Genomic DNA, 140,382 nt, shown 5'->3' on the forward strand with positions numbered 1-140,382 from the left:
ATATATATATATTTTTTTTTAACTCGTCCTGTCCAGTGGCTGAGCAAGCAAATCAGAGCTCTCTTGTGTTAGACTGATGTTACTGTTACAACAGTGGTTTATGGATCTTCAAACACACAAGGTATATTTGAATAAACCCCTTTTGTATTTGAGGCTAAATTTTAGCCTTTTGTATGTTTTTTTCGTGGGCCTGATGGTAAAAAAGGATAGAAAAGGGATGTTAGAGATGGGGGATAAGGACACAATATGAAAATAAAAATAAAGTAAAACAGGAGTGTCACCGTGTGTAACAGTCTCTCTGTCAAACAGAATGCCTTTCACTGATGAGGAGAACAAATCTCACAAAAACTTGATTAAACATAAGAAGGCAGTCACAGAGATGGGAACATTTATTCAGTGAACATTAAAATATAGTGTAGTAAGAATACTTTCATACAAAATGTTCCCAAAAATGTAGGTGAGGTAACTGCTACACCCATCAGAAAAGCTAACTTTTTATTTAATCACATAACGGTTGTGTCCGAGTCGCCCATGTGAGAGAGCATCAGTGATCAGGAGGAGTTCTCCTTACAGGTCCTCCTCGTGTTTCACAGCAGTCATGGATGCTCTAAAAGAAGATTTGTCATCCTCCACGGTTTTCAGGGGGCCCGTGTACCCCGTCCTGAAGAAGAGGACAATTGTTCACCATCACATTGCGTAATGGGGCAGGAAGTGCAGGTTCTGACATGACCTGTGCTGTGCAGGGAGAGCCTCCCGCTCTCCAGAATGTGCTGTCCGTCAGGACGGCTGCCCACTTGAACCGAAACAATGGTGTGCTTCGTCACTGCTGATGGGATATCCTGATTTATGTTATCTGAGCATATCCATCAAGTGGATCTTTATTTAGAAACGAGGAGGAGGAGGGCCCTGCCCCCCTGTGCCGCTCAGGTCCAGATCAAGCTGTGCAGACACGTCAACTTGTTTGTTTGGTGGAATGGCGGGATCATTCTCAGGCTCGTGGAGCCTTGAGGAAGCTGACTGTTGTAAAGGCAGAGCTTTATCTAAAGTAAACGTTCGCTCAGTCGTAAAGCTTTTGTCTTAAAGGTTTTTTTTTAAACTTGCGTAATGCATCATAATGAATTCCTTTAGAGTTGATTAATCTGATTTGTGCTGTAAGTTATTTTGACTGGGCGGATATAAATATTTTCTCAGGTCTGTTCTGGCCTGATGCCACTCACAGTGTAAACATCCCAACCTGTGGTGGTATTTATTTTCCTTTGTTTAAAATATTGTGACGTCTCCATAATAGTGAGAAGAAAACAGGAGGAGACTTTGTTGGTCCTGATTGTCTGTATTTATGTGAGCACATCCTTCGGCCTCACAGACAATGACCTCACTGCAGCATCCTCACCTGTCAGGCAGAGCGAGGCAAAGCCACGGCTGACCTTTGACCTGCAGACTGTCGGCCTCCTCTGTGTCATCCGTCACAAGGCCTTGTAGTTATCTAAGAGCTCCAGTCTGTCATCAGTGTGAAAGCCAAGAAGTCTGGCACAAGATGGAGCTCTGAAATGAGTCAAAGTGTTGCTGCAGTGAGGCTTTACCTGCCTCCCCATGAATGACGCAGACACGTGCAGGCTCTGCCATCACTGTCTCCGTTAAGGTTTGAGCAATAACAGGACTACCGGCTGCATCTGGTGTTTGTTGTTTTTTTCAGTACTCCCAAAACGGAATTTTAAGAAAGTAAAAAGTCGTTTTTTGCAGAAAAAAAATGTCGTATTTTCTGTCTTACAAGAAAAATGATCTTTTCACAAAAGTTTGTCAATCTTAGTTTGAGAAAACATATGTTAGTGAATATTTTATTAGAACAAGAATTATTGGTAATATCACTTTTCTTACCTCATTGGCAGATTTTGTACATGCTCATTATTTTTTTTTTTTACAAATGCAAAAAATGTTTGACGTATTTAGGGGACCTGTTTTTTTAAGCCAATGCTTATCTCAAAAATGTGCTTTTATATTTATTGAACTTGTTTTCTCCAACCTTCTTTCTTAGTTGAAACTACATTTTTTTCCAGATCTTTTTAATATTAAAATATCTTTCTCACTAACAGAAATGCTGTTACTGAGGTTCTTTTGTTTGTGTTATTTGGTGGAGAACAGTGTCCCTGAACAAAGCTACGAATGAAGCTGGATTCACTTCAAAGCTTGTCATAAATCAGGGAGTCTTTGCCTGTCCAGGAGTCTTCTGAAACTAAAAGGCTGGGTCTAAATTTGCTGCCAGGTTTGTGTTGTAACAGTGCACACATTCTAAAAGCCCTGTGTGCTCAATGAGTGTGTTTGGTTTTAATACTGTTTTATATTTATGTCAGATTCAAGTTAAAGACTAACCACTATATAGAACACAGAGCAGTTTTTCTGCATTTCAACTGAAGAAAATGTGTATTTTTGAACAGAAGCATTGTCACAGCAAACAGCCTCTCAGGTTTACCTTCTGCAGTGGGATGACTGTTTTTAGAAAATGTGTTTGCAGGGTTCACAAAAGGGAAATGGTTTCAGCCTGGAAGAGAATTATCTGCCTTGTGCAGCATTTGTTTTCAGCATCTTCTGAACAGTTAACCATCTAAATAGCCCAAAGTCTGAGAATTGGCTTTGGTCAGTCGTCAGGTAACCCTTCAGAAGAAACCGTCATTTGTTGGCACGCAGGGCTTCAACCTTTTGTGATGAGAAAGGACCAACCTATTTAAAAACATTTTTTAATCAAATAATGATTTAATTATACAGATATTCTTCTTCTTGTGGGACAGTGCTCCTTTCTGTGCCCCTCCTGAAATATCTGGGAAAAAAGGCAAACCACCAAAAGTAGCCAAAGACGGCTAATGACAGAACACAAAGAGGGGAAACATCTTCCAGGGTTCTGCATCTGTGAGGAAAGTCTGCAGGGCCCCCCAAAATGTAAATCATCAGAGGAGCAACTGTGAAGCTTTTCAGTTTGATGCTCTCACTGATGTGGAATTTTTGCCAAGCAAAGCCGTGAGATTTCAGCCCATTCATTAGGGAAGCATCAGAACATTCAGTGACAGATGAAAATATCCAGAAATGTTTCCTGATGACTGCATGTTTGTGCCTGTTGGGGTTTCGTCTGAACAATGGCGGAAAAGCTAAAAACCACCCAGAGTTTCAGAAGCCTCCCCCGCTTTGTTCTGCTGGGAGCTTCCATACCTGCCAGCAACATGTCTGTTTAACTGCTAACAAGAAATTTATTGACTCGGGCTATTTGCAAGAACGGAAACTACTTTGCATCGCAAGGATTGAGTCTAGAGCAAAACAATGGTTCACTCATGAAATATAGCGGCCGGGTCTCACCTTTGGCTCCCTGCGCTTTCTCCCCCAGCTTATTTACGTAAGCAAGTTGTGTCCCGAACCCCATCAGGAAGAGGTGTTGCAGGAAGCCCAGATCTGACTGAGGAGTCAGAGTAAACTCACAACATTAGACCCCAAAAGGCTGTTTATCTGATCTCAGGGGGAGGTGAATGAAAGGGTAAACACAAGTGTGACCTGTGCCCCAGAATCCCCAGGGAACCCAAATTCTCTTGGCTATATTGGAGGTGGGTTGTTTTAAATGTTCTTTGCAGTACGTCTGCAGGCACTGAACTGTTTTCAGTGTTCCTTCAGCACTGAGAGTGCCTTACGCTTCACTGAGACGAAAAAACCAAACAGCACTTTTACCAGAGAAGCAGAATGACCATCAGAGTGAAACTCAACCCAGTAGTCAGGACACCTGAGAAAGTCCTCACCTGACATATAGAACATTTTCAAGATAAAAAGAGAAAACCATTGAGGAAATCTTATTTCACAACATTAAAACTTCTGCTACTTATTTGCATGAATCTGCAACGAAAAAAGTTAAATCATTGTTTTCTGTGGTTTTCTGAAGGCAAGAGGGAAATCTGAGGATGATTGAATCCGGAATGTGTTTACCTTTCACTGTGACATCCACGGCAACCATCCATGCAGCACGTTTGTCGTTTCAGATGAAACATTCTGCTTGGAGGTCCTTACATCCTGATGAGACAGAAGGCAGCTGTGGCCCCAAACTGTGAGAAACATTTCAGATGATGCAGAGCTAACGTCAGGATTTCATGACATCATTGTGCTCACTGTTGTTGAATGAAGGCCTGGTTCCATGCAGATCTGAGAACTGCCTCACAGCTCAGAACAGGCCAGCAGGGGGGGTTCTCAATATTGTGGTTGTATTTTATAGCAAACAGGGCAGTTTAGTTGTACACGTTTTGAATAAATGTGCTGTAGACATAAAGTGGCTGGAATGATTGATGGAGACGTATGCAGATAATCCTCTGATGTGACTTCTATAGGAAGCAGGAGAGAAGCAGGAGGACGCATGACTCTAACTCAGGTCATTTTGATTTGAACCATTTATTCCCAACCAGAAAGACTGTAAAAGAAATCTTAACTGTATTAGATTTTAATTTTGTTATCTGGAAAGACAATAAAATTGATTCAATTAGAAAAAATCTGATATTATGTTCAAACTGTTGCCCAGAACTTCTCTGGTGTTTTTACAACTTTTTGAGTTATTTTCTCAACCATTTTTTTTAAACTTCTAATAGTAATGTGAAGTAGCACTGCTCTTACTAGTGTACCTTCTTTGGCTGCTCTATCAGCTAAAATGGATGACAGAGGATGCAGTTGTCCAGTGGAGTATAGCCAGTCTTGTGCTATGGCATAGTACACCACCCTGAACACGCTCGATCTCGTCCTATTTTAAAAAGGGTTGGGCCTGGTTAGTACTTGGATGGGAGACCACCTGGGAATACCAGGTGCTGTAGGTTGGGCTGCATGGTGGAGGTTAGCATGCATGGTTAGTGCTCTTGCCTCACAGCAGGAAGGCCCGGGTTCATACCCCAGCTGGGAACCTTCTCCCTGGGGCCTGCGTGCTCTCCGCCTGTTTGTGTGAGAGATTTTTCCAGGAACTCCAGCTTCCTCCCACATTTCCAAAAACATGCTTCGTGGGGAAATTGATGTGTGAAGGTGATGGGTGAGTGAAGGTGGCTGGCAGGCAGCCTTCACCCTGCAGTGGCCAGGTTGGGCCCAGCAGCCCTGTGGGATAAAGCAGGTTAAGAAAAAGGATGGATGGATAGATGGCACTATGGAGTGTAGGTAGAACAATGGAATTTTCCCTTTTTGTGTGTGTGATTTTAAATACTTGAGCTAATTTGAGGTTTTGACTGGCCATCACCATGCCTATCTTCGGCCTTGCAGTGGAGCCTGTTTCCAGAATGAGTTGAGTTTAGAACTGAACAGCCAGCACCCTCTGTCACGATCCTTTCCTCAACCATTTTCCAGATGTTTTACACAGATGCCTGCACGTCACAGCCTTTCTTCTAAGAGGGATAACTAATTTTTCAACTTGCATGGGTTTATTGGGAACAACAGGTGGGCAAATGTCCTCCTCTACCGGCTCCTCTTTGCCATTACATGAACCAGAAATAAAAACAAATGATGATCAAGTTTCCAGGACTGGAACCGCACAAATCATCAGACTTTGCTGCACGTAACATTATTGTGACATTATATAAGTTGACAGGTCAGAGTAAATGGAAGTGAATAAAGCAGCTGCTTCAGACAACAAAGCTGCTCAAACGTTTCATCTGTGTCTTTTTGGTCTTTAACAAAAAAGACGGTTGACTTTTATCAATATTTTTTATTTGAAAAAGAAGAAAATTTCAATTTGTTTTTGAGCAGTAATCAAGGACAAACTGCAAACTCCATATGATTAATTACAGGATTTACATGATGACCTTCTGAATATTTGACATCAGTTCCTTTGTTGTATGTAATTTTATTGTTCTATTATTGTTTTATTATTCTGTATTTATTTAAAAAAGGATGGAGTGTGGAGAAAGTATCAATAAATAAGTCTGAGTGAGTTTGAAATGGTCAGTGTTGAAGTTAAAGCAGGTTAGTTAGTAAGTTTGTGAATATAGGTATCATTGTATAAGTATAGTATTCTGATATTGCAGTAGTATTTGTGGTTGTAGTAGTTGTTGTATCTGTGTGTGGATTCTCATTCTTCCGGGTTGATTCCATTACAGTCGTGGGTGAAAAAAAAGTTTTCTTTTGGAAATATGACCCAAGTTCAGTTGACAGATATTTGACCCACTACTTTAATACGAGAGCGCCCTCTTCTGGCCGCATCAAGTACACAAGAAATTAACCAAACTGTACGACATTGATGATAACTACGTTTTAGTTTGGTATGTTCAGTTATTTGATTGCCTGCTCTCTTCAGAAAAATTTGTTATTTCAAAAAACATTAAGAAAAGATTAAAAAGGAGTCAAGTCAGAAAAAGAGCAGCTCAAATTGTCCTCAAGCAGAGGAAAAACTCAATGTTTTCTTCATTGTATTTTGCATTTGCAGGATGATTTGTCATTATTCTGACTGCATAAGCAATAAGAAAAAGGGGATTTAACTTTATCCAAATTGAAAGGGTAAATTGTTTTACACGTTAATGGGAACTGTTGGTGAGTTGATTCAAATTTGATGAGAATTCCTAAGGATTGTTTTTTTTTATCCTGTTCAATATGTAGCCATCAAGTTTAGTTTGGTCTTGAGAAACATACTGCCTTTGTTTTCTTCAAGGTAAAGAAGCATGTGCATGTTTGAGCCACAAAGTCCAACCCTCTTCAACCGCGTTTGGTCTGAGTTCAGAGGAGGAAAGACTTGTGGTAAGGCTGAAAGCTTCAGACCCTGTAGACCTGGAAAAGACCGTCTCTGTGAAGGTTTTTGGTTTCTGCTGACACCTCCCTCACAGGCGCAGGAAGGAAGGCCAGAGCACCATCAGCTCCAGAAAGAGTAGCACCCCCTGACCTTTGTACTGCTAGACCCCTCTTCCCATGTTTACTGTGAGAAATGCAAAGTGCATCTTTCCCTGAACAAGACCTGAAAGTGTTCCAAAGTTTTCCTTTATAAAAAGTAAAAAGGTTGAGGATAAAATGAGTCTTTTGGATAAATCATGGCAGATGTAGAAGAAAAGAGACAAAAATTTAAAAAAATAACCACGAGAGGATTAGGGGACTTATTCTGTTAAAGTATTTGGAAGAAGCGACACTCAGCTAAACACAGACTACAGCAAATACCTTTACATGTGTCCTCCTGTCCAGTGCTGTTCTCCACACCAGCAGGGGATCTTCAGTTCCACCAGCAGTCAAGAACAAGGCCAACAAGCCGTGAGAAGAAACCACTACAAAGAAACCAGGAAGAAAGAAGACAGCAGGAACACAGCGAAGGTAAAAGAGGAAGCAGATGCAGTCAGACCTCAGCTGTAGCTCCATCCTTCCAGAGACAAAGTCTGGGATCTGCTGTCAGACCAACAATGACTACCAAATGACGGTATCCGGCTCCAACACGCCAATGTCCGTATTGCAGGAAAATGGCGACTGAATTGACTTCATTCAGTTGGAGCTAGAAGTAAACCACTTTCTTTGGGTGACGTCACACTCACTCAGTTCAGTTCTCTCAATGGTTTCTCCCAAAACAATCAGAATGAAAACAAGTCTTTTCTGCCGCCAACATAACAAAGCCTTTGGTCCGGATGGAACACAGACTGTTCTGCTGAAAATGTGCAGATGCTGCTGTTGGCCGGCAGCAGGAGGGGGATCCGGTGTTTTTATGAAAAACAACACAGATTCTGATACAAGACAGAATGATGTCTGAACCTTCCTGCTCACCCCCTTCAAAGGAAACCAACATTAAATATTTGTAAATCATTGTAACAGCAACACTGGAGTCAAGATCAACGCAATCTAAGTCTTCAGAAAACTGAAAGGAGCAAACATCCTCAAACTGGGATTTGAACCACAGCTGCACTTTTACTGCTGAAGCTGATCAGTTTTCCAAAAAATTACCACTGAAAATCTCTCTGGATATTGTACAGAGTCCACATTATGCCCATTTATTTACAGTTTATTAGATTACAGCTGAAGTTGTGCAGGCAGTGTGTTGCCATGACAACACCAGAAGCAGGTTTGTTCAAGTTCATTGAATTCACTTCCATCCTGGTTGCGAAGGAAATGTCCAAACCCCATATGTCCCCTCGAAACAGGCAGGCTGACTGATGACAGATTTCTGCAGATGTGGATTACAGACCGAGGACGGTTGGACGGTTATGGGACACTCCTGAGTTTGAAATGTTTCTATGGTTACGCTATTTTTTCAAAGGATGCCTTCACATTTGTCCACACGTGGTTCTATAGATTTTTTTAAATAGTTCTGTTGAGCAAAAGATAATGTCTGAATACTGTTTGTTAGTTGTTAAGACATTTGTATTTCCTATTGCATTTGTCAATTTTCAGATTATTTCAGTAATCAGGTCTTTCCAGAATTAGATGACATTTGAGCTTCAAAGCTGATGAAAAGTGAGCCTTCACTTTCCTGATTGTCTGCAACATATTCATCAAAAACACATAACAAACTGTCAAAGGCTTGATTAGCTCAGCTGACAGAGCAATGTTGTAAAAAGATGAAATCCAGAAGAGAGCAGGTCGCTTTGCTCGACTCAATCTTTTGGAAAACTGTTTGATGTCGTCTAGTGGATCATGTGTTTCTCTGCTGGACTCAACTTCTACCTTTTGCTCCAGAGGGGCAGCAAAACAGTCTACCAGCTATACTTTACTAACTTACCCTCTTACTCATTTAATCACTTATTAGGGTGATGGGGGGGGGGGGTGGTCATTTGGCAGTGGTCCCCCACCCATGATTGCCGTGTGGAAATGGGCCCCTCCCCTCTAGGTTTTCATTTCACCTTAGACATGTAGGACCCTTGGTGGGGGGGGGGGGGGGTTGCTTGGACATCACTGCCAGCAAGCAGCAGATGTCCTCTCAGCGCCCTTCCCGCCAATTTTAACTGCACCTTTAGGACACCCCCCCTTTACCCCTGAAAAATATGCACTCCAGGACACACACATACATTTCACAAGGAAGGTGGGACCTTGGACCATCTACCCCCCTACCCCATCCCTGGTTGGGGGTTCTGGCCCTTTGGCAACGGCAGCCGTGTCCCTTGGGTGCTGACTTCCTGGGCCCGGCAGCCCTCTCTCCACACAGGTAGAAGGATCCCTGAACTCTCTGGAAAGACCAAGAGCCGAGGATCACATCACATCTGAGCCTGGGAATGTCCGTGTCCCTGTGGGGGGGTTCTGGTCCTTGCCCTCGAGCGCTGGCCTTCTGCAAAATTCCAACTGTGGGTTAGCCTGGTCGGGCCATGTTTACAACACTCCTTATGGACCCCCACCACTATTAAGCATCTTCCTCCTGGGCAGGGGTGGCTGGCCCCTGCCTCGCGCTCTCCTGGACCAGCGGCTGGGTGGGTGGATGCCTGGAGACCCTGGTTCGTGCCTGGGGCTGAGGTGGGGGGATGCTCACAGGGGATGCTACTAGGTGGTGGTGGGGTGCTCGTCTGGGGCGAGGGGGGGCTGTCCTGGGCCGGGGGCCCCGCATTAGGCCCTCCCGGCGCGGCAGGGGGGCTGCTCTTCTGGTTGGCCTGGGTGGTGGATGTGATCGCCCGGGGGACGGTTGTTCTCTATCTGCTACCGTGTGTGTGTTGGGGTTTCTGGGTCCCGCTCCTTCTGTGGAGGGGGTCCTGGTGTGGGGATGACTGGGCATTCTCCCTCCTTCTTTTTAAATTCCATCATCCATTTTAGAAGAACATGAGCACATGTGTTAGCTCACATGAGCTAGTTTACCTAAATTACAAAAGAGGTTTATTCAAATATACACCAAGTGTGTCTGAAGATTTATATCCCCTGTTGTATAAATAAAATATGTCCAACACAAGAGGCCTTCAGCTCTCATCTGTTTGCTCAGCTGTTGGACAGGACAAGAAAAAAGTAAAATGTAAGTATTAATATTTCAGTTAAAAATGACGTCAGTAACCATAACTATCTCTTCTCTGATTGTTGCTGTTGTAGAGACAAAATGCAGACGCAGAAAAGACAGGAGGCGCTGTGACGTCTGTCTAAGGGTCGGTGCCGGTGGGCTGACGGGGCTCCGACACGCCCCCCCCCCCCCCCCCCCCCCCACCGACAGGGATCGCTGCTGCCCTCGGAATTCTTCGGAAGCATTCGGAACCCCTCGGCCGCCTCCCCGCTCCACCGTCAGCCGTGTTTTCCTCCGAGCTGCTGCAAAGCGGAACTGGCGGCGCTGGCGTGGCGGGGATCGGTTGAAAGATTATCCCGGTGTGTGTTATGACGACGCGCGGGGACACGCACCCGCACGGAGCCGTGGTCGTTGCGCGCGGCGGGATGTATTGGGGGGAGAGCCGCCACAGAGACGCTGGGCTCCGGCCAAACCTTGCTGCATTTTAGCCGCTCTGTTGTCCATCGATGCTCGGGCTCTGACTGCAGTGGCTGCATCGCTGATCGGCTGAACATCCGCGCGCGCGGTGCAGAATGCAGCACGCGTGAGGACACCCCCCCTCCTGCTCATCCATCGCTGCCATGACAGGCAGAGGTCTCCTCTCGAGCACGGCGCGCTCGCTCGGACAGCAGGCGGAGTGATTTGGGACGCTGCTCGCATCTGCGGATGTTATTCCGTCTGTGGGGCCTGTAAACAGCATCCGCGCGTGCGTGCGCGTGCACCGTGACACTCTCAGGGAACAGCAGAGAAACAACATGTCTTCTCGGTCAGCTTTGCCGTCTGGAAACGACAGGAGCGCCGGGGACCACGTAAGTGCAAATGCTGCCTGTGTTTGCGCGCGTGCACGCCAGAGGAGAGATCTCCTCAAATTTGCGGCCTCTGGCCCCCTCTGCGCTTACTCCGTGCGGGAGGAGGAGGTGCATGCACGGAGCCGTTTCTGGATGATCCGACGCTTAGGTGCATCGGGCCCTCGGAGGGGGCCGGGGGGGGGGGGGGGGGCAACCTTGAGTATTTGTAGGGCGGCAGGGGCCCGCCGCATACCGCACATCGAATGTGCGCACAGAGCCCCAAGAACCGCCGTCCCCCGCCCCCCCCCACCTTAACGCCATGGAGAGACGTTAACCTCCCTGCTGTTCTGTGCGTGCCTGCGTGCGTGTAAGTGCGTGAACGCATTACCTTGACATCAGAAAGGGTGGGACTAGAGTGCAATATGCCCAAAGAAAGGTGAGAGCGGGGGTGTTTGTTCCACGGGGGGGGGGTTTCTGCGAGAAAACGGAGCAGCGCCCGGCCTGGAGCCAGGGACGGCGCCACGCAAGCCCGCAGCGCGGGCAGCCTGCGGGCACAGATCCTGCGTTGGCTGCTCCTCAGTCCATCACTGCTTAATTCATCCCAGACTCTGGTTGACAGATTGATAATCCCGCCCTTCAGACTTAATTCACTATAAATCATACAGTTTATTTCTGATCATTTTCTTTCCGGTTTGATCTCAAACGTAAACAAACATTTCTTGATCTTATACATTTATTTTCTATTCTGGTAAACTTTGATACTATATATATATATATATATATATATATATATATATATATATATATATATATATATATATATATATATATATATATATATATATATATATATATATATATATATATATATATATATATATATATTTATATATATATATTCAATGACCTAAAACGGATCCATCTTTGTCCAAAACTTTAACCAGTGTGACTCAGAGAGAGAGGCCTGCTAATGAACAAGGAAGTTTTCCAGATTCCTTGGATTTGTTCGAGATAATCAAGTGTTGTTTTTACGTTAAATTAAACCTACCACGCTTCAATCCAAATGGTACTTTTCCAATACCACTAGGTGTTAACCCTATTCGAGCTAATCATTAATGTATCATCAATGTCGCCTTCTCCATTCACGTACTCTGGATTTTTTTATATCCACACTATATATTCTTCACATCAGTTTTTCTTTCAGGGGGTTTCTCCAGTGGGATTTCTTAGAAAGTTGTCTTTCTAATGATGGGCACTCATTTATGGTTTATGTCATTTTTTAACACCATTACAGCTGTGATCACTAACCTTATGGGGTCCTGGATGTTTTGTTAGAACCTGTCAAGTTCTAAAATTTGAGGCACCTGTTAGATTTAGGGCAAAGGTGAGTAGAGGTCAGGTTATGGTTAGGCACCAACTGCTTTACATAATTTACAGACATTAACCCAGTGTCTCACTATGGGTTCAAACTGTGTGATCCAGCTGTAGATATTAAAAGTCTGATGATACAATGATCCAGAACGTGCTGTGATTAGATTAGACTAGATGACAGTTCTGTGGTGGACATTCCAAAACTATCTGACATTCAAACCCTAATAGATATTAAAACCAGGCTGTTTTTCCAGAAGGAGGCTGGCCCTGGAGATCTTAAATTAAATGGCAGTGAATTACAGAAAAGCTTGCGCAACTTATTTCTTTTTCTACGAGGATGAAGGTGAGTCTGGACTCCGTTACAGATTAGTCTTTGGATCACCGTTGGCTCTGCCCAAACCTCACTCGGAGCCATTTTGAGATCTACTGAAAATAAAAAGGATTCCATACCCACAGTTGTCATCAATAGGCACTAGAGCAGTGTGTATTGTAGGAAACCAATGGTTTGATTCCAGCTACCTATCTGGGATTCCTTGTGCCTTTAAAAATATAGGCTTGTGTCAGGAAGGGCATCCAGCATAAAAACTCTGCCAAACTACTGGTGCAGATCAGTGAAAGCTGATTCTCTGTGGCGACCCCTAATGGGATAAGCAGAAAGGTCAACAACAACATGGAAACCAGTACGTACATGTGTTTCTTCTTTGCTGTGATGCTGGACCTTTTAGCCTTTGGGTTACGGGAAATTGCTCATGTCTGCAACCAGCTCCCAGTGGTCGATTGAGGGACGGCAGCGGCTTTGGGAAAAAACGATGGGGGCTTTGTTTTAGCAAGGCTGGAAGGGACGACATGCTGGCGAGTGGAAGTGGGACCGGCCAGAGACCACTGAGCCAGCATCTGCTTCATTTGCTTACGCTCTCCCCCTCCCCGTCTTAGTGCCAGGAACCGTTTTCTGTCCTACTGTTGCAGGAGCCACGTTTCTGTCATGTTGTGGTTAGCAGCGCTCTCACAAACGGCCCTCTGTGGCACACGTCCTCTGCCTCCCCCCTCTTCGTCCTGATTTATAACATGACGGGATGTTGCTTCAGACTGTCGGACATGACACTGCCTGGACCGCAAGCACAGCACTTCTTCAGCCCACATTCCATGTCAGTACTGAACCACAGTAACCGCAAAGACACAGCAAAAAAGAAAAGAAATGATGGATTTCTTCTGCAAAGAGAAGATTTTTTACAGCCAGAATTCAGGAAAGTCTGGAATTGTTTTTGATATTAAAAGACTGTCAAATGACCTGAGTCTACTATAGTTTCAACAGAACACAAATTACATGTTTAAAATGTGCATCTTTTCCTTTTACTTCACTAAAGGAGCTCATTTCAAATGTGATGATGCTGCAGGTCTTGGAAACCTTGCAGGTTACAGGTGCAGTTCCTCCTCTTAACCCTTGTGCTATCTTAGATGACCCCCCCCCCCCCCTTCCATTGATGTGTTCTCCCTACCATGACAAAGGTGGATAAAGGTGGAAAGATTTCACGTAATCCATGGACACCAGTGAAGATCACAAATCATTGAAGAAAAAAGGTTCAGAGCACTTTCTAGTGGGTCTAGATGACCCAACTCCCAATGTAAAAGTGCAGAGGATAGCACAAGGGTTAATTTCTTAACAGTTTCAAGATGTTTGAGCATCAGTTTCTGGAAGTCTTGTCTTCGAGTTTGGTCCCATTCTTGGACATTATGGTGACACTTGTCCTTTAATGATGCTCCCCATGACAGATTAAATGTGATGTCACAGTCTGACTGAAGCGCTCCCAAGAGGCAGTTCTATGCCAGCTGGCGAATGCTAAATTTAGCTGATTGTAAAGTAAATTTTAGATTTTAGATAAAATTTACTTATGTTGTTGACACAATCAAGCTGATGACTGATCCGGTTGACATGTCCCTGTCCATGTCCAGTTTCTCAAAAACAAATTCCTCAAGTCTTTAGAATATGAGATTTTTAGAAAGTCTTTGCTGTTGGATGCTTTGTAATATTGTTTTTTAAAGTAATCTACAATTTTTCCTCACTCTTTCATAGAATGTAGAGCCTCACCTCATCTGCGTTTCAGAGATTCTTTGATGCATTTTCCAACTGGTACGAGACGTTTTGGCTGTTAATTGTTAAATCATGTGTGTTCTGTTGTTAACAAATATGGAATTACTTCATTTGATTTTGTTTTTCTGTTTATGGCTCTAACAAATGTCCCAACTTCACCACAATTCAAGCTATAATGGGCGGCCGTGGTGCAGAGGTAAAGTGGTCAATATCTGATCAGAAGATTGCAGGTTCGGTTCCTGATCTGTGCGCCCGTGTCGAAGTGTCCTTGAGCAAGACACTGAACTCCACGTTGCCTCTGGTGGTTATAGGTTGGCGACAGTGTTCTTCAGTGTGTGTGAATGGGACTGTGACTGTAAAGCGCCTTGGGCCTTCTAAGGAGGTAGTAAACGCCATTTGCCATTCATAATGTTAATGTGCAGAACTAACAATGGGAGAAGGATTCATATGAAACGTAATTTTTTATTTGCATCTCGGCTGCATCCCTCCTCCTAAAGGAATGTGGAGAGGAATGTGTCAGCCATCATAGCGGAGCTACAACTACGATCAGTGGAATTGAAGCTGCAGCTCTGAGACATTGAGATGTTCCTGTTCAGTTTGACATCTGGAGCCACTTTTATATTACTTATGCTGGGAAAGGCTGTCCAACACCTAATCAAGCCACAGTTCTTGAGGTGCACTGAGTGACCCCCCAATTCCACTGTGTGTGACCCAAAGCTAAAGTTCATAGTTACCTCAAGTACCGCGGTTGGACGGCATTACCGCCAAATTCTTAAATCGATTTGGTTCAGATTCACAATGTCAGGATTTGACTTGATGAGTGATTTTATTGTATTTGATAAACGATATCTTCCGAATTTAACATATTAACATGTAATTCCAAACCTTGTCATAAGAAACAGATTTCAATAAAGGGGTTTAAACTAAACTTGGATGAAGTTTTTATCAATAAAATGTTTTGTTTCTACGATGAAAGTATCAGGATTTCATGAATAGAGCCAACATTTGAAGATTCCATTTCCATAATCGGGGTTTACGGCCCTCAGATAGACTGGTACAGGGTCCCGAAAAGGCTGACAACTTTCTTCATTCTTTTCTTTCAGCACTTATCACTGGGGGCCAGTCGCTCGGACAAGACTACCAGTCAGTCCAGCCGCTCTCTGGGGGCCCGATGCAGGAACTCCATCGCCTCCTGTTCCGATGAGCAGCCGCACATTGGGAACTACCGTCTGCTCAAGACCATCGGCAAAGGAAACTTTGCCAAGGTCAAGCTGGCCCGCCACATCCTGACAGGCAGAGAGGTGAGACGGGAACCGTCTGCCCTGCAGGTGCTGGCAGACAACTGTGGTTGCAGCCATGAGACACCATTTTCAGAGAGAGACATACAAAAATGGACTATCAACAGATTAGAGTCAGTAGATATTTTGATTTTATAACAACGCTATGGAACGCAGCATTAGTTATTCCAAATCTGAAACAGTAAGTGTGAGTGATGTGTAACCTGACAGGAGCATTTTTAGTGCAGCGTTCTCATTCAGGTCTATGGTGTAGTCTGACATGAAAATCAAGGAACAGAGTGAGAATGATGGTGAGTGGAAGTGTTTCCACTTCGCTGTCCCAGTCTTTCCACATCATCTCCATTAATGAACCCACAATTGTCTTTCAGGTTTTTTTTCATATTTAAAGGGGTCATATCATGCAAAATTAAATTTCTCAGCTTTTAAGTGTGTTATAACGTTCCTCACAACAACAACAAAACCCAACGCAGTATTTTGATCTGTTCACGCTGCTCTGAGTGTTCCTCTAAAAACCCGCTCTCTGAGAACCAGCCTCTCCCAATCCAGAGGGTTCTCACATTGTGATGTCACAAAGTGGGGAACAGCCCCTTCCAGGATGAGTCTATGCTGTCAGCTCCGCCCCCAGGCTAACATATACGCCCACTTTCTCTGTGGAGCTTTCCTTTTATATCCACAATATCCACATCCATCTTTGCAAAAGTTTGGATGTTGTTGCTGCAAACGCTGCTGAGGCCGAATCTAGGATGACATCATGAAATGGGCGGTACCCACAAGAAGCTAAAGGCGGAGCCTTAGAGATTGAGTCGTCTTACTGCCGGGTATGAAAATAAGCTGCGAAAATAGCTAATATTAATTTAAAAAAATCATTATTTAGTGAGTCAAAGGTAATATATTATCATATATAAGGATATAGTTTACTCTGAGAGGCTTGAGAATAGCATGATATAGGCCCTTTAAAGATTTAGTATACATACATTTCATGTATTAATGACTAATGTTCATTTTGAAGATGGCCCTTTTCAGAATCTAACCAAACACTTTGTTTTTGTCCATAGTGATGTATTTTTGTCTCATGTTTTGTGTTTTTCCTTAAATGAAAATCAAACTTTCCTCAAATGTGACTTCCTGCTCGCAGGAAGATCCAAACCCACTACCAAACACAAAAATACCTGATTTTATTCGAAATATTTCATGAACAAAGTGACCAGCAGGTGGATTTTTGAAGTAAACTGATGGATTCTCAGTAAATAACTTGTGGTAAATTATGATTTTTTAATAAATTGCATAAAAAATGACATTTGTAAAAACAGTTCCCCCCGTGTTTGTTAAAAAAAACATATGGGCTTGGAGACAAATGCCCTTGAGTTTGTGCCGTGTTCCCTCATGGCCCCTCACCTGCTCACCTGTTGATGTGTTTTCTGCTCAGGTGGCGATAAAAATCATCGACAAGACTCAGCTGAACCCCACCAGCCTGCAGAAGGTGGGTTTTCCTGCAATCACGCCGAGGAGGGCCCCTTTGGCCTTTTTGGTTGAAGTAACCCAAACACAGGAATGTGAGGGGGGGCCGGAGGGGGCAGTATCAGGGAAACAGCTGATGGAGCGGGGGTTCCTGATGCTGTTTGGCAGGTGCTGGGGACTGCATGGGAGCGAGACCTCTGCTCCAAATATCACCTCCGGTCTGTCTTTTGGCTAATCACTCAAGCTGGATATCGCCCCCCCCAACCCCCACCCACTGCTCTGCTCCTGCTTCCTGTTCTTAATTTGTGGTCCTCAGAAAAAGGACAAAGCAGAGTTGGTGGAGTGAAAGCTGAGGAGGAAAGGCGTAGCTCTTTCTTCAAATTTCTCTTTTCTGTCTGGGTTTGTTGGAGGCTCTGAGCCCCCCCCCCCAGTTGTAGTGTGACAAGAAGTGAGCTGAAAAACAAAGAACTAAAACGTCTTCCAGAGCTTTTACGTGTCTGTACAAGCTGGACTCAGCCCCCCCGCCCTTTCTCCTTTTGCCTTCCTCAGCCTGCGTGAGATCTTGTGGAGAAGGGGTGGGGGCCTGAAAGGATCAGTTGAGGGATGGAGACTGGAGGTTGGTGCGTGCGTGAAGGGAGATGTTGTTTGGCAGCATCACGTCTGCGCGCCTCTTTCTCTGGAAACACTGTTATTAGTCACAGCAGAAACGTTCAAGTAGATCCAGTCAGAGGAAACAGACCAGTTTTTATGCTGTTTTTAGAACTAATCTGTTCCTCTGTGTTTGCAGCAGCATTGACCTTACATTGTCACCGTGTTATCTGGGCTTTAGTACACTAACTCTGGCTCTCATTGTTCTTCTTTGGCCCCTTTGGCCTCCTGTAACCTAGATACTTTAGCTGATCATGTTTTATCACGACAGAAAAGGGATTTTCTTTGTTTACTGGCTTTCAGATTTTCTGTAACCAAATTTTGCATTTTGATCCTCCTGCCTGGACCGGCTGCGACATTCAGGACAGCGTTGTGGAGGGAGGGGGGAACAACTGGCTGCTGACCAGGAGGGAGCTCTGCTTCTAGCCAACTGTAACAGCAGACAAAAGCGTCTCTGACAGCATAATCTGGATGGTACTGCACGGAGAAGGGAGAAAGAAAGGCAGCATTACACCATGCAGGGTTAAAGGGGGGCGGTGGGAATGATGGTGAGAATAAAAATCACACATCAGAATACATGTGTTCTGCATGCAGGACGTTGGGTTTATGAGAAACTCACAAGATATTCTGCCTCCTTTTTATTTGCTTTTTTGAAGATGTAACTCGTCCAAATGGAGAGACGCTGTTCAAATCCGTTTCAAACCATCTGTTAGGCTTGATCTGCAGCCAGCAGAAGCTGCCACAGAGTGCGTGCAGTCCGTTCTCTCCTGCAGTCGCTCTCCTTTTTGATGGTGGGGGGGGCTAAGCGTGTTTCCGGGGGATTTTGCGTAGTTTGGGCCGACCTGACCCCCTGCCTGAAATGAGGGAGGAATGAACGGAAGGGTCTGGGTGATGGGAAGGCTCGGCACTACATTTCCCAAGATTCCCTGCAGCACAGCTGGAAGTGCTGGGAAACAGCCTGGTCTTAATACCTGGGTTGCTATGGCAACAGTGACGTCAGGCACTGCTAGAGGAGAGGGCTGTTGGAAGAACTAGCCGGAGGAGAGAAAGAAGCATTGGTGATGGGGAGGGTGGTGGTGGTGGGGGGGGGGGGTGTTCACAGAGCAGGGGAGGGGAGCTCATCTCACCACAGATTCCTGTCAGCTTCTGCAGGAGAGTCCATGGTTTCAGCAGAGGCCTTTCGTTGATCGCGAGGATCTTCACTGGGGGGTGCTGGCTAAATTTAAATCCTCTTTTCTGCTTCCGTGTACAAACACACCCCCCCTCTCAGAAAATGTGTTCCGAGTCATCCTATCTTTGACGTTTGGATCCTCTTGTATTTGTTGTAGTTGTGTTGCATTTTGATGAGAGCTGTTAACAGTGCAGCATGTGAGTATTGGTGTGTGGTGTTTTCCTGTGTTTGTCAGGCTACAGTCCTTCTGTGATTTTCACAGTCATCAGGTCATCAGGTCAGCGGTGGGAGGTGCCAGGCCCGTTCTGAGGTTTAACTGTTTTATATTGTACTGAATATTGACTGACTCAACGAGTCCCCTTGTGGCTACCTGGTGAACTGACCTGGTTTCAGTTACGGCTGTCAAACCAACCCAGAAGAAAAAGGTTTCCTTGGGTAGTGTAGGTTGATGGACTTTTTGTTCCAGGGCTGCCATGGGAGGGAGTTTTGTGAAGTTCTAAGTCAGCCCTGCTGACCCCACTACAGCCAAACCTCTGCTGTTGAGGCTGAAGGTAGTTTTGTCTGGGATGAGGCATCAGAGAACCAAAACACACTTGGTGGTTCAGAAACAGCACATCAGCTTCAAGGTGCTGTTGGCAAAGTCCCTAGAATGGAAAGTAATGAATAATGCTGGCAGAGGACGTTCCAAAAACAAAACACATGCAGGAAAAGTCAGCAGATGTCCTCAGACTTCATGGATTATTCCTCATGTCACTCTCTTCTTCTTCTTCTTCTTGCAGCTTTTTCGGGAAGTGCGGATAATGAAAGGCTTGAATCACCCAAACATAGGTAAACACATCTCTGTGATGTATGCTTGGGGATGTGTTTGTGTACATGTGTTTGTCAGTGTGTGTAAATTCTGTGCATGTGTGTGTATGGATGCTCGTGTGTAAGCAGGTTTGTCTGTCCATGTGTGCAAGCAAGTGTATAATTACGCAGGAACTTGTGTGTGCATGCATATTTGTATTAGCGTGCGGGCATGCACACGTCTGTGCACGCACACACTTACCTGTATAAGCATGCGTGCGTGCACACGTACATGCACTCAAGCATTTGTGTATTAGCGTGCAGGCATGCCAATGTGATCATGTATGTTTATGTGGGCATGCAGTCATGGGTGTATTAGCGAGTGGGCATGCGTGCATGCGCTCATGCATGTGTAGCAGATGGAAGTGTAATGTGTGCACTAAGCTGCGCACATTCATCGACTGAGCTGCAGGCTCTTTTGGAGGTCAGGAGGTTGGATTTTCCTGAGCTGAAATGTCACATGAATTAAACCCCCCCCTGCAGCCTCAGTCAGGTGCACTGAGACAGACGCATGTGTTCATTTCTGCTCATATAAACCTGAAGTGCATGTTTGAGCTGAATCCCTTTGTCTTTGTGCTACAGTGAAGCTGTTTGAGGTGATTGAGACGGATAAGACCCTTTACTTAGTCATGGAGTACGCCAGTGGAGGTGGGTACCATAAGTATCATGATTGTGTGTAGACTTCCTGAGTCTCAGGAAGCAGACATTGAAAACAGAAATCTGTATTTTGGTCTTCTTTAGAGACACGTGCAGGACTTTTTCTATATCCATTGTGTTAAGGTCTGTCTATAAAGCTGCATCTGAACAAACCTAAAGCTTCCACAGCAACGCACCAATGTGGACGAGCTTGATATTTACTAATGTGTTCCACAAAAGTCAGACCTGCCTCTCATACCTGCTGTCAGGTGGTGGACTGAGGTTTGCTTTGCATCCACAGACATATTTGTCCCCAAACTGCTCCTGTGAATCTAATGTGGTAGGCAGCAGATTCTTGACCTGTGGCTTAGAGCAGATTTCAGATATTGCAGAGGAGAGACTTTTGCAGCTGCACAAAAACCAGCAACTTATTAACCTAAGGCTCGGTTTCATCCTTTCATCTTCTTACACAGTTCTACTTCGTCTTTGTCTTAAAAGTTTTGAGCTCAAAAGGAGATTCTTTGTGGTGTAATGAGCGCTGTGGCAGATGAAGGTTGTTTGTCACAGCACAAGGCTTCCGTTTCTGAGCTAACTGAAATGCTCACTTGCAGGTGAAGTGTTTGACTACCTCGTGTCACATGGGAGGATGAAGGAGGTGGAGGCCCGAGCCAAGTTTCGGCAGGTACACAAGCCTCCCCCCCACCCCAAAATTTGCCCTTTTTAATGCCCAGTCCCTGAGTTCTCTCTGTCTGCTGCTGCTCACAGATCGTCTCAGCTGTGCACTACTGCCACATGAAGAACATCGTCCACAGAGACCTGAAGGTGAGAAGGAGCTGCTGCTCACACACAGCTTGTTCTCTGCTCTAAGCAGACTTCATACTCGCTCTCCTTCCATTCCTCTGTCCATCAATGCCTCTCACTCTGACTCTCATCACCTGGTTCAGGCGGAGAACCTGCTGCTGGACGCTGACGCCAACATCAAGATTGCTGATTTTGGCTTCAGCAACGAGTTCACGCTGGGAAACAAGCTGGACACGTTCTGTGGGTCTCCCCCCTACGCAGCGCCGGAGCTTTTCCAGGGAAAGAAGTATGACGGGCCGGAGGTGGATGTGTGGAGTCTGGGGGTCATCCTCTACACGCTGGTCAGCGGATCCCTCCCCTTTGATGGGCAGAACCTGAAGGTGGGTGCTTGGGAGGACAAAAGGATCATGGGAGGTTTTTTTGTGGGTGGAGAGCTGCACCTGCAAATTACAAACCAATGTGAGGTTTGGACAGGCTCTGTCTTTTAGCATGAACATGGATAAGGGGACAGCGTTGAGGGCGTTATGAGCCTGCATGACGGAGAAGTTTCAGTGTCAAAAACATTCATGGTTTTCATGGTTCATTCATGGTCATGAACTCCAGTTCATGATCACTAAAGATTTGTGGGGGCACAGATTATCGCAGCACCAAAGTCTCTCCATGTTTAAACTGGCGTCACTCTGGTGACCATTAGTTCACCACATCTTGTCTCTTTTGAAAGTGTTGTGTCAACAGACCTTTTCCTGAAAAAAGGATTTCTCTGCTGAAGTCTGCCGCAGTGAACCAGGTTGGTTAGGGGAGCATTAACAAAGGCATTGGTTCAGCAGGTGTGAAGGCTGACCTGAACTCTGGTATAGTTCACTTCCCCAAGAGGAAGGAATTGACCTCCGCATTGAAACAGTTAATTGGGGAAAAGTGAAAGAAGCAGGAGTCATGAAGAAGCTGGTTAAGCGTGATGCAGTGAGGAGCTGCAGTGGCTTTTGGGTTTAAGTTTGAGGAAACAATTTTTTCTTTGTCTTTTTTTGGACATTACCTGTCAGAGTGAGCAGCTTTTGGAACAAAGTCTCTTCTTTGGTCCACTGCAGTCTCTGGCTCTCCTCAGAGACAAAGCAGTGAACCCAGAATGACTGACAGGAAGTACCGTCATGATAGAGACCTGTTGTTCAGGAGAGATAAGTCTGGATGAGTAGAAGAAGACTTTTTGCTACATGTCATGTTTGGGCCCTACAGGAGCTGAGGGAGCGTGTGCTGAGGGGGAAGTACCGCGTCCCCTTCTACATGTCCACCGACTGTGAGGGCATCCTTCGACGGTTCCTTGTGCTGAATCCTGCAAAGCGCTGCACACTGGATGTGAGGAGCAGAGCACGTGCATTAAAGAAAAGCAGCTGTGCCTTTCTTCTCATGCTCCAGCTGAGAAGCTTCTTCTGTCTCTGCAGCAAGTCATGAAGGATAAGTGGATCAATACAGGGTATGAAGGGGATGACCTGAAGCCCCACATAGAACCAGTGGAGGACTACAGCGATCCAGCTCGCATAGGTAAGTCCGAGATCTGAACAAAAATGTTTCTCAGCACATCTTCTCATCTGTCGTCTTGGTCCCATGTGTCCTCCAGAGGTGATGGTTGGAATGGGCTTCACTCCAGAGGAGATCAAGGACTCCCTGCTCAATCAGAAATACAACGAGGTCACCGCCACCTACTTACTGCTGGGCCGAAAAGGAGATGTAAGTTGTTGAATCGTGTTTTGTACATTGGCAACCACTCACTCTAGAATCATTGATGAATCCAGAATGCTGTTTGGACCGACGCCCATGTTTTTCATTTTTTCACAAAACTACCACCTGAAGAGAAACTGCAGCTTCAGTTCCGGAAAACTTAGCTCTGTGGATGAAACCCAAAACTAAAACGGAGTGCAGTTAATTAGCAGAAATCACTGCATCTATTTGCAATACTACATAGAAAGTCTGCTGCGTGAAAGCCTCGGCCTGAAGGCCGTGTCACACCGCTGCTACGTACAAGCTGTGCATATTGCACAGCTGAAAACTGGTCATACATGAAGATACACAGAAAAGTGAGAAAAGTTGTGGTCCTTATGTGAAGTTTTCACAGATGTTTAACAAATGAACCACGTTAAAACCACAAAAGAAGTACGAATGAACCATGCAAAGAACACGTAAACTTGCACTTCATTGGATTTCTTCACTTCAACGTTCGGAGCACCGGACAGAAATCACACACATCAGCACCGTGGTCAGCACCCTCGCCATGTTTTGTTTTAGTGAAACAGTCAGATTCTCCTGATCCACACCAGTTCTGAGTCAGCTGCTAGGCTCCAGGCGAGGCAGCCCGCGGGGATGGGGGGCCCATGGGCACAGCTGGGGAGAAGTGCAACAAGGCCCCAGCACGCATCCAGGGTGGCATCCGGACCTGCACGATCCACCTTCCGTGCGACACTAGACACTGCCCCACTAAAGGGAGACCCCTGCAGGGTACAGACTGCTGAAGGGGTGAAAGATCGGCCGATTTACATACCTGTCACACAATAGATCTATTGTGCAAGAACCGTGCGGGATTATTGGGCCATTTATTCGTTCGTTCATCAATGACGTAATGTGAACGTGACATGTGCCCCGTATACGTGATATAAAAGTTATGCATCAGTGGTTCATGTGTGAAAAGTCTGTTAGACATACGTGGAGCAGTCATGGAGAGCCACAAAGTTGCGTATGGCTTGTGCAAAAGTCCCAGACATTTGCGCAAGATTTACATAACAATTGCATATGAACTGCATAAAATACACATAAACTGCATAATGCTAAACAGACCCCAAAATTTGAACAGCTCTAAACCAAATTTATGTAAAGACCCAGTGGCCGAAAACCTCGAACGGGATCTGCGCTCATTGACAAATGACGAACGCAAGGAACATTTATGAATGTGACGCATGTATCAGAAAAGACCGACATTACAAACGTGGAAAATGCAAAGCGTGCGTAGCGGCTGTGTGGCACGGTCTTGACCTTAGAGGTCATGGTGAAAGTCAGACTGATGCTCATCAATCTGACAAAACATTGTAGTCCGATTTCAAAACCTTCCTCCTTGTTTTACCAAAAAGTGAAATATACTAAAAGCTAAAGTAAAATACTTGAGAATCTGGAAGAATCTCTTTGTATCGGTCAGAGCTGCCAAGTTCAAATGCTAAAACAGAGTGTAAACTCAATTCAATCTTTTGACAATATTTCTCTTTAAATTAAGACACAATGCTGCACTTCTGTAAATCTAATGTCCAAACTTTGTAAAATGTAAAGGTTTTGTTCTTAAGTTTGAGTGTGCCATCAGTTCAGGCTTCACAGCTTTGTGTTCTTCCGTCTTTGTCATGTAGGGAGGATGTAGAGGATTGTCACCAACCTTTTTGTGTCGTCAGATAAATGCACACCCCCGGTCGACAAATACAGCAAATAAAAGGATCAAATCATTTCATAAAATCAGTCATAAAATCATTGTTTTTTAGATATAAACATAATAATGAATTAGAATCTGCAGAGTTTGCAACTTCACTATCAGGGTCCTCATAACATTAGCGAGCCTGTGGCTGAATTCTATGCAGAGCGTGACAGAAGAACTGATATGAACTCATCTTTCAAGTAGAAGTCTTGCTTTTTTCTGTTAAATGCAGATTTCTTTTTAATTAAAGGTGAAGGTCTGTCTGCTTCTTTTTGACTCTTTGCTGCTGAAAGAAACTTTTGTTTCATTTGTTTTTGTGAACTTTGCTGGCTTTGGATTTTTTTTATTTAGCAACAGCTTTAGGAATGCAGTGGATGACAGTAAGACATGTGACTGAGGCAAGCATGTTCAGGACAGATGTAGAGAGAATCTGCTAGTTTTTCAAAATAAAAGATTCTCCACAATCAGATAATAAATTAAACATAAACACTGTGAGTAATGTTTTCATTTCTGTGCAGTAAAGGCCTTAAATGAGCAGCAGAAATGAGGCAGAAACCTAATTACATCCTGATGAAGAGTACACAAAGTACCGATGTTGCTCTGTCACTCCTCCTCACATCCTTTGCTTCTTGGACGCTGTAGGAGAGCAGTGACGCTCGCACAGCCAGCACCCTGTCCCTGGCGAGGGTGCGACCCAGCCCTGTCACCAACGGCACCAACAAACACTCCTCAGCCAGCGGCTCTTCCTCCTCCACCTCCTCCTCGCACAGCAAGAGCCAGCGCAGCGCCTCCACCTACCACAGGCAGCGGCGACACAGCGACTTCTGTAAGTCTCTCCTCTGCTGCGACAGAGTAACTAATTCAGGAGGAGGGATATTCAGACTTCTGTGTCAGCCTTAATCAATCCATCCAAGTCGTTCGTATGAGTTTAAGAGGTTTAAGGCCTCGAGAAAGGGAAATCAGTGACGTGCGGTCAGATGAGGCAAGCGAGGCCTCACCTGCCATTGTGAGGCCTCGCTTGCCTCAAGCGAGGCCTCACAATGGCAGTAAAAATTAAAAATCAAGTAAAAATTATTTTCCACTGATCCGTGTTCAAGATATATTTTCAGTTGACTCCACACATTTTCCACAGTTTGTAAGGTTTTAAATCACAGAGCTTGGGTGTCGTGTGATCACATTCGGAGCGGAAACTCCGGGTGAGGCTCTGAAGCGCTTCGCCTCATGTCTGACTGCAGGACTCAGATTTACCAGAGACGTGCGGTCAGACCACTGCTGTAAGGCCAGAGAAAAGGCTGCCAGTGAGGGGAGCCTCACCAGCAGGGGGCAGACGTGAGCTGACAGCTGCTTTGTAGCTACACTGCTGCTGTAGAAACGGAACAGAGCGAGGGCATCTGTCTCCATTGATGAAAATAAGGAAGACTTTTCCAACAGGTCATAGAGCTTTTGGTGGAGAAGGATCAACGCACTGACTCACCAGGGCGTTGATCACCAGTTAGGCCAAACACGGTTTACAATTTTTTTTTTTAAATAAGTGGAAAACAAATGTGGGTATTAGAAAACTAAATTTTAGGCCTAAAAAATATTTTATATGATAATTTTTACAGACAACATTAGATAACATTGATCAAAACAACAAAATTTGAAGTTGGAAAAATACCATAAATAGTTACTGAGGGTCAAATGTGTGCTGAACACATCTGTATACTTTCATTTGTTTACAGTAAATGTGAATAATTTATACACAAGAAGAGTGTTCTATCCATGTCTATAGAAGAAATATTCTCTGTAGGACAAATATGTTCTTGTGTGTATTTTATAAGCTGTTAGCTGCTGTTAGATAAATGGTGAAATATTCAGTTCTTGTAATTGTAAATCTGACTCCAGAGGAGTCAGTGCCTCACCAGCCATCAACCTCACTGCATGTCACTGAGGAAATGTAGGACGTACTGACAACGTAAAAGCATTAAAGGACATTTCCAGGTCTGGACTGTAACAATAACTACATGTTAAAACAGTATGCTTCATTCCTGAGCTCTGATTAACATTACAGTCAAATTAAAACTGTGTGGGGGTTTTTTAACAAAAGAAATTCTTATCTGTCGGCATCATTTGTATTTGGAGTTTCTGCATGATTGTTGACGGTTCACTGCTCCACAGTCTTACGTGCAGTAACAGAGCATGCACATCACTGTGATTATAGTTATTTGGAAGTCACTTCCTCTCAGCCGGTTTGTCACAGGAGAGCTGTCAGGCGCAGACAGATGGGAGCAGTCCCTCCTTCAGGAAACTGTTCCAGAAGCTTCTGCCCCACCGCGCTGTCTAAAGTGTGAAGTCAGGGTGTCCATGCAGGTCAATCAGAAAACTCTCTGCTGCTGAAACCGTGTGTGTTAATGCGGGAAGCAGCTGATCAGATCCGCTCTGCTGCGCATGACCCACTTTATGAGTCTGTGTCTGTCCTCTGCTGTCCTCCACAACAAAGGCGGGCCCTCCATGCCCGTCATGCACCCCAAGAGGAGCCCGACCAGCACGGGCGACCGAGAGCTGAGGGAGGGGCGCATGCCCTCCCGTAAGGCCAGCTGCAGCGTGATGGGGAGCCACAGCCTTCCTCCATCCAGCCCCATGGTCAGCAGTGCCAACAACCCCAACAAGTCGGAGATTCCAGAGCGCCGCAAAGACATGACGGCCACCACGGTCAGTGTCCTGATTCTGCTTGAGCCGTTGTTCCGCTAAAATAAGCTCACTTACAAAGTCTTTAGTTCCCTTCATCAGATGCTTGTGGTCTTTGGGCCCTCATCGGTCCTCCTCATGTGTCTGTGAATGAATCCAGGAAAACTGCAGTTCCTTTATTTTTAAAAAGAGCTTTTTATGTATTGCAGCTTAAAGCGCTTTACAATTTAAAAAGAAAATAATGAATACAACAAAAGAAAAGGAAATTTTTTTTAAAACCAAGCCACCCCTGTCGACTCTCTTCCCCTCAGTTTACACCTATACACCGCATGACCCCCCCCACACACAATGCATACCGGCACAAGAACATTTAGAATTATCAAAGAGACGTACGGCGTGGCTCTGCTGTGAGGAAACAATATCTGGGGAATCTCTTATACCAGGAGCAGCTCAGCCACAGAGCATCACCACAGCACAGGGTCCACCATGCTGAAATTCATTCTAAAAAAGAAGGTTAAAAATAAATACAGAAGATGTACATCAATATAGAAAAGCAAAAGTAGGTCTTTAAAAAACAAACAATAACAATGTTTTTGATGATAACTAACCAGATAAGATTTTCTAAAAGCTGTATTAAAGAGGTGCGTCTTGAGCCTCTTCTGAAATATCTGAGGCTCTCCGGCCTCCACAGGCAAAGACCATATTGGCAGAACGAAGTGTCCCCGTACGTTTTGGTCCTCACCCTGGGGACAACTAAAAGCCCGCGCTGGAAGACCTCAGGGTCCGCGAGAGCTCACAATTTAAGAGAAGATTCTTTTCAAAGACGACCACCAAGCCTGCAGCGACTGAAAACTTGATCATGACATACTTTCAGACAAAGGTTCTCTCAAGGAACTGAACATAAACAGATAAATCCCACTTATAAATGTATTATAAGTTTTATAATCTAATCCAGTCCAGATAATTCCTCTTCCCCTTGAGCAGCTGAGCATGTGTTCATCTGCTGCTGTTATCTGCACAGAATAACATCCCAGGAAGCACCATGACGCGCCGGAACACGTACGTGTGCACGGACCGCTCGGGCGCCGACAGGCACTCTCTGCTGCAGAATGGCAAAGACAACAGGTACGCCTCAAGAAGAAAAGAAAGCGTTGAAAAATCCAATCCAGCCTGAGAGCGGAGCCGCTCATCCAGCTAGATTTTGCAGCAGGCATGTCGTGGTAAAAGAGACTGAGAAAAGAGTGACTCTGCTCCTTTCAGCTGTCTTTGTTTTTACAAAACTTTTAGAAGAATCATTTAAAAGCCAGCCACATATCTCTGAGTAAACATTGAATGAAGTTGTTGCTTTAGCTGATTGTTTTTTTCAGCGTCAGGTTCACTGTGATAGTAGCATCCCACCAAACATTCAGGCTCAGATATCTCCTCAAAGGTTACATGGCTGTAAGCTGCAGAGTAGCATGGAGTGCCTCACAGATACTCTTTGATCCATGTTTCATCACAGCACACTCTGAGATCAGATCAAGTTTGGCCCAGAAGCTTTTGTGGATCAGTTGAAGGTTTAGGAGAGTCTCCCTGATCTTCAGACGTTTGTTGCAGCTGGAAGCATTCACTGACTGCTTCTCTGCAGGCAGCTGATTACAGCCCCACAAGCAGCAAAACTCCTCCTCCTTTTTACCAAATATGCTTTTACTTTTCACCTGGGGCTGTGAAAGTTGTTGAGCTCAGGAACTGGTGGTCGAACCATAGACTGTGTATGAGAACTGTACAGAGCGTCTGTGACGTCACCCATAGAAAACGCCTTCCTTCCACCTCCAACAAAATGAAGCCAATTCAGTCACCATTTTTTCATGATACGGACGCGCCATGCTGGAGCCAGGAGCCAGTGTTTGGTCTGGGTTGGTCAGAGTCACGTTTCTATGGCAACTGGACATACTGTCCAATCAGGAGGAAGCTTGTTGGAAGTCCACACCCCTTCCACTGAGAGTGGCTCGGGAGAATCTGTCAATCAAACATTTGACGTGGGGGCCATCCGGTACTGAGGATTCTGATTGGTCAGCTTAGAAGTTGAATAACTTGAAGTAAATAAATAATATTAAAAACAATAGGTTTAGTAAAAACATGTTAAAAAAGGTGTCAGATTCAGAATGTTTATTCTGACCAATAGAATGACAGAGTGACAGCTGTTGTTTTCTCTGTAGAAGTCTTGGAGCCAACAGGTACTTCCTGTTTGAAATGCCAGGGGGAGGGGTCGTTCAGTCTAGTTCTCTTATACAATTAATGGGTTTAACCCTCCAATCCAAACTCTAAAGGCTGATTGTCAAACAGGGAAGCATTGGATCCCATTTTTAAGTCTTTTGGATGACTTAGTTTTGGATTTGAACCTCCAACCTCCCTTTCTCAGAAAGGTTTTGGGGCAGTTTTCCACAATAATCCACAGAAAACCTTTTGTGTGTGTTCATAAGGTGTGGCCTCACTGTTGCTTCAATCTTAACCCCCCCACAGCTCCCTGGGCCACCGCCTGCCTGCTGCGTCTCCCTCCACCCTCAGCATGGCTGGAGCCGGAGCTGCTTCCTCCTCCTCGTCTTCGGACCGATGCCGCCTGACGCGAGGCTCCACAATCCGCAGCACCTTTCACGGGGGCCAGTTAAGGGACCGTGGCCCTCCAGTTTACTCCGCTCCACCCACATCACCCACCCTGTCCCACCATGAAACCAGCCCTCTGCCCCACGCACGCACCAGGGCAACCTCCAACCTCTTCACTAAACTGACCTCCAAACTCACTCGCAGGTGAGGGCTCTCTGCTGCCACTATTCATCTGTTTTTGTTAAGACCCCACAATTCTGTGCCCCCCCCCCCAACCCCTTAATAGCTGCTAACAGCTTAATTAAAAGCATGAAGGACTAGTTGAGTTGATGCTCCTCCTGTTAGACTGGGAAGGATTTCAGTCTGAATCCTTCTTTTCTGTACCTAAAGCTGACGTCCTTTCACATCAGCTCTCGTTCAATTCTATTCTATTTTATTGAAACAGCCCAAAATCACAGCAACAGTCGTCTTAATGGGCTTCGTACCGATAATTGGGAAGTAAACAGAACATCAAAAGGATCATGAATAAATAGTATTCGATGGGAAAATACTCATACGGCTGCAGAACACTCAGGTTCTTTGGAAGGAAGAGCTGATCTTGGTGCAGAGGTCTCTGATTCTGATCCAGATTGACCAGGCATCAAATGATCGCTGCTGGCATCATTTGATGCCTGGTTCTGATTGATGGCTGTGATCGGCAGCTGTTACGCCACGGAGAGCTAGAATTAAACAGATGAAGCATTAAGAAAAAGAATCTGGGAGCTTAAAGGAGACTCTCTTGACAGTGTTGCTCTGTGAAAATTGGTGTTGTTAAGGGGAGAGATGTGGACCAAACTTTCAGCTCATTTAGAAAACAATCTGATTCCATATCCTTTGGACTCTTTGGGTACTATGGGCCAAAGCCAGTCACTTCAACAATCCATATGTGTGAGATGCTACGTCAGCTCCAGCTACAACAAGAGAATGCATCCAGCATTCAGCAACGTAATTATCTAGCAATGCTCACCACACCTTCAGAATTTCCCCACCAACAGTGTTGTTTGTGGAGCTTCAGACGTTCATGAACTCTGATCTCTGTCGTTCTACATTTCTAGGAAAGCAGGTTTCAAAATCCCCATAAAACTCTGACTATACGTTCTGCAGTCTTATAGTTTCTGTTCTCTGATCTTCTCAATTCCGATTGAACCCTTTGCAATTATAGCGTGACTCCATGCAAAATAAACAAAGGATGTAGATTTTTTTGCATCAATACTAGCAAAGAAAACAGGGCCGTACTCTCCTCCCTTCCCCTATAATGTGGTACCTTTACCCCCTCCTCTTCAAACTCAGCGGCGTCTTTGAGGTTTCTCTTTAAGGAGGGTCAATGCATTTGTTGATGTCGTGGCATTGGCAGCACTGCGCCACCGCTCACAGCTGGAGCACCAACGTATAGCTGAAGCTTACATTCACGGAGGCCCCCAGTGATCCGTCCTCAGACCCGGATTATCCACCGCTCCTCTCTCCCTCCCACCCCGCATAACCACGGTTTCTAATCCTATCACACCTTTATCCCTACCTGTCATCTCCAGCACAGCACTCTTCTTCACCTCTTGCTCTCCTGTGGTTCAATTATCTTCGCTCTGACACTCTTCCTCCCCCAAACCCCTGCTCCCACCCTGAACCCCGTCTCTCTTTCTGCTTCCTCCCTCTTGTGGCGTCAGGGTCAACCTTGACCCATCCAAGCGCCAGGGCTCAAACAAATCCGTGTCGGGTTGTACTCTCCCACAAGGATCAAAAACAGTTAGTAAGTTTCCGTGTCTTTGGCTTCTCTCTTGTCTGCCTGTGCCGGTCCGTGTGTCTGCCTGGTCATGTTTCCATCCTGCTCTCTGCATGCTCGTGAGCAGTCGTCCGCTTTCAGTAGGCTCCGCAGTCCTGGTTTCAAGCATGGTTGAGACCCATTGGGAATCGTTCGGAACTTTCCGGTTTGTAGAAACCTGGAGTGTTGCATCCTTGTGAAGGTGCTGTTAGAACCAGTCTTCTGATTTGGTTTGGTAATAGTCCGATCCGTGTTCAGTGTGAATGTGGTGCATGCTGTGAGGACTCAGGATGAGAAGAACATTGTGCACACAATGCTTGCTGCTGCTGAAGTTAGTGAGGGTCTGCTGGATGCCATCTCTGATGACCCCATGACCTCTGGTGAACGTCCTCTCACTCCTCTCCTGCAGGGTCACAAATGAATCTGAGGGAATCAGGAGATTTGCGCTCACAAGGTGAGTTCCCACCCTCCGCCTGCTTTCAGAGTCCGTTGAAGGCGTCCTGTCTGACCCCGCCCCTCCTCTCTCCTCAGTTGCCATTTACCTGGGTATCAAAAAGCGTCCGAGCCCCGGGCCGTCGGACGTGGCTGGAATCTGAGAGGCGGCGGGCGGCGGGACCCTGCGGAGGTGGTGCTGGCTCTGCAGGAGGCAGCGCTCGGGTGTGGCTGTCAGGTCCACCACTCTGGCCCATTTCTGCTCTCCTGCACCCACGGCGTGGCGGGGGGCCGCGTGGCGTTTGAGGCCGAAGTGTGCCATCTTTCCACGAGCGCCTCAGAGACTTCTAACGGCGTGCGCTACACTCGACTGTGGGGGGCGCCGCTAGCTTTTCGGAACATTGCCACCCAAATCTCTAAGGATCTTGAACTCTGAGCCAGAGTGTGTGTTTGTGTGTGGGTGAGGGAGTGTGTGTTTTTGTGTGGAGGTGTGTTTTCGTATGGGAGTGTGTTTTAGTGTGAGTGTTTATGGAATCAAAGAAAACAAAAGAGATGAGGAAAGGGGCTGGACCCGAGACAAAAAACTCTCCTGTCTCTTTCGGACCCCCCCCCCTTCACACACAAAAATACACACCTGACCCTTACAAACACAGACTGAACTTCCCCCTTCATGACCCCCCACCCCAGCCAGGAAGTGGATCTGATGAAACCTAGTTGAATATTTTTATTGCAGCCATATTGACTCTTGATTTTGTTATTCTCTGACACCCCCCCCCCCCGACCATCCCAAAAGAAAGACATCTTTGTTAGTCCCCCGCCCCCCCGATCCCGCCTGCTTATGTGCTATTCACCCCTCTTTTTCACCTTCTGTCATCTCTTGGAGACAAACACGAAGATCGGGGGGCTGCGTGGGGGGCTGCATTGCTGTGAGCGCTGAGCGCTCAAACTGTACGGGATTAAGGTCAGAGGGAGGGGGCGGGGTTTAGAAACAGCCAGTCAGAGAAGAGAACCGCTGAGGCTAGATTCTGACTCATATCAGACGTCTTTCCGTTTCTGAATGAACGGTCTGGTACTTTCAGCCCCAGTCGTCCACACTGTCAGTTCAGACCCCCCCTCCAATGTGTTTTTGTTTGTTTACATCATAGTGGGTTTTACAAATCAATATCCATCCATCATCTAGACCGGCTTCATCTTCTCTTGCAGCTTTGGTCCAAAGTGACTAAAGGAAAAAATCTAAAACGTCCCGTTCTGGGCGAGGTGCAGCGAAAGCATCATCAGGAGGAAACAGACGAGAACAGCTGCCAAATATTTGACATTTTATCATTTGTTGATAGAGGATCTTCAGCGGCGTGCTGCTGTTGTTCAGAGGGGAGGGGCCTCAGGTCTGGACGGAGGGTGCTGTTGAGATGACCTCTGCATAGGCGAGATTTGAACTGGGGAGTCGCACGGCCTTGGGGCTCGTTAAGAACAGCGTTTTGGATCATGTGTAGAGTCTCGGTGCTGCTGACACAAACATCTGAGTGAGGAGTGGGTTTGCAGAAACACAAAGGTGCGGTCGTCCTGTAGAGGGAAGGTCTGCGTGGAGGGAGGCCGAGCAGATGCTCTGCCTGTCAATCATGAGCTGATAAGAAAAGCCGCTCTGATGCGATAAGGACCAGGGGGTCACCAGAGTTGACCCCGGCTGCAGGTTGGCAGGAACACCTGGACGGTGTGTTAGTTCAACAACATGCACGCACACAAGGGGAGAACATGAAAACTCGACACTCGGAAAACTCAAATGGTATTTTTATCAGGACGGAGGCTGCTGAGCTAATCTCCAACCCCTCCATGCAGAAATGCATCAGCATGTCAGTCAAAAGCTCCAGAAAAGAGCATCGTTGATCCGGTTTGGTTCGTCTCAGATCACTGTAGCTGCAGCACAGATTTCTTTGGTTCTGACCAGAGGATCTACAGGGAAGCCCCTCCCCCTGCACATAATCAAGTCTGATACCACTGATGTGTTTGTGGAAATGATATGAAGATGTCAGGTTTTTCCTGTTGGTAGCTGGATGAGCAGCAGATCCTTTTTACACAAACCCCAGAGCTTGATGGAGAAGCTGCACATGCAGCTCTCTGATTGGCCGGATTCTGTCATCAGTGACATCATTTCCTAAACTCCCATTCTTTTTCAGCTCTATGCTTTTGTTTGTGTGTCTTGCCACAGAATCGGACCCACATAGAGGCGACTTCTCCAGAGCTGGCACATCTTTTTTCGGGGGGGTTAGCAGTGCAATAATATGGCACGTTTTCAAAGCAATGCACCTCTTGTTCTGACTCAGTGTCACATGATCTGAGCTCCCTCGTCCTCTCAGACTATGGAGTGTAACAAGCCGACGCCCCTTCAGATCACCCATCCCCCCCCCCCCCCCCCCCTCCTCCAGGTAACGTACACTGTTTTTGCAGCACAGCATAGGAGCTGCGCTGCCCGTTAACGATGACTGAGGGCCGGGGGCCAGTTCCATGTTCCTAAAGGTGCAATGAAGGCAGTGTTTTGGTTCTTCTTGTCAGTCCAGTTGCCTTTAAAGTGAACAGCTCCCAGCGCCTTCATAGGATACATATTTAATGTAAAAAAAAAAGAAAAAAGGTCATAAAAAACGAGAAGGTTTTCTTATTACCCCTCCCTGTTTTTAGTGGAAACTGTACTGTGATATTTGCATAGGCTTCAGAGGTCATATTGTTTGGCTGCTGATTTACTGTTAATACTATCTCTCAGTTGTGGCTTTACTCATGGTGACCCTGATCACCCCGCCCTGACCACTTTCCATACGGAAGTGTAACTTCTAACATCTCACCCCTCACCACCCCCACCTTTATCTCTCTCACCACAATGTTTCCCTCAGGAAACGCTCAGCCATCATCCACTCTCACGCCGGGTGGCGTCCTCTCAGTCCAGCGGGGGAGGCCGGCCCGCTCAGGCTGAGAAGCAGTCACCAAAAAGGACGGCGGGAGTCTGTCTCCTGTTCAGTTCTCGTTGTGGTGTATATTAGCATTCGGTAATATAGACCTCAATGCACTTTGCTTTGACTTGAATCAGCTCCTTCCAGTGAACCTGTCTAGGTTATGCCTAGAACTAGCCACTGGGGGGCGCCAATGTCTTAAATGTGAAACACTTCAATTTGTGGATATTTGCACAGGTACTTCATTTATTTTTTAGAATAATATCGTTAAAAAAATTGGATTTATATCAGCCATTTGGGGCTGCATATAAAATATATGAAAATAGTATATATCTTAGAGCTCAAGGTTTATTTATAGATAGAGCAAGGGAAGTTATATTAGAGTAAAGCAGTCTCTTGTCAGTGACAATGGGAAATAAAATAAACCTGCAATCCTGCATGACTTCAGAGTTTGGCTTTTAGGGGGTAAAGTAAAACACAAAGGACACCTGCCACTTGTTGACCTGAATCTTTGGCTCTCGATTTCCCCCCGTTCTCAAAAGTAAACTAAAGGATTCAGGTGAAATGAGGAGATTTTAGCTGACGGTGTCACGTCAATCAAACTTTAATTGATAGATCCTGATCCGTCTGGAAGGCCCTGGGTTACAGTCAAGCCATAGAAAAGTTATTTTTTGTTCTTCTTGCCTAAACAAAATGTTCTTCAGAAAACAAATTTTTCCTGTAAGTGGAACTCTCTCCCCGTTTTTAGCATTGTCCTGAGGGGGAGCTGCTGAGAGGAGGTCCTGAGGAGAGCTCCTTCTGGCCTGAGGGCTCCGTGAGTGCTCGTCTGCGCGCTCAGGCTGTAGGAAAATGCTCTGGTTTGACAGTATTAACAGCCCGGGGTCTCAGTGTTTAACACAAATGTTTATTTCCCAAATGAGTTGATGTTTTATGCAACAGAGATTGAAGAAAATATCTTGTGATTTTACTCTGTTCTGCTGATAAACTCGTTCCTTCAGAAGTTAACTGTAAAGTGAGACTGAGTGGTTATGGCATATGAGGAGAATGTGGAGCTAAAGATGAATAAAATTCACAGATGTTGGCATTTTTCCTTCACTTGACGTTGTTTTAGGGGTTGCCCCCTTTTTGTAGTGTTCTTGATTTCTGTTTATCAGGTGGGAACAAAACAAGAAAGACAGGGATGACCCAGACGTGTTCAGGGGACGCTGTTTTATTGAACAGTATGAACCTATTCAACAGTTGTTACTTCTTATAACAAAAAGTTGGTGATGCCATGTCCGCTAGGCAAGCCCCGCTCAGTGAGGCTGCCCCCTGGATGTTACTGACCAACGCAGGGGAACGTGAAAAAACGACAAGGAAGGAGAAAAGAAAAAACAAAGCTGGAAGGAAGGAAAGGAGTTAGCAGAGTCAAGAGTCTCTAGGTGAGCGGCTGTTTTCTCTGCAGGCACGCTGTCAGCTGGCTCGACTGCACATAAAAGGTCACAAGGAAAATGCCAGATTGTCCCTCCTCACTTCTGGGCGGGGATCATGCTGTCGATGGCTTCTCCCTTCTCGAGCTTCTTCTCCATCTCAACCATCAGCTTGACGCCATCAACCACCAACTGGACCTGCGCCACCTCGGAGGATCCAAGACGGTCGGCATTGGAGATGTCAAACACACCACCCACAGATGCAGTGTCCACACCACCTGGAGAGAAAGGATGTGGCATGACATAACACCTCATACGAGCGTCCACAGAGCCTCTGTAGAGGTCCCACAGATGGAGCACATCCATACCTGTGCCACGCTTCTGCAGGCGCAACCTGGTGAGGATCTCCTCAAACTTGGGGTGTGTGCTCAGCTTGGGCAGCTTGACGTGGACACCCCCACGCAGACCAGTTCCCAGGTTGGAGGGGCAGGTCAGAATGTAGCCGAGATGCTCATTCCACATGAAGCCGTGGTTGTGCTTCTTGAAGATCTCCTCAATCTGAGAGTCATAAAAGAAGGGTCAGGATCACAGCTGCTTTAGGTTTGACTTGGTTAAACAGGCTGAGCAGATTTGATCTGCGGTCTTCATGCACCTTCTGCAAGCCCACGCAGAAACGCCTGAAGACCTCCCTCATGTTGCCACCCTTCTGCATGGAGATGACACGCAGGTGATCCTCCTCATTCACCCACACCAGGAAGGTCTTGTTGTCGTTGTGCCTGGATGTAGAGATGCCAACGGGCACAGATTTGGACAATGTGCAATATCTTGCAGACCAATGAGAATTTAAGCTCAGAGCCCAATGTATCTACTGCCATCATGATTTCCCTGCAGGAAATCCTTGAGGACTCATTTGTGGATGTTTTCCAGTTGTACTCTGACTGCTCAGACAAGATGAGACTTGCTTGATTTATGGACACTGACCATGGACAGCACTACGCAGGTCAGTGATTAATCCTGATGAATCTATACAAGCTGAGTGTTTGGTGTATTTACAGAGGATGACCATTCCTAACTGCACTTACCAAATGCCTCTGCCGTCAGGCCAGTCACGGGCCATACCGGCGCAGGTCAACAGGGGGGACACAGGTTTGTCAAACAGGAAGTGATCACTGATCAGCTGCTCCTGCTCAGCATCAGTCATTGACTTCAGGGGATAGTACTTTCCTTTGAACTCACCATCAAGGCTGGACAGAGCTGCAGGAAGAGGCTCACTGTTAGGTCAGCATCCACCAAAAAACAGAACACTTCTTTATTTCATACATCGATGCATTAGGCATTGCATGATGATTTAGAAGACCTGCTAGAGCAGAAAGCCTGGATTCAGTCTGGTTTATGACTGACCACAGAAACCTGGGTATCAGATACTCTTGACCTGTGGAAATCCCCAAAATCAAGAAAACTTACCCTCAATGGACAGCTTCTCAATAGCTCTGCGCTCGCCACGGCTGTTGTGGGGGGGCAGGGCGTATCCCTTGATGCTGCGACCGGTACGAACACGGCTGGACAAAACGTAGTTGGGGTCCAGGTCATCACCTCCCTACAGACACAGTTAGATTGGGCCGTGAGGAACATTAGAAAGGGCTAGGTGTAACTCTGCTCTCTAAAGAAGCTGTATTGCACCTTCAAGTTCTCGAAGTTGAGGTCAGTCTTGTGCTTGTCAGTGGGCTTATATCCACCATGACGGTCAGAGATGACGGGGTCAAGCAGGTCTTTGAAGACCTCATAAGACTCCTCGTCACCAGCGACACAGCCAACAGTCATGATGAAGGGGTGACCTGATAACAAAGGTGGGGGTTATGAATTGACCCTAACACTTGTTTCTTGTCTTTTACTATCTTGGATTCTGTTGGAAAAAAGAAGAAATGTTGCTTGAAGTCTCACCAGGGTTGTCGATGCCGGTCTGGATCACGTCATCCAGAGTGAATCCAGTGGGCGTCTGCTTGTCCCTCATCTTACCATACAGCTCTTTAGTCAGGACTTTGGCCATGTGGTTGTTGTGCTTGGACAGGTCTGGGAACTCATCGTCAACTGAGTAGTTGAGCTTGAAGTTGTTGTGGGTGTTTCCGAAAGGCATGATTGCTTTCTAACACTGAAAAACACAACAAGCTTAGGCTATATAATACAATGAAGACAGGTCATTGCAGCCTCATTCATAAAGGAGGAGCAAGGACGCTGCAAATGATGCTTTTTCCTTCTTTGAGCATATGACATTTTGGGCAGCTGCAAATTTCAAACGGTGCTGTCCGCAGATTCTTGGTAACAAGTGTCGCTCAGTTTCCAGTGGCTCAGATGTCCAGTTGAAATTGAGCAGGGGTGGAGAGCCTGCTCTCCGGGTATTTTTAGCCCCAGAATATCTGGCCTTTTACCCTTCAAGTCCTTGCAGTTTACAAGCAACATAGTAGTTTCTTCGGTAAGTTGGTCAAACTGAAATAGCGCCTAAATGACTGGATTCCAGAAAAGCCACTTTAATGCCTGACTCTGCTAGTTGTCAAGACTGTGTTTGCCTTCAGTCATCCAACACAGTCCAAAACAGGAGGTTTCCCATTGGAATCAAAGCAGGCAAAACTATTCACTGATTACTCTTTTATCTGCTGGATGGCTCTAAAAGTAAAAATGAATTTATGCTGCACTGCATTTGTTCCACAGTGTGGGTAACAGTCTGACTAAGTCAGGTTTAAAAATTATTCAGCATATGCAAAAGAAGAGTCTGAAAGACGGCAAAGTCTGCTCTTCCAGCATCTTACTTGAAGGAATCTGGCCTCATGGGCCTGAAGGAAGGATATCTGCAGGCTCAACAGTTTACCAAGCTATGGTACAGCAATATCTTCTGTGGAAAACCCTTGACTCCTCATCTTTACTGTGACTTTCTACTGAAAACAGTCACACCAGAGTCATGTGCCCTTTTCCTTTTTCATGGACAATAATTCCAAATTCCTTCACAAGATAAACAAACAGTTGTGTCCAAATCTAAAATCTCACTGATTTTTCTTTACCTGCACACGAAACAAGAACAGAGGCAACAGTCCCGGGATCAGATCCTGTCAAAGTCAATGAAGGGGTCACCCAGCTTTGGGGGTCCTTGATCCTTGTTTATATACCGGGCTAACACTCAGCCATTGGTTTAGCCATTTTTGTGCCTGCTGAGTCCTCATTGGCCAGAGTTTTTCTACTTATACTCTGTAGAGTTTATGAAAGGGACGCCTTTGCATCGCTGACATCCAAGTCGATCAGTGCAGCTGTGCCTGCACCCCTCTCACCACCCCTCTCGCCCCTGACTGGGCCATACATAGCACCAGTTGGATGACGGGAGTATCTGAGGGGGGCAGAGGGGCTCAGAAGAGTAATTGCATTATGTGTGGGAATGATCAGGCCTTCACGTTTGCCAAGCATGCCATGCAGGACGGGGTGAACCTGGGAGACAACGTTTTTTTTTACTTTCTGATGCTGATTGTCAGGATGCTCTTCACCAAAACAACTACTAGCATGAGTTTTCTCTTGAATCCATCCATGAATCACATACAGTACGTCCTCCATCAGTCTCAGCCTGTGGGATGCTGAGCAGCTCATGTTGGCCTGCTGTGCTCCACTGCAGTTCCAAACTGTACAGCCTCCCTCAAATTTCCCCTCATGAGCAAATGAAAACTTTTGGAATCCTTCCCATTTCCTTCTTGCTTCTGCCTGTAACTTCAAAAAGATCACAGCTTAAAGAACAGGAGACTTTGCTGTTTAACGATGTCATCCAGACCGTGGCGGTGATCATGACTTTTCTGGTCAAAACATGATCAGAAAAAGGGATGCAAAACAAACATTTGTCAGGATTCTGTCTCTGATCATTTCACATTGCTGTTATAACAAAGAGAATTGCTTTATTGGGATGAACATAAAGTGAAGTTGTCTGCAGGAGTCAGACACAGCAAGCAGGTCACTTGACTGGCAAAGCAGAGCGGTCTCCTGCTTTGAGAAAAACCTTTTCTCCACTTTACCACAGACTATTTGAGATAAGAAACATTTTAATTTAAAAAAAGGGAAAAAAAAAAAAGAGAAACAGAGATTATCTGTAACCAAGCTCAAAATACTTTTTACAGTATTGTCCACCGTTACAGTATAATTTAAATATGAGCGTTCTAAAGGAAGACGATGATCATTTTTAATATCTGAAACTGCAGAGCCATACGGTTGTTATCAGTGTCAGTCCAGTTTAAAAGATGATGTGTTGATTCCAGCTAAAACACTGAAACGTTCATTTCTGTGGAAAAAGGCATCAAAGCTCAAGGTGACAAAAACAACTTTTATTCTTTAGGAAATGATCCTGTTATCAAAGCAGAGGAAAGACTGGTGAAGCATAGGAATACAAAACCATTAAAAATAAAATAGAAATATATTCAAAGACTGGAGCAAAACAAATGAGCTGTTGAGAAAAACACTTTTTGTCAAATCTTTTCGTGAACAAAGGTGAAATTTGAAACATAGAGCTGTAATAAAAGAAACAAGCTTCATTAAAGATTAAAACCTTTATCACTTGACTGTAAAACTTATCCTTAATAAATAAATACTACAATAAAAGGTTTACAAGTAAAAAAAGAGGTGAAACTATTTTTCATGCCAGCAAAAGTTCCACAGCAGTTGAAGTCTTCAGAAAGATTCAGGTCACAATAAGGCTTCAAAGCATAGCAAGGATCTAGAGCTAGGGATCCTGCCCGTGGCCTGCTGGGTCCGGAGCGGTCCCTGCCGTGCCGCCGAGACCGGGTCATGCGGTGCCTGGCCTGGCGCCCCAGGGTCAAGGATGTTTCATGATGCATCCACAGCAGAGGGGGGAAAGAGGCCGCAATCATCTCCTGCAGGAGGTGAAGTCAGATGGTGTGGTGAAGGCTTCTGTAAAGGACACATACACACACACCTATACACACATACACACACACACACCTACACACACACAAATACACACATACACACCAAAAGGCCTTGGGCCGTAACAGTGGTGCTGGGCCTCCTGCTCTTAAGGTGAAGTCTGGGCCCCTCCCTTGGTGAATGTCTCTTCGCGCTGGCACTGTCTCCGGCCGGCTGTCCGCTGAGGGGCTGGTCGCCCGGGGGAGCCCTCTCCCCCAGCTCTGCCCATCCGCCTGCTCCTTCCCGCGCTCACCCTAACAAATTATGCACACACGCACCTATGGGATATGCCGGCAGGGCTCATCGGGGGCGACTCTTTTTGGGGCCTCGTCGGCACCCGCCCCCCCTACTTGTACTTTACTTTAGTTTTTACTTTTACTTTTTAGGGCCTTGTGGAGGTGGTCTGGTAGAGGGAGGCACAGTGAGACACCTGGGTTCATCTCTCCCCGGGTTTGCCCCCCACTTTTGATTATCCATTTAGTTACCGCACACTATATATTACACCATACACACTACACACAGAGGGACCCCGGGGTGGAGGGACTCTGCTCTTGGTAGCAGTGTGGCCCTTCACCCAACTGGAGACCTCCCATTTTATTTTTAGCACACACACTGCACCCCCACACCACAATACATAGGTGGGATCGGGGAGGGGCTGTCTGTCTTTGCCTACCTGGGCCCTCTCTGGGCAGGCGGGCTTGTGGGGATCCTGTTGGCCGGGAGCACTGGCCGGTCGTGCGGTGCCGGGGGGATGGTCGGCCAGCAGGGGTTGCTGTGTGGTGGCGGGGGGTGGGGGGCAACCAGAAAAATGTGTATGAGTGGTGGTGTGTGAGATTATGGTTGGGTGGCGGGCGGCTCCTGGATCCTCGGGGTCCTGACTACCCCTTTGGCCTGCGCCTTGGTGTCCGGCGCCTGGTCGCCCGGCGCCTGGTGGCCCCAAGGGCTGCTGTCCGGTACAACTGAGTGCAAGTGACCTGGGGGCCCTGACGCCGTGGACACCTGTGCCCCAAGGTGCCGAATCTGTTTCCTCCTTTGCACCTGGCTGGGTGGGTGGGCGGTCCTCCTTGCTCGGGTTGCGTGGGTCCTTTCCCCAGGGGTGCTCCGGGTCTGGGGGTCTCCTGCCCCCTCTCTCCTGGTCTGGCCAGTCTTGTTAAGGAGGATCTGGTTCCCCTAATGTTAAATGGTAAATGCTGTATAATGCTCTTCTACCTTCCTTGAAGGCCCAAAGTGCTTTACAGTCACAGTCCCATTCACCCATTCACACACGTTCACACATTGATGGCGGCTCCAATTCCGAACACTGGCTCCAACCTTCCCCCAGAGACAAGGTGGGGTTCTGCCCAAGGACACTTCAACAAATGGGAGGGCAAGGCGGCAATCAAACCTGCAATCTTCCGGTCATAGGTTGACCGCCCTACCACTGCACCATGGCCGCCCTTATGAACACATGGTACACTTCGGCAGAGCTTGCATCTCCACCCCCACGTGCCCACTGTCACACTGCACCCTGTCTGATTTATCTGTCGCTCCTAACCCACAGATGGACCATCAGACGTCTTCAAGTATGACTCATGGTCAGTTACTAAAAAGCTTATCTTAGTGTCAGAATTTCATTCTTTGATGTAACATTTGTTTTCTAGCTGATCTAGCATAAATGTTGTGAGGCTCAAAATCATAACTTACTCAAATTAGCGGCTTGGCACTCGTATCCCCTAACTATCTCCCCCTCTCTCTTTTTCTTCTATTCAACCCCCCCACCCCCTTTTCACATTTTTCCCCTCTCTCTTCCTCTCGCTGTAAAACAAGAATATACATATATGTGTGTTTATGTACACATACACACATAAATATATATATATATATATATATATATATATATATATATATACATATATATATATATATATATATACACAATGTGTATGTATATATGTATGTATGTGAACATAAACACATACATACATACACAAGGGTTATTCCATTAACCCCCCATCCCCACAAATGACCTTTTCATTTCCACCACACCTGCTTCCCTAAGATGACGGGCCTGCTGTGGTCCAGGTTCTGGTTTCAGTTCTGCTCATGTTCAGAGATGCAGGTGATGTTGCACTGAAGCCACATCTCAAGTTCCCCAGCTGTCTGCTGCCTGTCCTCTCCGGAGTCAGAGGTCACCAAATTAACACTAGGCTTCTGCTCCGGGCCTGATCTCCACCAACTTCTGCAGCTCTTCCGGAGGGACTGCTGCCCCAAACCCTCACATTTTATCCTTTCTAGGTGGATCAGAGCAAATCTTCTCCACCCTTTCTGAAGGACATTTGAGTTTTTGTCTTCAAAATATCAGAGCACCCTTGCGGTCTGAGAGGATCTGCTCTGTTGTTTTCCTGTTCAGCTGCTGATTCAACACAAAACTTCCACTGGCAGGGAATTTCTGTGCACAAACAAAACAGTAAGAGATGCCGGTGAATCCTCTGATCGGGAGCCTTTCACAGATGACAGGAAAGTCTCACTGAATGAAAAAGGGACACATGTTGCACAGATCTGCAAATCTGACTCTAAATACCTGAAGAATGTCATTTCCGGTGCAGAGAAGTGCCACCAGATAAGGTGGTCAGCCTCTGACATTCTCCTTGCAGCACCCTGGAACAGTTATGCAACCAGACTGTGATATAATGCCCAGAGGAGCAGCTCCAGCTGCCCCTCCAGGCTGGAGCCCCCCACCAGTTCTTTGAACTGGTGGGGGCCTCAATTCTGCATGAAGGTGTTTTCTAGCATCAGGTGAAGGTTTTTGAAGATTTTGAAAGAGCTGAGGAAGGAGCCACCTCCTTTGTCCCAAAGTAATGACACTCAACGAGAGAAGAAACTTTAGATTCACATAATGATGTTCGGAGGCTCCAAAAATAACACCTTTATGGCGGGTTATTTTTAACGCCCTGCAGGGGGGGTCACACCTGTCTGGACCCAGCATTCCAGCACACAGCAGCCAGCCTTCAACACAGGATTTTTCTTCCTCAGAACAGGTTTCTTTAGGGTTTGCTTTCTTGATTTCTTACCAGCCCATAAGAGAACCAGTGGATTCTAACCCAAACTTTCCTAAACCTTGAAAAATAATCTGCTTCATTTGACTGCATGCAGTTTTCGCAGAAGTCCTGAAAGTGTGAGTTTGTTGGCAGCTTGTTGGAGCGCCGGTACTTCACGTCACAAGTGCAGATCATGGGCAGGAGAGGCTATAATTACACTGGCCTGAGGGCTCCACCCCTGTCAAACCACAGCCCCCACACCACCAGAGGATTCAATTTCAGTGAGTCAGTTTTTATTCGGCTAAGCTTGGAGGTAACTTTGGTAAAGCAGATTTTGCTTTCATGGAGTGAAAGGGTGACTAAAGTTTTGTGTCCCAGAGTCTTGGAGGTCTATGTGATAAAGTCATACTTGACATGTGCTGCTCACCTGCTCAGCTCACTGAGTGGATGGAGCTGCAGGAATGTGTGGCTGAGGTGTTGCTCAGAGTAAAGGAGACTCGGTTCCTCTTCAATGTTTTCATGGTCGAGGCCAAAGAGCCCCTGGCTGTCAGAGTGATGTTCACGCCGTGAAGCCGGGACATTCCTTTGGTTTCATGCTGTTTGTGACACGCAGTCTGAACACTGTCAGCTAAGCAAAGGCTGCACTCTGATCCCATCATTCATTCATTCATCTTCTAAACCCGTTTTGTCCCTTTCGGGGTCACGGGGCTGCTGGAGCCTATCCGGGCCACTCGTGGGTGAAGGCAGGGGACATTCTGGACAGGTCAACAGTCTGTGGCAGGGCCTCAATCACACATCTATGCACTCTCACATTCACACCTATGGACAATATGTTTTAATTGATGAAACAAAAATGAAGAAAAGGAGAAGTCAGTGTGGTACACTTAAAGAAATAGGATTACTTCTTACAGTGTTTTTTTGATAAACTTCAGTTTTATTTTTTCACCAGCAGGTTGAGAAAAGGAGAACACTTGCTGTCATTTTGTGAAAACTCTCCTCATTTTTCCCCCCCTGACCTCTGAGCTGCGGGTTGGTTTGCCTTAAATGGACGGCTTCCTGCTCTGGATTTCCCCTTGTCTGTTACCTGGTTTCATTGCACCTTTTTGTTGCCTGTTTCGAATGTTTTTGTCTCATTGAAGATTGCTGGCGTCCCGTGTGATGCCCCTACAGTTACCTGAGAGCGGCTGGTTTTTAAACAGAGTTTGTATCTGTTCCCCAGAGGTTCTGCATGTCTGCTTCCCTCAGAACTTCTTGCTTTGTGTCTTTAGCTCCAGAAAAGAGGTTCTGTTACACAGTGAACTTTGCTTTTCAGAGGATGAACCGTTAGCACTGCAGTTAGCCCACTCGCCTGACTCCGGTTCCTCCTCCAGTTCCTGAGCTCCTCATGAATGTCTTCCTGCACCTCATAAACAATTAGCTTTGGTCTAAGTTTTAAATCCCTCTGCTCAGTCTGCCATGATGTGCTTTTGATAGGAATGCATGGTTGCTTAATAGCTTGAGTCGGTTTTTCAGACACATAGGGTGCTTGAGGGAGCTCCTCTCAGGCTTGAATAAATTCTGAAGATTCTGGTTACTTTCTGCACAAATTCCTGCCTCCCACCTGCATGGATCTGGTCATTTCACTGCTCCAACACTATACTCTGATGAGGTAACTGAATAGTTCAGGCATCTCCTCACCTCAGTTGGCGCCCTCTGCTGGCCTGGCCTGGCACATGCTGCACGTCCAGACCTGTGACAGCTGTGAACAGCTGAACTGCAAATGAACCTTCACACAGACGTCAGGACACTCTCTTTTAACTCGGTTAGTCATAAGACAGCACATGTTCACCTGCACAGCTGACGGCTCTGTGTCCAGCATGTGTGTTCAAAAACGTCGTCAGAGTCTGAGCCAGAGCTTTTTTGCAGAGACACGTTTTCAGCCTCATCCTGCTCTCTTGTCTGCTCTTCCACGGCAGTCTGTAAATATACTTCAGCTCAAAAAACTCAGCTGCTCATCTTTCAGCTCCTGTTTGAAAGTCTCTGCTTGCCTGTCAGGGTCAAGGCTGGTGTTGGTTTGGAAATGTCTTCATGTCCTCAGTGACTCTGTTCTACCACAACGTCTGCCTTTGGTAAAATCTCTGCTGAAGGCCGGCCTTTTCAGCGGTTTGCTCAATCTGAAAGATTTTAGCTACAGTTTTGAACAGTGGATTAGCATTTTGCTGCAGTTTTAACATTATTTAGCTTTTTCATGAACTTGTAACTCAACTGAAACAACCCTTTTTCAGAGCCCCTAAGGACAGGATGATGCAGGACACTGCTCCGTGTTACTGTCATTGGACCCCACCACAGCCATTCATACTGTCGACCATTATGTCCTCTTGGACAGATTGAAACACTGGGTTGGGGTATCTGGATCTGCTCTAAACTGGTTCTCCTCACATCTGACTGGTAGATCACTTTTTGTAGCATCTTTTAAATGTAAGTCCTCGTCTGCATCCCTCACATGTGGTGAGGTGTGTTTAGGGTCCTCTGTTCATTTTGTATCAGCTGCCTTTGCAGCATATTTTAAGATTTTTTAAGGATATTTCTTACCATTGTTATGCTGATGATATTCAGCTATATGTGTCTTTTAAACTTCAGGATGTTTTTAAATTTCAGAATTTATGCAGTTGGATGAATGATAATTTTCTCCAACTAAATAAAGGTAAAACTGAAGTCCTCGTTTGTGCTCCAGACAGTTGCCTTCCTCTGATAGTCCAGGGGCTCTGCCCACCGGCTTCCTTTATGAAGCCCTCTATGAGGGACCTCTGGGTAACTCTAGACCCAGTTTTTTCTCTTGACTCACACATTGGGTCACTTGTTCGTTCTTGTTTTAATCATTTAAAATACATCGCCAAACTAAGTCCTTTTGCATTCTGAGATGGAGACGCTCATGCACCTTTTTATATCTTCTTGCCTTGATTACTGCAACTCCATCTACACGTTTTTAAGTTAAAAATCTCCTGAACGGCTCCAGGTTGTCCAGAGTTCTGCTGCAAGGCTTTAAACCAAATCATCCCGTTGTTAATCCAGCTCCACTGGCTCCCCATCTGTTTCAGAGTGCATTTTAAAATCGTGGTTTTAACATCCACAGCTCTTAATAACCAAGCACCGGTCTACATAAAAGACCTTGTGCAGCCGTAAACTCCCAGTAGGTCCCTGACGTCGTGTGACCAGGGTCTGCTGGTTGTTAAGAGAACCCAGTTAAAATCTAAAGGTGACAGAGCCTTTGCAGCAGTGGCTCCATCACTCTGGAACTCCCTTCCTCTCAGCCTCAGATCTGCATACTCAGTGTTTTCTTTAAAAATCATATATTTTAAAAAAGCTAACAGCTAAAACCTAATTCTGTTTTTACTGTTGTGTGTTTTACTTTGTGTTTTATCATGAAGCACTTTGGGATTTTTATCTTGAAAGGTGCTATCTAAATCAATTTTATTATTATTTATTATTAAAATTCACCCATCCCTTATTTAGGGATTTTTTTTAAATACTTTTTTTCCCGTTTGATTTAATTCAGAACTTGTCTTTAAAATGTTGTTCAAGTTTTAAATGGTTCATAGCGCCTTTATGCTGCTGACACGACATCTACATTTGTGCACATCACACTGTGACACTAATGCTTCTCCACATGAACCTTGTGTCCACATGCTCCTGTCTATCAATAGAATTTAAAGCTAATTTCCAACAACAATGTTTTAAACTAAAACTGCATCACAGAAAACAGTAAATATTTTTCTACTCACATCAGCCCAAGTAGAAAGGAGAAAAAGAAATGCAAGCGTTTGTGTCACGGTGCCTGTCAGTTCACCTCCCCCTCACACAGCTCTCCTGCTCTACTGATTGGAACCAGCTGACCTTCATCTCCTCATCACCCTGCCAGCCTTCATAAGGGAGATCCTCACAAGTATCCAGCGCCAGTCCGTTATACTCTCTCCGGTGCTTACGTCTGGCCTCTAGTCAAGTAACCTTGTTCTAGTAAATCCAAGCCTTGTACTTACTCTTTGTCTCATGCCTTCAGGTCAGCTCTCCACTGGTCACGCTGGTTCCTCGCCTCGTTCCTGTCACGCCGTCCTCGGCTCCACCTCTCGCTCCAAGCTGTGCTCGCCGTCCTCGGCGCTCCACCTCGTCACAGGCTGTCTACGCCGTCCTCGGCTCCACCACTCCCCCAAGCTGTGCTCGCCGTCCTCGGCGCTCCTCTTCATCCACGACTCTCATCTCCCCTCTCAGATTAAAACTTCTGACTCTGCCTCGTCTCCTGAGTTTCTTCCGGGTTCCAGCATCTGGGTCTCCATAGAGTTCGACCATGACAGTTTGGGTCATAGTAAGTGCCAATTATTATCAGTATTAACATTGTTGTCACTTGTTAACTGAATTCATCAGCTCTTCTTTGTAGATCTGTGTGCTGTTGATAATCATTAGTGATAGGCGGAGTTCAGAGAGGCCGTACTTCACTTGAAAATCACAGATAAAACCTGTGATTTCAAGCATTTTAATGAATTCTTTTTATAATTTGCAACTTTTCTTAAGCTGTAGATTACAGGAAGCACCTGACAGTCAGTTTGCAAAATAAAACCAAATAAAAGCCTGATGCAGGCATATTTTTCTCTGGAGGCTTTTGGGGAGTCAAACCTTTTCCAATATGTCTTGTAAAGTGGAACATTTTTTAACTTCTCGACTGCAAAGTGGGAGAACTCAGAACTTGTCAAAATGTCTCCATCTAGTGGAGTCTCTTTAGCTGTCAAACAAAATCAGTCCTTCAAAACATCTATGATGCATTTGTGTCTCTTTGAGACAGAGCCTGCATTCAATGCAACGAATCTCCAGCTGCTTCAGAAACACATTCAGCAGACAATCGGACATTTCATTTCCAGTGTTAAAAGGGGAAGAAATCCCTGTAATGTGATTTTAACCAGCAGCCCTCCAGACGGTGCAAAGGTCTGAGGCTACAGCTTTCCAACACTTTAGATATGGGGGCAAAGGTCTTGTAAAAAAAAACAGGAAAAGCTTCAACTGCTGACTGAAAAGACTGTTCTTTTTTTCTATATAAAATCAATATTTACTGAAAATTATAATAATAGGAAATGATTAATTATAAAAAATTAAAGTTCTTTTGACACATTTGTGAGAAATTCTCTGGACGACCTTTTCAAGCAGTTTCAGCCTGAGCCCCATAGTGACAAGAAAAGGCGGATTTTTGACATAGACCAGGGGCTTTTATTTTGGTATTCTTCAATAATTTTTATCCAATCTCCGAGTGTTCGTTATCTCTGTTTCGATTTTAATTGTGGAATGTCTTCAATTTACATTTCAGCTTTCCTGAAAGGAAACTCTGCATCAACTCCACCTGCAGGTCTGCAGAGCTCAGAGAAGTAAAGCCAAACAGGAGCCTCATTTTCTTAAAACACTAATGGAAAATACATACAAGAGTTAAAAAAAAAATAGACAAATAAAACAAAAAAATGTACTAAAAAAAGAGTGGGTAGAAGAAGAAAAAATCTTGTATGTTTCCACCCCCTTGGTACTACACCCCTGAAGCTCATGCGGTCACCTCACATCATGAAAATGGAACATTGCTGTGCATCTGGTAAGTGTATCATGAAGTATTTGTAAGGATAATGGAAATTACATGGCGTACGTGTGATGCTGTCACACAGAGCCCTTACGCCACACCTTTCAGTCATTAGAAAGGTGAACATACCGGTTCCTTTCTGATTCTGACCGTGGGGAAATGCCGCACTAACAGGGTCTGCAGATGAGGTAAGTGCCTGTAGGATGTCCACACAAATTACACCCTGATTGGCTAAATTCCTCATTTCTAACAGTCAGGGTGCACACTAGGAGCACACACATCACTTGAACAGCACTAATGGGCGAAGGGTGAAGTAGGGTGAAGTAGGTGACCCCTTGTGCATTGCACAAAGTAGGTGACCCCTTGTGCATTGCACAGGGTGCAATGCACAAGGGGTCACCTACTTCACCCTTTCTTACCCTTGTATGTTATATTCGTGTTCGCTATCACTTGTCATTCGCAGCATACCCGTAGAAATAAAGGACATGAACATTTTTGCTCTATGGGTTCACTAAGCAGTCTACAACTTAGCTATTTCCTGCGTGCGCCCTACAGGTTTGATCATTTTTTACCAGCCTGTATCCACCCTTGACAGGAGTTTTGTTTACAAGCTTTGGTCCAGAACAGGAAAGTCCACTTGGCAGTCTGAATACAGACCAAACACATGATACAGGACTTGATCTGGACCAAATGAATTCGACTCTGTCCAAAATAAATGATTTTCCCAGTCTGAATATAGACTTAGTCTATACTAAAGGTGAAGCAATATGCCCAGATGGGTCACAACACATCACGTTTGATTCCCAACACAACACAAAACAACCCACTACAATTCGTCACAACACTAAAAAAACTAACTCACAACATGAAACCATAACTCACAACACGAGTAATCTCAGTCTAACAATGGGGCAAATAAAGAAAGGTTAGCATACTTTGTTGTTAGAACATCTTTAACATGCTGAGCAGAGCTCTGCAAAAATATTTCACATCCTTTACAAGCCTAGGACCTAGAACTCATAACAATGAGTAACTTCTTTGATAAGAAACGTTCTTCCAGAGAAGCTTAATGTCTCCTGCATGTTAGACACCGAGAGTACTCAAAACTGCATTCTAGAATGGGTCGTGCTAGGAGACATTGGTGTCGGTCAAAGCTGTGTTCACAGCAAACATGATTCTTGCTTCAAGTTACATTGACACCAACCGCGTCGACTCACATTCAAGCAGCCGATTCCAATGAAAAATCTATGCAAACGCACGTAAACCTTTGTTTTGGACGTTCTTGGATGCTATTCATACATCACTACCAAATCCAAGTGCCTGATTGGTCAAAGGTCAGTGTTTTTGACGTTTAGCAGTCAAAAGTTTAACTGGTTGAACTTTGTACGCAGAATCCACGACCGGACTTAAAAACGTGAGTAGCGACGTGTGAACGCAGGAGTAATAAATGCAGAAGGCTGAAATGAGGGTTTATGTGAGTTTGCAAAGACTTTTCATTGAAAGTGGTGACTTAAACCTGAGTCTACACAGCCGGTGTGAATCGGGATTTGGTGAAGCATTAACACCTGTGCTGCAGCGGGCTGCCATTCTAAGCAGAGACATATAGATGTTTGTATCTGACGCAAAACAGTTTGACTTGATAGCTCCGATATGGTTCACCATTTTTGTTGTAGCATTAGGTAAGGGTGTGAGGGGCTGTCAGCTAGCGCGAGAGCATGTAAACAGAGAGCTCTCAGCAATGGGAAGGGGATTGGGGGCGGGGTTGCTTTGCGTCAATTATCCCGCCCACAACTTAGAGATGAATTTCCAATGAACTGCTATGGCTATGCCGAAACTATGTCCAAGAAAACGACACAGGATTTTGGCTAAAACGGCCTCATCAAAATGAAAAGGCCACCGGGAACGCAGATCCAGAGATGGCCGGAGTGGGACTTTAAGGGCACGTCACGTCACGAGCTCCGGGGGTGGTGGCGAGCTCTTCCACTCCGAACACTTCCGGGAGCGTCAGTCTGCAATTTGGGCGCAGCATGAGCGCGGCGGAGTGGAAGAGGAGGTGCGAGGCGGAGTGGGGTCTGCGCGGAGCGCCGATGCCCGACGGCCTGGACTGGAAGACCATCTATGAGGCCAAGCCGCTGGGGAGAAACCTGCTGAGGAACCCTGCGCCTCTCGGTACCACGACTCCGCACTCACAGGTCCAGGGTCCGGTTCGGACCGAGTAACAGCTCTTCTAGTGAGCGCTCAGATGTTCCGTTTATTTGATGAAACGAGGCTCTGAGGCAATACTCTGCTTTCAGAAGCACTTCTGCTTCCCTCAGTCAGAGAAATGTTACTCCACAGACTGAGCAGCTTAGGAGCTGCAGCAGAAACGGGATCATGCAGTCATGGTTCTGACCACAAACCAAGTCAGCCTGGATCAGGAAGGGCGGCCATGCTGCCGGTACCGTGACATGCTGCCGGTACCGTGACATGCTGCCGGTACCGTGACATGCTGCCGGTACCGTGACAGATCGGTGTAAACCTCTGAGACGGTCTTGCTCTGATCAACCAGCACGTGCAGGAACGAGAAACGGTGAAGTTGGGTCCAAACAAAGTTTGTGGTTGAGAGTAAATGATCAATCAGATGTGATGATGTTGGTCACGTGTTCACTGGAGCATCGCGGTCGGTCAGTCCAGTCCTGTGTTGGTTCTGGGGGATTGATGGTTTTTAAGGAGGATTTTTCAGCTCCTACAAAAACAACAGTGAGCTTCTCTCCAGTCAGACTGTGAGTTCTGCTTTATGTTGAAGTGCATCAGAAATGGAAATCTGCATTCTGAAGAGCAATAATGTTCAGAAAGTCTCTGTTCTGGACCCAATGTGGAGATAAAGCTGGAGCTGCTCTCTGATCACTGTGTAAAGTCCGAACAGAGCAGGGTTTCATGCTGGCCGACGGCCCACAGGTGAGTCAGAGCAGGTGAGACTGGGGTCGGTCATCAAGGCCGCTCTGTTCTCCCTGCTTGAGGCTGAGGTGTGTCATCAGGTAGAGCTGAACACACCCAGCTTTTCCCAGAATCCTTCCTCTGTTGCCTTGTGCTGTTTGCTTATTTGATCACAGTGTGGATTTTGCTCCTCCCCACAGGTTTAAGTAAAGCCTCTCCCCCACCAGAAAATGAGCTGCCTGATGCCCCCCCACGTGGACCTCCGCGCTTTCAGCCTGAAGGTGAAAGGTACTCCGTTGACTTTTTATCCGAATGCTTTTTGGGTGGTGTAACAGATGCCTCCACGTCCAGGTGACTTCTCTGCTTGGACTACGAGCACAGAGGTTCTGCCTTACGACACCAGTGGCATCCCTGAGGGGGTGGTGGTCTGCGCTCTGCCTCAGTTCAGGTGAGACCTTCTGCAGACCAGGCACAGGGCTGGATCCTGGCTCGGACCGCAGGTCTAACTCGGGCTCTCCTGCTCTCAGCTGGTTCACCCTGGAGCAGGTGGTGGACTTGAAGGCGGAGGGCCTGTGGGAGGAGCTCCTGGATGGTTTTCAGCCTGAAGTCGTCGTTCAGGACTGGTGAGTTCCCGAACACTGAGCAGTGTGGTCTGCAAGCATCACACTCACATGTCACAGAACTCAACCAGAAGATGAAAACGTATGGAAGGATGCCCACAGAGTCTGAGTGGGACCAGTCCTGCCAATGAAATCCTCAGCATGTGCTTCAGTGCAGAATTGTTTACCATAAAAACACAAGTTCTGACAAAAACTCCAACTAATCCACACATTGTGTTTAGCAACTGTGAAACAAACAAGTAGCAAACACTTCTTTATAATTCTGGGGTTACGCCTCGTTTTGTCTCGGGGTTGAGGGGGACAGCGAGGAGACAATGGCTGTATGTCCATGGATTGCTGCCTAACCCACTGAGCAAACACAACCTCCACATTTCAGTTCAGACTTGAAAGGAACAATCAATCTCCTGGGATCACATGCTTTGCAGAGAAGTTGTAGATGTATTCTCCCCCATGCCAGCAGCTGAAGACTCGGTAGCTGCTTTACCTCCTCACTTCACCACAGCAGATGTTATCTTGTAGATTCATGCTGTGAGCTTTTCTTTGCCCTTGCTTCTTTCACATGGAGCTTGCATCTGTCCTCCCTTTGGTTTTCTGTGCTCCGTGGAAAGTCTGCCTGCTTTACCACCGGAGTGAAAGCAGATTCTGCAGCTCCAGAGCTCTCAGCACGGATCATGCTTCACAGATGAAACCTTGACTTCCACCTGCATTCATTCGCTGCAGAGCAGACACTCCAACAATCACACTCCCTCCGGAAGGTTTTGGTAACTAAACAAGAAAACTGAATTGAGAAAATGTACAAACATTTGAAAGCTCTGAAAATTATTGTGGAAAATAAAACGAGGCCATGAAGTTGTAAACCTGTGTTTTCTTCATAGAACAGAAGTTTGATCTTTCATTTCATGAAAGAGTGGATTTGAGTTGGGCCGCAGCAGCAGGCCTCTGCAGAGTCAGGACTGGAATAGAAAGAATCCACCAGGGGGCGCTGCTTTCTGCACAGATCCACAGCTTTGTCTCAATTGTTTGGCGGGGCTGCACCTCTGGACCGTCCTCAGTCTGGCTTAACTCTGAGTTCTACGGCTGTCTGATGGTTCACAGACCTGCACTGTCCTCACCAAGCAGCATGTTACAAACACAGCACTGAGTTTTGCGTGGTTATAGAGGTTACGCCGGGCATTCTGGTCCCTCAAAAATGTCTGATTCACAAAAAAAGAAGACCCAATTCTACCACCTAATGTGGAAACCTCCAGCAGTGAGCTGCTGCATCCCTTAAACCGGGGCTCAGGGTTCACTGGCCTCCATGTAAGCTCTTCAGCCTTTCCCCTGACCTACACACACCTCTGAAACTCTTGGTGATGCTCTGCTGTTCTGTAGCTGCTGAGATCTTCCAAGCGTTTTCAGTCTGACGTATTCCACTAGCACTCTTTCTGCAGACTGTGGAGAGCCTTTGTCCACCCTTACTTCTGAGGACTTCATGGTGTTACTCATGTCAGTACAATCAGACTCCTGATAGATGTTTCTCAGCTGGTTGTTTCGACATAAAATCTGTTTTCCGGCCATTTGATTCCTATTTCAACAATTGAAACCTCCTGCAGCCTCACATCTGAATGAGCTAGTTTAGTAGGTTAAGATGTAAAGTTTCTCTGTTTACCTGTGTAGATGTCTATATACCACCGGGGCTCTAATAGTGGTTATTGTCATGTATAAGTCTTTAAGTTTGTATTACATAAACACATTTACACTTTAGCAGACTTCTGTTTGTGAAAAGGATAAAAATTCAATTAAAAGTACAGAGTTTTACGTGAGACCGAGAGATGAGGCTGCCATACTCCATGACCCACTTCCCTCAGAAAGCGCTTGAAAAAAGGAACGGTGACGCCAAATTGCTCCAACCTGAAATGTGTGATCCCATAACGAACAGATGTGTTATGATTTCAGCTACGAGGAGAGTCAGCTTCATCAGTCCATCTACCAGCTGCAGGTGAAGCTTCTTGCTGCAGACAGAAGTACAGTGATTTCCGAGCACAGCGTGAGCCCCACTGAGGACCTGAGTGTTTACTCACACCAGTGGAAGGAGGTGAGCTGCAGACGGACTGCAACACTGTGCTGATGCAAGCGTTAGGCTGATGCCTCTGCTGGCCTGCAGGTGTCACATGTGTTCTCCGGTTATGGACCCGGCGTCAGATACATCCACTTCCTGCACCGGCTGAAGAACAGTTTCCTGAACGACTTCTTCCCGACGCGCTTCACGGACAGCTCCGTGGTTATCCGAGCGGTTCGCTCCGGCTCTTAGCTGCATCCTGAATCCATCTTTCATCAAGTCTGTGGAAGTTGGAACTAATGACAATAATCTACAAAACAATCAGAATAGCAATAAATCCTCAGTCAAAGTGCAACCAGATTTTACTGATTTATTTTGATTTTTATAGGTTAGATTGAATGATTTAAATCAAATTTCCCTCTTTTTTTTCCTGTAAAAATGCTAAAAAAATTTAAAACATGATTATTTCTGTTGCTTTTAAATAAAAAAACTCAAAGAAACTCGGTTTGCATTTGTCTGCATTGGGGATCAAGCTCGACTTCAAAGCTCCTCTCAGCTCTTCACATGTCCTTCTAGGTTGCCATGACAATCCCCAGAAGGGTGTGATAGAGTAATCGGCATTCATCAAATCTTCAAGCTGTCTCTGCACCACATGATGGAGATTCTAAAGAAACCCAAAGGCATCGGGAGGAAAGTCTGACCTTTTCAAATTGGGTTAATCTTTGGATTAAAATCAAAGTCTCAGCTGAATGTTTCCCTTTAGGGGTTGTCACAGCGAATCAGCTTCCTTCATCTAACCCTGTCTTCTGCATCCTGTCCTCTAACACCATCTACCTTCATGTCCCCCTTCACTGCATCCACAAACCTCTTTGGTCTTCCTCTAGACCTCTTGCCTGGCAGCTCTAGACTCAGCATCCTTCTACCAATAGATTCACTGTCTCTCCTCTGACATGTCTGAACCATCTGACTTCATCTCCAGAACCTCTATGGGCCCTCCCTCTGACGTCCTCATTCCTGATCCGATCCATCCTGGTCTTTCCCAAAGAGAACCTCAGCATCTTCATCTCTACTACCTTCAGCTCTGCTTCCTGTCTCTTCCTCAATGCTACTGTCTGTAGGCTGAACAACATGGCTGCTTTCACCACAGTTTTCTACACCTTTCCTTTCATTTGAGCTGAAAAGGTGTGGTACCTTTCTCCACCCATTCCAACCAGCTCAGTGCTTGTAAAAAAAAAATTGGCACCTCTCTTGGTTTACTATTATCTATTATATCACAGAGTTTGGAAAGGCCTGAAACCTGGGAATTGGCGCCCCCGCAGCTGCACGCTCCTGTCTTTAAGAAAGTCCCGCTAATGTGAGTGAAGTAAAAGGGGAGGGGTGGAGCGCATGGGCTGCGAGGAGAACAGCCGCGATTGGCAACACCTGGATCATTGCGGGCCATTAGATGATTCAGCTCATGCTAATAATGTCATTCTTTATGAACTATTGTAGACATTTTCATTACGTGTCTTTATTTTCCATAAAACTCTTGTGCTATCTTAGATGACCCCCCCCCCTTCCACTGACGTGTTCTCCCTACCATGACAAAGGTGGATAAAGGTGGAAAGATTTCATGTAATCCATGGACACCAGTGAAGATCACAAATCATTGAAGAAAAAAGGTTCAGAGCTCTGTCTGTTTCTCCAGTTTCTCATGTTCCTTCTTCCTGATGTTCCCATCCCTTGGCACTGCCACATCCACCACAACGGCTTTCCTCTGTTCTTTATCCACCACCACAATGGCTGGTTGGTTCTCCATTACCATCCTATCAGTCTGGATCTGGAAGTCCCACAGGATCTTTGCCCCCCCATTCTCTACTACCTTTAGAGGTGTTTCCCATTTTGACCTTGAGGTAAAAAACAGTAAAAAAAAAAGAAAAAACGAAGAAAAAAAAGAAAGCAAACATTTAATATTTTAATTTGGAACTCCGAAAGTTTTGTTTGCAACGTGGTGGTTTTAATATGGAGAGAAATTAGACTCAGTCGGATTTGTGCGTGCGTAATTTTTGATTTGTGTGTAAATTAGGGTTTGTGCATAAATTTGGATTTGTGCGTGATTTGTTACTCACATAACACGTTTTGTGTATAAGTTAAAAAAATATAAAATGAAAAAACTACAAAATGCAATTTACGTATGCACAAATTAAGATTACAACAGCTTGAAACTACTTACACACACACATCTTTAAAAAACACACACGAATCCCTTGTTACGCACACACGAAGCCAAAGTTACGCACGGATCTACCCTGAGACTGTTTTCACGTCTCACAAATTCGTCCGTAAGTGCTGCGTTTAAATACCAGTGGAATGCTCGGTCATTAGAATTTTCCTATCGGCCTTTCCTCGGATAACCGCGGCTCACTGTTTTTGATAGAGGGCTCACTTCACAGCCGTTCGACCAGAGGGCTGGCTGGACACCAGTGATGTGTTCACACTGGAATGTTTTCTTCCTGCAGAACTTTCTAACCGTCTGTGTGCATGGTTAAAGGACATTTTTTCAAAACGAGTCTACAAATAAAGAAAGCTTTATGAGAATACTGCAAAGTTGAAAATCTGATTCTGAGTGAACAAAGGGGATTTTAATGCTGATCATACAAAATAGCCGCATGTTTGCTGGTCAAAGTTGAAGTGACTTAAAAACGGAAGAAGTTCTTCATCCTCCCAGAAAAATCTGGCGTTTTCCTTGAGCAAAGGATCCTTCATGTCTGAAGGCTGTTTGGTCAGCAGCATCTCATCTGTCTGATGATGGGGTTTGCGTGAGTCTGCGTTCACAGTAACAGAATAGAACTGTGCGGTGCGTTCATGCTCCCGCACTCATTGTGAGCCTCTGCCTCCAGCAGAAACGCTTGTTTCGGTGAACTTGATGTTGCGTTTATGGTCTAAGAACAGGCGTGCTCTCTGCATCGCTTTCAAAGGGCAGCGTGAGCGTGAAGGCAGCACCGTCAATTTAACGGGAGTTCCGGCGTGACTCCGGGCGGGGGCGCGTTCACAGCCGCTACTTCCCACAGCCTCGGACGCGCTGGCAGCGTTCAGCAGAGCCCGGCGGAGCTGAAGGGGAGCTGCGGGGCCACACACGCCTCTGTCCGCGGGCTGCTGCGGGCTGCGCTCCCGGGCATTCAGGCGAGAGGGAACCGACTCTGAGCGGGCATCTGCGACGGTGAGTTCTGTCAGCTACCGGCAGATTCACGGCGGTCTGAGGAAAAAGTGTTGATGATGATTTCAACCCTGATGCTCCGAGTTAGAAAAGAACTAAAAAACTTTAGTGCAGCAGCTGGAATCTGAAGAATCAGTCACAGCTGCAGACTTCTTTCTTTATTCTGAATAAGTGGGTCTGTCTGTCAGCCTGTCTGTCTCTCTGCCTGTCTGCCTGCTTCTTTCCTGTTGAAGGCTAAGGTAAAGGTGTTCTCTCCCCTCAGCTCATTTTACTTCTGACAGATGAACAGATTTCATTTAGTCTGCTGCCCCCCCCCCCCCCCCCCCCCGTTGTCCAGCTGCTGATGGACAAGACAAGAGGTGCTGACTGCCCCCCCTCCCACTGAGAGACCTTTTTTATCATTAGGCTCATTATATTGCTGAATCGTCACTTGTGATCTTCATGTTTTCAGATTCTTTCATCTTCATCTCTGTTCCTGCATGAACAGAGGACTTTAGAGACAGATGTTGAAATGTCATACAGAAACAATGAGCTGACAGTCTTCAGCTCTAACATTAGATGTTGACGGCTGTTCAGCTGCTGAACTCCTGCTCTCACAGTCAGTCAGTCATTGCTTTATTATGCTTTTAGGGAGACAGACTTTGCTGGAGTCTGCAGTTGTCTTGACAACGTTTTTGACTCTTTTTGACACGTCTGTATGTTTTCATGTCCTGAGGGTTTACTGCCTCTTGGGTCAGTAAAAGTGCATCACAGGTAAGTTTTGGGCGGCTGCACAGAAGGATCGACCTCAGAACCGCCACCAGTAACTGCTCTTGTTATCTGGTGTTATCAGACAAAGAACATGTGTGTCTGCACTCAGGGAGCTTAATGAAGTTGTACACTTTAACAGCACTGATGCTGCCATCCCAGACGCACGCATGCACGTACACACGCACACACACACACACACACACCCACACACACGCACACACACACACACACACACACACACACACACACACACACCCACACACACGCACACACACACACACACACACACACACACACACCCACACACACGCACACACACACGCACACACACACACACACACACCCACACACACGCACACACACACACACACACGCACACACACACACACCCACACACACACACACCCACAGTGGGTGACTGAAGTAAACCAATGCTGCAGCTTTGTATGCAGACACTTATATGAGGCACAATGGGACATCCTGTACCTCATGTTTCTCTCACACTTTCTGTTCGGTTGGTCAGTAAAACTGCCCCCCCGCTTCAATCGTTGGACAGCTGTTTCTTCTTTCTGCTTAATTTAGGAGACTATCTTGTTTTTATTTGCTTGCCGATGCTTCTATGACTAACACTAAAAGTCCCATGAACATTTTCATGTCCTTTGTCCTCATGTGGCTCCTTGGTTGAATTTCTAGTTCAGAATCAGGCAAATAGAACTGGAATAACAACCTGGAGGAATCTTCACAGACATCTCAGTTGAAATGGTTTTCACTGTTCGATCACCTTTGAGGAGGACTTTGTTGCAGTAAAAACATAAACAAAGAGTCTCTGTAGGTTTTTCAGTTCTCACATCACAGAAGAGGAATTTGGACTTTTTCTCTGCTGTCAGAGAAATTGAGCATTCAGCTTCTCCTCACCCTGCTGCATGAAGGGCCCCCACGCTGCTGCACAGCTGCATGAAGGGCCCCCACCCTGCTGCACAACTGCATGAAGGGCCCCCACCCTGCTGCACAACTGCATGAAGGGCCCCCACCCTGCTGCACAGCTGCATGAAGGGCCACCACCCTGCTGCACAACTGCATGAAGGGCCCCCACCCTGCTGCACAACTGCATGAAGGGCCCCCACCCTGCTGCACAGCTGCATGAAGGGCCACCAGCTTGCTGCACAGCTGCATGAAGGGCCACCAGCTTGCTGCACAGCTGCATGAAGGGCCCCCACGCTGCTGCACAGCTGCATGAAGGGCCCCCACCCTGCTGCACAACTGCATGAAGGGCCCCCACCCTGCTGCACAACTGCATGAAGGGCCCCCACCCTGCTGCACAGCTGCATGAAGGGCCCCCACCCTGCTGCACAACTGCATGAAGGGCCCCCACCCTGCTGCACAACTGCATGAAGGGCCCCCACGCTGCTGCACAGCTGCATGAAGGGCCCCCACCCTGCTGCACAACTGCATGAAGGGCCCCCACCCTGCTGCACAACTGCATGAAGGGCCCCCACCCTGCTGCACAGCTGCATGAAGGGCCCCCACCCTGCTGCACAACTGCATGAAGGGCCCCCACCCTGCTGCACAACTGCATGAAGGGCCCCCACGCTGCTGCACAGCTGCATGAAGGGCCCCCACCCTGCTGCACAACTGCATGAAGGGCCCCCACCCTGCTGCACAACTGCATGAAGGGCCCCCACCCTGCTGCACAGCTGCATGAAGGGCCACCAGCTTGCTGCACAGCTGCATGAAGGGCCACCAGCTTGCTGCACAGCTGCATGAAGGGCCCCCACGCTGCTGCACAGCTGCATGAAGGGCCCCCACCCTGCTGCACAACTGCATGAAGGGCCCCCACCCTGCTGCACAACTGCATGAAGGGCCACCAGCTTGCTGCACAGCTGCATGAAGGGCCACCAGCTTGCTGCACAGCTGCATGAAGGGCCACCAGCTTGCTGCACAGCTGCATGAAGGGCCACCAGCTTGCTGCACAGCTGGCATGAGCTGTTTCTGCTCTGCACAGAGGCCTTACGTCATGCCTGTATTGTGATCTTTGTCTGATGAGATTTAAATTAATAAAACCAGTTTTGAACCCGTCACTAATGGATACCTGTTGATGCTTTCACTTCCATTTACAATTGAACTATTCTTTGTCTTCATTTTTCTATTTCTGATTAATAAATGGGACATAATGATTGTGGGAGGGTTTTCTAGTAAAATCAGAGGCTTCTTCTGTGTTTACTGTGAACTTTTGCATACGACTGTGACAGCAGAGCTGCACGTGGCTTTCTGCAACAGCTCTTCGTCACTGATGTTTAATTTCAGCTTGTTTTAGCTTGGATGACCATTAATAAATTAGCAGTTCAGCTGTAAAGCTTTGGGTTACAGCAGTGCACTGCACTGTAATGTATTGTATTTAGTCTTTCTGGGACTGCGCGTGTGGGAAGGGGTGGGGGGGTCGTTTTTGTTTTCGCCCACTCCTGGTCCATTGTTTGTTCTGGCCCGCCGGCTGCCTCTGCACATTTTGTTGGTCTCAACTAGATTGTCCTAAATTGAAGCTGCCATGGCAACGGGGATGTTTTCACACACAAATATTGGTTAATGGTTTGTCAACTTTCCATTCCTGAAATGTGGGTTACTTTTTAGATGTGGATGTAACAGAGTTCATAAACATTAGACAAGATGAATTAGATTTGGAGAATCTCCCCAGACTAAGTCCTGAAAATTACTTTCTGAAGTCCCGGAGTGAATCTGTAGCAGTTAGTGTCTGGAAATATAATATTCTTACGTCACTCAGCACATGTTGCGCATTCTGACTATTGCTGAAGTTTCTAACGGTGCCTTGAATATTGCATACCGGGTGTCTCTGTCTGGGTTCATATTAAAGTTGCTTCTAAGGTGACAGCCGCCAGTGGCTGAGCAAAGTTCCTCAGGTAATGGAAACCTCAGGAGCTACTGGCTGTCACTACCTGTCTCCGGCTCAGCTCCGGCCCCATGCAGCTCACCTGTGTCCACCTTCCCTTTCTCTCTGTTTGGCGTTTTGTGTAATGATGTCGCTGGACAGGTCAGGTTTTTATCAGCAGCAGCAGGAGCAGAGGAGAAAAGACTGAGATTGGAAAGACTTGCTATGTTTCCCCAAAAGTGTGAATGTCAAAACAAGCCTTGACAGAGTGGAAGTGGATCAAGATCATTAAACAGTTTCATTCTGAGACCTCAGTAGAACCTTGAAGTGGGATCACCACTACTCTTGGATTGGATAAAAAAAATCTAGTAGTTCTTCAAGTTTTATAGCATTGAGAAGCGACCAAAGTTTGTCACTGCACGTAGTACGTGCTTCCAGTACGGTGAGGAGGTGAGAAGCACTCTGAGCTGTTTCTGGGGTTGGATTCACTACAAATGACAAATTTTGCAGCTCTGTTTAAGTTTGCCAAAGATTTGACTAGCTTTTAAAGCATTTGCCGGAATTCCGGAAGTAACTTGGGAGGATGCTCCTGTTCCTAGGACAGAGGTCTAGAAGAAGACCAAAGAGGAGATTCATGGATGTAGAGGAGGAGGACATGAGGGTGTTTGGGGTGAATGAGGAGGCTGAAGAGGGTGGAGTCAGATCATTCACTGCAGACGTTTGCAGCCCCTTAAAGGAGCATTTGAAAGATGTCTTTATGAACATCTTTGTTATAGGCATAAATGAAATAAAAATGAAAACAAGTTTATAGTTTCTTAATTAGTTTTTTTTAAATGCTTCATAGTGCCAAACTACATTAGTTATACTCAAACTAACAAAAGTAACCTTCAGTTATAGTGTGTGCATGCTCAAAAGCACAATTCCTTGTGCGAGTACACCTGAACTTCCAGTGTCTGGACTGCTAGCTTTTCATTTTCTGACACTCAGGAACCTGTCAGAACCCAGCGGGACTCTGAACTTGTGCTGTGAGTTCTCATGCTCAGTTGATATATTGTAAAAGACTCTGACTCAGCCTCTCATGTAGATGTTGGACTTTGCTGCTTTTACTCCAAATTCAGTGATTAACACAACGGTATGGAAGTCATTCAAACATTTGCAGAACCTCTCTGGAAAATGTTTCGCAATGGGAACGTAACCTGCTGACCCTTGAACAGTTCCACGCCTGCTTTGCAGGAGTTCTCAGAAAGACTGATGAAGATGACGACTGAAAAGGTGACCACTGGCTTAAGCATGAGGTTTGTTCTTAGATTGTGGAAAGCTGTCATCTTTAAAGTCTCACTCCGATCATCTTTTGATCTATTGTCGAAGCGTTCCCAGTGGTTTTTAAATTTTGATGATGCCATTTTTAGCCACAATCCAAACACCTGCCATTTTCTAGGACATAGTTTCTGCAGAGCGGCAGGATTTCATCAGAAATCGCCTCTGAGTTGTGGGAGGGACTGTTGGCACGGAGTAAGTCTGTCCCCGTTTCCCATCATCCCTTTGATTAGACTCTCTCCTACTAGTTTACAGCCCCTGACACTCTCAAACTAACATTAACGGTGCCACAAAAATGGCGAGCAATATTGTAGCAATCCATCCGTACAGATTAAATGCAGATTTCAGCTCAGACGAGGAAAACAAAGGCTTTCATGGATCTATTTGTCTGTAAATGGATACATCAGAACGGAGCAGAGCAGAGAGCTTGTGGCCTGCTGATTACAGTTTGTACGTAACAACTTCAGGCTTTTCCAAAAAGCACTTGTTGTCTGCTGTTGATTCAAAATGATTAGAATAAAGACAGACTCAGACACGCAAAGTTAAATATTTTTTTATACATGTCCTCTATCATGAGAAAAATGCAACAAGAACATGTTAAAAACACCAAAAACACAGTTTTGATTGGAATTGGTCTCGAAGCTTTTTGGAGTTTGGTTGCATTTTTAGCTTTAACATTAGCAGAAAAGATGATGTGAGAAAAACTCAACATCTTCAGGTACTCCAAGTATAAGGCCATTAACTGTATAATATGACGGATCGTGTGTCACCCGTCACCCATAAAAAATACCTTTCTTCTGGTTCCAACTGACAGAAGTCAATTCAGTCACAATATGTTCACGATATGTCCGTCACCATGTTGAAACCAGACGTCCTCAGTAATCCGTGTTTGGTCTGTGTACATTTCTATGGCAATCCGTCTCCAATCATCTGAGAGCATGTTGGAAGGCCACACCCCTTTTACCGAAAATGGGCTTGGGAGAATCTGTCACTGAAACATTTCAAGCATTCGACCCAAGGCCACCTACTTTTCTTGAGGCATTTGATTGGTCAATTTATAACTTGAATAACTTTCACTACTGCAAACATATCATGAAAAGAAATGTGCATTAGCCAAACATGTAAAAGGTAGCAGAGCTAGAATGGTTATTCTGACCAATAGAATGACAGAGTAATAGCTGTTATTTTCTCAATAGAAGTCTATGGGGTACTTCCTGTTTGGAACTCGAGGGGGGAGGAGTCACTCAGTCCAGTTGTCATTTACTGTCAGTGGTTAAGGCTCAGTCTTTGTCCATGAGTGTGTCTGTGGGTGTGTGTTTAGATGTGTGCTTGTGCGTGTAATATTGCGCATGTTTTTGTGTGTGCGCATGTATGTGTTTTTGTTTGTTTTTGCCTGGGTATTTATGTGTGTTTTTGTGTGTACTGGTGTGTGCGCTTTTGCTTGTGTGTGTATATGTGTGTGTGTTTGTTTGTGTTTTTGCCTGTGTGTGTGTGTGCACAGCCACAGGGATTATCTTACACACAAAATCGTTGGCTTCACTGGCAGACTCTCAGCAGCGAGCCAAAGCTCAGTGTTACTTATTAAAGGACAGGATCTCTTTCTTTTCTTCGCTTGAACTGCAAGAAGAGACAATTGAGCACCGAGACGGTCTAACCGCCTTGATTTCTGTGTAACTCCATCATCTGCTGCTGCTCTGGTATGGATGTTTTTAGCTGCACAAAGTCTTTCAGATATTTTAAGGAGATTTCTTAATGACTGAATTCCACACAAATATGTTTCTGTCTTTTTTCCTACATGGATAAGTCATTTGCTGCTGTTTAGTTCTTACTTGTGAATTAACGCATCATGTTCGTCAGTGGGTTGAACTCAGTCAGGGATCTTGTGTTGTTTCATAAGATTGCAAGTTTTGTATGAAGTCAAAACCTGCCTGCTGTCCTCACTGCCCAGTTTCATGAGAGCAGGGGTCTGCATCCTGAGGCTCTTTTACCCTCACATTGTGGCTCTCTGGTAAAAGAAAAAATGAATGCTTGTCATTTAAAGAAGTTATTTCAATTTAAAAAGTAAGCAATAAGAACGTAGAGTTTAAAAAGTAATCTAACTCTATTTTTGTTTTTTTTATTTCACCTTTATTTAACAAAAAGGTCCCATTGAGATTAAAAACCTCTTTTCCAAGGGACTCTAGGCCAAGAAGCAGAAATTTCTAAAACAGATTTAAAAATAATACTTGTCAGTTAACGAAGTCCTTCAGTCGCATTTTAAAAGCATTTCAAGGGAGCTGATCAGTCAGCTTCTAATCTTTCTGTAAGATGTTTGAGGTAGCAAGAACAGAGGGAGGAAATGCTTTTCCCCCCAGCTCTGTACGAGCATAAGGCACGTTCAACAATATCAGCTCATTTGATCTCAATGAATGAGATTCTAAGTTTCTCCTTCTGAGTAAGGAGCATTTGTAAGGGGGTAGCACACCAAGCATGAGCTTTTAATCACTTTTAATAAGGGGAGCACAACAGCTGATTTCCAGACTGATGGGTTTTCTTGAGTTTTACAGGAGATTAAAGACTATTGTAAGCAGTTCTGCAATAAAATCTGCTGCCAATTTAAAAAAAAATAAGGCTCAAGTAAGTCTGGTCCAAGAGGTTTTTGTTTTCTGGGATCCAGTCTTTTTAAAGCATGACTCGTTTCATTAACTGTAAAATATACAAAGTCAAAAGACTTAGGAGGGCAAACTTACTTTATCAAATAAAGAGCCAGAGGAGATAAAATGTTCATTGAAATGAAGAATTTCAGTTTTGTCAGAAACTAAAACAGAATCTTTAATAACAGAATTAGGGAAAGTTTGAGTAATTTTATTAAAAAGTGAGATTTGATCAATTTTCAGAATTTGTGAGGATCATTAAGGTTTTCAGCAGTGACAGACAAAAATATTCAGATTTGGCTCTTTTGATAAAATGTATACATTTGTGTTTAAGCTGCTTAAAAACAGACCAGTCTGTGTCTTGCTTTACTCCATGCTTTATGTTTATGTATTTTATCGGCAAGTGCCTGTGAAAACCAGGGGTTTGCTCTCAATCAGATATTTTGTTTTTTTCAGATTTACAACGTGAAGAGAACAGAAACAGAGTTTTTGATAGTGGTGATCTAATGTTCATCCTGATTAAGTCTCCTGAGATTTATACCCCCGTGCCTGACTCCTCAGACCTTTGTCGTGTGATCTCAGAGTAAGATGTTGAGCGTAGATGAATGCAGCATGTTGTACAGATAAGGTCACGTAATGCTGCAGCTGCTCTCAGTAAAACACAGACTCAAAACAGCCGCAGAAAGATGAAAATTCATGAACAATAATTAGGGACATATGGATTTTTGCCAGTGTCCTTCATGGTCAGTGCTTTCAGAAACGCAAATCCAAATGGCTAGACTTAATGTCATTCAAAGCTTAAGGGTCATGTCAGTTTATGTCAGTTAATATAAAAATAAACAACAAATGGAGGAGGCTGTGTGTCAGAACGGAGCAATTGTCCTCTGACTCACATGTCAAGTCAGCTGTCAGTGGGGTCTGAGACTTAGATTAGAGTGGGAGTTATTTACCCAACATATCATTAATCCATCTTCATCTCTGGCTGCTGGTTGTAGTTTGTACACCTTCATTGTCTCTGCTGTGGAGGGTGAAAGCTTCTGTAACAGCTAGATGTAAACATCGCTGGAGTCCAGTTCTGGAAAGATCTTAGCTGGTACTGGAATAGTTCTGCAGTCTCCCAAAATGGATTTCAAAAATCCAACAGTTTCTCTTCATTTATTTGTTTTTCCTTTTATTTTAAGACACGTTGTCTGTTCAAAGCTGGATTGAAATGTTCGTAACCCTTGTGCTATCCTTTGCACTTTAACATTGGGAGTTGGGTCATCTAGACCCACTAGACAGTGCTCTGAACCTTCTTTCTTCAATGATTTGTGATCTTCACTGGTGTCCATGGATTACATGAAATCTTTCCACCTTTATCCACCTTTGTCATGGTAGGGAGAACACGTCAATGGAAGGGGGGGGGGGGGGGTCATCTAAGATAGCACAAGGGTTAAACAGAAACCATCTGAAGATGTGTTTTTCTGTAGCAGAGAGATAGGTCTGAGCTGTCAGCCTGTTTGACAGTCAAAGGTTCTGCAAGTTGTCTTACTCAAAAAGCTGAGTTTGGTCTGTAGTGTTCCTTATAGAAACACTAGTTGTGGGAGACAGAATGAAAATAAAAAGAACCCAGGAAATAAGAGTCTTTGATTTTTGAGGAATGTATTTATGGATCTGAACAGAAGTGTTTGTCAGTAACAAAAGTTCACCTCAATGCTTTGTAATGTAACCCTGGTTTCAGTGACAGAGGTCAAAGGTTTCCAGTGCTCTTCAGCAGGTTTGAACACACTGGAGCTGCAGTTTTGGTCCACTCTTCTCTGCAGATCTTCTCCATTATTTGTTTTGCTGTTTTTCCACAGAAACTAATAATTAAATAAAGCAGCCTTTTTGTTTTTTTCGTTGTTGTTTTAGTTTAAAAAACTGATAAAGGAATGAGGCACAGATTCATACGATTGGCTGAAAACAAACACGTCTGGTTGGCTGATGAATTTGATTGACAGATTCATTAGCCAATGATGACATTTATTGACCTGGCACGTTAGATGAGTCTCAATATTCACCACACGCATTTCTCTCACAAATACAGAGAAATTCCCAAAGGAGAGGCGATTCGTTAATGCAAATTCAGTCATTCGTTTGATCTGTGAGTTTATGTTACACGTGTACCTCAAGATTATGTTTGTGAAACGGTTTGTGTGCATTCATGATTCTTCTGACCAATTTAACTCCATAGGGCTGGTTCCTCTGAAATGAGAATGGCAGCAGTGCAGTTTTCTCTTCTGATAGGAGACATTATATCTGGTGACTCATATCTAAAGCCGGCATGTTACTCAGGAAACACTAAACTGTCCTTGTTGAATTGGAATGTTGCTCTTTTCAGATGAGGAGCTTCTGATGTAAACGTTATGCTGGCTTCCAGAAGATCCAAGATAAGACCAGAAGGAATTACTAAACTTCTGCCCGAACAGTTTCATGCGCTGCAGTTTCATGTCAGACAATATTTTCACGGACCGGTCCGAACGGGGTCGAAGTTTACGTTTCATATTTTTAAGCATCTGTTTTCTGAAAAACCTATTTAAAAAAAAATGCTACTACAAGATATTTACTTTAAAAAAATCTGACAAAATTAGTAGATTTTTTATTTTTGTGACAGAAAACAAAGATTTAATGAAACAAAGTTGTTGATTTGTAAATAATTCCATAACAGCAACATTATTATATTTTTCCATTTTCCATTTAACCATTATAACACTGATAATTCAGTCAAGTCTCAGATCATCTTTTAGGGCAAAAAGATTTTTCATATATTGTTTTTACATAAATCCTGATTAACTGTGTTTTTTTCTTAAACAGAGAACATTTTCTGCACTAAAGTTCCTAAACAGATTTCTTCCTAATCCTCCTTTGCTGTAGAAAAATTCATAAAAGTCCTTCTTACAAGTTTACACAAATCAGAAACAACTTTATTTCCTTAAATCTTCATTCTCTGTCAAATATTTGTGTCTGGTTTAAACTTAGACTTTGAGATGAAGATTTTCCCTTTAATGTCAAAGTGGATGCTAACAATCAGACGCTAACTTCTGCCACGACCGGCTTTTAGGGTGTGATGTATGAATAAAGCAAAATAAATGACCCAACCGTGGTAGAACTGGTATGTTCTAAATACAATCTAAACATGAATGCACCGTGTCTGCAGCTTTATTATCTGTGTGTGAAATATTCAAAAGTCAGTGGCTGCATTTATGGATGCAGGGCAGCGAATGGAACGTGAGAACAACTGTCTGAATAAATCAATATTTGGAGGAAAACTCCTGGTTTGGTCTGTAAACAGCAGCTTCATGTTTCTTTGTAGTCAACATTTTGGACATTTTTGAGTGTGTGAAAGAGGAAGACAGCGGCAGGTAAACATAGTGGCTGTGATTAATCATTCTATGGCTCATAGTCAATGAAAAAGCCAATTTATTTTCCTCTCTGTAAGTTTAAAAACACTGTGCAGCAGTTCTGTCTGAGTTTGAGGGCTGTAGAGAAGTTCACTTCACTGGAAAAGCAGATGGGCCTTCTGCAAACTAAAGACAGGAAGAGAAACCAAAAGAAGGAAATGATTTACATTACTCACAATAAGTTAGGGATACTGAAAAAAACACAGTTGTTGGGGTGATAGACACACTTCATTTAATGTTTTCCACATAATGGTCTAACTGATCAGTGTGAGTTTTGGAGCCAAACCCAAGAGATTCTAAAAGAAAACTATTTTTAATCTGGCATCAATGTCAACAGAATGTTGACATGTCTCTGATTTAGTCAGGAAGTCATTCCAAGTTCATCACTTATACAGCCATGGACACAACGTCGCTGAACAGATGAGCAGCAACATCTGGCCATAGCGCCTTCAGGTTGGAAGTAGACGGTCCGATGTTGCAGGTGAATTTGGTGAGTCTCAAAGTGTCATCAGCAGACTTGAACCAAGACACAGAACGACTGGCAGAGTTTGGGACTGACCCAGGAGTGACAACCCGCTAACATGAACAGCACCTAAGGATTTGCCCTATACACCTTAGACATGGTTTAGCAAACGCCACAAAGCTCCAGCTCCAGACTAAACATTTACAACCGACTCCTCCGCTCTGAATGGAACGCCAGATGACTGTTGCAGTCAACTCCACTGACACCAAGACACCTCTGTGAACGTTTGCAGTGGACACAAGACCATGTGACCTGGACAATGCAGCAACGGCCAACCGTCCAGTTCACTGAGTGTCAGGTCACATTGTACAGAAATGATGGTCGTTGGTGGAGAAGGCGAGGTGAGTGACACGCCGAGGTCAACCTGGTCCCCAGGGTTGGCTTTGATGGAGGGGGTGTCTGGACAGGTGTCACCAGTCAGTAATAAATATTAAACTAATTAAAATAGTCTTTCTTCTTAATTTCTTCTTTATTAGTAATATCAAATATCTATAAAATATATTTTATGTATTTTATTAGAATTCAGACAAATAGGAAAAGGACTCCTTGATGACAATATTCCTAACTCATTGTGAGTAGTATACTTTTCCTCCTCTGAATGATCTTCCAGCTCCAGCAGATCCTTTCAAGTTGTGAACAATGTTATTTAATTTGTCTGTTTAACCCTTGTGCTACCTTAGATGACCCCCCCCTTCCATTGATGTGTTCTCCCTACCATGACAAAGGTGGATAAAGGTGGAAAGATTTCATGTAATCCATGGACACCAGTGAGGTTCACAAATCATTGAAGAAAAAAGGTTCAGAGCACTGTCTCGTGGGTCTAGATGACCCAACTCCCAACGTTAAAGTGCCTAGGATAGCACAAGGGTTAAGCAGCAAAAATACCCACCAACACTGTGTATATATGTAGACATCTGTAGATGGAATAGAAGTGCACCACGTCCTGTAAACTCTTAATAGTCAGAGAGGTAACTAGTTTTTATGTCATTGGTTTTATGGCAAATGTTGTATAATTGTATAGTGCTTTCTGCCTTCCTCAAAGGCCCAAAGTGCTTTACAGGCTGTCCCATAGACACACACATTCACACTCCACTGCCAAACACTAGTGCCAACCTTCCACCAGAGGCAAGGTGGGGTTCATTGTCTTGCCCAAGGACACTTTGACACATGGGCGGGCAAGGTGGGACTCGAACCTGCAATCTTCCAATCAGAGGTCAACCGCCCTACCACTCTGCACCGTGGCTGCCCCGTGGCGCTCTGCGTACACGTGCTTACCTTGGTGTGCTGGCAAACTGATACAGTGTGCCGCTGAATCAGTTGTGTACAATGTTCTCATCCTGGAAAGATGATCTCTGTCAGTGTGCAGGCAGACACTCATGCTTTCCAGCTGATTGGAGCTGCATCTTGTCTTTTCGGTGGATGCTTGTTTGATAATCTCATCTTGATTTTACTTAGATATTTGTGGTAGATCATTTATTCCCACAAATGTTTGAAGCGCCTTAAGCCACCTGATTACACTGAGTTTCCACTCAGCGTTTGGAGGCCTGCAGTTTGAATTGTCCCGTGGAATTGAACTCTGAGGTGACTGGTAGATGTGTGGCAGTAATGGATCATCCAGTAAAGGAGTTTCACAGCAGTTTGAGGCATCGAGTTGACAAGCAGGCTGCAGACAGTCAGGCTCAGAACCGCAGCACGAACGCTTGTCCCACTGGACTCTCTTGCAGCTGAAGTGGACTAACCGGTGCTGAAGAAAATTCTCAGGCTCAGGAAAATCGTTATTGTGAGTCGGACAACGTTTTCTATTATGACTAATGGTAAAATTGTTCATCTGGCCCTGGTTGTCACTTTTCATTGTCTTGACAATAGCTTGGTTACAGGGAACGGGCAGAAAACCAAAGGTGCTAACTCCCTTTTCCCCTTTTTTGTGCTGGCACCCCCATCAGGGTAAGTTGAGCCCCAGGCCACCAGTTAGCGGTGGTGCTGACCAGCAGTGGCTGTGACAGCGGCAGGAACGCAGGCAGACACGAGGAGCAGTTCCACCTTTACATGAGGGGGAAGAGTGGAGCACAGACCTGTCAACAACCTACGACCCCCCCCAGACAGGAGACAGTGCATGCAGATAGTGAGTGTTTTTCTCCCTTCATGTTTAAACATTGAGTCTGTTCACAAAGCCATCCAACAGAAACGGTGGATGTCATTCTGGTTCAGAGCAGAGGATCTGTTGATCCTGTTATCTTCTTTTTACCCAGCAGGAACGTTCAGAAGTTCTCCGTTTCTGGCTTTTGACAAATCCCTTCCTCCTTTGAGCTTCTGTCTCAGTCCTCTGACCGATGAGGACCCAGAGGAACCTTTTCACACCTGCCTCTGTCTCCTGGTTCTGATGGGTTCTCAGGGTTCCAGATGACACAGGAGCCCCTCTCTTTTTAGACAGACCTTCTGTGGCTCAGTGGTTTTGTCTCTGAATGGCCTTTAGCACAAACGTTATGTCTTCAACATGCTTTCCTCTAATAAACCACGGAGGAGAATCTATGTCAGGAGATTTCTTTGACCTGTTTTTTCTTGGAGTTTTCCTGAAAACAAAAGCTGCTAGGTGAGTACACTGATGAATAATGCATCCTCCTCTGTGTGTGCTACCTTCTTGATCCACTTGTATGTATTTCCCACCAACAGACCCCCCCCCCACCCCCCCCCAAAAAAAAGGAAAAAAAGCTGATGCTGATTCACATTCATGTCCGTCATTTTGCAGCAGAAAAAAGATCTGGTTTTCACAAAACTAGTTATGTATTTCAGCTATATTAGATTAAGTAAAAGCAGATCCTTGTCACTGTCGCAGCTAAACTTCCTTTTGTCCTTCACATGGAAATAATGTGACTTTAAGTGAACGTCCTGCCACCCCCCTGTCAAATCACTGTGTGTGGTCCCGAACTGAATGTTGTGGGCGTTGAGCTGCTGGCTCTCACAGGTGTAAGGTGGCCCTCAGTCTGAGGTCGTGGTTACCATAGCACACCTTGGAAAGTGAAATGCGATGCAGCCGTCCCTCTGGGCCATGTTTCTGAATCACAACTCTATAATGAGCTGACTGCATCAAAGATGCAGCACTTAAGTATCCGTTTCAGCACACAATGTGGTGTGCTTATGTGGAAGAGAGGCTGAGGGCCTCCAGGAGCACTCATGGGAAGCTATCCTTCATTCAATCTCATTTAAATGACTTGAAAGGGACAAAAGTAAAATAGATAGGGATTTCTTGAAAATGAATAAGTATGATTTGTATTTCAACTGAATACAAATATTGCTTGAAAATATTTAGGTTAATTTCACTGCAGAAACATGTAGAATTAAGGAGAGACCTCTCATCAACACTGTCTGCAGAGAGTCAGTCTGCCATGTTGGAAGAGGACCGTCTCTGCGCTCTGTGGTGACATCAGAAAAACCCCAGACCAAGACTGTAAGAGTTGATGGTGTGACCACAGCTGGCCACGACTTTTTCAAAAGTTACATGTCCACAGGACTGATGACAACCTCAAGGGACCAGTCTGCAAGAAGGTCACTGAGTGCAAACAGATTGAGAGTGCTCAGAAAGATATTTAGGCTGCTTCCTGCAAAAACAAATGAAAACTGTAAGATTTTTTATGTTTTGAGATTTAACACTATTGGGGGGTTTATTTATTTCTGTGATAGGATTTCCATGTCATCCACTACCCTCAGTTACTGGGTTGCTTGGTTGAAGTCTGCCTTCAAAATTTGTTTTAAAATGCACATCTGGAACGGCGCCTAAAGGTTTCCCTGTGTAGTTGACTATAAAAATGTTTTTTAATCTTCAATCTTGAAAGACACTGTTGGTGTCTTTGGAAATAAAAACAGGACAGATCATCTCTGCAGCTCAGAGGATTCTCAACAGAAAAGCCTGAAGTAGGACAGCTAGAGATGCTAGAGATGCTACACTAGCCTGTTTTCGTTGTAAAGAGCGACACCATATTGAATAGTGCAGTAAACAATGACACACAGCTTAGCAGATACAGTAAAATGACCATAAAATGCTTCATCTTAGTCCGATTTTAAAAAGAAAAAAAACTCTGATCATTAAAGAAATAAGACCCAGGTGATGGTGTAAATGTTTTTGGACAAGATGCAATAGATGAACGACATTTCAAACTTTTCTATAAATAAATACGTCATATTCAGGAAATGCAATGCATACCTAATAAATGGTTGTGATTTTATTCAATTCTACACATTTACACAAACTGTTAGACTCCTTGGTCGGTGTTTCAAGACAGGTCGGGTGTGCAGCCAACATCCCTGCAGGCCCCTTGCGGTCGTTACTCATAAACTGGCCCCCCCAGTGCAACGTGGTCGGTGCACACTGGCCACAGTGCACACCCGGCCCCGGTGCAGCGAGGTCCAGGTGGGGGGTGCTGTAAAGCAGCAGTTGTGACGCACCTGTCAAGGTTATTTCTGAAAACACAAGACAGTACTAAAAAAACAGTTTTTTTGCCAAACACCATCATCCACTGGTCCCACGTTGATGTGGTCAATCCAGAGTGAGCCTTCATGTTCCTACTAAATGACCCCCCAGGGCTTTTGTGAATTGTCCGTTGGGAGCTGTGTTATTTGGGGTGAAGGTACAACATGAGTCTCCAAACATGCTGCATACTCTACCTTTGTCAGCCAGAAGCATGTCCAGGACTATTCTGTGCTGAGAGGCAATAAGGGAAGTTGCTCTGAGCCGTTCATGGACTGCTGTGAACATCTCTTCAGAATAGTTAGCCAGTCTTTGCACATTGGAATGTATGTATTTAATTCTGTCAACATTCTTGTTAGGTGTCACAGCAGACAGTGCAAGTATGATTGGGATGTTCTCAAAGCCAGCTGCAACTTAGTTTGCCAGCCAGTATTCGTCTGGAACACCTTTGGGGACCCCAAAGCAGTGATGTAGGTAGGATCACCCCCCCACAATTTGTGATCTACTGCTCTCTTTGATTGCATTGATTGATTGTACATTGGTTGCCAGGGGTATCCTGATCTTGAATGTGAATAACAGACAAAGAGAGAGAGAAAGAGAGAGACAAGCAGAGTCTACAGAAATTGCAACAACACTCACCGGAAGAGCAAGATTTATCAAGGCACAAGTGCCTGGTAATGCGCTTCAAAGGGTGTTACTGCCACAGTACCACCAGGTGTCAGCTCGGCTTTGTATCAATGGGGTAGTGACAGGTGGACTGATGAACACTGCCTGGCATTGATGTGACCCATGTCAGACTTGTTTCCTGTTAAAAAAAAGCAAGTAAAATTGTTTGTAGCGACATCCGTGCTAAACATGGGTTTTTCTTTTGGTGATTTATCTGGTTGGGAACACCTTATCCCAGGGTAAACATTTCATTTTTACTTGTGGCTTAGTCATCATTTCGAGCATGCACGTGCTATTTAACTCAGGAGGCGGGGGTACTATCTTGAGTAGAGGTCTGGGGCCCATACACACAACACAATCTGAGTGCATGCATTGTCCACAACCTGTTCTGCCGTTAATTATTTATTTGCACTGTTACACCAGTTACACTTTCAAATTTGACATCTGTAGTCATGTCCTTAGCTTTGAAAATGCACACTATTTCTGGATGCTGTCATACTCAATTTTGGTTCAGAATAATTTACTTGCCACTTCATATACAATGAACTTGAAATCTAAATCAGCCTTGGTGGCAGAATAAGCCCGCAGCAAAAAAACAACATATATGCGTTTTTCCCGTCAGGTCCAAATTTCTTCCATTAGGTCGTATTTTATTACAAGGTGGTCTTTTTGTCCTCTGGACAGGCTTATTCTAGATTTTTGGTGTCGGGTGGCAGGTGTGGTGACCCAAATCATTTTTAACAGCCACTAATTTATTCCAACTCTTCGTTTTATAATCATTTGTCATATACCAATATCGGTTTGCAGATGTTGCTCCATTCATTTCGTATTTATCCTTTGTGATAGTTTCCTTTATTAGGCGCGGTTACCGGTAGAGTTATAGTGGTAGCCGTGTTTCCCGGGATGCAGATTTGATTTCAAATTTGGTATGTTCTTTGGTGGGAGCACAAGTCATGTTGAGATCATTTCACCGATCGAAGTCGATGAACAGGTTCAGGTGTTGGGTTTTTGTTGATTTTAATTTTAGTAGTAGGTATCACATTCACTATAGTTAACATAAATAGGAATACTAGAGTCCTTCTAAAGCCACCGTGTTGTTCAATAACTCGTTTCATACTGGTCCTGTTCAGGTCTGTAAGTCCTTCCAGATCCACCCGTAAGGCTGCAGGAGCCCTGAGAAATGCTTCACGTTTGAGACGTCAGGGACCGTCCCCCTTAGTAACCGCACTTAGGCTTTGTCTACAGCAGTGGGTGACCCTTTGGGAAACTTTCAGAATTTTTACAATGAGACAGGTGTATCCAGGTAGATCGTTCAGCTATTTCTACACCCAGTTGGTGTGGTCAGTGATCGGGGCCTTCCCACTTAGGATGAGACAAAATCTTCCACCTAATCCCCTTTATCAGCATGTAATTCCCTACTTGGATGAGTTGGTCGTCCTGCAGTGCAACAGGGGAATAAGGCATATCATTATTCTGTTGAACTACTTAGTTTTGCAACATTTTATTCTTCTATGTCAGACTCATGAGTTGTTTCAGTGGGTTTAGCAAACATACGTAAACGATAAGTTATTCCATACAATATTTCGTAAGGCGTCACTCCAGTAACATTTGGTGTTATGTTTAGAAATAGTTTCACGAGATCCAAGCACGAGATTGAGGATGATAAGCACAATGGTTTTTTTAGTGTGATTCCAAAACTGCTTCCAACTCGATAAATTACTTGATGAACAAAATGAGTTCCAATATCATCACATATTTTTTCTGGTATTTTAAATCGTGGAATAATTCATTCATTCATTCATCTTCTTCCGTTTTGTCCCTTACGGGGTTACGGGGCTGCTGGAGCCTATCCCAGAATAATGTCTTTACATAATTGCTTTAGCCACTGAAATTGCATCTGGTTTTGCGCATGGGTAAATTTCTGTCTATTTAGAGAAAGCATCAATAATTACTAATGCAAATTTGTTTACTTTCTATTAAACAACTTCTGCAATAATTGTTGTATATTTCTGATTAATTATGTACATCATTCCCCGTGTTGAGACGTGAGATTTTCCATGGCTCAATACTGCAGCCCGTTTGTATGGCTTTTAGGAAGAATAGGTACTCTCTAATCATTTATAGATTTGGTCTTTAAGTTTAGCTCCATTTCTAGCCAGAATTGTTTTTGTTTTTCAGATGCGTGCATTGGGATACCAGTGAGTACTTCACGATCAGTTTCAGTCAACATGTAAGAGAGCTTTTTGTGCATCTTTTGGAGCTGTTTCATCAGAGCATTTATTTCCAACAGCAACAGGTTTTTTTTCTGATGTGTGTGCTTAGACTGCAAGTTTCTTAGGGAGTAGAGTGGCTGTTAAAAGTTCTTCTAACACAGGGGTCGGGAACCCATGGCTCACGAGCCATATCTGGCTCTTTTGATGGCCATATCTCGCAGACAAATCTTTAATTATTAAAAAAAATGTTTCATTAGACCAGTCCCTCTCTGGCGCGATGCGATGCCAGTCGCAGTAGTAGCGGTGTTTGTAACAGCCGGAAACCAGCGAATTGCCATGTCTGCAGCTGTGCGCTCCCGTCTCTGAGAAGGAGCACGCAGCTGCAGGGACAGGATGTGTGAGGAGGAAAAGAAGAGGGGTAGTAGGCGCAGGCACCAATGTGAAAAGCGCAGTGATTGTCAAAACTTAGAACACGCTGCCTGTCACGTACCACACACTGCAGCGTGTGAGTATTGCTGTACTGACAATATTTGGCTCCACGTCTGCATGTGAGCAGTCTTTCTCACCTCTTAAGAACATTCAGACCAAACTACAATCACGTTTAACGGATGAAAGGCTCAACGCCTGCATGAAGCTGAAACTCACCACGTATCAACCAGACAAGGCCATCAGCTGACCATGGGCTGAACTTGCCTCACAGCAAGAAGGCCCCTGGTTCAAGTCCCGGCTGGGGGACCTGAAAAACACAACATCAATGGGGAACCTTTCTATGTGGAGTTTGCATGTTCTCCCCGTGCATGCGTGGGTTTTCTCCGGGATCTCCGGTTTCCTTCCACCGTCCAAAAACATGCTTCATAGGTTAATTGGCAACTATAAATTGACCATAGGTATGACTGTGAGAATGAATGGATGTGTGATTGTGGATATTCTACCCTTCGAAAGACTGGCGACCTGTCCAGGGTGTCCCCTGCCTTCGCCCACAAGTGGCCGGGATAGGCTCCAGCAGCCCCGTGACCCCAAAAGGGAAAAACGGTATAGTGAATGAATGAATGAAAGACCATCAGCAAAACCACCACGCAGCACCAGAAGTCACATTAATGCTAAGAAATACTCATCATTTATCAGCAACAGCATAACAATGTTATTAAAAAGAATCAACAGACTTGTACTTTACTTTAAAAGTGTTGAAATTACATGAAATGCACACATTCTCTTGTATTTTTAGTTTTAAACATATTGTAGCAGACTGGGTGGGTGTTGAGCCGCGTTCTAAGTTCCGGAGTTCATTGAACGCATCAAGCAGAGATGCTGGTTGGCCCTCAGTTCTGTCACTCAACCTGTCGTTGGGGAGTTTGGACCAATGGGGTTCAGCTATGGGCCGAATAAGGGAATAGGAGGGCTGGAGCGGGAGGGGGGAATATAAAGTTGAGGGGGAGCGCTTGGCGGGAGAGATTCAGGAGTTGCTGAATAAGTTGTACGGCGTTGGTTACAGCCTACAGTAACCAGAATAAAGAACCTTAGAAGAGATTACGTCTCCGTGCCTCAGTGTGTTGTATGGCTCTCACGAAATTACATTAAAAAATATTTGGCGTTTATGACTCACACGACCAAAAGGTTCCCGACCCCTGTTGTAACAGCTCTTTGTGTGTTACAGGTTCACTAGAAGAGGTTATCATTCCTCTTCTTTTTCACCAGTTTGTGAACATGTGTGTAGTAGAAAAAGCACACTGGCTGTCTGTGTACATAGTGACAACCTTTCCTTTCATTAATTTACATGCCTCAGCCAGCACATCTAATTCTGCTGCTTGAGCAAAGTAGTGCTCTGGTGGAGGTTCTGCTTTAAGTCCCTCTTTACGAGTTTTGATTCTAAATTTGCGGGCATACATTTCTTTGAGTGAGTGGACATAATTTGGGTGGGTTTGGGTTTGTTTTGGTTATTCCTTATTGAAACACATCTCAGCAGGAACGTGTGGTAAGGGGAGGCAGGTGAGCCAGTGCCTCACCTGTAAACTGTCCACGCCATTATGAGCAACAAATAAGAAAATAAAACAGTTATATAAAGGCAATTTATAGAAATGACTTTTAATCATTTTATCCTTAAAAACTGCTTTACTTTGCATTTTTTTTACAATTATGTTGCAGCCTGCCAGGTGCGGCAGCACACGGAGTGTAGCTTCACTTCAGATTGCCCAATCACCTGCGTGTATCGCATACCTTTAGTTTACTTACTGAATATGTCAGGAGTCAGAGCTCTGTCTCTCCCTCTGGTCACCGGCGGTAACCGTCTCCAGAGTACTGAAAGCACTACACCCCCCAGCAACCCCAGCATGCACTTTCTGGATGCCAAATACCTGACTTTCATTTGCAATCACGTACAGTATGCTTAGCACTGTACTGAGCCTCACTTGGTGTGAAGTACTGTTAGTGCCACTGTGCCTGCATTACCGAGCGTTGATCTTCTGTCTTCTGACCCTGTTTCTTCTTTGACTCTGTTTGCCTTCCGCCTGCCCCGAATCTTATCTGGACCCTGACTACCCCAGTCTCTTCTCTGGTGCTCAAATGCCTGTTATTGACCTCTGTATGTTTGACTCTGATTTAGCTTTGTGGACTTAGAGCTGAGCTACTAAACCTGCTGCATTTGGATCCAGCCATCTGTCTGTTCCTGTGACAGAATGCTAAAAATGTGAATCTGTATTATCCTTTTATACATTATAGAGGTTTTTATTACATATCTTTACTTTCCATATGTCATGTATTTTATGTTTGTCTGTCATTTATTTGGTGTTAGTATCTGACATAAAGCTTCACTGAAAAGACAAAAGGTAATGAAAGCAGTAAAACAGCTGCGCTTAGAGATATTAATAAACAGATCATTTGTTTATGAATGTATAGAAGTTTTGGGAGAAATTTAACTGTTGGTGTTGCACAAAATTAGGCAAACACCATATTTTTTGAGTAATCTGAAGTGATCAGTAGTTTGAATACATGTTAAATGTTTTATTAACACTTACTGTATCAAACCACTCTTTGATACGTTTCACAAAAACATTTGCTTATATCTTACCTGACTTAAATTCATGAAAAGTAAATGTGCAAACTCCTTTTGACTTTTGTTCTACTAGAAACCCTGGTGTGTGATTATTTGTGTTTCTTCTTTTTTTTCCCTTTTTTTTGGGGGGGGGGGGGGGGGGTTGGTTCTGAAGGGGGGGGGGGCGTATGTGAGCTTGTTACACTCTACCGTTAATTTAGAGCCTTACGATTGTGGCGGGTTGACTTTTGAACATAAATGAACATAAAACAATTAAATCAAGATCTACTCTTTATCCAGCAGAATTCACAGTTTGTAGTCACACTCCATGAACCGCGCTCATGATATTTCCGTGATAGGTCCGTGCATGTGTTTACAACGACACCCTATTTGGCCATCTCGCGTCCTCCACCTGTAAGCGCGGAAGCGGCTCCAGAATTCCTCTCAAAGTAAAAAAAACAAACAAAAAAACCTGAAATGATCTCACCCCATCCTTCGGATTAACCTCAGGGAGTCTCACTCTGTTCTTGGTCACTTTCCAGCCACGTCCATCCCCAAAAGAAAATATAATTATAATCCCAGCAGCAGAATTTTGAAAGGGCCGCGTCAGATCCTCCTCCATAACTCCCGTTGGTCTGTTTCTGGCTGTTGCTCCGTTGGTGGTTGCTCCTTGGAAGGGTCTTAGTCTCCCTTACCCGTTTCTTAGAGTTTCTCACTCTTCTTGGGAGTCAACCCCACCTTGTCTGTCTCTTTTTAACCCGGAAGCCATCCGTGAGTAAACGCATCCCAGCATCAGCTGTGAGGGGTGACGTCAGCGGCATCATGGGTGCACACATACACAAAATACACACATACACTAAAATAAAAAGAAAACATAGGACGTCTTCACTTTATAAATACAGAAAATAGAATACCTTTATGTGCCAGTGTCACAAGCTCAAATTTGACTTTTTTGTTTTTTGCAGAAATAGTGGATTCAATATAATTTAGAAATGTCTTGTAGTTGGAGCTACTATCAAAATGGGTAGTGATAAAGAATGGATCAATAATTACTGTTAATTAATCAGAGATGGCCTTTTGGTCATTGTTTGTGGGGTCTGTCAGTTTTTAGATGACTTTTGTCCTGTCTTTTGCCCACAACCTGAAGTGTGTTTTGGACTTTGTTTCCCTCATCTGAGCTCTCATGCGCCTCAAAACTGTACGGTTGGATTGCTCTGATTTGCACGCCATTGTTGTTGCACTGATAATGTTTGGTTGGGGTTGTGGGGGCTGTAAGCTAGAGGGAGAGAGTGTAAACAAAGGGATCATGGGAAATAAGCCCAGACTTAACTAGTGCCAACAGTCACGCCCACAACCTAAAAGGGAATTCCTGATGAACTCCTGCCGCTCTGCAGAAACAATGTCCTAGAAAACAACACTGGTTTTTAGATTTTGGCTAAAAACAACTTCATCATTATGAAAAGACCACGGAAAACACTTTGAACATAGATTAAAAGATAACTGCAGTGGGTCTTTGAAAATCAAAAAAAAATCATTTGTACTTTGCTGTTAAATGTATATTTGTAATTTGTATTTGTCTTTATTCAAGACATCTCTCTCTGGTTTTTCAGGAAAGCCTCTGGACCCAGTGATTCCCAACGCTGAGGCCCCTTTGGACTCAGGGAAAACATGGGGCCCCATCCCGCTCAGCTCTTCCCACTCTTATTCCTGCTTCTCCTCCTGTGCCTCCCTTGCACCCCCCTTCGGCCTCAGCTTGTGGAGCGAACCTTTGACCCCGAGCAGCCTCAGTCTTCTAACTCCACGCCGGCGTGTGCAGGTGTGGTGGAGTGCAAACCCGGCATCCTGCTGCCAGTGTGGCTGCCAGCCAACCCCCCTGTGGGGGAGCAGGCAGGGAGGGCTGTTCTCTACTTCCTGTTCCTCATGTACATGTTCCTGGGCGTGTCCATTATTGCAGACCGCTTCATGGCATCCATAGAAGTGATCACATCTCAGGTAACCACAACCCTTCTCCTCATACCTACTGACCTCTGTTTAGATTCTGTTACTGATGAATGCTTGTCAGGAAATTTGTGTTTCTGTTAAATATCTATTTATATGTTTAATTGAAAATATTGTTGTAGCTGCCACATGTGAATCAGCAACAACAAAGCCTGTCTGCCTGTTTGAGATGCAGACAGGGAAGCCTTAAACGTCCGACAGAGTGAAGGTTGGCGCCATCGGGAAGTGAACAGAAAAACGCCATTTAGTGACTGACTGGAGCTTTTTGTCAACAATAGGAGGAGCCGGGGTTGTGGGTCATTTCCACATTTTTGAAACGTTTTTAGTTCAGATGTCGGTAAAATCTTTTTAACATTTAACTTTAATGTAAAGCCAAACAGTCTCAGAATAACTCAGAACTAAGAATGTCATCTGGGTTTACGATGGTTGATAGACTGGATTCTAGCAAATGTGTCATGGGAGACTTGTTTTGTTGCATCATTGCAGGTACAGAAAGAAGTAAAGTCCTTTTCTTTATTCATTTCCTGAGAAACAAATCCATCTACACGAGTTGCCTGCAAATTCACACTCGTTCCCTCAGAATGACAATTGTAGAAGTCAAATATTTTGATCAGATTTTGTGTTTTGTTTTTCCTGAGGCTGTTTCCAGGTTCTGGAACTGTCTGCTGTTGTGCATCTGGATCGTGGCTGGTCACAAACCACACTTCTGTGTTGTAAACATGATTCTTACAGGAAAAAAAGGTGACTATCACCAAACCCAACGGTGAAACCACGGTGACCACAGTACGGATCTGGAACGAGACAGTTTCCAACCTGACCCTCATGGCCCTGGGCTCCTCTGCACCTGAGATCCTGCTCTCTGTCATCGAGGTTCCTCCTTTCTTTTGCTCTCTACTTAAAATAATGGAACTGCTTGGACAAATCTGAACTGTGATCATGAAAAATGACTGCAGCTTGATGTTGACAGATACCTGCCACTCGTGGACGTGACCCTAACCTTAACATGTCTGTGTGGCTCAACAGGTCTGTGGGCACGGCTTTCATGCTGGGGAGCTCGGGCCCGGCACCATCGTGGGGAGTGCCGCCTTCAACATGTTTGTGATCATCGGCCTGTGCGTGTGGGTGATTCCTGATGGAGAGTCTCGCAAAATCAAACACCTGAGAGTGTTTTTCATCACCTCCTTCTGGAGCATCTTTGCCTACATCTGGCTCTACCTCATCCTGGCCGTCATCTCCCCGGGAGTCGTGGAGGTGGGACCTCGTTTTCATTCTGTTGAAGTCAGCTGTCGGCATCCTGAGAGCAGACATGAGCAGTTAGGGCAGCAGGAACACGTTCAGAACATATTAGTTTTTCCGAAAAGATAAGAAATCCAGAAAATTGGCGATCAGCATGTCAGAGTCGGCACCCCTCTGTATCAAGTCATGGCTTACTTTAACAAGTGTGACCAAGTGCATTGATGCTGTGGTGATATTTGCTGCCCAAACAGGTGTGGGAAGCTGTGGTGACGCTGCTGTACTTTCCATTGTGTGTGATACTGGCTTGGATCGCTGACCGCCGCCTGCTCTTCTACAAATACATGCATAAGCGTTACCGTGCCGACAAGAGGCATGGCATCGTGGTGGAAATGGAAGGAGACCTGGCCCCCAAAGGCATTGATGTGATCATGGACAGCAAGCTGGCAGACAGCATTTCGTGCCCTGGGAACTCCTCCAGTGTTACCGTCTCAGTACAGACTGGAGGTGAACTGGACCAGAACCAGGAGGAGGTGAGATGTGATTCAGCTGAGCATCCTGGAGCAAAAGGCCAAGGATGAAAAGTGGGAAGCTTTGTTTTTCTCTTAGCTTCAGGTTGACAGTTTGTTTAGACGGGGTTAACTTGGTGCTTTAGCTTTAAAGGTGGAATTGTTTCCAACAGTAATCTTTCCTATCTTCATTCGATTCAGAAGGTATAGTGGTTAGTTAGCGCACTTGCACCTCTGCCAGAAGGCCCTGGTTGAAATCCCTGCTCAGTCTTTTCTGTGTGGAGTTTGCATGTTGTCTCGGTGCATGTGTTGGTCCCTGTGCTCCCCGCTTTCTTCCCACAGTCCAAAAACATGCTTCATAGGTTGACTGGTGACTCTAAATTGTCCCTCAAGTGTAAATGTGTATGCTTGTATGTCTCTGTTTGGTCTTGGGATGGACCGGGAAACCATCTAGGGTGGACCCCACCTTCACCTTAGCTCCTAAGGCTTCTGCGATTCTGTTACCCTAAGGTGGACTAGGCAGGTTTGGGAGATGAATGAACAAAATTAGGAGGAATCTTTAACAAAATATTAGAAGCATCTGTACACTGAGAGATCTCATCTTAAATTAATTAACTTTTTTGATTTATTTTCTCCGAGCATGTCATTTTAACAGACTCCTGTTTGAACAGGTGGTACGTATCCTGAAGGACCTGAAGGAGAAACACCCAGACAAAGACCTGGACCAACTGATCGAGATGGCCAACTACTCTGCTCTGGTTCAAAAGAAGAAGAGCCGTGCATTCTACCGCATCCAGGCTACCCGCATGATCATCGGTGCTGGAAACGTCTTAAAGAAACATGCCGCCGACCACAAACGGCATGCAGCAGGCCAGGACAGCGACACGTGTGCACACATTTGTTTTGAAAGTGCGCAGTATCAGTGCACGGAGAGCTGTGGCTCCCTGACCCTGGGTGTGGTCTTGTATGGGGGCACAGGCCAGGACACCTTCTATGTGGACTACTGCGCTGAAAACGGGTCTGCCAACGCTGGATCAGACTATGAGCTCACCGAGGGAACGCTTGTGTTTAAACCAGGAGAAACTCGCAAAGAGATCAAGGTGAGAAGATCTCTGACCTGAAATGAACTCATCTTTATATACGGCTGTGCAGGCATGCAGGGGCTGCACAGTGGTGTAGTGGTTAGCACTCTTGCCTCACATTGAGATGGTCCAGTCCAAATCCCAGCTGGGTCCTTTCTGTGTGAACTTTGCGTGTTCCCCTTGTGCATGTGTGTAAAAAAATGCTTTATAGGTTAATTGACATGTGCAAATTGTCCCAAAGTGTGAGTGCATGTGGTTGTGTGGCCCTGGAACCAGGGTGTTCCGGGGCAAAGCCTTTGCTTTGCAGCAGCTTAGACAGGCTCCAGCAACCCTGTGACCCCAAACAGAACCAATCACATTTAGAAAATGGCAGGAAAGAATCTTTCGTTTAAAGGATTAAGTAAATTCTGAGACCCGTCTTTTCCTGCAGTAGTGCCTTTTTTCTTCTCACGTGTTAAAAGGTCGCAACAGGTCTGGACATTTGTCTTGGCATCTTTAGCACGTTTCCACCTTCAAGGGCTAAATCACCTAACAGTCTTAGTTTCATTCACACACCAATGAGAGCAGAGCTGCAGTGCAGGGCGCCAGCAGGCCTCTAGGGAGGGTAGGAATCAGCGACTTGTCTAAAGTCACTTTGAGCCTCCCCCAGGTCTCCCAAGCCTCCCACCTCCCCCTGTCCTGCCTCTTCTAGATTTGTATTACTTCTAAACGTGACCGTAATGATTATAAACATCCAGCAACTTGTTGCTTTATGATGCTTTATGGTCTTACGCCCCTCCCCCCTTTCTATAATCACCCTCCTCTAACATCCCTCTCTTCTTCCCTCCTTTTCTTTCTCGTCTGGTCCAACAAAAAAACTGTTACAAATAAGTAAGATAAATAAAGTTTAGTATAAATTACAGAAGAGATTAATTCTTTTTTTTTTTTACTTGTCCTGTCCAAGAGCTTAGCAGACAGATGAGAGCTGAAGGCCTCTTGTGTTGAACATATTTTACTTTAACAACAGGGGTTATGAATCTTTGACGCACTAGGTGTATATTTTAATAAACCCCTTTTGTAATTTCCACAAACTTTTATTCAGAGGTGGTTTATTTAAATATACACCTAGTGTGTCAAATGTTTCATATTGTAAAAGTAAAATATTTGCAACACAAGAGGCCTTCATCTCTCATCTGTTGGCTCAGCTGTTAGACAGGACAAGTAAAAAACTTTGAAGCTCATGGAAGGGCAAAGGAAGAGTCAAACATGTGATTCTCCAATCAGAGATTGACTAGTCTATATTTGCACCATGCTATTCCTTAACTTAAGTACTCCTAATGTGAGTTATACATTCTGCAAACCTCAGAGCGGAAGCTGTGGGTCTCACATTAGACCCTCTGATCCAAAACTGTCAGCACCTCCGGGGTTTGATCCAGTGCTGCTCTTTCTTCCCAGGTACGCATCTTGGATGACGACATTTTTGAAGAGGATGAACACTTCTTTGTGCGCCTTCAGAAACTGCGGTTGGAGGAAGGAGGAGCTGAAGGGACTGGAACTCCACCCAAGGGCAGACTAGTGGAGCCTCTTCTTGCCACCATCACAATCTTGGATGATGACCATGCAGGAATTTTTACCTTCAAGCAGCAGGTACTGCGAGTGAGCGAGAGCACCGGCATGCTCCCGGTGACCGTGGTGAGGAACTCTGGCTCCAGGGGCACGGTGGCCGTGCCGTATCACACAGAAGACGGGAGCGCCAGGGCTGGAGTGGACTACGAGGAAGCCAGAGGGGAGCTGGAGTTCACCAACGAGCAGACCAGGTTTGTTGGGAAACCAGCTCCTATGGTCTCCACCTCCTGATTTACACTGTCCTGCAGCAGTCCTGGACTGAAGGACCAGAGTATTTTCTAAATCCTTCTTTCTTAATGCATCTTTGAGCAAAACCTTCACCCTCTCCACAAACTGAAAAACTCACCATTATCTGTACACACCTAGTACCTGATAAAAATTAATTTTGTGAAATTAAAAGTGAACAAATATTTAATTTTTAAAATTCCACCACCAAAACCAAAACCCTCGTGTTGGGGAAATCCAAAGGATGTTTAAAAATGACTATGCGACGGCCACAAGACCCACCACTTGGTGGCCATTTTGTAGCAAATTTGGTGATTTTCCCACAAAATGGGAAAAGAAAACTTTTGTTTGAGCGATCTTCATTAAATTTCACACACATGCCAGCAGCTTAAGACAACACCCTTAGTCAAAGTTTTGTTGACTTTTGACCTCCGGAGGAAGAGGCCACCATCTTGAATTTTCTAAAAATAAAGTACCAGCTACAAACTCCTCGTAGGGAAAAGTGATTTTTCCCTGTTGCTCTCGTTTTTACTGGAATATTGTGAATAATGCATGGATCTTTGGCTCAAGCTGATTAAAACTATATGACATATGATATGAACATATTAGTAATGTTTGCGTGGTTAAAAACAATAGGTTGCCAAGGAAACCCAAAGGTTTGGATGGGGGGTTGTGCTTGTCGTCTGCTTTAATTTTTTCTTTTTAATGCATCTTCGGTACCATTTAAAAAAAAAACACATTTCCCTGAGATGGTTCAGGATGGATCATTCCATCAGTGGGTCAGAATCAGACCTGATTCATTTGAAGTCCTTCCAGCTCTACCTCTGTGTGTGTTCTGGAAATCTGTGCTGCAGCCGAACTTGTCTCCATGACATGCTCTGGTGCATGCAGAAAGCCAGGCCGATGGGGTGGAGAGCAGTGGCTGGATGCTGAAGAACACTTTGGCCTTCTGTTGTCTTTATATTGTTTTAGGTCAAATGGCTAGTGGAGTCAAACTGAGAGAAATAATTGAGGTGGCTGGAGGACTTTCTAGGAAGGGTCACCCTGTGACATGCATGAGCTAATGACATGACACTTGCAGATGATCACGTCTCAGATTAGGTGTGGGAACCTCCAGCTGTCCCGTAAAATAACAAATCTGGTTCTCATTCAACTTTCAGGGAGCAAAAGTTGTGTTTGCACTGCAGAAGATAGTTTTTCCAATGTCAAGGAAAGGTTTTCCAGGTTATCCAAGACTTGAAAGTGGAGACACTGATAAATCAGAATATGTAATCCTTAACCTGTCACACACAAGTTAAAAAAGTAAAACTACTGATAATTATTGACTGACCTCAGCTTACTGTTATGGACACAAGTGTGCTTGTGTGTCTGCTTGACTGTGCCCAGTCAGACATTACAGGTGCGCATCATAAACGTGGAGGAGTACGAGAAGCAGGAGAACTTCTTCATTGTGCTGGAAAACCCCAAGTGGCTGAAGCGAGGACTGTCAGGTCAGTGTCAGAGTGTCACACAAAAGCCTCTGTTTGCCCACATTTACACCAAAAGCTGCACACGTGCATGCACACTTTAGAGCAGTAACACAACCAAACCAAAGTCAGGCTCATCTGGTAGACTGGAATGAAGACTGACATCCTGACAGAGTTCCGTTCTTAGAGTTTTTATTGTCCGTTTGTCTTCACAGCACTGCTGCTGAATCAGGGTAAGACTGTCTGGATGCTGGGGGGGTGGGGGGTTAAAGGTGCCACCTGCAGCATTTTAAGACATAATATAGAGATGGTTTCAGAAAATTGATCATTGAATCAATCTGTACTAAAAATATAAATTCAGATTCATCAAGTTAAAGAACTGATTTTTCCCTTTGAAAATGTTTTGGAACTATTTTCAGAAGAAAAACTGCTTTCCTTTATTTTTTTAAATGAAGAAATGAATCATTTTGAAAGTTCTGCCTTTGTTTAGTCGAGATCACATCGTTTGTGTTAAACCTTTTTTAATTAAAATTTTGAAAACATATATATTTATTATTGATATGATTTGGAATATTGTTGATGATCCTCAGCCCTATTGATTAACAGAAAAGAGCAACTGCTTAGTACGTGTTGAACTCTGAATTTACCGTGAGGGACAAAGGTTTCAGAACCGTAAACATTCCTTTCAGGATGAAACAAAACATTCACACTAAATACTCTTCAAGAAAAGCTGGAGATATTGGAGTGTTCTGAAAATGTTGGTTGGTGGTGTCGCTGAGTCACAGCAGTCTTTTCTTCTCATAACTGAGCAGCTACTTCAGCTGCACTAAAGAATCCAGCAAAAACAATTTTCATGATTTTATGATATCAAAAACTGCCTGAACAGTTTCATGTGGCACCACATGAAAAGTTGCTCCTTTTTATTGATTTATTTACCATACCAAAGGCTTATCTTATCTTTTTTTTAAAAAAAAAACACTTCTTGTTTCAAAAATCCAAGAGCCTTTATAAAAATACTTAGGTATTCTTGAACATTTCCTTTGGATTCAAAGATCTCGGTAAACCTCAGGAAAGCAGCAGTTTTTTTTCTGCGTTTCCTTCAACAGTTACTCTGTTTGGAGGCTGAACCGCTCTGGCAGAACAGGTTTGGGACTGAAAAGTCCAAGTGTAGAGAATAGAATCAGAACCGTGCTGCACGTGGCTCCTTTAAAAAGACAATGAAAGCACTAAAGTGAGTGATGCTTCATATTTGTCCCACAGTTGTGATGGGGCGCTTTGTGTGTGCACGTGTGTGCATGTGTGTGTATTTGAAGCCATGCGACCACAACGGACGTCGTAAATGAGCGCCTCTGCTCTTCCTCAGGAACCCCAGCACCTGAGGAGGCAGAGGCTCGGCGGATCTGTGAAATGGGCAAACCCATTCTGGGGGAGCACAGCAGGCTGGAGGTCATCATACAGGAGGCCTGTGATTTTAAGGTGAGTTAGTCACAGAAATGCTTTTACTCTTGAAAACAGCTGGATGAACACGGGCAGAATGACACTATGATCCTACATCAACAGAAAGTCTGAAGCTGTTCATGTGAAGCATAACTGAATGAATGAGTGGAACATTTTCAGTTTTAATAACCGCCTGCTTCCTTCTTATGCATCAGACGCCCAACGGAGTATTAGACCAGGTAGAGTTTCTGTGAGCAAATGTGATGATTCGAAGTGCTGGTCTCCTCATGCCATGCAGCCTGAGTGTGGAGTCAGAGCCTGCTGTGAGCCAAGAGCTGCTACTCCGACTGGGAACATGAAATACGACAAATCTGCCTGCTTTTGTTTGTGTTGTTGTTTGCATGGGTCTGTGTGGATTTACGCAATCTGATCAGCATTTTTTATTTTTTTTTGGAGCAGTGCACTGTGGACAAACTCCTCAAAGACACCGACCTGGCTGGAGTGATCGGCACGCACTCCTGGAAGGAGCAGTTCATGGAAGCGCTCACCGTCAGTGCTGGTAAGTATTAAAAAACCATTGCAGACCAGACGACAGTTCCTTTGGAGCCGTGTCAGCTGGTGAAGAAGTCATGCATGGAGGTGCAGCTGCTCTACCTCAATCATCTTTTGTTGTCATCTTCAGGTGATGCAGATGAGGAGGGACCGGAGGAGCAGACGCCTAACTGTTTCGACTATTTCATGCACATATTGTGCGTTTTCTGGAAGATTTGTTTTGCCTTTGTCCCCCCCACTCAGTACTGGAACGGCTGGGCCTGCTTCCTTGTGTCCATCTGTGTCATTGGTATGTTAACTGCTGTCATCGGAGACCTGGCTTCCCACTTTGGCTGCACGGTTGGCCTCAGAGACGGCGTCACCGCAGTGGTCTTTGTAGCTCTGGGAACTTCCGTTCCAGGTAAACAAGTGACGCTTTTCCAAATGGTTTCCTGTCTAACTGATGATGTTCTAAGTCAAATCGCTGGGAGCCTGAGCCTCAACTTTAATGCGCCTCTTCTACTGGTCTTTCTTTCATAGATACTTTTGCCAGTAAAGTGGCTGCCGTTCAGGACCAGTATGCCGACGCATCTGTGGGAAATGTGACCGGAAGCAATGCGGTGAACGTGTTTTTGGGCATCGGTTTGGCCTGGTCTGTGGCTGCTGTGTACTGGGAGGTCAAAGGGATTGCCTTCAAGGTGGATCCTGGTTCCCTGGCCTTCTCTGTCACGCTTTACACCATTTTTGCCTTTGTTGCTATGGCAGTGTTGATGGTACGCAGAAGACCCTCCTTCGGTGGTGAACTAGGAGGACCACGAGTCAGCAAAATTCTCACCTCCCTGCTGCTCTTTGGGCTGTGGTTCCTCTACATCCTGTTCTCCAGCCTGGAGGCCTACTGCCATATTCAAGGCTTCTGATGAAGCAGAGCACGCCACCAACCAACACCAGAGCTCTCACCTGGATTCTGTACTCAGAGTCACCAACGCCGCAGGTCAATCAGTGTCCTGCCCAACAACTGCTGCCATAGTTGATGAAAGCGACACAGACTCGTGTGCAAACCACACTCCCACCCTGCAGTACTCTTCCAGTCAGAAGGACAAACAATCCTTTCCTTCTAGGTTGAATCAAGCCCTGGGTTTGAGGTATAAGCTCGCCCCCCCTACCACTCAGAGTGTGGGACAGATAAAGTCTGCTTAACCTGGGAGAAGAATGAGCAAACAGGTGTCTGGAACATCCACAAGGGTGAGGTGTTAACCTGAGAAACTGCTCTCGTGTGGACAAATATCAATGGATGAGGTGAGGTCTGCATCACTCCGGCCTCTCAGGACACTGGCAAACATGAAACTACCACCACTGGCTTAAGAGTACCCCCCCCCCCCCCCCCCCATGCTGATGCTCCTTTAGCTTCCCAGGAAGGAGAAAGTGGTCAAATGTTCAGTTGACTTTATCTTGTTGTCAGAAACTACCAACTGGTAACATTAGGAAAAGTGTCCTACCAGCCAGTGACACGCTTCTATTTCCCGTGGTCTGGCGTAAGTAAATCTGCCACCGAAGCTGTGGCTCTATGCTGTTGCTCCATGCAGCAATTCAATTTAAAGTCTTTCTATTCTAGTTTTGATGAGAATTGCACAGAAGGAATCAGTAAAAAAAGCAACATGAAAATAAAAACTCCATGTTTATAAGGCACCTTGTTTGCGTCCGTTAAGATTCTTTCACCTTCAACGTCTTTGTGTTTATCATTCAATCATGTCACATTTAATGTATTTGAGCTGATAATGAAAACTGTGTATTTTAATTTATTGCAAGTTGAAAAAATGACATTGAAATTTCAAACGACTGTGTCTCCTTTGCATTTTTATTCCTGAGAAACGATGTTTGCATCTTCAATGTGTGGGTTAAAAAGGGGGAGGAAACAACGGCTGTTTTTTAGTCATTTAGTCACTGACACCACATTTGAACATGTAGTTCTGATGGGGTTGTTATTTATCAAAGCTTTGTGAGCCGTCCTTTTTGTCAAACTACTGGTGATAACTGATGGGCAGCTGCAGAGCAAAGGGTCCCAGCAGCCTCACAGAGCAAATGACAAGTGGGTTAAAATGGGCTCAGTAGATGTTTTGGCACGACACATAGATTTGTCTTCTAAATCTGCCTAGAGTTCCCTTTGGGGTCACTGGAGCGTCTCCCAGTCCCTGCTGGGTGAAGGCAGGGTTCACCCTGGACAGCTCACCAGTCTATCACAGGGCAACACATCCTCACACTCACATCTAAGGGACAATTTGGAGTCATCAGTTAACCTCTGAATATGTTTTTGGACTGTGGGAGGAAGCTGAAGTGCCTGGAGAAAAGCCACACATGGATGACAAAAACATGCAGCAGACTCCACACAAAGAGCTGGGAGTTGAACCAGGACCTTCTTGCTGTGAGATGACAGTGCTAATCACTAAGTGCAACACAAACTATTTACAAAAATCCCACCCACTTAGTAAAAAGATAAAAATGAAACAACCAAATATGTAAAGACACAAATATCAATCAGGGGGGGAAAAAAACAAAATACAACTAAGGTTGGAAAAATGTATATAAGTTATCTCATATTTGCTTTTATGAATTACCTAGCTATATAGCTGTTATAATCATGTTTGCAGAAGTGTTTGTGTCCAAGTACTGTTTCACAGGGAGGTGAAGGTGAAACTCTTGGGAGGAAACCAACTGTCCTAGAGTCTTCTCAAAATCAGCATGTTATCTGCTTCCAGACCTGAATCAAAGGAAACTCTGTGTTAATTATCCATGACAAAATACTTTGCAGGGCCAGAGATGGTGTGGGAAGACTGCGAACGGATGGACAAGTTGCAATTAAAGTTTTCTGATAGCGCTGCAGCTGTTTTTTTATCTGTTTCCCCTCCTTAGAGCTCAGCACATATGTAAATTAAGGAAATCCCAAAATATTTAATAAAAGGGGAGGCGACAGGAATATCCGCCAGAGCGGAGAGAGATTGTAAGTGGTTATCATTCTCTGTTCGTTCTCCTCCTAAAAGGTACCTTTATCTCTCGTCATTCTTTCCTTTTGACGTTATTCAGATGTTGCAGGTTGTTTGAACCCAACATTGAATTGGTCCTTCGAGCCGGATATTGGGGAGTTGGAAACTTCCCTCGTTTCGGTCTAAGATTTCCCTGAGCATTGTGTTTGGCACAGGTGAGGCATGCTCTACAAAAAATGTTTGAATAAGAATTAAATCCATAGGTTGTGTAATGTTTGTTTACCTGCCCCATCATTCCTCCCGTTGACACATGGGTTACCCCATGGGTCAATATAGCCGCCCATTTGTAAAGATTTTTTGGTAAAATAGGTTTGTTGTCTGGTCATACATATATATAATTTAAGAGTTTAGCATTTTGTTTTTTTCCAGAGTTCTTTTTCAGGTTGTAAACTCTGGTGTTGCATTTCCTAAAGTATTTCATTTTCTTTTTTTTTTTTTTTTTTTTTTTTTTTTTTTTAACTTGTTCTGTCCAACAGCTGAGCAAACAGATTAGAGCTGAGGGCTTTTTGTGTTGGACAGGTTTTACTATCACAAAAAGAGGTTATATAGCTTCAAGAAACTAGAGTGTAGATTTGTATAAACCCCTTTTTGTCGTATTATTTTTTATTTATTTGTTACATTTAGTGTGTGTGGGGAGGGAGAGGGGAAGAATGTGAGGGGAGGGTGGAAGAGAGTAAAAGGAAGAAAGGTGAAAAGGTGGGGGATACAAGCACTGATTTGACTAAGTTATTAATTTAAGCTGTAACAATTATACCAGATCTGCTGGAAAGACGAATGTTACATCAAAGGTGAAAATCTGACACTAAGATGAGCGAGAAAAAAAAAAAAACTGTCCATCAATACACTGTAGGTAAGGAGGAGGGATGAAGCAGACAGGGAGCAGTGTGCACGTGCACGTGGGGGTGGAGATACATGCATGCTGCCGACGTGAACCGTGTGTTCATAAAGGGAGCCAGATCCTACCCAGCCAGACCAGCCAGACCAGGAGAGGGGAGGAGAGCCCCCCAGGCCAGAAGCCCCCCCAGCATCCGGACCCAGGCAGCCCGGGAGGGGAGGGGACCGCCCACCCCACCAGCCAAGCACAGAGAGGGCCCCCCTACAGGGGCCCCCCCAATGCCCAGAGGCACAAGCGAACCCAGTGTCCGGCCCCCAGGCCACAAGACAGGAGCGCTTAGCCGTACCAGGCGGCAGCCATGAGGGCCACCGGGCGCCGGACACCGAGACAAAGGCCAGGGACGAAGCCAGGGCCCCCGGAACCCAAGAGCCGGCCACCACCCGACCGGCGCCCCGTCCCCGCAAGCCAGCCCAGGCCCGCGACCTTAGCAACCCAGGGATCGCCACGCACCCACAGCCACAGCCACCCCCCTAAAACCCTACGCACTACCACCCCCCCCGCCATAATATCTGACCCCCCCCTCCCCAACCCTCTCAGTGCCCTCCCCTCTCTGTGATGGGGAGGGAAAGCCCCAGAGGGTCCCAGCGAGCCAGCCCCCAGGTCGGTCCTACCCATGCACTCACACACACATACTCACAATCATCTGGTTACCCTCCCTACCCCCGCCGCCAAGCAGCAACCCCCCCCCCAGCCGGCCGACCCCCAGCGCCGCATGCCCGACCCCTCCCGCAGCCGACAGGACACCCATAAGCCCGGCCGCCCTGAGAGGACCAGGCGGGTGAAGACCGGCCGCCCCCCCCCCGACCCCACCCATGTATGGAGGTGTGGGAGTGCTGTGTGTGTGCTGCAGGTAAAATAGGAGGTCACCAGTGTGGGGGGATCCACCGCTGCCAAGCCGCAAAGCCCCCCACTCCGGAGTCCCTCTGTGAGTGGTGTGTATTTGCTGTGTGTGTGCTGCTAGCATGCAGTGTGTGTGTCTACAGAGGAAGTTAAAATTGTGGGGGGGCCAGCGAAAGGTGAGCACGGATGTTTCACCGTGCCCCCCTCCACCAGACCCTCTCCACAAGGCCCTAGATGAATCAGAGTGTCTAATATGCAAGTAAAAAGCGGGGAGGAGGGCGGGTGCCAACGAGAACCCAGAGAGGGGCATCCCCAGTGAGCCCCGCCAGCATACCCCTCCCATCCAGATCCCGGGGCCCTATGTGCCTGTGTGCAATATTTGTTTGGGTGAGAGCGGGGAGGAGCGGGCGGATGGGCACAACCGGGGGAGAAGGCTCCCCCGAGCGACCGGCCCCCCAGCCGGCCGCGGTAGGCGCCCCCCCTCCCAGAGCGGCCGGGCAGCCAGAAACGCCAAGCCAGCCGCAGTTGGAGACCAGAGCCTCGCGGCGCCGAGAGACAGCCAGCAAGGAAGGGTCCCGGTGCCAGAACGGGGGGGCAGGGGGTCCAGCCCCACCATTCATACCCTGGCCCCCCTAAGGACTAGCACACTGCCCCCCCAGGCCCCCCCCCCCCCAAAAATAAATAAGTAATAATAATAATAACAATAATAATAATAATAATAATAATAATAATAATAATAATAATAATACTAATAATAATAATAAAAATAAAATAATTAATATAATAATAATAATAATAATAATAACAATGAAATAAACCCACCCAAGTGAACCCATTAACCCCTGCTGTGACTGCGGCGCCGACCCCCGGGGGGCCAGGCCACGCGCCAACTACCGGCCACGGGCGAAACACCGGCCACGGGCAGACGACCCCAGGCCCCAGAGCCCCAAGCCCCCCCCCCAGCCCCCGCCACGGCGACCAGCCACCCAGCACGGCACCCGGCCGCCGTTCCCGGTCAGCCGCACTGCCTACCCTGCGCCCAGCAGGCACCCGCCCAGGAACCCCTGCCAAGTTGCCGGCAGAGTGTGCGCCCCCACCACCACCCCACCCAGGCAACCAGAGCCCCGAGCCGGGAGAACGACAGGCCCGGCAGAGCCCACCCAACCAGCCAGGACCCGGCTCAACCTATCACCATCCCACCCCCACTAGGTGATGTGACTAACCAGCTGGAGCCAGGGAGAGTCTGAAGCCGACAGGTTTTTTGTGGAGGACATTATCTCTGAACTAATATGCTCTGACATGAGGTTTCTGTAGTGGTTGATGCTAAGATTATTTTTAGATTTCCAGTTTAGGAGGATAGTTTTCTTTGCGATACATACAGCGGTGAGAACCATATAAGCCTTGTTAGATTCCATGTTGATGTTATTCAGGTCACCTAATAAGCAGAATTTGGGGCAAGCAGGAATCTTATGATTAAACCAGATTGATAAATCCTCACAAACCTTACGCCAGAATGATTGGACAGGTGGACAGACCCAGAGGGCATGCAAATAGTCGTCTATGTTGTTACCTATGCACTGTGTGCATGTAGCAGACCCATTTTAAATAACCTCTGTCCGGTGTAGTGAGTTCTGTGGAGAATCTTGTATTGAATAAGTTGCAGATTAGGGCTTTTGGTCATATTAAAGGCATTCAAACAGATCTGTAGCCAAAATTGATCACTAGAATTCAATGATAGCTCAGACTCCCATTTTGTCATGGGTAAGTAAATGGTTTCATCTATGTCTGATAACATCTTATAAATTTTGGAGGTGAGTTTGGGATTTTTAAGGTCCATGAAATGTGTTACTGTAAGGGGAGGGTCTAGGTCTATTTGGGTCAGGCAGTATTTAGTGCTTATAGCTGATTTAAGCCGCTGATATTCTAGAAATTTGTTTATATTAATTCCATAGGTTGAGGATAACGTTGAGAGGGACATAAATTTTCTATTCTGAATTATATGCTGGAACTGCTCGATTCCTTTGTTCTTCCATGAAGCAAAATGAATCATGTTTTTGTTAATCAAAATGTCAGGGTTATTCCAAATGGGGGTAAGTTTACATGGAAATAATGTGAGGTTGTTTTTTTTAAGAAAATCCCACCAGGCTGTTAAGGATGAGCTGATGTTTAAACTTCTGAAGCATTTGTGTTGTTTAATTTTAGAACTGAAGAAAGGTAAATTAGAAATATCTAGGTTATCACAGAGATTTTGTTCAATGTCTAGCCAGGATTCATCCAGCACACCAGGATTCAGCCATTTTTGTACATAACACAATCTGTTCGCGGAGTAGTAGTCCTGGAAGTCTGGAAGGCCTAGTCCTCCTCTATCTTTAGGTTTTTTAATAGTTTTTAAACTAATCCGTGGGGGTTTACCTTCCCAGAGGTATTGGGAAATGAATGAGTCTAATGATTTGAACCAAGTAGTTGGAGGTTTGGAAGGAATCATTGAAAATAGGTAGTTAATTTTTGGGAGAATCATCATTTTTATGGCTGCAACTCTCCCGATTAGAGAAATGGGTAGAGTTTTCCATCTAGTGAGATCAGCCTCGGTTGTTTTAAGTAGTTGGGTGTGGTTTAGCTTGAGTAGATCAGAAAGCCTAGAGGAGATATTTATACCTAAGTACTTTATGTTGCCTGTTTGTATTTTAATAGATGACGGATTTAGATAATTGCAATTAATTGGTAAAATTGTGCTTTTAGACCAGTTTATGGAGTATTCTGAAACTGAGGAAAATCTATTAATTAGGGAGATGATTTGGCAGATGGAAGATTGTGAATTAGGAGTAAATAGTAAAACATCATCTGCATAAAGACTTATTTTGTGTTCTAAATTTTTGGTTTGAATGCCTTCAATGTCTCGACTTTGCCTAATAGCAGCAGCTAGAGGTTCAATAAATAGTGCAAATAAAGACGGAGATAGTGGACAGCCTTGTCTGGTTCCTCTTTGTAAATTAAAGCTTGGAGATGTTTGATCATTTGTTCTGATACGAGCATTAGGAGAGGCATATAGTATTTTAATCCAGTTAATAAATGATTTTCCAAAGCCAAATTTGTTCAGGGTGGCTATTAAAAATTTCCAGTTGACCCGATCAAATGCCTTTTCTGCGTCCAGTGACAAAATGGTTGCTTCTCGGTTGTTGATGGTTGTATAATCTATGAGGTTGATTAATCTGCGCATGTTGGTAGATGAATGTCTACCCTTTATAAAACCTGTTTGGTCAGGATGTATTAGAGAGGGAACTACCTTCTCCAGCCTTCCCGCCAAAGCTTTGCAGATTATTTTAAGATCTGCATTAATCAGCGATATGGGTCGATAGCTGGATGGTGATGTGGGATCTTTCCCAGGTTTCAGAAGTAAGATTATATTAGCAGAATTCATATTTGGAGGTAGATAATTGTTGTCCTTAATTTCTATTGTCATTCTGAGAAAAATGGGAGCTAAGATTTGCCAAAACTCTTTATAAAATTCTGCTGGGAAGCCGTCTGGTCCTGGGGCTTTTTTACTAGGCATGTTGGTTAATGCTTTATGTAGCTCTTCTTTAGTAAAAGGGGACTCCAGGGCTGTGATTTGTTCCTCTGTTGGTCTAGGCAAATCTATGCTATTGAGAAAACTGTTGATGTCATTGTCAGAGGGATTAATTTGGGATGAGTAGAGAGATTGGTAAAAGTTTTTAAAAACTGAATTTATTGCAGCTGGATCATGTGTTGCATTTCCTGTTAGGTCTATGACTGATGAAATAGTTGTCTTCTCTTTGTTTATTTTGAGTTGATTTGCCAAATATTTCCCAGATTTATTACTGTGATCAAACCTCTCCAAGCGTAGTCTCTGTAATAAAAACTGTGTTCTTTGATTAGTTATTTCATTTAATTCGATTCTTACTTTCCTTATTTGTTGTAGAGTTTGTTCATCCGGAGAGTTGCTGTAGGTTTCCTCTAACAGTCTGATTTTTTGCTCTAAATCCACTAGTTTAGAGTTTTCTTTTCTTTTTTTGTGGGATGAGAAGGCGATTATTTTTCCTCTCATGACTGCTTTCCCGGCCTCCCATAAAAGGCACGAGGAAATACCTGGGTGGTCATTATTTTGAAGATATGAGGACCATTCTTTAGCAAGGAAATCTATAAAGTTAGGGTCTCTGAGCAACGATGTATTGAACCTCCAGCTCCTTAATGAAGGTGGTGATGTTTTGTTTTTAAGAGTCAGGGAAACTGGTGCGTGGTCGCTGATAGTAATGGGGTGGATCTGTGCTTCCGTAGCTATGCTCAACAAGGAGCTGTTAACCAAGAAATAATCTAGCCTGGAGTATGATTGATGAACTGTGGAGAAAAAGGTATAAGTTCTTTTCGTGGGGTGGAATAAACGCCAAACATCACAAAGACCAAAATCCTCCATGTACTGTTTAACAGTGTTTGTGGATTGCCAGATTCTAAGATTTCCTGTGTTATTTAGCCTATCCATCTCTGGATCTAAACACATGTTGAGGTCACCTGCAATGATTAGCGATTTGTCTGTATGTTCAGATAGCGCAGAGAAGAAGGAATGAAAGAATTTAGGGTCATCTACATTGGGGGCGTACACATTAGCTAAACACAGCTGCATATTTTGAGTGGAAAGAGTGACTATTATAAATCTTCCTTCTGGGTCTATGACTGTACTAGTTTCTGTGAATTTAATTTCCCTATTTATCATAATTGTTACTCCTCTCTGTCTAGAATTATAACAGGCTGAATATACGTTGGGAAAATCTGCTGTGGCGAGAATATTCACTGAGGAACTAGACATATGAGTTTCTTGAAGAAACGCAAAATCAGTTTTGAGATCTTTTAATTTGCTCATTACTTTCAGTCTCTTCTCTCTGGTTCCAGCTCCGTGCACATTCCAAGTAACTAACCTTAGGGTGGACATGCTGCTGTTGAGGTGAATGCTAGAAACTGTATGTTGTTGATGGAGGCAAAAATGAGTATATATGTACACATAATTGTGTGCTTGATGTTGCTATGAGGCTTAATGTGTAATGCACAGTGCATGTGATGTAATGCTGGACATCCTGAGTGTCTGAGTGTGTTGTGCAGATCAGTACTATTGTAGAGTGGCTGGGTTATGTGGCAGTTTAGGTGAGGGGGAGGGAATAGTGTGTGAAAAAAGAAAAAGGGGAAAGGAGTGCAGAGGGGGGGATAAATAAGGAAACAGGGAGGGTAGAAACAGAACAAACCTATCATGAACAGGCTTGAAGCTGCTGAGGAGACTGGTGGTGATTTTACCTAAAGTGGAAACCTTTATGCCCCGTGAGTTATGCCCAGTGTGTCACATATAAGCATAAACTAACACCTGTGCAGAGAGTGTAAAGGGTGTGGATACATATCTGGTTTAGAAGAGCCAGGGAGTGACGTTTGGGTCGCGGTGGAGCTGTCCATTCACATAGAGTCGGTCCACAGAGATGACAGCGCGGGCCCCTTCGCTCAGAAATTTCTTCCTGATGGGGAACAGGATCCTTCGGCGCTCCAAGATTTCTTTGGGGAACTGATCATCCATCCTGAAGTCGGTTCCCCGGAGCTCCCTGCCACGGCGCCTCACCTCTTCCTTCTCCTTGTGAAGGACAAACTTGGCCACGATGGGTCTGGGCCTGCGGTTCCCAGGTCTCACTGCTCCCATGCGATGCACACGGTGAAAGTTTATGGTTTTAACTTTTTCCTCTGGAAGCTTTAGCTGGGTTTGAATAAAGTTTTTAATTTTTTCCTCTGCGTTTTCTTCTGGTGTTTCTTTTTTTTTTTTTTTTTTTTTTTTTTTTACCTTGTCCTGTCCAACAGCTGGGCAAACAGATGAGAGCTGAGGGCCTCTTGTGTTGGACATATTTTACTTTAACAAGAGGGGTTATTAATCTTCAGACAAACCAAAGGTATGTCTGAATAAACCCCTTTTGTAATTGAGGCCAAACTTTATTAATTTCAAACATGTTTGAAGATCTTTGGTGTTGGACCGGACGGAAAAGGAAAGAGGGGAAGAAGAGAGAGGGACGTTAGAAAGAGGGGGGGAAGGAGGGTGATAGTAGGAGGGGAAGGGGGATAAGACCATGAAGCAGCATAGAGCAACAAGTTTACTGGTTGTTAATCACCATGGTAAGGCTCAAATGCAGTACAAAAAGGGCGGAGCCTGTCCACACACACACCCAAGTGTCAAACACACCTGCTAGTTGCAAAAATGTCCATCTGTCGACATGTACACAAAACAGATAGTGCTCACACGCATACTTATGCCTTAAAACCAACTAGTGTGAAACATTTCAGTCATTCAGTCACGCAAACCGCCAGTGCAAAGGTGAGCCAACACCCGTGCTCAGGTGAGTGCTCATGTTCTTCTAATATGGATGGTGGAATGTGTAAAGAAGGAAGGAGAGCGCCCAGCCATCCCCACCCCAAGACCCCCACCGCAGCAGCAGCGGCAGCCGGAATCCCCCCACGCCACACGGAAACCGGCAGGGAACAACCGCCGCCCGGGCGACCAAGCCCGCCACCCAGGCCAGGGCCAGCAGGACCGCCGCAAGGCCCCCCAGAGCCAGAGAGCAGGGAGGCACAGAGGGAAAGAGAGGGCCGCCCCAGCCCAACCAGGAGAACAGCCCCCCCGCCGCGCCGGGAGAGCCCAACGCAGGGCCCCACCGGAGAGGGACGCCCACAGCCCCAGATGAGCACCCCACCACCACCCAGGAGTTCCGGGCATCCCCCCCGCCCCAACCCCAGGTACGAGCCAGGACCCCCCAAGGGAGACCCGCCCCGCACTCCAGGCAGCCATCCGCCCGGCCCACGGTTGGTCCAGGGAGGAGCAAGGCAGGGGCCCGCCGCCCCCGCCCAGGAGGGGGGAACCCCGGGGAAAAAAGAGGGCCCACAAGGGGTGTTGTAAATATGGCCCGACCAGGCTCGGCCACAGTTGGAAGTTAGGCGGGGCCCAGCGCTCAGGAGCAAGGACCAGAACCCACCCCCCAGGGACACCAACACCCCCGGCTCAGATGTAATGTGAACCCCCCCACCGCGCGGAGAGAGCACCGCCGGGCCCAGGAAGCCGGCACCCCGGGGACACGGCCGCCGCTCCAAAGGGGCCCGTACCCCCCACCAGGGAAGAGGCAGGGGACAGATGGTCCTAGGTCCCACCTTCCTTGCAAAATGTGTGTGCGTATATGTGTGTTTAAGAGGGTGTGTGTGTGCATGTGTGTGTGTTTATGTTGGGATGTATATATTGAGGGGGGAGGGGTGTGTGTACTAAGGGGGGTGCAGTTAAAATTGGCGGGTAGGGCACTAAGGGGACATCTCCTGATTACTCACAGTGATGTCCCCTCACCCTCCCCACCAAGGGGCCCTAAATGTCTAAGGTGCGGTTAAAATTGGCGGGTAGGGTGCTAGGAGGACATCTGCTGCTTGCTTGTGGATACATATCTGGTTTAGAAGAGCCAGGGAGTGACGTTTGGGTCGCGGTGGAGCTGTCCATTCACATAGAGTCGGTCCACAGAGATGACAGCGCGGGCCCCTTCGCTCAGAAATTTCTTCCTGATGGGGAACAGGATCCTTCGGCGCTCCAAGATTTCTTTGGGGAACTGATCATCCATCCTGAAGTCGGTTCCCCGGAGCTCCCTGCCACGGCGCCTCACCTCTTCCTTCTCCTTGTGAAGGACAAACTTGGCCACGATGGGTCTGGGCCTGCGGTTCCCAGGTCTCACTGCTCCCATGCGATGCACACGGTGAAAGTTTATGGTTTTAACTTTTTCCTCTGGAAGCTTTAGCTGGGTTTGAATAAAGTTTTTAATTTTTTCCTCTGCGTTTTCTTCTGGTGTTTCTGGTATTCCCATGACCACCAGGTTATCTCTCATGGATCTTGATTGAAGATCCAGAATGGACTCCTTGATCTTCTTATTTTCTTCAGAGAGTTGGCTCATTCCATCAGTGATGGACTTTACCGACTCCCTCAGCGCTGAATTCTCCGCGGTCAGGGTTTCCACTTGTTTTTGGGAAAATTCTAGAGCATCCTTGATCTCTTGAAATTCCCGGTGAAGAACTTCCAGGAGGGAAAGACGGCTGTCGAAGCTGGATAGTTTTGCATCAATGCTAAGAAGCATATCCCACGCGTTAGATTCAAACTCCGTCTTCGGTGGAGAAGCTCCCGGTGATTCTTCGGGTCGGCTCCGCTTGGTGGGGGCGGCTGGCTTGGCTGACTGAGGGGTTTTTCCCATGACGAGACGCTCGTATTGCTCGTCGATGTAGCTTGTCAGGCTGTCCAGATCCTCCTCGCTGCTGCAGCTCTCCAGGACGTTCGGAGTTTACTTTGGAAAAAAATCGGGGGGGGGGAATGACACTGGGACGGTGTATTTATCCCAAAAAAAGAAGAAAAAGAGAGAAAAAAAGATATTCCGCTGGCTTGTTTGTTGTTTTAGTTTCCCAGGATTAAATCATCTTATTTTCCACCAGGTCTCGAGCCGGTCCGCGTCACAGCGTCATGCTAACCCGGAAGTAATCCCTCTAATTGAAAAGTATTTCATTTTCAATTATTTTATTTTCGTTGATTTCTAGTGCGAAAGTTTGGATAGGTTTTGTTGCGGCTTCTTTTGCCATTTTATCAGCGAAAGCATTTCCTTTAGAGACATTATCTTTTCCTGCTGTGTGAGCTGCACATTTACAAATGGCTAAGGATTTTGGTAATTTTACAGCCACTAATAATGCAGATAATAGATCTGCATGCGTGACTGGTTTTCCAGTCGATGTTATCATGCCTCGATTTTGCCAATATTGTGCAAAGGTATGTACAGTTGCAAATGCATATTGACTGTCTGTGTAAATGGTTACATCTTTTCCTTTCATTAGTTTACATGCTTCCGTCAGAGCTAGTAACTCTGCTGCTTGAGCTGAATAATGCGAAGGCAATGGCTCTGCTTTTAAAGCTATGGTTTGAGTCACAACAGCATAACCTGTCTGGGTTTTTCCTTATTCATTTTTCTTTGAAGAACCATCTACATAAATGATTTCACCTTTTGTCAGTGGTTGATCTTTTAGGTCATGTCGGCTCTTTGCTGTTTTTTTTGCTAATTCTTGGCAATCATGCACACTTCCATCACAAGGAAGTGACAACAATGTAGCAGGGTTCAAGGTGGTGCATCTGTCTATAGTGAGGTGTGGTTGCGACAGTAATGTGGCCATGCAGGATAAGTGTCGCGCAGGCGACAAAAAAGTTTGTCTGTAAAAGTAATGCTGAAACTGCATGCGGAACCTCAAGGGTCAGTGGGTGGAATAATACTACTGTTGCACTTACTTTTACTGCCATTGACGCCGCAATTACTGCTGTGACGCAATGCGGTAGTGCACATGCCACACTATCTAATTTTGAAGAGAAATAAGCTACAGCTTTCATTTTGTCTCCATGTTGTTGGAGTAAAACTGAGGTCATGAAATGACCTTTGCAGTCTACCATTTGTACAAAAGGTTTACTACAATCACGTAACGCTAAGGCGTTGCTCTACACCAGAACCTGTTTTATGTCACAGAAGGCCGTGTCTGCTTTTTGTGTCCAGTTTACAGGGGAAGTCATTTTTAAATCTTCTTCATACATTAAGTTTTGAAGGGGAGCCGTTATTTCAGCATAGTTCGGTACCCAGTTTCTGCAATAATTAGTCAGGCCTAAAAATGACATCATTTGCTTTATCGTTAAAGGTTTTAGTGCTTGGAGAATTGCTGTTTTCCATTCTTCCATAATTGTGTGTCCTGCTACGCTTAAGTTATGACCAAGATATTTTACCTGTTCCCTGCTCAGCCGTAATTTATCTTTACTGACCTTGTGGCTTTCATCAGCTAAATGTTTTAACAGTGCCACTGTATCCGTCATACAAGTTTTTTTATCTGGTGATGCTATCAGAACATCATCTACATAGATTAGTATTTGACTTCCCCCTGGAGGTTGGAATTTTGCCATGCTCGCTATCATTATTTGAGAATAAATTGTAGGGCTTTTGCAATAACCTTGCGGTAGTCTGGTGCAAGTGTACCTTTGGCTGCCATATGTGAACGCAAGCCAGTACTGGCTGTCCTTGTGGACAGGCACAGAAAAGAATGCGTTACTGATGTCTACCACTGTGAAGACGGCTGCATCCGATCGTAACGAGAGCAGTAATGTATAGTGGTCAGGCACACAGGGTGCTCTTTGAATAACTGCATTGTTTACCGCCTGCAAGTTTTTTACCATACTCCAAACAGTGGAGGGCGCCTGTTTTTTCCCTGGAAATATGGGAGTGTTGCACGGTGAGTTATTGCACTTGATTATTACTCCTGCAACTATTAAATCTTTAATTAGTTTTTTTTTCCTTCTTGTGCATCTAGTATTAAAGGGTATTGTTGAACACATGGTCTATTTTCTGTTTTTGGTCTACTCTGAATTGGTAAAGCGCCTTTGATTTAACCCTACATCTCTGGGTCCTTTAAACCTTCTAAAAAAATTTGTGGTTTCACTGCACTGCTAATCTGTGAAGATTGGTGAACTGATTTAGAGTTGTTTAAATGGCCTATACCATGCTTTTCTTAGGCCTTTCAGAGTAAACTATATCTGTTTTTTTTATTTTCTTTTATTTCAAACACAAAATGAAAATAAACACGAGTTAAAAAATTGGCAAAAAAAAACAGTATACCCAAAAAGGAGTGGGTAGAAGAAAAAGTCTTGCTTGTTCCTTTATACAATACCTATATTGAGCATATTTCAATTTACAGTTTTTCTTTCTCAAAACATTTAAATTACCTTTTGTATGACACCAAAAGGGACAATTACTCATTTGTTCTTATTAATAATTTCTAACCTTGTAAAGTTCCAGCAGGGACATCGTATGTTTTTTAAATACATGTACAGTTTTGCTTTCTCTTTTAAACCCTCTTTGAGTATGCTGTGGTTGATTGCGTGAATGAGAGTCAGGTGTGTGGCAAGCAGGAAGTTCCCGCTGGGGTTGCTGGGAGATGAAGTGCTTCAGAACTCTGGAGACTGCTCCCGCCGGTGACCAGAGGGGGAGACAGAGGCATGACTTTGACATTGTGTCTTTGTAGAACATTTTTATTATGTTACAAAATTTTGATTCGAAGCCAAAGGTTCCAAGGCGCTGAAACAAAAAAGCGTGTTCTAATGAGTCGAAGGCTTTAAAAAAGTCCAGAAAGAGGATAAGACTATCATGGGGGATAATTTGGTTGTAAGATTAAACAAGTGTGATGATGAATGCGTTGCCCTTTAATAAAGGCTGATTGTGTTTCGTCTATGATTTGACCTATTCCTGATTTCAGTCTGTTGGCATAGACGTGTGCTACTATTTTATGATTTCAACAGAGAAGTGTGATTGGTCTCCAATTATCAATTAATAACAGATCTTTGTCTGGTTTTGGTAAAGGGGAAATAATGCCTCTTCTCATTGTAGGTCATAACATTTGTTTGTCAATCCATTCATTGAATGCCTCAAACAATATTTCTTTGTTGTCATTCCAAAAGTGTTTGTAAAACCCAGCCGTAATCCCATCAGGTCTTAGTGACTTACCACTGGCAATTTGGGAAACTGCCGAATGAAGTTCATCTAAGGTAAATTCAGATTCTGTGAGCTCTCGGAATTTCTTAAATATTTTAAGAGTTTTATCCTGAATTAACTTTTCAAAGAAGAAGGTGATGTGACTTGAATAATTAGAAGTATAAAGGTTTTTATAAAAATTGGTGATTTAATCCTTAATAGTGTTTTGGTCTTAGACTAGAGAGTCTACTGTCTACTTTTTTCCAAGCTAAAAAAGTACCGTAAGTTGAGTTTTTTTTCTTCCATCTTCAATCCACTTTGCCTTTGAACGAATAAATGCTTTTTTTCCTTTTTCTGTATAGAGTTCATCTAATTTAGATTGAAGTTGGTTAATTTCAATTGCATTCTCTTCACTTAGTTGAGTTTGATTACAAAATGTGTTTCATTTGGAACTAATTTCAGTCTGATCTAGTCTTCTTTTACCGGCCAATAATTTTCCTTTTACTATAGCAGTTTTTCTGATATTAAATTTGAACCACTCCGATCTGCTAATAAGAGACAGGTTTTGTATTGCTTTTATTTCAGGAATAAGGATTTTTTTTTAACGTTGTGTTATTTAAAAGGCTGTTATTGAGTTTCCAGTGGGATGTTCCTTTTTTAGGTTGATTTTTTTCAGGGGAAAGGGCCAGAGTGACAGCACAATGGTTAGTGAGAGGAGAGTGGGAAATGTTACAGGTCAAGGTTGAAGATATTAGATTACTTGTTACTAATCAGTTGTCTATTCTTGAGTGTTGAGAGTTATTCCAGTTGAATGGAGAGAGCTAGAAAATTCAGAAATTATTTTATTGAAACGAGGAATGTTTTATTGAGTTGGATATCTGTCCTGGTTTTCATCTGGTATTACATTGACGTGTCTGCGTTTCGTCCACGAAAACAAACCGCTAGCTCCACTGAGAAAGTGGGTGTGTCTGTTAGTCTGGGGGCGGTGCTGGCAGTGCAGACTCTTCCTGGAAGGGGCTGTTCTTACTCGTCTATGTCATAATTTGTCAACTGGCTCGTTTTTGTGGATTGGGAGGGGCTGGTAATCACAGTGCAGGTTTTTAGAGGAATACTCTAAGATTCGTGAATGGATCAAAATACCACTTTGGGGTTTCTTTCAATGAGGAATGAACATTATAACACTCCTAACAGTTCAAAAATGTGATTTTGCATGACATAGACCCTTTAATGAGTTTGAAGATAACTGTGATGGATGAAAGTTATATTGATCATTCCCTGAGGTGAAATTAATTGGATAGTGGACATTAGGGAGACATTCGCTCCGGGAACACTGAGGCACTGAAGCCGAAAGAAAGATAAATTAAAGCGGATCGTAGTAGCAAGAGGTGTCAATAAACGTTTGTATTCATATTTAGGGAAAGCCAACAAATGAAGTACATTTTTATGTTTTTCTTCATTAGCTTCTACGTGATTTCACCCAATCACAGCAAATCCCTCTAGAATAGTAAAAACTGATTAAGCACCATCGGTGACAGCAGTTTAGATGAGCTTTTAAGGCTTTTTCTATTTTTAGGAAATTTTAAGTTATTGGTCCCAATCGGTTCAAATCACTCTACTGTAGATTAGTAAAACTGATTGAGCACTATCGGTAACAGTTCACATGAAACCCAAAAGCCAATATAAGCTAGTGAATTGGAACAACTGGGTTCAATGACTTAAAAAATATTGAAGGAAAACACGAAAATATTCACTTCAAAATGACATAAAAATAGAAGAAATGTCAAAAGCTCATGTAAACTGCTGTCCCTGATTGTGCTTAATGAGTTTGATTATTCTAGAGTGATTTGAGGTGACTGGGTGAAATGGCCTAAAGGGCCATTGAAGAAAAAAATAAAAATAATTGAAGTAAAAAAGGAAAAAAAAATAACCAGTTAGTTTTTATTTTATTTTTTTACTTCAATTGTTTGTTTGTTTTTCACCAGTTACTAACAGCCATTAATAAAAATACCAAATGGCTTTAGTTTGTCGTAAGAATCCAAATGCCAAATATAATTTGTACCTTTTGGAAAGTAACTGCAGCGATGCAGACGTCTGGTTCTTTAGAGTTCAACATCCTTTGGGTCAAGTTCATGTAGAATGAGACGGACATGTTCTTTCCTTACCGGCAGCCCTTTTAGAACGCACTTTGCATGGATCCACCAATATTATTGGAGTCTACTAGATGATCTTCATTCTTCCTGAACCTGATCTAAACTGGTGTAACCCCTGGGCCGAAACAAACCACGTGACTTTAAACTTGTTTCAGAGCAAAGTAAAACTCAATTAGCTCACGTAATGCAATTTTCAGGTAACTTGGGACGATTTCTCTGTGAGCAAATGACCACAAATGGCCAGATACTAACTAACTGGTATCTTGTCTGCACCCGTTACTAACAGGTGCGCGCCCCTAGTAACTGGTGAGGATAACGTAGAAGCTACTGAAGAAATGTATGAAAATGCACATGACTTTTAAATTTACATTTAAATGTACTTAATTTGTTAACGGTCCCTAAATATAAATGCAAACGTTCACCGACACCTCTTCCTAGTACAACCCGCCTGACTTCCTCTTCTTTCGGCTCAAGTCCGCAGTGTTTCTGGAGCGAATGTCTGCTGAATGTCCACTATATCCAATTAACTTTACTTCAGTTCATCTTTGATCGTTTTCAAAATTCCTCCCATCACAAATTCACCAAAGGTATGTAAGTGTAGTTTAACCTTGGCAATAAATCATTGTCCTGAAGGAAAGACAACAACTAGGACGTTTAACTTTGAATGACCTAAAACAGACAGCAGCTTGAAGAACAAAACAAAAAAAATCCATATTTCTCAGGGAACCTGAATGCAGCACGCGCTTGATTGACGGAACGGGACAACATGGCAGCCGCTTCGGGCCGCTACTACGGAGACGGCGGCCGAGCATCGAAAAGACAGAAAACTGAGGACGGAGGAATGACAACGGTGAGTGTTTGACGCCTGTCCTGGAAGCAGACGTTTCACTGCCCTCACGCGGCTTTGTTTTCGGGTTTTTTAGTCCAACAGTTTGTGTAAAATCGGGATTTATGATCGTAACACCGGCGGAGTGGAGGCGTAGCGACGCAGTAGCATTAGCTCACTGAGCGCTCGTTCACCGGGCTGCTCGTCGTTGTCCTAACGGACTCGCACATTACGGGCGTGTCTAGAAACCACGGGGTCACCGTTCATGGCAAGCCCAGCCGAAAACCCCTTCGCTGCCCGTTTTGTCCCGCCGCTTCTCGGTGCCAGGCGGATGTCTGTCGCTAACCGGCCCGGCGCCGCGGTCTGTTTCTCCAGGAGAGCTACGATGACCCGCACAAGCCGCTGCCCTCCCCGGTGGTGCACATCAGGGGGTTGGTGGACGGAGTCATGGAGGCTGACCTGGTGGATGCCCTGCAGGAGTTTGGTGCAATAAGGTAATGTGTGTGTGTTGATCCGAATATGTCCTGCAGAGTGAACAGCTGACACAAACATGGTTTCAATCTTCTTACCTAATTGTCTCACTCTGATAATGATGCATTCATGTGAAACAAGACTTTCCCACACCTGACCGTGGAATTCTGTTGGCAGTTATGTGGTCATGATGCCTAAAAAGCGGCAGGCCCTGGTGGAGTACGAGGACGTGAACGCGTCCTGCAACGCCGTGACGTTTGCTGCAGAAAACCAGGTCTACATCGCCGGCCACCCCGCCTTCATCAACTACTCCACCTCCCAGAAGATCTCCCGGCCTGGAGACTCGGACGACACGCGGAGCGTCAACAATGTTCTGCTGCTCACCATCCTGAACCCCATCTATCCCATCACCACGGTAACGTGACAGCATCGCCCTTTAAATGGGCTGTTACACATGAGTGTCTGCACACGGACACACGAAGTAGAGTCTGTGGTGTGTTCTTCACATCCATGAAACTGCAAATGATCACGGCTGCACCGTCTGCTGGTTATCACGGCTCCTTTCTATTCCTCTTCTTCAGATATCTTACTTCTCACAAAAGTTTCACATTTTCTAAAATGGTTTACATTTTCAGCAGTTTGTTGATCTTCAGTTTTGTGGAGATTCTCTTAAAGGTCAGATGTTCTCATGAAGCAGTTTCTGGGCTTCCTGAAGGAGTCAGGAACAGTTTTCCTGTCTGTCCTTGACCCGGATCGTTTTCATGTGCTGACACTCGTCACTGAACTATCAACGGTTCCATTCTTAAAAACCACAAGAAAGGCCAGCTTCAGCGCTCAGAGAGGCTGTAGCTCTTATGTCACACATGATGCAGCTTCTCCTCCCTCTTTTTCCTGAAGGTTTTGCTCTTTTCTAAATCAAGATTCAATGCAGATTTTAGTTTTTATCACTGTCCTTCTTGTTCTTGCTTTGCTGGATTTGTGTTTTTGATGTCAGCAAACATGTTTGTGACAAACTTCATGAAAATTCTGTTAAACCTGAGGATGTGACAGCATAGAAGTGTGTTGTTGACAGATTCTGGTGTTGTTTCACACTCTGGTGTGTGTCAGGCTGACATGAACGCACTGAGCTTTTAAAGTGAACATTCCACAGGAACCCAAGTCTGGTGTGATTTTAAGGACTTTGTCTCCACAGGATGTTCTCTACACCATCTGTAACAACTGTGGTCCCGTCCAGAGGATCGTTATCTTCAGAAAGAATGGCGTTCAGGCCATGGTGGAATATCCTTTTCAGATTCCTAAAGGATTTTTTTTCCTGATGTTGAATGAAGGTGGAGCCGTCGTTTTTCATAAAGTCGGAGCAAACCTTAACCTTTCCGTGTCACGTTTGACTCGGTCCAGAGTGCCCAGAGGGCTAAAGCCTCTCTCAACGGAGCAGACATCTACTCTGGCTGCTGCACTCTGAAGATTGAATATGCCAAGGTGAGTGGGTGTGTTTGCACAGAGCCCACAGGCCTGGGGTCTAAAGCTGCGAGGGCCGACGGCGCCCCCTGCCTGCTGTAGCCGTGCTGGACAGAGCTGCACACACTCAGTGTTGATGCAGTTCTTCGGCTGTGGAGGGGTTGACGCCCTTTGAGGGTGTGGATGCTCTCACTTTGTGTGATGATGTCACAGGCTCAGTGGGACTCTGGTGCTGCTCTACTGCTGGAGTGCAGCTCAGCTTAAAGACCCACGTTGATGGAAATTGTGTTTTTTATCAGGTTCTTGTGGATAAAGAAAACTAAAATTAAATTTCTGAGTATTTTTTCATTTAAATTGAGGTGAATCAGGAGCAAATCAAAAATTGCCGTTGGAAAAAGATTGTATTTGTGTAGTAGATCTTACAATCACTGGGCCACAAGCTTCCTGCTCCACTCCATTCTGATCATCCACCTGTCAGACAAATGGATCCATGAACGTCTGTTTTCCTGGTCTGAGCTGGAATCTGGATCAGAACTGGATAGATCTGATGCTGCTCACCATTTTAGATGCAATGCTAACGTTAGGATGGGGTTGTGAGGGGCTGTAAGCTAAGGAGAGAGTTTAGACGAAGGGATGATGGGAAGTGGGGGTGGGCTTACTCCACATGAACACATGTGCCAGCTGATATATTGGCAATGGTAAGTGTTTTTTTTGGTTGATCTGGTGGAGTTTTCTCAAAGTGCTGAAGCATCCACAGAGCAACGGTAGCAAAGAGACACAACACATCAGCTGTTTGGAAAATATTCCTGCTAAACTCCAAAGCATCTGCATGTCGTTGCTTTTGGGAAGCACATTAATGTAAAGAGTGCTGACATGAGAAGCTGGCAGGCTCTGACCAATCAGGTGAAGCCTATGGATTTGATAGCTGTGAGGTAAAGTTTGACCCCCGGAGGGGGGAGGGGCAGCTGGAGAGTGATCAATCAACAAACCCCACTCACATTTTTGTGTTGTTTTGTATTGTTTCCACAGCCAACACGCCTTAACGTCTTCAAGAACGATCAGGACACATGGGACTACACAAACCCCAACCTGAGCAGCCAAGGTAGCGTGCAGCCCCTGGCTCCTCCCCTCCGGCTTTTCTTCCTGTTTTCCTCACTGTACAGATCTTTGATGGCCTGCAGTACTGCCTCTGACCCCAGTGCAGCTGCGTCTCACAGGCAGTACTGCTGGGATGCATTTTCCCACCACACAGTAAGGGCACGAGGAGCAGCTGAGGTTCAGGTCGTGCATGTGGGCTGTAGCACCATAGAGTTTTCTGATGCACCTTAGTCTTCACACGCACGGCATGTCACACGCCAACTGCAGCTGCAGAAACTGTCACACATGGTGGAGATTTCTTTTAGCCTGTTTCTAGGAGTAAACGCTGCTGCTGTTGGTGAAGCGTGCGTCACCGAGCCATGTTTAGCAGCTGGACTTTCAGCAGGTTTTCACCTGGTGCTGTGCTGCTTTTCGTTTGGGATTGTTTCGGTTCTGAGGTCAGAACCTGCTTTCATCCTGCTTGTGTTCAGGGTGAATCAAGAGGAATGGGTGAAGGGAGCTTTGAGATAACGGTCAATACAGGAAGTAGCACATTTTTAGGTCATTTAATGAAAGCTAGTGTGGCCTTAATTTCTTCAGGTTACTTACATTCACCCTCATTGTTCACAGAACAAACCTACTAAAGAGATAAAGTTCATAAAACTCATTTAGCTTCTGAAGTGTTTGCAGAGTGAAATACTGGGGATTTTATCCGGATGATTAGAGGATTTAAAGTGAGTTCCTGCATTCTTTTTCACTTTCTGTCTCTTACAGATGACGTGTTTCTATGATGAACATTACAGACTAAACTCACCAGTGACAGTTGGTCCGCTCTACCACAGTCCCGTTGACAGTGAGCGGCTGATGTGGCGGGGCTTTCCTTCTATAATCCACGATTACCGTAAATTCCGGACTACAAAGCGCACCAGATTACAAGCCGCACCCACCCATTTTCACGTGTTTGACTGCTTTTATACATAAACAAGCCGCGTCAGAGTACAAGCCGCACATGTGTTAGGCAGTATTGTCATCCTGACGGATCAAGGCCAGCGTCCCAGAGCGAATGCAATTCATTAGCACATTGTGGGTGGTGCCAACTTAGCCTCTGGCTCACGTATTTGAGTGTATCGACATCTGTCAAACAGCATGGACCTATATTCTGTTCACAAGTCCCTCAGTTATGGTGTTTTTATTTCATTTTTTTTTTACTTCTTGACAATCTAGGTATCTAACATAAAATTACAAACAGTAACCATATAATCAACATTACATCCCTCAGTTATAATGAGGAAATTTACATCCGCGATTCCACATTTCCCATGAGTCTTAGGGGCTAAAGGCGGGGCCAACGCCCGGCTCGCCACACTGTTGTATGTGTTTAAGAATGAGCAAGTATCAGCAGTGCATGGAGGGGTGAACAGGAAAACTTCTCCTTCCGCTTGTGTCGCGGCAGCGTTATGGGAGTAACAGGACTGGTTAAAAAACACACCGGTAAAATACAGCAGCGGCGACTGAAAAGCGCGCGCCTCAGTGCGGCGCGTGCGGCAGAATTCAGAAGCCTCTGCGCTCCACTCCCGCCCCGCGCGCTCCTTGTCTCCCCTTCCTATCTACTCCGACACCTCTGGCCAGGGCGGCTTCAAGGAGGAGCACTTCGTCCCCGTTGCGCCGGTGGATGGAGCAAATAGTTTCTGTGCAAAGCAATCGGACTTAATACTGTACGTTTTGTGTATGAGGGGCGGATGCGTTGTTACGTGTGGGAGCCATCAGACTGCCATCGGCCCCGCAGCTCAATCAGCAGGAGAAGATGTCTCCAGCTCACACGGAGGCTGTGAGCTTTTCAAAGCAAAATTCCGCTTTTACGGTTTCCTTAGAAACCGTAAATGGAGTGAAAATTCACTCCATGCGCTGTTCTCTCCGTCACGCAGCAAACCGGCTTTTCCAAACCCGTTGGTGACGGTGGACTTTTTCACGCTGGTTTTAACGATTGCTTTTAACTTGAAAGCTTCATCATATTGTAGCGGCGATCACATGCACGTTGGGTCTAATGGCCCCAAAGGATTCTGGGATGCGGCCGGGCATGCGTGTTTCATTTTGTTGAACCATGACTGAAGTGTCTAAGACCTGAAGTCAAGTCCATGCTGTTTGGCTGCTTAGAGGTGTGTTGAATAAAAATGCCTCGTGCTTGGTGTTAGATAGAGAATTCAAACTATTCACTGAGTTCGAAAGTACGTACATGGCGGTCGCCAATTTAATCCAGAAATTAGCCGCGTCACTGAATAAGCCGCAAGGCTGTAAGCGCAGGAAAAAAGTAGCGGCTTGTAGTCCGGAAATTACGGTACTTCTTTTGTTTTTTCCGCGTTGAGAACACGGCTGTTGTCCCCGCTGTAGATGGTGATCCTGTGCACCAGGTGTCTGTATGCGGACCCGTCCCCTCCTCTGATGAGACCAGGCACTGTTGTGTCGTCTGGATAGTCCAGGGAGGTGCAGTCATAGGTGTACAGTGAGAAGGGATTTGGACTGAGCCGGCAGCACCCCTGCGGTGTTCTGGTGCTGACTGTCAGCTCTGCAGAGACCTTCTTTCCCAGCCTCACCACCTGTGGTCAGTGAGAAAGTCCAGTATCCAGTTTCAGGTGGATGTAGGTATTCCCAGTTGGAGAGTTTTGCAGTCAGCTTGCGGGGGCTAATGGTATTGAAGGCAGAACTGTAGTCCAGGAACAGAAACTGGGCTCAGGTGTTCCTGGTGTCCAGGTGTTGCAGGGTGGAGTGAAGTGCCAGGGCTACCGTGTCTTCTGGTGATCTGTTGGGGCGGTAGGCAAACTGACAGGGGTCCACAGATTTTTCGAACAAGGAGTTGTGTGACAATACCAGCTATTCCAGACACTGTATTGCTGCAGGAGTGAGAGCCACGGGTCTCAGGTTATTCATCGTTGTGATGTTTGTTTTCTTCGGGACGATCACACAGGACTTGAAGATTCGGGGCACCGTTTCCTGCGAGAGGGAGAGGTTGAAGATGTCTGTGTACACCTCTGCTAGCTGCTCCGCACAGGCTTTCAGAACCCTTGATGACGCGTGGTCCGGTCCCGTCCCCTTGTGCGGGTTCACCTGCTTTAGGGCCCTGAGGACCTGTGTGTGAGACACCTGCAGCCTCTTTAGGGGAAACTCTTTGTTGTTCTGGTGGAATGTTGCGTTAAAGTTGTTTAGACTGTGTGGCAGGATGTTGTTCTGGAACTCTGATCTGCTGGTGTTTGTCCTGTAGTTGGTGATCGATCTGACCCCCTGCCACAGGGTCTCGTGTTCTTTTCCCTGTGGCTGCTCTCAAGTTTCTGGCTGTAGCTTCTCTTAGCAGCCTTGATAGACTTCTGGAGGTCATAGTGAGCGTGTTAAAACTGTGCTGTCTCCTGTCTTTAAGGCTGCACATCATTTGTTGATTCTTTTTTTGCGTACATGTGTGTTAAACCAGGGTTTTGGTTAGGGAAGATGCGAATGTCCGAGAGGGGATGCATGGATATGCAGTCTCCAGTCTATGGAGCTGCTTACTGTGTCCGTGTGTTCATCCACTTGCAGAACCAGAGACAGACTCACTCTCTAACATGCTGAAGGAAATCTGATGATTGGGGAGGAATTCAACTTAGAGTTCCTAAAATCAGACAATGAATAGTATCTGACAAAGGACATGATTTTATGCTGTTAACGTGATCACTGGAATAAACTATCTCATCTGATGGGATCTTAACTCTACACGGGTTCTTCACTACTCTCTACTTAGTGCACTAGATAGTGTTTCACCATTTTGTAGGGCTGTCCGAATCTACAATTCCAAAATCAAGTACCCTGGAAATTTCCCAGAAGTCTCTGCGGAAAACCAGTGTGCGTCAATGCTCACTATATTGGCTAATATAGACCACAATGCATTGTATTTGAGCATTTTTTTTATTTAAAAACATGTAATTTAAATACATTTTTTATAAACTATCCACATGTTCATCATCATATCACAGTGGATTCATAACTAGTTCATATTGTTTAGATCAGTGTTTTTCAACCTTTTTTGAGCCACGGCACACTTTAACCCTAACAAAAATCCCGCGGCACACCAGCATCCAAAAAAAAAAAGAAGCAGAAATTCATGGTCTGTATTGATCGACCGCCCCCCCCCCCCCGCGCGCAATCTCACGTGGATTTTTGTGATAATTGTGGCAGAAAAAGCAAGAAGTTGCGGCTGTTTTTTTCTAAAGACGAGCTTTAGCTGGTATTTTTGTTAGAACTGAGCGACTTTATCAGCAGAATTAAGAACAAGGAAGTGAAGACTTTAACCACTTCTGATTGGTCAGACTGATGACATGTGATTAAGCCTTCAAGAATGATTGGCGGAGACAGTTAAAGGGGCGGGACTTTTCCTTACACAGTTATAGCTGCAGCTGAATCGCGGTACCGTGATTCTTATCAAAATGTCTTTAATAGAATTAAATAAACACAAATAAAAAGTAATTTTAAGATCTTTTATATTCCTAACTACTCAGTGTTTTATCAGGGCCTGTTTGGATGAACAAAGAGCTGAAATCCTGGAGATGAAAAATGTTTTTAGATCAGTTAATGAGGGCAATTTCTCCACGGTGCACTTGACCATCTCCCACGGCACACTAGTGTGCCGCGGCACACTGGTTGAAAAACACTGGTTTAGATTTCTACTTTGTGAAATCTGTGACATCATATAAGAAGTAGTGAACATGGTATCCAAATTGCTTTTAAAGTCCAGGGCACTAGATAGTCAGGGAGCCTAAACTATCCAAATGAATAACTTTTTAATTAGGTGAATAAATTACAAGTAGGATGAGTGGATCTTGATCTCATTGAGTTGATCAATTGGATTCCTGCCTTCTTCTTTGCTACTGAAAAGTTTAGTTTTACATAAAAACAGTGGGGCAAAAAATGATTTAATCAGCCACCAATGGTGCAAGTTCTCCCACTTAAAAAGATGAGGGGTCGGTAATTTTCATCATACGTGAACCTCAACTATGTGGGAGAAAAGAAGAACAAAATCCAGAAAATCAGAAGAATTTCTTTGTAAATTATGGTGTAAAATAAATATTTGGTCAATAACAAAACTAAGACATTCAATACTTCATTTTGTACCATTTGTTGGCAATGACAGCAGTCGAACGTTTTCTGTACATCTTCACAAGGTTTTCACAAACTGTTCCTGGTATTTTGGTCCATTCCTCCATGCAGATCTCCTCTAGAGCAGACATGTTTTGGGGCTGTCGCTGGGCAACACAGACTTTCAACTCCCTCCAAAGATTTTCTATGGGGTTGAGATCTGGAGACTGGCTAGGCCACTCCAGGACCTTGAAATGGTTCTTATGAAGCCACTCCTTTGTTACCCAGGCAACAGTGTTTTGGGATTGTTGTCATGGTGAAAGACCCAGCCATGTTTCATCTTCAGTGCTGATGGAAGGAGGTTTTCACTCAAAATCTGACCATACATTGCTCCATTCATTCTTTCCTTTACATGGATCTGTCGTCCTGGTCCTTTTGCTGAAAAACAGCCCCAAACCATGATGTTTCCACCCCCATGCTTTACAGTAGGTATGGTGCTCTTTAGGTGACCAAATACTTATTTTCCACCATAATTTACAAAGAAATTCTTTAAAAATCAGACAATGTGATTTTCTGGATTTATTTTCTCATTAGGTGTCTCATAGTTGAGGTTCACCTATGAGGAAAATTACAGGCCTCTCTCATCTTTTTAAGTGGGAGAACTTGCACCATTGGTGTCTGACTGAACACTTTTTTGCCCCACTGTATGTAGCTGCTAATGTGACAAATCACCCAGAGGTGACATTTGATGCGTCTGTTCACTACTTTGTGTCCAAAAACCTTTGAGCTGTTTGAGCTTGTGAGTCTTTTGATGTCATTGTTTTAATGTAAGCTTTCTTCCGATGTTACCATCTTGACAAATATTTAGAAATATGCTCATTAGGCGATGGGTAACCATTAAGATAATGGACAGAGCTCAGGGAAATATATTTTTCCTTCTGTACAGAAGTGAGGTCTTTTCTCTGGTGTGCTATCAGACCAGCACATTTAAAGGTCAGATCTCAGCCCTGAGGTGCTCCTGGTGTCCTTACATTCACATCATCCACGACCCGCGCACATGTTGGCACAGTGGGCCTCACGCTCTGGAACACACCCTCAACTCTGAGCCTCCTTGTTTTGGGCGCCACCCCAATGGAAGGCACGTTAATGCCTACAGGGACAGAACTTCCCACGGCGTCGAGCAGACACCTCACATTCCCGCCACAGCCTGACGGCGTCAGACCCGATAAGCATCTACGCCACATCTGATCTGGAGATTCCTGAGGAGCACACACTCCAACACAGCACACTGACGAGACACACAGGAAGCGGCCAGATCGGCGAGCAGGAGGCGCTGGTGCTCTCACCACACACACCGAGCTTTCAGAGCAGAACACTCCGGATGACCGCACTCTGAGCAGCACATGCTTTCTCACACCGCAATAATCCAGCGCCATGGAAGGGGTCCCATCGGGGGGGGGGTGAAGACGACACAACTATCAGACAGCCGTCCAGCTTACAGACCACAAATCCTCTCAAGCTTTGGACTCTGGTGTTCTGTTTTCCCTTCTACCCATCCCTGTGCTCTTCTTGTCATGTTCTGCGTCTTAGCTGTTGCTCTGGTGATCCCGTGGTGATCCTCTAACGCCTCCCGTGTGATGCAGGTTTGGCTCAGTGTGTCAGTGGACTGACAGCCCTCTGTCAGAGGCTGCATGTGCCCTGCTTTGTGATCAGAGCACGGTAAGATGGAAACCAGCCTGTAAGTTTGAAAAGCCAGCAGCACCAAGACAAAAACAACCATGGATGTGTGGATGTACTTTTCTCTCTGGTGGTGGGAATGCAAGGAAGCAGAGGAGCTAAAAGGAGGGACAATGAGGCAGAGGTTGTCGGGTAGCTGAAGACTGCCCCCTACCTGCCCACTGTGCCCCATGCGCCATGTGTAGTGCTGTAAGTACTGAAACAAATAATCTGACATGATGGTGAGCATTTCAGTTCATGTGACACCTGACAAACTTCTGTCTGAATGTTTTTGTTTTCCATTCAAAGCAGAATGATGTAACATCTCTGTGTTTCATGTTTCACTTAAAAGTGCAGAGGTCCCTCTCACCTCCAACCAAGCTAATTCTGCAGCAGTCCTCCTTAAAGGCTGATGGTCCTACGGGCAGCTGTCACTGACTGCACTTCTGTGATATTTGGGACCATCAGCCGCTGACGATTCTGGCTGTTTCTGAGCCGTGTTTGGTCTCAGTGGATCATTTAAAGTCCCACTCTAACTCTATTTTTGAGTTATTCTAAAAGCATTATTTTTTTCAATAGGATTTTGCAGTTTTTAGCAAAGATCAAAAAGTCTGCGTCATTTTTTAAGACCTATTTTCTGCAGAGCTGCAGCAGCTCACTAGAAGTTCACCTCTGGGTTGTGGACGGGACTGTTGGTGCGTTTGTATCCCATCATGCTTTTGTTTACACTCTCTCCTGCTAGCTTACATCCCTCGCAACTCCAAAATAACATTAGCGTAGCAAAAAAGAGGCTAGCAATATTGGAGCTATGCAGCTGTACAGTTTCGAGCCAAATAGCAGCTCAGACGAGGAAAACAAAGACGTTCATGGATCTATTTGTCTGTGAGGGAAGGATTCAGACCTGGAGTGGAGCAGAGAGACTGGCTCGCTTTTCCAAACCACAGGTTTTTATTCACCATTTGAATAAAGAAATACTCAGAAACGCACTTTTAATCTTAAATTATTTCATATGAGATGTCTGATATGAGAATAATGCAACAAGAACAAGTTGAGTGGGACTTTAAAAACCTTTCACAACCACGGACTTACTTAAACTTGACCATGTGAAGTTTACGTTCTACATCTTATTTCGTGTGTTCTGAGCTGATTGTTGATGTCTCTCTCTGATCTCCTGTAGGAAGTTTGGCTCTCAGGTTTAGTTCTGCACAGTTGTTTTGTGTGTTTGCATAACACTGAAGAATCTTAGTTGGGATGCTTTAAACATCCTGTCTTTGCCGTGTCTGGTCATTTATCAGCAGCCTGTTGGAAATGACCACATGAAGATTTTTCTATGTCAACCTGGACTCTAAAATGGAGACTTTCTGCTCAACTAGGAAATTAAGGGAAGTTTGACGGACGCCTGTCATTATCTTTCCAAGCACACATATACCTGCTGATTCTGTGCCACTGTGTCAATCCTAACATCTGTCCAGCATCACACTGATTCCCACATATGAGGAGGAGGCTAAAACTCCTCTACACCTGATGAGAGAGTCAGATTTGGGGTTTTTAAATGTCATGTCAGAGGTGAGCTTCTGGGGAAGAGCAGATGAATGTTAATGTAGAGCTCACAGCTTTATTGACACGGTAACAATCCTGAAGCAGGAACGTGGCTGTTGATGACTAGAGTGAGTCTGGAATCCACAGATTGACATTGATCTGACCATGATCCTCTCTGAGAGGAGCATCTTCCTCTTCCTCTCCGGGCATCACCTGTGTTCCTCCTGTGTTTGTTCTGATTGTAATGACTGTTGGCAAAGCCGTCAATAAAGTAGCAGGTGCTCTCCACGCCGTTGAACGTTTTTTCCTTTATGATTCTTTGCAGAAATGCCTCAGAGTGTTTTGCTCAGTGTTGTCCATTTGTGTGATCATGTTGAATTTGACATGCACATGTGTGTACTTATACAGATGCTGATGGGGAAGGCAATTGGAACAATTCACAAGGTGTGTGTTTGTACGGAGACTGTAGATAGAGGAGTAAAAAATAAAAATCTCCATTATGTCTCACATTAAAGTGCAGATTTGAATGTCAGCACCCTCTGTTGCATGTGATTGACAAACCCTTCCTTCGGCATGTAGTGGAGCGTGACAGCTGAGTGCCGGGCTGAGCACCAGCTAAAAGAAGCTTTGTTGTTCTTTCAGATCCCAACGCCAATCCCAACAAACGGCAGAGGCAGCCCGCCCTGCTGGGTGACCATCCCCCCGACTACGGTGAACATCGATACATGAGGTTTAATGTGCAGAAAGGCCCGCTGCTTCATCTTCATCCCTGACCTTTCTCTATTCTAGGTGGCCCCCAGGGCAGCTACCATGCCTACAATGATGATGCCTATGGCCCCCCACCTCCCCATCGCCTGAACTCAAGTATGGGCGGCCGGGGGCGGGGCGGCCAACGATACGGTGCAGGATACGGGCCCCCCCCTCCTGACTACGGTCCTCATGCAGACTCTCCTGTTCTTATGGTGTACGGCCTGGAGCCCTCAAAGATCAATGCTGACAAAGTGTTCAACATCTTCTGTCTCTATGGCAACGTGGAGAGGGTGAGTGTGACAGAGGTCTGGGTGAAGGAGGTCCCCTTGTAGAAGTTCGGTCAAAGAAGGGAACTGAAATAAAGACTCATTTAGACAGATGATGATGATGATGGTGGTCGTTACCTTTTATGGTGGTTTTTGTAAATGTTTCTGTGTTGCTCTCTTAGGTCAAGTTCATGAAGAGTAAACCTGGAGCGGCAATGGTGGAGATGGGAGACTGTTACTCCGTGGACAGAGCCATCACTCACCTCAACAACAACTTCCTCTTTGGACAGAAACTTAATGTTTGGTAGGAAGAGCTGAACAGGAATTCCAAACCGCAAACAAATCTAGAGCGGAAGGTTGAAGGATGCTCTCTTCCTCTGTAAGTGTGTCTAAACAGCAGGCCATTGTCCCGGGACAGTCTTATCAGTTGGAAGACAACACCAGCAGCTTCAAAGACTTCCATGGATCACGCAACAACCGCTTCACCTCCCCTGAGCAGGCGGCTAAAAACCGCATCCAACACCCCAGCAACGTTCTGCACTTCTTTAACGCCCAGCCTGACATCTCTGAAGAAACCTTCAGCCAGGTAAGCAGAGGTTGGCCAGAGCTTTGGGTCCTTTTGGGTAAAACCTTCCCCTCATTTTTGAACCTGGGATTAAATCTGCCCTGTGCTTCCAGATCTGTGAAGAACTGGGAATAAAGAGTCCTGCAAGCGTGAAGCTTTTCACTGGAAAGAGTGAGTAGAGCTGTCGGCGCTCTGGTTTAAAACCCACTGGACAAGGTCGTATGACGGTCACACGACGAGTGACTCAGCAGTTATTCCTCCAAATCATTTCTGCTCTACTAAAAAGAATTGGAGCTGTTGATTTGTTTGAAAACATTCTTGTGAATGGTTTCCTTACCGTGTGCTGTTTCTGACAGCTGCGTGTCAGAGCCACAGACGCCTGAGTCATCGCCGTTAGTTTCTTACTTTCTGTGGGAACGTCACTGTCCGAGCTGCAGAGCTAAAGGGACAGAACCCTGCCCTTTTAGAACATGGACACGTAGGACGGAAACACACCTGTCAGCCAGTGACACCGTTCCAGTGATCAAACCTCAGTCAAAGGACAACGGTGTTCCGACATGGAAATGTGCCGCAGTAGAGCAGTCGCTTTAAAGTTAAAGTCCCATTATCTGTCACACACCTGTGACATTTGACCCGTCCCCTGGGGGGGGCGCTGAGCTGCAGACACAGCCACGCTCAGGAACCATTTGGTGGATTAACCCCCCCCCAATCCAACCCATTAATGCTGAGTGTCAAGCAGAGAGGCATGGGGTCCCATTTTTAGAGTCTTTGGGAGGACTCGGACAACCTTCCAGTCACAGGGCGGACACTCTACCACAAGGCCACTGAGCTGGTGTAATGGAAAAAATGGTAAATGGCGTATATTTATATAGCGCATTTCTGCCTACAAGGCCCAAAGCGCTTTACAGTCACAGTCCCATTCACACAGTCACACACACACACACCGTCACACACACCGTCACACACACACACACACACACACACACACACACACACACACACACACACACATACACACACTGGACGTGGCTCCGCTGCCGAACACTGGCGCTAACCTTCCACCAGAGGCAAGGTGGGGTTCAGTGTCTTGCCCAAGGACACTTCGACTCATGGGCGTGCAAGGCGGGAATCGAACCTGCAATCTTATGATCATGGGTAGACCGCCCTACCGCTGCTCCACATCCGCTCAACCACTGAGGAGAAAAAAACAAACAAGCATGAAAACAAGGCGCCCTGCTACATTTCTGTCCAGTGAGAATGCAGACCGGTTCTCAGTGGAACAAAACTCACCAGAGCAGGAAGAAATGCTTCAGCGGTCTGCTGGGTCTAGACCCTCAGGGCTAGAAGAACCACCTGCTCCTCTTATTCCAGCTCCATTCTGAACTAATGTCTGTCAATAGTACCACCAGATGGGCCGCTGTTTGATCAGCGCGGTTGTTCCAGGCAGTGTGTGAAAGTTCAGTAACGTTCAATAGTGTGTGTATTAACTGACCTGTGTTAGATGTTTTGAAGGACGTCTGGAAGACGTCCATCAAAACATGTCAGGTGTGTGAAAAAACCCACAACCGTGTCTGAGAACAGCAGAGCCTAAGAAGTCAGTGTTCCACAAACCGCGCTCAGCTCAACTCCTCTGCAGATTCTCAGTAATCCTTTGGTGTTTGACAGGTGAGCGCAGTTCCTCCGGCCTGCTGGAGTGGGAGTCCATCAATGACGCCATGGAGGCACTCGCTATGATCAACCATTATCAGATGAAAAACCCCAGTAAGTGGGATTTTAAATACAAACTTGCACAGTTCTCATTGTGTGTTGTGAAGCTTAATGCTCTTGTTTTTTCCCCTCATCCTTGTCTTGCAGGTGGCCCATACCCCTACACACTGAAGCTGTGTTTTTCAACCACACACCAAACAAATTAACACCCCCCCCCCTTCCCCCCGTTTTGTACTGTTTGGTGTTTTTGCATAGGCTCTACCACAATCCTGCTGTCACACTTTTGAATTGATGCCAACTAAAATAAGACTAAATGTGCTTTAGAAAATGTTAATTAAATGATGTGTTTTTTTAATATAGACACCCCCCCCCCTCCGTTTGTTGATTTTGTTTTTGTTGTCAGTTTTGTATGTTCACTGCAGCATCTTGGTTCACTTCATCTTTGTATTTGGTTTTTAAATAAATTGATAACAATAGTCAGAGCTCTGATTATTACTGACGACGTGTTGGGGAGAAACCAGCTCATGGAAAGGACTTTCAGCCAAAACCAGAAGTTTGAACCCTGAGAGCATCACAGTCGCGTAAACTCTGACTTTAATAGAGAAGCTGGTTTCTTTTTTTTTGTCCAGGATTCATGGAAAGAGGCCAAATGACATTTACCAGAGGATACAGCCCATAGTCCTATAGAGTTGGGACCTTTTGACCTCTCCTACATCTTTCTTTTCATTCTTGCTGACACTTGTCACACACCTGAACCCTTCCTTCACTTTCTTCATCTCTGCACCCTGTAACCTCTTCATCACAAACTTATGTGATGCTGAAGTACAAAATAACCGGCATCTGCTTCATGGATGCAGTTTCACTGATTTCATTCTGTTCTTTCTGTCAGCAGTAGAGTTGCAGTATTCTCTGTTAAGGACAACCTGTCACACCAGTGATCGTATTCCTGCAATAAATTCCGGTTTTTAATCAAACAAATGCTGAAAAGTCAGAATAAATATCGCAAACATCACTTGCAATATTCTCCCAAGTAGGTACTACAAATGTCCAAGTAAGGTCAAATGCTAACATGATGTCCATTTCTCAGGAATTAAAGGCTGATGAACAGGTGTGAACCATTTGATGCGAAGTGGTGGTACGGTTGCTTCTACAAAGTCAAACGGTATGTTTTTAATGAACTGCTGCTGCTCTGCAGGAGCTACGTCCTAGAAAACAGGATTTTGGATCTTACCTAAAAATGGCATAATCATAATTTAAAGGCCGCTGGGAAAGCTTTAAGAATACATTTTTTTCACATGAAGTGACACGTTGTCATGGTAACCGCTACAGAGCCTGCACCTGACTGGTGTTTAAGGACTAACCAGTGGTAGAAGGCTCATGCTGAACAACATGTGAAGTGATCCAAAGCATCAGTTCAGACCCGCTTGTCTTTGTCTAGATGATGAAGCTAAACAAAGTCCACCAGTAGTTTCCTAGATCGTCTTGACTCCAAGAAATACTTGACAGTTCCACGCTGGAATTCACTAAACTCCTGAGAGCAGTCTATTCTTTCACAAATGCTTGTAAAAACAGTCTGCGTGCATGAGTGCCGATTCTGTGGTCAGGCCAAGTGATTAGGACACCTGATTCTGATCATTTGGATGGATGAACGAAAACCTTTGGTTAAATAGTCTGGCTGATGCTTATACCATGGTCACGTTCAAAATAAATTAATATTAAATCAATTGTTAGTGCTTTCATCTTATTTTTTGCTGAGGAAGCTGCTTCCGCATCAAACTTTTTGAAAGAATTGATTACAGTATTTACCCGGACCATGGTATAAGATGGGTTAAACCTCACATTAAAAACAAGTTTTATATCTTTTGCTGTTAGGACATCCGCAGATATTTACAACCCTAAACCTCTGTGTGTAGAAGAACAATATTACAATTTCTGTCTTTGTAATGATTTAGTTTAGGGTCTGTTCTAAAGGCCAATGTAGGATTCATATTATGTTCCAAATGCAAAGGTTTTCATTTAAATGTTCCATTTTTTATTTAAATAATATTTTATGACACTATTATTTTATATTTTCAAATGAAAAACTCGGAAGCAGCAGTTGATTGCCTTTTTTTATAAATAGTGTTTATATTCGAACAGAGTTTTTTCACTGTTTGAAACAGGGGTCTCCACCCGAACTGCATTTCCCATAAGGCTTTGTGGAGGACTCACGTAGGTGTTTCCGGTGTCTTATAACATTTTACTTCCTTCCACACAGAGCGAGGCGAACGAACCGAGACAGAAAACCCGAATTCTTCAACATTGTGCTGAGAACTGCCGGTTGGAGTCGGCGGGCCTTTGGTCGGACGGTCCGCGGCATGTGCTGAGAGCGGAAGCGGCCCGGAAACGTTCAAAACACCGACCGCAGCGCGAAGGCTTCCGAAGAAAGTTTGGTTGAGGCCTGTAAACAACATGTCCTCCGCCTCGCAGTCTTCGTCCCGACGGCAGTGGTGCTACCTCTGCGATCTGCCCAAGATGCCGTGGGCCATGCTGTGGGAGTTCAGCGAGGCGGTGTGCCGCGGCTGCGTCAACTACGACGGAGCGGACCGGATAGAGCTGCTCATCGAGACGGCCAGGCAGCTGAAGAGCACGCACGGGGTGCTGGACGGCCGGTCCCCGGGGCCGCCGCAGAGCAAGCCCGGCTCTGCGGGGCCCGCGGAGGCGGGGCGGCAGCACGGGGAGCGCGCAGACAGGGCCCGGGGGGATTATGGGGGGTCCTCTCGTCTTCCTAACGGTCTGCACAGAGCTGAGGACGTGGCCTTGTCGGAGGGGAGCCGCCAGAGCCCGAACACCCGCCGGGCTGTGAGCGGGGCAGTGTCCGGCCTCCACAGCACCATCTCTCACGCCTTAATAACCCAGGGGCTGGTTGCCTCCCCTCACGGAATCCTCGCCCCCCTGCCAGGCTCCAGGGCTGGGGCCACACCTTTAGCGGTGTCAGCTGGCCCCCTGATGGGTGATGCTGGAAGAAGACAGGCTGTGTCTCTGGGTGTGGGGGCCAGCACCTCTGCTCTCGTGGGCATCGATCCAGCGGTGTGGCGGAGCAGCGAGCTGGTGGCTGAACTGAACGAGGTGGCCCGCAGCCGGATAGAGGGCTGGCCGAACCGGCCCAAAGGAGTGCGGGACGTGCTTGTGGCCCTGAGCAGCTGCATCCCCTTCAACGTGCGCTTCAGGAAAGACCACGGTCTAGTGGGCCGAGTTCTGGCCTTCGATGCCACCACCACTCCAGAGGTGGAGTTGAAGGTGTTTGTGGAGTATCCCGTCAGCCAGGGCATCATCTTTTTGGGAATTCCAGACCTGGTCCGGCAGATGTTCCGTGATTCGGCCAAAGATGCTGGCAAAGCGGTGAACTCTGGGCTGCGCTACGTGGAGTATGAGAAGAGGCAGGGCTCGGGGGACTGGCGCGGGCTGTCGGAGCTGCTGAATGATGGCGTGCGGATGTTTAAAGAGCCCCCCATCCCTGAGGTTCTGCCACAGCCAGATGCAATGCTCCCTTTAGCAGCAGCTGGGCGCCCTGGTCCAGCAAAGGGCACAGCCCGGCGCCGGAAGGCCTCCCCAGGCTCGGAAAATGGAGAGAGTGACGGAAGAGCTGATCACTCAGGAAGGGAGCCCTGGCCTCGAACTGGATACACAGCCGTTGACCCTCTACAAGGCATGGGGGCCCCGCAAGAGGGCCCGCAACGTCACCACAGCCAGCCCTCCCCCATTTCAGCTCTGATGGGGGTGGCAGACAGCCTGAGCTCCAGTCAGATGGCCAGAGATGGCAGCAGCATGTCCACGGCTCACACCTCAGCTGCCGGCCGCTCCACCAGCAGCAGTCCATCAACTGCCTCCACCTCCGTCTCCCAGGCCGCCATGGGCCAGGGCCTGAGTGCGGTGGGACCCAGCAGCAATTCTGCCACCGGGGAGCCCGTAAGCGGTGCACAAGGGGTGCTGCTGTGCTGCACCCTCTGCAGGGAGCGCCTGGAGGACACCCACTTTGTCCAGTGTCCCTCTGTCCCACACCACAAGTTCTGCTTCCCCTGCACCCGAGGGTTCATCCGCAGCCAGGGTCAAGGCGGGGAGGTGTACTGCCCCAGCGGAGAGCGCTGCCCCCTGGCGGGCTCCACCGTGCCTTGGGCCTTCATGCAGGGGGAGATCTCCACCATCTTGGCTGGAGAAGGAGACGTGACGGTGAAGAAGGAGAGCGATCCTTGATGTCTCCGCCCTGCTGTTATGAATGGTAAGAAAGCAGCGTTGTTATAAGAACCATGGCTAAAACCAAAATTATTTACAACACCAGCAACAGTAAACGTTTCTTTGTAGCAGACGGTGTGTTGTAGATTCAAAGGTTTTCTCTCACTAGTCCATCGGTACTGACCTCTACTGGAGCCACATGTCCAGCGACTACGAGGTCGATGGCGATCTGGGCCTGAGCGCCGTTATCAGGGTTTCCTCCTCCAGTTGGCAGGATGTGTCTTTTTATTGGCTTACAGTCCACCAAGAACGTTTGTGGACATTAAAAAGAAATAATCCAATGAAAGCAAAAGTGTCATCTATATTTTCCACCAGCCTACTTGGCGATGTCTAGAGACTCGTGCTCAGGTACGTTCAGTCCACTGAACCGGGCTCTAGACCACAATGCAAGCCGGCCACAGCGCCGTTCAACCCAAGCGTGGATCACAATGCGTTTCTAGAACGAGCTAGTAAGTCCACCCCCCCACAAACGCACACCCTAAAAGGGAATCCTTTAGTGTCTGTGAAGCTAACAAATCCATGAGGTTTGTACAAAACAGAGGATGTTGGAAGCTTCCTTCTGGACTACAGTCGCCTCTAGAACCTGATGATCAGGGATGTTCCTGGTTCTGCTGTAATCCCAGGCTGACACCATGTTCAGATGGGGGGGGGGGGGGGGGGGGTGTCTTCACCATGTGTAGATCCCCCCCGTGTTTTGTCCTGCTAAACTGCAGGATTAATTTGTAAGCAGGTTTTTGTAGCTTGGAGCAGACGTTGAATTTAAGTCGGTCCCTCAGGGTTAGAGCGCCCCCCCTCCCTAATGGTCCCTCTCTGTCATCCACAGTGGAGGGGTCACTCTGAAAGCACTTCCCTTTGATCCGGAGCATCCCACGTGTGCACATGATCACGATCACGGCTAACGCTGAACCCCGGAGGACGACGACACCAAACCAGTTACTACAGAACGGCCCGTCTGGGGCGGGTCCGGCCCGGCCCAGCTTCCAGCAGATCCCCATCTTTGTCCAGGATTGAAAGCACACGTGTTTGTTTGACAATCTGTTTTCCTGTTCTGTTCTTGCTCTAAACATTGAATTGTGTTCTCCTCAGAACAATGACCATTTAAAAAGAACCAGCGCTCAAACAGATGCCAAGGAAACGAAAACAAAAAAAAACTGTCAAGATTTTCAGTGTTTGTCAAAATGTGAATTTACTTTCAATATGGCTTTGTAATTTCTATTTTTGATACAAATTGTTTTGTATTTGTTTATAGAAGACCAAAGATGGCTTCATGCTGTGTTTGCTACATTCACTGGTAACCTTGGCATCAGACGCTGATTAGTTGACCTCACGGCGCTGAACTCGTCTTGAATCTGTGTTGTACGTCCGTTAGCATCAGAACGGTGAACCCACTCGCTGATCTGACAGGATCCTATCTACAATAAAGGACAGAAGCCTGGCTCTGCTGTGAATGCACCGCCTCCTTCAAAACTTTATTTAGACAACCCAACCGCTGCGCCACGCATCTGCATGTGCACACAAGCCCCGCCCACAAATAGCATTGGCTGCATAAACCTCTTAAATGTGTGATTATACATATAGACATGTTAGTGTGTGGGGAGGGGTCAGATGGGACACCAGCCGTCTCCCAGCGCCTCTTTGGCTCCCGTCAGGGTCTCCCGCTTCACACACTTCCAGTAGCCGGAAACCCCGCTCTGCGGCTGCACCTGAAGGCAGCAGACAGGAAGTCAGAGTGTGAGTCGCTGGTCAGCTGCTGCAGCAGAAAGTTCAGCCTGTTTTTAAACACGTGCTCTCCAAAAAACAATGCAGAGTTAACAGGAACAGAGCCAAAACGATCTTTCTTTACAGAATTTCCTAAATAACTTCAAGTATACTGAGTGAAAGAAATGATGCTGAAAGTCATTTTCATTTTCTGAGCTGGCTTTAAGATCAAAACTTCCTTCCACTGAAAGTCAGACACAAAGACTCAAACGGTTTCTGCTGTGCAAGAAGCCTAAAGACGCACACAAAACCTTTACAACCCCCCCAGAAAGGCGTGTCCCAGCAGAGCCTCTTTGCTGGGTGTGTGAAGCTGCTGCGTGTTCACACAGGCTTTGACAAATCTCACCCGACAGGAATGTGACTCATTTCAGACTGCAGCTGAGTGTGTGTGGGGTGTTGGGCCCAGCAGGGGGCGCTCACCTTCAGGCCCCGCAGCACTCTGTCCGTCATCACCGCCATGAACTCCTTGTGGCTCAGGCAGTCGTCTCCGTCCATGTCGAACAGTTTGAAGACGGTGTCCAGCACGCTGTCTGACAGCTCGTGGCCCGTGGCGATCTTCACGGCCCGCCGAAACTGAGCTGCGGTTCAGACAGGAAACTGGAGTTAACCTCCTGATGAGGGGAGAAAAAACACCCTGGCTTCTGCAGCGGGGGGGGGGGGGGGGGGGGGGGGGGTTACCCATGCCCACAGGACGGTTGGCCCCGGTGACCATCTTCATGGAGAAGACAAAATCCTCCAGGTTGTTGCTGAACAGGCAGAAGGCTTTGAACTCATCGAAGGTGATGCTCTGGGAGAGAAGGTTCAGAGGGCGTCACGGAGGGGGGGTTGGCACTTTACACATGCAGAAAAGGTGAGTTTATGGGGAGGGGGGGCCTTGTACCTGACCAGCAGGGATTCTTTTCCTCATATTTTCCCAGTAGATCTCATTGTCTTCTTCGTTGGTGTAGTGGAGCAGCCACTCTGCAAAGTCCTCTCTTCTCATGGTGTCCATGCCCTTGGAGAACTGCAGGAACTCCATCTCCTGGACCTCGGCCTGCAGGTCCTCCATGAACCTTCTCAGGACAGATCACCTGGTTAGTTTGGGTTTAACCAGACCCAGTCTGATGGAGCTCTATTCACTGCCGGGAACAACAACCTAGCTTTACATCAGGAATCAACATACAGTCTGGTTCCAATCACATTTTATCCCCTCATTGGTTACATGTCATCTCCATGACAACGGTAAAGTGGGAGGTTTCATGGACCTTAATATAATGTAAACCTGTCACACAGAAATGACAAGCGCTCTTTGACATACTGTGACTTTTGGACTTCACGCAATCGACGTGAATCAGCTGATTCTGACGCAGAGAAAAGTGGTTTTTCATTCCAGCTTTACACAAATATGCAACACCTCCTGACTGTCCAGTGTGGCATCACGGCGCCGGGCGTGTTGCCACACCTCCTGACTGTCCAGTGTGGCATCACGGCGCCGGGCGGCTCTTCTCTGCGTCAGGATCTGCTGGGATTATATTAACTGCGTAAACAGCTAAAAAGTTCCGGTGGTCTAAAGAAAGGAACCACTGAAGCTAAAGGGTGGTAAAGGGTTAATTGGACCTTTGAGGTTTTAACTGAGCTCCATTGGATTTGTGGTGGTTTGACAGGTGATTGTCAATCATCAGCCCTATTATGTCAGTAGCAAACTTCTGACGGGTGAGTCTGCTCCACCCATTTTCATGTGGGTTTGTGACGCCTTTGTGATGGTGATGCATGGAAGCTGAAAAATGTCTTTGTTTTAGCTTCTTCCTAACACATGGGTCACATGACCACACCTGTCAATCACTGAGTCATCAAGACGCCCCCAGTGGTGACTGACTGAACTGCACCTGGCTCTAGTTCCATTGCTGATCGTGTTAAAACGCATGTCCCTCCACCCAAAAAGGTTAACAGAGGAGCCCCCTTCAAAGAGTGAGGCTGTGGGTGGGGTTCCAGCTGACACCCCCCCATCTGGTGACTGTGATGCTAACTCACTCACCTGAGAAACTCCTGATACTTGAGTTTGTTTTCCCCTCTCTTCCCAAAGAAGTAGGCCTGCAGGGATGTGCTCACAGCCTCGCTGTTCTCTGCTGCTGTCTGCACAACATGGCAGACATTATCTTTCACCCGCACAGGAGGAGGGGGGGGGTCTTTTAGAAAAAAGGGAAGACTCACCTTTGCAGTGGCAACTCTGGCTTTGCTGCTGCCAATAATCGTCTTCAGCTTCGGCACAAATACAGAAATGTTTTACTTTTAAAACAGCGTCCAGAGTTCATGTATAAGAGAACCCCCCCCCCCCCCCCCCCCCCATCCTGGAGCAGGGAAGAACACATGCAGCAACCCTCTGGATCAGGCAGACTTCAGCAACTTTACTGAAAAACATAACAACCAGACCTCCATCTGTGCCCCCACCTCAGTGCAAAACTCCACTACAGACGACATTTGTTTCTGGTTTGTCTGTCAGAACAGTTTCAGGAGGATCAGAGCGGTCTGAGCCAAATCCGTGCACGGCCTCCTTCACTGATCGTGCACGAAGCCACAACCGAAAATGATCATCAAATAAAAAAGCAAAAACATGCAGTCTCCAGCACTAAACTGTCAGGGGCCTTGGTGCAGCCCGAGGGGCAGAAGGGGCAAACAAAGTCACAGAACATGGCAGCTTCTCCTCACCTGATGCGCGGCGCCGCCTCATACTCACCGCTGTGGCGCCTTCAGCCGCATCACGACAGCATTAAAGGCAGCAACAGTTTAACAAACATCTTCCATCATCTGATCTGATCCACAGCAACAAGCCCCCACCCACCTTCAGGAACTCCTTCTTGTCCACCTGCTCGTTTCCGTCCACATCCAGCATCTGGAAGGCAATACGGAATCCCGTCCTGGGCTCTGCAATGGCAAAGATCGTTCAGGAATCTGGAATCCCCAAAGGATCACTGAAGCTGCTGGAGCCGCGTCACTTACTGGTCAGGATGGTCAGCAGGAACAGGTACTCTGTGTAGGAAATCAGACCTGCAAGATCCAAAGGAAAGCCAGAGTCTGAGCACACAAGTCTGCCTCCACACACGCAGAAACCGAAGGGACCTGACCGTTATCGCCCCAGGTTCTGAACAGATCAGTGCCGGCTCCGGCTGCTGAGGCGGTGCGCAGCATGCTGTTCACCTCCTGCAAACATCAAACTTCACGTCAGCCCAGACTGAGGAGCTGCATGGAGGATTTGCACCAGGGGGTGGGCACGCACCTGCGCGGTCAGCACCCTCTTCTGCAGCTTCCCTGCAAGCAGAGCAGACATCAGCGTCAAGAAGACGGAACAAATGTGCACGCAGCTGAATCCGCTGCAGCGGCCTCGTGCACGCAGACAGAAGGACAGTATTCCACACAAAAGCAGGAAGTGTTGGTGGATCTGCACGTCTCTGGTTCGTCCTATTGTTGATGATGTCTGTTTTTCTAGAGCTGTTATGCAAACCGACTGTTTTTTCTGACTGTCACCCACTGTTTGTGTGTTTGTATTGAGCCTGTATGCAAACGCTGCAACAACCCAAGCTGGGTCTCTTTATCTTTACCATATCTAGTTGTGAAGGCTAACCATGGCTGCTCTGTGCTCACAAAGGCAGGACAATGGGGGGCTGGAGTTTGCAGATCAAATGAGTGAACCCATCCAAACATCCAATCCTTCTTCCTGCCAGCTTGATCCAACACCCACTGCTTTGGTCGAGGCTCCTGTCCCTCCTCTGTCCCCACTGATCACAGCATCATTCACGCCTCCCTCAAGACTGGAACAGTTCCCACTGCCCTGAACTCACCAGTAGTCACCCCAGACTTAAAACACCTGGTTCAGACCCCTCCAACCTCAACAACTTCCCCCAAATATCAAACATTCATTTAAAAAAATTGTGAAAAACCGTAGCTGCTCATCTCTCCACTAACAATCTATATGAACAGCTCCAGTCTGGTTTCCGTCCCCTCCACAGCCCAGAAACAGCCCCTTAAGATCACTAACAACCGGTTCCATTTCCACCCTCCTCCCGCTAGATCTGACACCGTCTCCCACCCCGTCCTTCTGGACAGACTTTCCAACATTGGCATCACCAACCTTCCCCTCAGCTGATTCCATTCCTATCTCTCAGGTCGCACCCGCTTAAAATCATTCTCTCTCCCGTGGCTCCCATCACCACAGGTGTGCCCCAGGGCTCTGTCCTGGGGCCCCTGCTCCCCATCTTCCTTCTCCCCCTCTGTCACATTCGGAAACATAACATCCGTTTTCACCGCTATGCGTACTACCACCGTCTACAGCTCCTCCAAACCTGGCTCCACTTTTCCACCTTCTTCCCTCTCCAATTGTCTTCTCAAAGTCAAGTCCTGATTCACCGCAAACCTTCTTAAATTTAATTGCGATAAGACTGAACTTCTTATAGTTGGCACTAAATCCACCCTTAGTAAACTCTGTAATTTCTCTCTCCTTTGACAATTCCTCCATATTTCCTTCCCCTCAAGTTAACATCCTTGACAGCCCTCTCTCCTTCTCTGCCCCCATCAACAACCTCCCTCGCTCCGCTTACTTCCATCTGCGTAACATTTGACGTCTCCGTCCATCTCTCACTCCTCACTCCACAGCTGTCCTGGTCCACAGTCTCATCTCCTCCCGTATCGACTACTGTGACTCCCTTCTTTCTGGACCTTCTCCAAAAACCCTCTGTAAGCTTCAACTGGTTCAAAGATCAGCTGCTTGAATGGCAACCCAAACCCCCTCCATTCACCACATCACACCGTCTGAAAGCAGCTTCATTGGTCATCAGAAAGTGATGTCAAGGTTCACTTCCACAATCCTCATATCTGTCAGAGGTCCTGACTGTTGCTCCTCCCACTCGCTCCCTCAGATCCTCTTCCTCCCTTTGACTGGCTGCTCCCAGATCACGTCTCATTTCCAACTCTGGAACCCCCTCCCCTCTGATCTACAAAATATGGACCCCTTTTTTAGTTCTCCAAACATCTCAAAACTCACCTTTTTCATCATGCATTCAGTTTGTGACATTTAAACAATTTTAACTGTTGACTTATTTGTGTTTTTGTTGAGTGTTTTATTTATCTTATGTACTGTGAGGTGACCTTGAGTGTCAAGAAAGGCACTATATGAATAAAATGTATTATAATTATTATTTGTTTAAAGTTAGGAGGACTGATGAGCTGCAGAAGCTGCAGAACAGCGATTCTCTGCTGGAAGCTGCCAGCTCACTGACAGCAGGTACACACGCCTTCGCCACGCTGTGGGCTCGTCTTCACGCAGCGTGCAGGAACAGGTGGACCCTCTGGGGGTACTCACGGTCCACTTTCTCCAGCATGACGGAGAACAGGAAGTCTCTGGGGGTCATGTAGGGCTCCTGCTCATACACCACCGAGGCGAACTGGATGAAGCGCATCTTTCTGGGGGACATCTGAGGAGCTGGAGCTTCCTGTCGTGAGAGAGGAGACTTAACAGGAGAAGGTCCAGCTTCAATCCAGCTCACGAGTGATGAGAGAAAGCACACAGCTCTGTGAACATCTGGATGAGGCTCTGACAACACAACCAACAGCCTCCTCTGAGAAGAATCCTCACCAGATTTTGAGGTGCATCCATGTGGAAGGTGAACTCTGCAGAGATGAAGGCGACTTCTCCGATTGCACATTGTCTTTAAAGGGCCTATACCATGCTATTCTTAAGCCGTTTACGTTAAAAAAAACCCATGTTTATGATAATATAATAATATTTATAATGGATTAGATTTATCTACGCTTTTCCAGACGTTCAAAGTTCTTCCAATGTGTCCATTATTCATTCATACTTGGTGATGGTAACTACTGATCAGCTGTCCTGGGGCAGAATGACAGAGGCGTGGCCTGTATGTGCCCTGAACGGGGCTGTTGTCACCGCTCGACGTCAGATCATGAGACCCCGCTTGTTTTGTGGGTTGGAAGCGGCTGGTGTTCAGAGAGCAGGTTTTTTTTAGAGGAATAATCAGAAATGAATGGATCAAAATACCACTTTGGGGTTGTTTTCAGTGATGAATGAACATTATCTATGCTTAAAAGTCTCATTTAGCATGATATAGGCCCTTTAACCTGTAGGTTCTCTGCAGAGTATCAAACACCTACTGACATCCTCAGAGAAGCAGGTGGACCTTATCCTGAGAAGAGCATCAACCATGGATCCCACAGACATCCCCTCTGTCAACACCAACAGAGGGAGTCCTTCATCTGGGTTTCATAAACACAGAAGCTTCTCTGTGGAGTTCTGCCTTTGCGCAATGACAGCAGGAAGTGAGGTCATTCAACCCTTTCCTTGGGCGGGATGGTCAGATGGAGGATCTGAGGATGCAAGTTTGTTTTTTTCTGTCGTGGACTGACAGGTAGCACTTTTGCGCATGCGCAGAAGTAACTCTGCTCCCACAAGTTAAGCGTGGTTACAAACGCGTGGCGGATGTCAGTGTGCGTAAGTATGACAGAGAGCCGGGCAGGGCTCCTCCACACCTCCAGGTGAACTCACCTGCTCCTCCGCAGCGTAAACGGTAGACGGTCTCTCCAAAACCCGACAGCGGTGATAACAGACGAGGCCGGTTCCGAGGACGGAACCCACTACGGCGGGAGCTACGGCTCTGCGCAGGGCGGCCGCCCTCAGGGCCCGGGTCCCCCCAACAGCGCTCCTGAGCGCAGCAGCCAACCTTCTCCAGGAGGACATTTTCAGGAAGCTACGGCTAGAACTGTGCGGCTTCCGTAGTTCCGTGGTTCTGCGACTGCAGGCCCCGCCCCCAGGGCCTGCGCGAGCACACCGAGCTCCTCCTCCTCCCGCCCCCTCTCGCCCCGCAAGGGTCCGTCTGGGTCCTCCTTATCCTCTGATGGCGGTTTATGTGAGCCGGTCCCTCTGCCCAGAGGATTAACGCCTGTTCACTTGTGCGCGCGTGGCCGCCTGCACGTGATAACTTTTTTGGGGTCTCTATTACATCCTATTTTCAGTAAATGACAAATGTTCCCAGAAAACGTTTCTGCTTCGACCTTTCTTATGCGCGTGCGCTGGAACTACAGATGTTTGTTAAACAGTCAGCAGGTAGGATTGAATCAAAGTCAGTGGCGGTTCTACACTAACCCACTCCCCTAGCGTCCCCACCCCCCACCTAACCCAATTTAACTTTTGTGACCCCTATTTTCCTTTGCCCATTTTACACAAAAAATGGATGAATTTTCTAGGCTCTGTTACAGGGGGGTCAAACTCAGTCGCACAGGGGGCTTAAATCCAAAACATGCTTTAGGTTGCGGACCGAACAAGATAAACAATTATTGAACACAGTAAAGCTAAACTGTCAAACCTTTAAAACTGAACGTTTTGATAATAAATATGAATAAAAACAGGAATATTAATCCAGAATAAATCAAGTTAAACCTTAAATTACGCATATTTTTCTCTCCATAAAAATATATCCTGTCAATATTATACAAATATGAACATTCTGCAGAAAAAACAAACAAAGTCTGGAAATTTTAATAATTACAAAAAATAAATCAAATGCTCTGTTTTCTTTGCTCTTTTGTCATTTTTTCTAGAGCTGAAGTCCTGGCATCATTTTTAGCATTAAGTTCATTCCTGCTTGGTGTGTGTGTGTCTTTGTGAAACGGATCAGGGATTGGATTTTTTTTTTAATTCTGTTATCGTGAATATCATTTTTAGGTCTTATAAAACATTAAAAACTAAATAACAGAACTCATCACTGGGATTACTTCAGAAGAATTTGGCATTTTCCTAATTTTGTGCAGCACCAACAGTAAAAATGCTCCAAAAAACCTCAATCCATTCATAAACAAATGATCTATTATTTGTTTATGATCTCATAAAGTGCTGCTGTTTTCCTGCATTTCCTGCTGTCTTTATGTCAAATACTGACACCAAATAAACCCCAGGCAGAAGTAAAAAATACATGTAAATGGAAAACAAAGACACGTCATCAAAATATCTAGTTCATAAAGAATGACATTAGCAATAGCTGAATCATCTAAAGGCCGGCAATGATCCAGGTATTGCACAATCGCGGCTGTTGTCCATGCTCATCTTGCTGCCTGCACCCGTCACCTCTCCCCTTTTCCTTCACTCACATTTGCGCGACCTTAACCAATTAACATTAACATTGGGAGTTGGGTCATCTAGACCAGTGTTTTTCAACCTTTTTTGAGCCACGGCACACTTTAACCTTGACAAAAATCCCGCGGCACACCAGCATCCAAAAAAATAGATAAATAAAAAAAAAGAAAAAGCTCAGTCTGTATTGATCTACAGCCGCTCTGCAATCTCACATGCATTTTTGTGATAATTGTTGCAGAAAACGCTGGAAGCTGCAGCTGTTTTTTCTAAAAGATGTATTAAAAATTAAGTCAAAAGATTCAAAAACTGTTTGATGTGTGTTCGTTGTTTTAAGACGTTAAGAGGAGAGACTCATTGTGCGCTAAGACAGTCACTTTACTGCATCATGGGAGATGTAGTGCCCGTAATCCGCCGACCGCAAAAAGACCAGCGTCTTTGAGCTTCATGGTTTTGTTCACGTGTTCCAGTCTGATACCAGATTCTGTGGAAAGCTACACCGCTAAAGACGAGCTTTAGCTGGTATTTTTGTTAGAACAGAGAGACTTTTTTGCGCTAAATCGAAACAAGGAAGTGAATACTTTAAACACTTCTGATTGGTCAGACTGATGACATGTGATTAAGCCTTCAAGAATGATTGGTGGAGACAGTTAAAGGGGCGGGACTTTTCCTTACACAGTTATAGCTGCAGCTAAATCGCGGTATCCCGTTATTCTTATCAAAATGTCTTTAATAGAATCATATAAACACAAAGAAAAAATAATTTTGATATTTCATATTCTTTACTTCTCAGTGTTTTATCAGGGCCTGTTTGGATGAACAAAGAGCTGATTTCCTGGAGATGGTAATAATTGCTTTTAGATCAGTTAATGAGGGCAATTTCCCACGGCACACTTGACCATCTCCCACGGCACACTAGTGTGCCGCGGCACACTGGTTGAAAAACACTGATCTAGACCCACTAGACAGTACACTGAACCTTTTTTCTTCAATGATTTGTGATCTTCACTGGTGTCCATGGATTACATGAAATCTTCCCACCTTTATCCACCTTTGTCATGGTAGGGAGAACACGTCAATGGAAGGGGGGGTCATCTTCACCCCATAGGATAGCACAAGGGTCATTGACAGGAGCGTGCAGCTGCGGGGGCGCCAATTCCCAGGTTTCAGGCCTTTCCAAACTCTGTGATATAATAAATGATAGAAAACCAATAGTGGCGCAAATTTATTTTAATTTTTTTACCAGCACTGAGCTGCCTGAAAATTTGCACCCCGGGTTATCGCCCGTAGGACCCGTGGCTAAAACCGCTGCTGATCAAAGTACAATGGAAATGTGAAAAAAACACCAAAACTTGCAAATTAACAATACTTTTTATAAACTCTGTTTCATATTGCTTTTCAAAACTATTATTTCCTTTTTATTTAGAGTGGCAAATATTCTTATTATAATAAGTTTGAATTTTCCAGAATCTGGGATTGTAATAACATTTTTTCCAAAAATCTTTTCAAAATAAAAATGATAATGTGAAAATTGTTGTATTATACAAAAATCAATGCTGTTTGTTTCCTAAAACTCTCCCTTAGTAAAATGTAGTCTGAGTGTACTACAATTATACAAAGTGTAGATACTAAATGGGAGGCAGTATGCTTAAAGTTGACCTTTTATATACTATCTATATTTTGTAAACCTAAAATGATCTAATTTAGTCTGAACAAGTA

General features: G+C 45.5%; 7 protein-coding genes and 2 long non-coding RNA genes across 21 annotated transcripts; 6 read left to right on the top strand and 3 right to left on the bottom strand.

Annotated features, from left to right (window-relative positions):
• Positions 1-9,941: 9,941 nt before the first annotated feature.
• On the top strand, positions 9,942-35,969 carry mark4a (MAP/microtubule affinity-regulating kinase 4a). 5 transcript variants are annotated; one of them, XM_023962210.2, is made up of 18 exons: positions 9,942-10,722; positions 15,265-15,462; positions 16,886-16,939; positions 19,516-19,564; positions 20,165-20,230; positions 20,830-20,900; positions 20,984-21,040; positions 21,163-21,399; positions 22,250-22,369; positions 22,456-22,555; positions 22,632-22,741; positions 25,104-25,287; positions 26,941-27,152; positions 28,150-28,253; positions 29,631-29,915; positions 31,412-31,494; positions 31,916-31,960; positions 32,038-35,969. In XM_023962210.2, exons 1-18 carry the CDS (start codon positions 10,669-10,671, stop codon positions 32,100-32,102), a joined length of 2,094 nt encoding a protein of 697 aa, XP_023817978.1. In that variant the 5' UTR covers positions 9,942-10,668; the 3' UTR covers positions 32,103-35,969. The 5 variants fall into 5 exon arrangements, with proteins under 5 accessions (XP_023817978.1, XP_023817977.1, XP_023817979.1 ...); XM_023962209.2 differs by having other exon boundaries at positions 10,115-10,722; positions 26,926-27,152; XM_023962211.2 differs by having other exon boundaries at positions 10,115-10,722; positions 26,926-27,152; positions 31,412-31,490; positions 32,038-34,560.
• Positions 35,970-36,068: 99 nt separating this feature from the next.
• On the bottom strand, positions 36,069-39,620 carry ckma (creatine kinase, muscle a). Its single transcript, XM_004076031.4, has 8 exons — positions 39,337-39,620; positions 38,225-38,432; positions 37,964-38,118; positions 37,748-37,880; positions 37,366-37,537; positions 36,936-37,059; positions 36,652-36,841; positions 36,069-36,561 (listed from the first exon to the last, which is right to left on the bottom strand). Exons 2-8 carry the CDS (start codon positions 38,415-38,417, stop codon positions 36,383-36,385), a joined length of 1,146 nt encoding a protein of 381 aa, XP_004076079.1. The 5' UTR covers positions 38,418-38,432; positions 39,337-39,620; the 3' UTR covers positions 36,069-36,382.
• An 8,443-nt stretch (positions 39,621-48,063) lies between these two features.
• On the top strand, positions 48,064-48,511 carry LOC144983780 (uncharacterized). The gene is made up of 2 exons (XR_013647587.1): positions 48,064-48,201; positions 48,284-48,511. It is a non-coding gene; the product is annotated as an uncharacterized LOC144983780 (long non-coding RNA).
• Positions 48,512-51,774: 3,263 nt separating this feature from the next.
• Positions 51,775-55,908, top strand: nccrp1 (P1, F-box associated domain containing). Its single transcript, XM_004076032.3, has 6 exons — positions 51,775-52,003; positions 52,951-53,031; positions 53,102-53,198; positions 53,278-53,373; positions 55,306-55,444; positions 55,514-55,908. The coding sequence occupies exons 1-6, from the start codon at positions 51,862-51,864 to the stop codon at positions 55,658-55,660; spliced, it is 702 nt and encodes a 233-aa protein (XP_004076080.1). The 5' UTR covers positions 51,775-51,861; the 3' UTR covers positions 55,661-55,908.
• Positions 55,909-58,438: 2,530 nt separating this feature from the next.
• On the top strand, positions 58,439-92,416 carry slc8a2a (solute carrier family 8 member 2a). 6 transcript variants are annotated; one of them, XM_020708623.3, is made up of 15 exons: positions 71,799-71,907; positions 72,071-72,249; positions 82,107-82,488; positions 83,227-83,364; positions 83,518-83,745; positions 83,982-84,260; positions 84,908-85,336; positions 86,753-87,114; positions 88,535-88,638; positions 88,830-88,847; positions 89,978-90,090; positions 90,267-90,290; positions 90,511-90,610; positions 90,734-91,003; positions 91,123-92,268. In XM_020708623.3, the coding sequence occupies exons 3-15, from the start codon at positions 82,165-82,167 to the stop codon at positions 91,497-91,499; spliced, it is 2,766 nt and encodes a 921-aa protein (XP_020564282.1). In that variant the 5' UTR covers positions 71,799-71,907; positions 72,071-72,249; positions 82,107-82,164; the 3' UTR covers positions 91,500-92,268. The 6 variants fall into 6 exon arrangements, with proteins under 6 accessions (XP_020564283.1, XP_078787203.1, XP_078787202.1 ...); XM_020708624.3 differs by lacking the exons at positions 71,799-71,907; positions 72,071-72,249 and adding an exon at positions 58,439-58,607; XM_078931077.1 differs by lacking the exons at positions 71,799-71,907; positions 72,071-72,249; positions 90,267-90,290 and adding an exon at positions 58,439-58,607.
• LOC105355547 (uncharacterized) lies at positions 75,229-81,121 on the bottom strand. Of its 2 annotated transcripts, XR_002291623.2 has the most exons (3): positions 80,984-81,121; positions 78,114-78,204; positions 75,229-75,394 (listed from the first exon to the last, which is right to left on the bottom strand). It is a non-coding gene; the product is annotated as an uncharacterized LOC105355547 (long non-coding RNA). The 2 variants fall into 2 exon arrangements; XR_909935.4 differs by lacking the exon at positions 78,114-78,204.
• Positions 92,417-109,482: 17,066 nt separating the features above from the next.
• Positions 109,483-124,996, top strand: hnrnpl (heterogeneous nuclear ribonucleoprotein L). Of its 2 annotated transcripts, XM_004076033.5 has the most exons (15): positions 109,483-109,635; positions 109,771-109,898; positions 110,250-110,368; positions 110,523-110,760; positions 111,538-111,623; positions 111,728-111,824; positions 112,833-112,905; positions 121,641-121,676; positions 121,875-121,943; positions 122,022-122,272; positions 122,431-122,552; positions 122,633-122,834; positions 122,927-122,984; positions 124,479-124,574; positions 124,668-124,996. In XM_004076033.5, exons 2-15 carry the CDS (start codon positions 109,815-109,817, stop codon positions 124,724-124,726), a joined length of 1,590 nt encoding a protein of 529 aa, XP_004076081.1. In that variant the 5' UTR covers positions 109,483-109,635; positions 109,771-109,814; the 3' UTR covers positions 124,727-124,996. The 2 variants fall into 2 exon arrangements, with proteins under 2 accessions (XP_004076081.1, XP_020564290.1); XM_020708631.3 differs by lacking the exon at positions 121,641-121,676.
• A 1,724-nt stretch (positions 124,997-126,720) lies between these two features.
• LOC101155950 (interferon regulatory factor 2-binding protein 1-like) lies at positions 126,721-130,240 on the top strand. Of its 2 annotated transcripts, none has more exons than XM_004076076.5 (2): positions 126,721-128,778; positions 129,616-130,240. In XM_004076076.5, exon 1 carries the CDS (start codon positions 126,972-126,974, stop codon positions 128,751-128,753), a length of 1,782 nt encoding a protein of 593 aa, XP_004076124.2. In that variant the 5' UTR covers positions 126,721-126,971; the 3' UTR covers positions 128,754-128,778; positions 129,616-130,240. The 2 variants fall into 2 exon arrangements, with proteins under 2 accessions (XP_004076124.2, XP_078787206.1); XM_078931080.1 differs by lacking the exon at positions 129,616-130,240 and adding an exon at positions 128,902-129,032 and having other exon boundaries at positions 126,730-128,778.
• micu2 (mitochondrial calcium uptake 2) lies at positions 130,230-137,351 on the bottom strand. The gene is made up of 12 exons (XM_023962216.2): positions 137,083-137,351; positions 135,883-136,012; positions 133,804-133,835; positions 133,652-133,727; positions 133,527-133,574; positions 133,369-133,451; positions 132,741-132,788; positions 132,565-132,662; positions 131,431-131,602; positions 131,229-131,337; positions 130,971-131,128; positions 130,230-130,495 (listed from the first exon to the last, which is right to left on the bottom strand). Exons 1-12 carry the CDS (start codon positions 137,272-137,274, stop codon positions 130,394-130,396), a joined length of 1,248 nt encoding a protein of 415 aa, XP_023817984.1. The 5' UTR covers positions 137,275-137,351; the 3' UTR covers positions 130,230-130,393.
• Positions 137,352-140,382: the final 3,031 nt, after the last annotated feature.

The sequence above is a fragment of the Oryzias latipes genome, chromosome 14 (assembly GCF_053564925.1).
Source record: "Oryzias latipes strain Hd-rR chromosome 14, Olatipes_Hd-rR_3.1".
Lineage (NCBI taxonomy): Eukaryota > Metazoa > Chordata > Actinopteri > Beloniformes > Adrianichthyidae > Oryzias > Oryzias latipes.

Excerpts from the sequence above, each read along its gene's own strand:
- slc8a2a (XM_020708624.3), top strand. The coding sequence starts at position 82,165 with ATGGGGCCCCATCCCGCTCAGCTCTTCCCACTCTTATTCCTGCTTCTC. Across the intron at positions 87,115-88,534 it reads TTCACCAACGAGCAGACCAG|TCAGACATTACAGGTGCGCA; the intron begins GTTTGTTGGGAA and ends GACTGTGCCCAG. Across the intron at positions 90,091-90,266 it reads AGGAGGCCTGTGATTTTAAG|ACGCCCAACGGAGTATTAGA; the intron begins GTGAGTTAGTCA and ends CTTATGCATCAG.
- micu2 (XM_023962216.2), bottom strand. The coding sequence starts at position 137,274 with ATGTCCTCCTGGAGAAGGTTGGCTGCTGCGCTCAGGAGCGCTGTTGGG. Across the intron at positions 133,575-133,651 it reads CAGAACCTGGGGCGATAACG|GTCTGATTTCCTACACAGAG; the intron begins GTCAGGTCCCTT and ends TGGATCTTGCAG. Across the intron at positions 131,603-132,564 it reads AAGTATCAGGAGTTTCTCAG|GTTCATGGAGGACCTGCAGG; the intron begins GTGAGTGAGTTA and ends TGTCCTGAGAAG.
- mark4a (XM_023962207.2), top strand. The coding sequence starts at position 10,669 with ATGTCTTCTCGGTCAGCTTTGCCGTCTGGAAACGACAGGAGCGCCGGG. Across the intron at positions 19,565-20,164 it reads CTTGAATCACCCAAACATAG|TGAAGCTGTTTGAGGTGATT; the intron begins GTAAACACATCT and ends TTTGTGCTACAG. Across the intron at positions 22,370-22,455 it reads CAAAGCGCTGCACACTGGAT|CAAGTCATGAAGGATAAGTG; the intron begins GTGAGGAGCAGA and ends CTGTCTCTGCAG.
- nccrp1 (XM_004076032.3), top strand. The coding sequence starts at position 51,862 with ATGAGCGCGGCGGAGTGGAAGAGGAGGTGCGAGGCGGAGTGGGGTCTG. Across the intron at positions 53,032-53,101 it reads TCCGCGCTTTCAGCCTGAAG|GTGACTTCTCTGCTTGGACT; the intron begins GTGAAAGGTACT and ends CTCCACGTCCAG. Across the intron at positions 53,199-53,277 it reads TGCGCTCTGCCTCAGTTCAG|CTGGTTCACCCTGGAGCAGG; the intron begins GTGAGACCTTCT and ends TCCTGCTCTCAG.
- ckma (XM_004076031.4), bottom strand. The coding sequence starts at position 38,417 with ATGCCTTTCGGAAACACCCACAACAACTTCAAGCTCAACTACTCAGTT. Across the intron at positions 36,842-36,935 it reads TCTGCGTGGGCTTGCAGAAG|ATTGAGGAGATCTTCAAGAA; the intron begins GTGCATGAAGAC and ends TATGACTCTCAG. Across the intron at positions 36,562-36,651 it reads CCTGCAGAAGCGTGGCACAG|GTGGTGTGGACACTGCATCT; the intron begins GTATGGATGTGC and ends CTTTCTCTCCAG.
- LOC101155950 (XM_004076076.5), top strand. The coding sequence starts at position 126,972 with ATGTCCTCCGCCTCGCAGTCTTCGTCCCGACGGCAGTGGTGCTACCTC.
- hnrnpl (XM_004076033.5), top strand. The coding sequence starts at position 109,815 with ATGGCAGCCGCTTCGGGCCGCTACTACGGAGACGGCGGCCGAGCATCG. Across the intron at positions 111,624-111,727 it reads GGCGTTCAGGCCATGGTGGA|GTTTGACTCGGTCCAGAGTG; the intron begins ATATCCTTTTCA and ends TTTCCGTGTCAC. Across the intron at positions 112,906-121,640 it reads CCCCAACCTGAGCAGCCAAG|ATGCTGATGGGGAAGGCAAT; the intron begins GTAGCGTGCAGC and ends GTACTTATACAG.